Below are 144179 nucleotides of genomic sequence, written 5' to 3'. Positions count from 1 at the left end.
ACACACACACACACACACACACAAATACATGCAAGCACATACAATATATTGTCAGGATCAAAGGAAGGACAGAGACATTGTGTGCATTTTCACATGTACAGTCTCTGTTCACATGTGTGTCCATATCTCCATATGTCTCTATCATTGCTTTGCTCCCATGTTCATGTCAGTCCCCACCTGATAAGGAAACGACAGTGGAAAACCCTCAACCGTGCAATCCCCCCCTCAAATGGCCTCCTCTGCATCGTGGACCCTCACAATGTGTCATCACCGGCTTTGTTGTTACATCTCTGTCCCCGTTCTGTAGTTACCAGTCTGATGAGAAGACTGGGTATTATCATGGGGGCCATTTGTTAATACTGTTTTTTAAAAAATGTGTTTTACTCAGTCTTTTGTCATCGTTTTGCTTCTTTTCTTCTCCCCTCCCATTTATTTCCCCCATCCCTGCCTCTTAGGATCCTCTCCTTCCCCTCCCTACCTCTTCACATTCCTTGGTGAGTGGGTGGAAAGTTCAATGGGGATGTGGGATCCCAGAAGGGCAGAGACAGGGGTGGGGGTTGCCTCTTACTAGAGCACAGTTTGTGTGCTTCTTCTCCACCAATCTAATCCTTCTCCCTGCAGGGCCTCAGCTCAGCAGCAGCCTCCTGTTTCTACACAGTGGCAGCAGTGAAGGTGACTGCTTGGTGGTGTGGAGCTCATAGAGGCGGCTGGAAGGTCTGAAATATGCCCCCAGACAGTCATATTTAAAGGATTCCCAGTATTTAAGATAGATTCAACTATGTAGCATGCGGTCATGTAAGCATCTGTTCCCTGTTACACTGTTGGAGCTGTAATACTGGAACTGTCGGGTTCACCATCATCACCTTTTTACTGCTGTTCCCCACTTCAAGACAGGGGCAGAAGCTGACAACAGTTAATGAGAGAAGGACCTCTGCTGGATATGTCTTGATACTGCAGCCCTCCTGTCATTCAGAGATCGAATAAGTTGTCATCTTTGTCAACTGTACTCCAAGCGTGACAGTAAAACTAGATTCAAGTTTAGTTGGATGATGTTTATTATGGATACTGAATTTGATCTTGTAGTGATAGGATAAAGTTGACCGATTGCTCATCATTTTAAGAGAGAACTGTTATCTGTTGCTGCTTTTGTCACTGTAATACTTGGTTGCCTCACTTGGCAAGTACAAAATGAAAGGGTAGGGCAGTGTGGTGAAGTTATTTCCAGCAACTTGCGCAACCTTCTTACAGTGACAAACCCTTCACTATTTTGTTGGTGGCATTCCTCACCCTTTTGTCACCATGTTTACCTTTGGTTCTGTCTTATCTGTGTTGCACTGCAAAGCAAACAAGCTGGTTTTAGAAGCAGCTCTGGTCCGTGGGCTGTGAGTGTAGGAGACACACAGGAAGTGGTGGGCGACCAGCAAACTGTATTTCCCCTTCCTGTCTATGTCCTCCCTGCTTGCCTGCCCTTTGGCTATTAATGTAACTCTAAGCTACCCACCTCACACCCACATGGCCATTGGGAGCTGTTGTGCACTCACAGACGTACATGCACACACACAAAAAGGCACAAAAACAAACAGTCCCAGCAACTGATGCAGAGTGATATCAGTGTAAATAATTAGAAGCTACATATTAGGTTGCAAAGTGTACAGAACAGTATGTGCCCTCACGGCTGGCTCTCGCATCAACCCATTAGCTCCTGCCTCTCCTTCCCTACCTTGCTGGTACATACACGACAGCAGGGTGCAATTAAGTAGGTGTCCATCACTCAATCACCGTGTCTATCACGGCCAAGGAGGAGGTGATGTACAGTATGCATGCACAGTAGGAAAATACCAGCAGCGTGATAACAAAGTTCCCCATTCTTTTAAGTAGTCGCACCTGCTCCTGCACACAAACAGGCATGTGTTCGACACACACTCACAGCCACACACATTACAGATGTTAAAATTGCAATACAATACGGCAGTAAGGAAAATGATTGGTCATTTCTGTTCGCTATTTTTTCCTCCCTCCTTCAAAGGAAGCCTGTTATTTCTGAAAGTGGGCTCAAAAGTGGGCTGACAGATTTGGCACTTCAGCTGTGCGCTTTCAGTCTCTATCTCTTTCTCTCTTTCTCTTTGTTCAATTTGCCACTTACACACGTGACACAGCCTACACTCACATGCACACACACATACGCGTGCGTACCCATGATCCATGTTCCCATTGCAGTCCCTATCTCCTCCCCTCTCCGGCCATCCAAGCTCATGTGTGAGTACAGAGAGAACACAACGCTGGCATGAATCACCGTGAATCATGCAGCCCAAATAGCACCCAATGAGAGGTGTTGCATTTAACCAGGACATGGGCTATTTATAATGGCCTGGGCGTGCACATTCTCTTTATAGGCCACGGAGGATGCTGACAATGAACAGGGAGATGAGGGGTTAGCGAGGTAGTGAGTCCTTTTAAATGTCACCAGCAATGTATCTTCTTATCTACAAGCTCTTGCGGTGGCAGTCCATCTGAATACAATATTTAGAGCAGGGTGAATGAACTGGAATAGAGGGGGAGATACAATGATTTGCAGATGAGGGGGCACAGATACCACATACGAATATTGATTTTTTTTTTTTAATTTTTTTTATTTAGTCAGTCCTGTAGTAAAAGGGCTCTGCTGTTTAACCTGCTCAGAGTCAAGTCAGCTGATTGGATATCAAACATTCTGATTAAAACACTGAATATTGACTATCAAGAGAATTTTATGTTCTATGATTGGTGATTGGATTCTGATCCATTCTGAAAAAACGTCCTACAATGTGAACATAGCAACATAGTCCCGCGTAGACCTCTGCTTAATAAGCTTGTTAAAGTCTAATTAGTGTAACAAGTAGCTGGAAAAAATATACAAACATAATTATCATATCAAATACATTAGCTGCTTGGGGGATGATAGACAAATTTGACAAACACTTTGTTCTTCTGTTTTCTTTTGGCTTATTTTCTCTCCCTGCATGCCAATCATGCTCAATGTATCGCATCAGGACAGAGTTGGGAAGTGCAGGCTCATCAAGCTGGCAAACTAACATTCAATTTACACTGTGTCTGATCTCGACGGCAACAATGTGCTGAACCCAACCCCCCAAAAATTGCCAAATAATGAGGTAGAAAACACATTTCAGGAGAAACAGCTTCAAGAAAGCAATCAGCGCCTGAACAATTACATCTAGTGAATTGAATAGATATTGATTGAGGGGAGCAAGACACCTGACCAGAATCTGCAGATCTTCAACACCCACAATACAAATCACCATGGGCCCCTAACAACCTAACAACAGAATAACGATGGGAGACGATAAAAAAAAATTAAAAAAAACACAACAACAGACAGCTCGCCTGTCTTTCTTCCGCTCCAGTGGAAACAGTAGAGGAGAAGAAAGGAGGGGCCGTTTCATTATATCACCAACATGTAGGCTCATGCCGCATGGTTTTACCCAACCAACCGTTGTCATGGTAGCAACTTGTCATGTCATCTGCGTCTCACCTTGAATGAGTGCAGACCTGCGGGACATGTGCCCTCCGCTGGGAGGATGCAAGGTGGGGGGCGTAGTGGAAGTGCGTCAGCCCATACGAGCAGCTGGGGACACACCCACGGCAAACCTGCGTTACCGTTTGTGTGCGCGCGCTTGTGTGTAAATGTGTATCTGTCTGCTTTCCTAGGAGACGACAAGGGAAGCTGGCTTCCTCAGGACCATGTTGTCACCACAGGGACAAAATCAACAACAGCAGCAGCAGTTGACCAGCTGCTCCTCCGTCTGAAAATTGCACTTTGCTTTGTGGCTGGCCAATGAGAGCTACTCTTGTTCTTATCAAGAAGACATTTCAGTGTTTGCTCGATTGTACTCATCAGCTCCGGCCAACAGGCTATGACCACTCAGTTATTACATGTGTATAAATCAGTAGCTGGTATCGGTATATACAACATAGATGCAACGTGCATCAGAAGATATTCAATACTGCAGCAAAAACATGATTGTCTTTAAATCTTTGAATATATAGTTCATTGAAATATATATTTCTGTGAAAAAAAAAAATATATATATATAAACGATGCCTGTATCTGGCCGCTGAAGAGTCTCAGTATCTGTGTTGGTTTCTGTGACACTGTTCCTGTTTAGTTTGGAGTATTTCTCTTGTGTTTGACCTGAACAAACTGGTAACTATTGAAACTGGAAACTAGTTTGCATGTTTTTTTGGTATTTCGCAGTGTTTCTCTGCATTCTCACTCCACCTGTCTCCAGAAGAGGTAGACGTCTTTTTTTTCTGCAGTGCCTCTTGAAGTCGTCTCTGTCTCTTGAGTGTTTCTAGAATGAGATGGCAGAATGCGTATATGTGTGTGTGCGCACATCTGTGTGTGTGTGTGTGTGTGTGTGTGTGTGTGTGTGTGTGTGTGTGTGTGTGTGTGTGTGTTTGTCTACAAGTTTGAGTGCGCTGAGGGGGTGATGAGGGGAGAGGAGGAAAGGCACGGCAGGTTTCCATGACAACAACTTTTTATTTGCGCTTCCTCAATGGCGTTGGTGGAATAGATAGATAGATAGATAGATAGATAGATAGATAGATAGATAGATAGATAGATAGATAGATAGATAGATAGATAGATAGATAGATAGATAGATAGATAGATAGATAGATAGATAGATAGATAGATAGATAGATAGATAGACAGACAGACAGACAGACAGAGTCTGGCATAGTTATTAGGAGAGACAGGATAGTGGGCTGGGGTGCATGGGCAGGCGGGGGTGGAAGAAGGCAGCAGAGTTGTATGTCTGCTTGCCTGCTTTGTCTACAACAGAATGTCTCTTTGTATACGCCCCTCCCCTGTTGAAAGACAAGTAACCAACAACTTGCTTCCAGTCATACACAGATACCTTATGAAGGCAGTACAATGACATCTGTATCTACACTATCTGATGAGACGCAAACACAGCTCTCAGGCGCAAGTGGAACAATAAGAAGCTTAGATGATCACTGCGGGTGGGTGTTTGCCTTTAGGTGTGTTTCTGCGTGTTCGCTTGGTTTAGGTCTAAAATAATTTGTCACAATCTAAAAAAAATAGGCCTCAACCTCAATCGTGTTTGAAATGAAATAGAGATACAAGTCTGACATACGGGGCAGTAAGTGGAGAACGTTAAAGGACCTGCCCCTGAAACTGCTCGCTGCCCTTGTTTATGTTGATGCTGAGACCACATGAATCTAACGCCCACCTGAAGCGATGAAATCAGGTCGCCCAAAAAGTAGATTCACTGTGCAGCTGCAAAATTTACAAATGGACAGAATTTGGCACACGCGTGTTGACATGAAGCACAAAGCTGATGAAAAGTATTGTATATAATGATGCATGCTTTAAGTGCATAAAGATATTTTTCATGTAAATAAATGTCTTAGTCACTATCTATGACGTAACACAATGATTGAGCCTGTGGCACACTGACGAAAGCACCTACCCCTACTGGATTCAGACCTCAATCTGAACAGCCGTATCAAGACAATTACAAAATCAGCCTACCATCACCTGAAGAATATATCAAGGATTAGAGGACGTATGTCTCAACAGGATTTGGAAAAACTTGTCCATGCATTCATCTTCAGTAAACTCGACTATTGTAACGGTGTGTTTAAGGGTCTCTGTAAAAAGTCAATCAGACAGCTGCAGCTGATTCAGAACGCTGCAGCTCGAGTCCTCACTAAGACCAAGAAAGTGGATCACATCACTCCAGTTCTGAGGTCTTTACACCAACTTCCTGTTCAACAAAGAATCGACTTTACAATCCTGCTGTTGGTTTATAAAGCACTGAATGGTTTAGGGCCAAAATACATTTGTGATCTGCTGCGACCTTCACATATCTGGAACAAACTCCCAGAAAACTGCAGGTCTGCTGACACTCTCAGTTTTATGTGAAGCACTTTGAATTGCCTTGGTGTTGAAATGTGCTATACAAATAAACTTGCCTTGCCTTACCATGTGCAATATTCCTGAACGAGCTGGGTGACTGTGGCGATATTGTCGGAAAAAAATCATAAGCGGCACACAGTTAGTGACGTATTTTCCATTACCCAGTAGTGGTGAGTGGAGGTGGATTGCTAGATTGGATCTGCTGGAGCGACACACGCTGTACCCTCTATGTTGCTGTGATTGGTTGTTTAACTATCAATCAGCTGCTTCCTAACTACTATTACTAGTCCCTAATTCCTAAACCAAACCTTAACCTGCTACAAAGTAAAGTCCAATCACTGGAAGAGTGTCCCTCCTGCCGATCCAATCTTGTACCAGCCGCAGTGATTGTTCTGCTGGAGAGCGGCCCTCAGCCAACAGGTTTGCTCTTCAACTTGATTTTCAACTGTCGACTGACTGACATCACACGGGCGACAGTTTTTAGATCTATGGGAGGTGAAGTCCAAAAACATAGAAGCAATTATTGCTTTTCGCTATGGTTGCAAAAGACAACAAAACGGAGATGTTAGCGAAAAATGTAAGGTGAGGCTATTTTACCGTGGCCTCTTTCAGTAAAGACATCTTCTGTTGTTGTTTTTTTCATTTCAAATTATGCAGAGGTCAAATGTACCTGTTAGAAATTTTTCCGTCCAAAAACAGTAAAGAACTGACAGCACGGGATCCCGTAGATTACTGTAAAATGTACGGTATCTTGCTGTTGCTGAAATTTACAGTTTGCAACTGCTTTCATAAATTCAGTATAAAGATGTTTTTTCACCCCTACAGTAAAATACCGACAAAAGGATGAACAGTTAATTCATGTTTATTTTCTCTTTTTTTTACAGCAGGTATATTTGCTGGGTTTTACTATAATCTACAATTCAAATATACTACATACTACTGTATAAACTATATACTATTAGTTTTTTTACATTTCATTTCTAAACATTTTTATGAGATAAATTATCCCTTAGCACTCTTGCTATAAAATAGTGTACAAATGTAACCTTTGAAATGGTGCAATACGATTTTAAGACAAAAAAAAAAATACAGATAAATAATAAAAATAAAACAATGCCTCAAATTAAGCTTTTGAAAAACCTTTGAAAAACTGTATTGAAAGACAAAAGTGTTATGCACAATATACACAAAACAACATCTATTATCTATACCCGCTTTATCCTGAACAGGGTCACGGGAGGGCTGGAGCCTATCCCAGTTCACTTTGGGCAAAGGCAGGGTACATCGTGGACAGGTCGCCAGCCTATCACAGGGCCAACACTTATAGACAGATGGAAACAAAGACCATTCACGCTCTCATTCACACCTAAGGGCAATTTGTAGAACCACCTACTAACTTGAGGTGCATGTTTTTGGATGGTGGGAGGAAGAAAGAGTACCCGGAGAGAACCAATGGAGGCAAAGGGAGAACTTGCAAACTCCACACAGAAAGGCCCAGGCTCGGGTTCAAACTCAGAACCTTTTTGCTGTGAGACGACAATGCTAACCCCTGTGCCACTGTGCCGCCATCACGAAACAACAAATTCAGTCATTTACAAAAATAAAATTTAACAAGAAGTGTTCATGATCAAAATCACTTGCTGAAAAACCATGTGAATGACTTTAAGACAAAATATTTAATTGTTATGAAGGACATTCAGATGTACAAAACTTAGAGAGAAAGGGTGAGTGTGAGTGTGGGGGTGACTGGATTCACCGACTTATACGAGGTCCGACTGAAAGTCCATTCATTTCTGTAGTTGACTAGAGACACAAGGGCTAACTTGGCTTTGATAGGACTTTGCCTCTTCCAGCCTTAGTGCCTCTTTCAGGATTTATCCCAATGAACTGCCTGAAAAACACATGTATTAGCAGGAAAAAATTCACTCACTGAGATAATATAAATATAGGAAACCTATTCTTGTATCAGGAGCATTACTCTTTATTACATAGGTGTATTTAATGTTACATTTTAGCATCTTTTATCATGCATAAATATGTTTCAGAGAAAGTGGTTGTTTGTTTTGCCCTAATTAGAGTCAGGAAAGCTTTCTTAACAATCTTAAGCAATCAGATCTTGTGGATACTTTGTATGTGCCCTGTGAGATCAAAGGTGGGCTATACAAGGTCCTAAAATTACACACTAACAGCTGAAGGATGTAATCATCTACAGTAAGCATCTAACTTTGGAATGAATTCCAGTATGCAGGCAGCATCATCTGGATGTTGAAGACCTAAGGTGTAGGAAGTGGATCGCAACAAGCCCAGACAGGAAGTTGGTTGGATTCCCTCACATATGATTTGCCCCTTAAGGCTGATCATCCTGTGGTGACTACAGCTGTACAATTCAGACCGACAAATGCAACTGCCCTCCGTGATGTCACAGTTGAGTTCCCACCGAAATAAGTTTTGAAAAAGTTCATTACCATCTCAGAATCACGATGCTTTCAGATTATAAGAGAAGCAATATCACGCAAAAACTTAACACAAGCAACTCTACAGGTCTTTACTACGATGTAGTTCATGTTGGCTGACCGCGCTGTTTATGTGTCAGCACAGATTCCAATCCCAAATCTGAACTCAAAACGTGCAAGTTAACCTAACAGAAGTATGTGTTTGACAACAATTCACTTCAAAAAATAGTTTTAGTAAATGAAGCCCAAACATCAAGAAATTACAAGCATTACAATCAGCTGGATGTTGAAATATGTTGGCAGGTCAGGCACCAAATCATTTTACCAGTACAATATGAGGTTGCTGCAAATGTAATGTATTTTGTCTATAATAACCAAGAAAGCCAAAGGGTACTCACCTATAAATTCTCAAGATGAAGATGGGTGAAAAATCACCATTTCAGCACATGTGGGCTCACCGAAGTCTTGTGTTCCCAAAATGCAATGCGAAAAATATAGTATATTACTGTTTTCTCTCCTTTCCACAATCAATACTGTAAAGTACTGTAAGATTTCAATCAAAGTCATTTCTCAAATCAAAATTAATGGTAATGTACTGCATTTAAATAAAAAAGGATTATACTGTTGATATTTGACTGTAAATCAACAGAAATGTTTAACAGTGTAGTATGTAATGTGGTGCATGCACCAAGCTACCTACCAGCTCATTTTAAGTGTCTAATCCACTAAAAACTCCTATTTGCCCTCATTTTTATGCTTAACCACAGGAATCTTACGCCCACCTAGCAAAATGAAGTCAGCCGGCCTAAGGACCATAGATACAGTCGTTATTCAACTGCAGAATACACAGATTAACCAGAGATATCCACTGTAATCGGCACAGCAAATCACAGAAACACACACAGAAATGCAGAGTGTATACAGAGGCATTCATTCTTTATTACACTGTTGCTCACAGCACTATTTTATTCTCTCGACAACAATTTGGGCGCACACGCGTGTACACATACGCGCGCACACACACTGATAGACTGTCTATCTGTGTGGGTAATGACTCACCTCCTCCACCTGGAGTAGAGCCAAGCCTTTCGCGCCTCCTCCCCCTTCATCTGTGTGAGCCCTTCACTTCACTCACTCCGGCTCCACTATGGAAGCATTTCAATCATTCAAATTAGCTGTAATCACAGCCAAAGGCATAGAGTGGGAATGGCAGCACGTCACTCTGCATACTTGAGAACACTTAATACATTGATTTTTTTATTGAGCATACTGTGTTTCAAAAAGGAGAGCTGGGGAGGAAATAAATAAGCTACCCAGGCCAAGCCTTTTCTCGTTTTTTTTTTTTTGCCACGCATGCTTTCAAGACAAAGGATGGAAGCAGGGATGAGAGGCCGGCTTTATAATGAGCAGCACCAAGACTCTTCTCAGTCTTCAGCGCTGACATGTGAGAAGCTGCGCATCAGTAACACCAGCTGCAGTCTTCACATAATGACACAAATTATTGGCTCGTTAATGGGCAGCTTAGCCTTGAGTGTTCAGCCTGCAACACCATTCTGGAGGAGAGGGGAACACAGGATCAATCTCTGCCTCCTTGGATGTGCTGTAAAACATGGGATGCATCTAAAGGACATCTTATCCTCATTGCACTCTCTCTCTCTCCCCCCCCCCTCTCTCTCCTTTCCCTCTCTTTCTAATCCATACTGGCCCCTGGAGACTCATATTAGGAGACTCCTACACTCGCCCCTCCCACACCTTCTCCCTCCTCCACACACCACCCTCAGAACCACTATCTGTCCACCTCCACAGTCGGATTGTGGACAAACCCAGAATAACAATGTGATCCTGCCTCTTAAAGGAATACAGGCAGCTTTTTCATCATTATCTTTCAGTTCAAGACCGTGTTACTATGTTTCTGTGATCCTCATAGCACTAATGTTGGGAAGAATGAAAACAAAACCAGACACTCACACATTCATCTCATGTGGATAGCATTGTTATTTGTGGAATATGTGTGCTGATATTTAAATGTGCATTGACTTTGTAATATAAAATAAATTGCACTAACTAAATAATCATCTGAGACAAGCAAAGCAAGGCGACGCCGTCACATTCGACCACAGCGCATCTAAACACCAAGGCTCTGCAAAGCTGCGGCTCAGGCAATCAACATCAAACAGAGTCAAGTGCAGGACACACACAGCTCTTGTAAGTTTCAGTCAATGAACCTCTCAGAGAAGGTGCTGGTCCAGACTTCAACCTGCATAAGGAAGCCTGCAAAAGGTTTGCTTAGAGTGCCCCCTTCTGTCTTATCAATTTAAAATATAAATGACATGGCATAAATAAGGAACACTTTCATATTTTGGGACACTTTAAGAAACAGTGTCACACACAGCTTTACTGTTCTTTAACAAATTGGCTGATTTCCTAATTGGCTGTTTTTCTTTGTTAGGTTGATTGATTGATCTGACAAATGTGATGTTTTAAATCATCAAGTGTGCACCTGAAAAATGATTAAGGCATTATTGTGTTTTCTAATTAGCATAAACATAATTCTACTATATATTGCACATTCTCCTCAGATATCTCTGCAGGTCTGTTTTGCAGCTTCTCACCTGAATCAAGATGTCTGTGAAGTTTGACAGGCCTAAGTGTACACCACAATGGAAAACGGCGGTGTTGCACAGGAAGCCATGATGTGCGCTTGTGCAGGAGGTACAGAGGTTTAAAAAGTTCAGAAGTTAGAGTGCTTACTGCAGCACTGTCTGCTTCTATTTTTAACCTGACTGTGGTTTCTAATCTCAATTGCCTGTACTAAGCACGCTTTGTTTAGAGGCAGTCCAGGATCACACTTCTGAACTAGTGCATTGTATATGCTTGTATTTCTGCTCAGTGGTCTGCAGTTGTAACTGTAGATACCAACAATTACATTATCAAACTTCATTTTTCTTCTTTGTGGTTTTTTCCTTCTAAAAGTTTTAACCTGTGACAGCCAGCCTGTTAGACTCGGCTAATGATTACAACTCGTCCTGTTTATTTTAACATTTTCCTTCCATTTTCCATTTTCCTGCGAAAGTGTTAATAGTGTAAGGTGTCCTTCCTTTAACCCTAACAGTAACCCACATTATGCTGCAAATTGTGTGCTGCTGTAGTTTCCTGTGATGGATTAGATTCACCTAGTGCCACCTAGTGGATCATGTTTGTCGAGGTCACTAAATATAGGCTACGTTACAAAATTGTTCCCTTTATTGCTTCGGTCTGGAATATGCACATCTCAATCAGAGGACATTTTAGCTGCATTCTCATGCTGATACTAAACCTCAGGTAGATGTATCTGATCACGACACCTGGAAAGTACATTTTAAGTCTCAATAATGGAAAACCAAAGTACCGTGTACCTCTGTGCTTCTTTCAGACATTTAAGGAACAGCCAAATGACATGAGGCACAACCAACCACTTACATGTAATGTCTATTGATGGATCAGTATCTAGACCTTTAATTTAAATGCATCTAGTTTTATGTATTTATGTGTACTATTACTTTTGTAAAATTAGGCAACATAGGAATGATCAAAAATACTTGAAAAATCCTTGCTTATTATTGTGTAAGCACCATTTTAATTACATCACAGTAAATTAGATAAAGGCAATAAGGCATCACTACTATGCTACTCATCTCTAATTACTTCTAATAAACTCAACTTCTTTGTTTTCTGCTAGATTCATCTGCTTTTCTCTAAGTCGGTCTATATAATTTGATCTACTATGTACCGTTAGGATGTTTCCACCGATAAGAAGCTGGAGCAGATTCTGGACAAATACAGGGTTAGCTTAGCGGGAGAGAGATGAGGCAAGTGTTATAGATTGGCAAATCAGCACCAATCAACAGCTGCAGAGCTGTGTCAGTGACGCACAGCTTGTAAAGGCACACAGGCACGTGATAAAATGATATACATAGATTCAGGACATGTTTCCTACGTTGCTCAGTGACTCTGAGGTGTAAAACACAACAAAATACAACTGTAAAATAGAAAACACAATGACATTTCAGCATTTTCCCCAAATTTGTGGAATATTAAGATGCTTGTATTCAGTGGGGATTTTATGGAGTCCCCTCTCAAGGAAAAAATATCCAATTTCACATCATTTTTGACCATTGCTATTATTTGATTTAAATTTTCCTAAATATGAAAAAGCAAGTGCAGATAATAAATAAACAAAACCCCAAAAGATGAACAACTACTGTACAGCCATTAGATCTGGGAAAAGCCAGATCTGGGAAATTTTGCTAGTTTTGATTATCTCCACAAGGTTTTTACATTCATTTGGCTCAGGTGGTGCCCAACATGGCTTGGGTGCTGCAGTTTAATCAAGATTGGTCAGTGATACTAAACGGTTTAGTTTATATTTATATCACTTCAGTCAGATTATGCACACAGCATCATCGCTACTATGTTACTTAAATGTCACTATCAAGTGACACTTACAGTAGGTGACATATTTAAATATGCTAATGTCATTTAGTGACATTTACTAAATAATGTTCAGTTTTTGTAGACACTATCAAATTAAGTGTCATCACAACATCTGCCTCTGTTGAAGTTGTTGCTGGTGGATATTCCTGAGGTGGTTGATAAAGAGATACAAGGCAAGAACAATAGATGTTATAGGATGGCAGTCATCTGAAAATACAGTGCTGATGCAAACAGGGAGCAATCATATGTAATATTTTAAACAAAACTGGCCAATATACATTGTTTTTCCCTCATTTCACGAGTCAGGGATGGAGATCCACAAAGAGCCAGCCAGCTGCAAGGTGGCACAGCTTCAGAGTAAGTAGGTTATCTACTGTCTCCACTATTAATCTGAAGCAATGCTGAAATATGAAAAATCCCCAAGCTCTGATTCTCTGCTTCTGGAAACTGTAAAAGCTCAGACCATTTATTAGTTTGATAAATGTTCAGTACCCTCTTATATACGCCCATCTATCAATTACAAAATGTAGAAGAGTTGGGATTTTGCAGTGTTCATTTTAATTCAGGGGTAGAAGCTCTGAAATGACTCTTAACATGATCAGAAGTATGCCTTTAGTGTTCTTCAACATAACACTTGTGTAGAAATATGGCTATAGTTGATTTCATATGGACCCCAGCGCTTAGATGAGAAGGACGCTCCCATGAGACTCCAAATTTACACCAAAGCCACTGATACACTAACAGTATGACCAGGTTTATTATTCTAGAGTATAGCGATGCTGAGTAAAAAGGATGAGACAGGCCACTTGGTGATTGACAGAAAGAAGAAATATGTATTATCCCTATGTCCTGGGTTGTACTCCAAACCAAAGCAGATTTAAAGAAAACTTGTTGAGTCTTACAAAAGATCCAAATATCTACATTCAAATATTTGATGTATAAGAGATAGTCAGATTTCAGCACTTCATTACCTCTCTCATTATCTCTGCTGAATGAGGAATGGTTCAACTAAATGTTGAATACAATTTAGCAGTGCTAACATATTGACTTGTTGGCCTCTTTCACACATCTTTTTTTCTGGCTGCTCTGGTTTAAAATAGAGGCTCTGCTCTTTATTTACCCGTTGCCATGGTGAGTTGTCTTATCAGAGTTCAACGTCAGAGTTTCTTAAACCTCTTTTCTGAAATAGGCTCCAGGGTTCTATCCAGTTCTGGGTTCCTGAAGTATTCAGAGCAGGAAGCAGTGGAGCCATCATCTTGTAGTCTTTCTCATTTTAATACAATTTGTGGCACCTTTATTTTTTTTATACAAGCACAGTTTCCAAATGGGATTCCAGCATGCAGTTTTGTGCGTGTAAATATATGAACAGTATGCATTTATGGACTGCCATATTGTGTGTTTACCAATATGATGATGTAAAAAGGGAAACCACCAGTTGGTGGTGCTATAGGCAATCTGATACTGTCACCAAAATCAAAACCAAATTGCCCAAGCCACAGTTCCTCTTACATCATCATTATCTGAAACTTGCTGATCTCAGATAAACAAATGGGTAAACATCGTTGTTGAATGTGTTAAACTAAAAGGCTTAAGTAGATAAGGTTTTAAATCATTCTACTTTGATTAAACTTTTTTTTTTTTTTTTTTTTTTTTTTTTTTTTTTTTTTTTTTTTTTTTTTTTTAAATAGGCCTATAACAAGGCTGTAGAGCACAAAAAAAACCAACAAAAAAAAAAAAAATCATTCAGGTGACGAATCGAATACTTATGTGCAGGATCTATAATAATTGAGAGCTGGTGATCTAAACTTACCAGGAAATTATTCAATTTAGCCGATCTACAAGTAAATATATGAGTTCAACTTGACTTGATCCCCGCAGAAAGTGGCAGCCTGTAAATATCTATCAAAATATAATTTTGATTAACATTGATGCAGATGATTAACATCACCAGGCTTATTTTGTCCTCACACTTTTCTAGGTATAAGTGTTAAGACAAAACAACATGATAGTGTCATGGTTTAAAGGACTTTGATTTGAGAGGATATTGGCAGAAATATCATATTATATTCATAATTATGGTTTCCTTCGTGTATAATCACCTGAAACTATAAACAAAAACTTTGTTTGTTATGTATTCCCTTTTACATGGTCCCATGATGCTCCACTGTGTTTCTACAGTAGCCAAGCAGTGACTCTAGAGAGGGCCTTTTCTCATTTTTGGTGAGTTTTGCATACATGGTGTTATTCTCCCTTTGAGGGGGAGGTGAGGGATATTAAGTTTGTAGCAAAATCCTCCACTAGATGTCACTAAACCCTACACACTGCTCCTTTAAGCATGCTTTAGCTTGATCATTTAAAATTAAATGTCTGTCCTTATTTTTTGTGCATATACTTAATGTAATGTACTATTTTTAATAGTAGTATTCTAAGCTATCAAAAGACATTTACTACAAATGAATTGCCCCTATCCATGCAGGATACATTTGGTCTATTTTGAGGAATAAGATAAACTATCTTATTTATCATTCATGCTGAACAATAGAAATATTCAGAGATAAGGAGAGAACGCAGTGACAGAGCAGCAGAGCAGTTTATTTATTGAAAATATGATACAAAACACACTCATGTTTGGAAGTTGAATTTAAAATATGTGATGATATGTGATGAGAAGCTATCCCATCTATCAAACAGGATTGAGTCTACATACATTTCTGATTTTAAGCCATAAGTAACTTGAATCTTTAGCAGGAACAAAACAGACGCAGTCAAAACATTCAAAACATGGCACTTTCTTCATTTAACAGAATCACATAATTTTATTTTTTGTCTTTTGACTCAGACTCTACATTTTTGTCTGTCAGCCTCAGTTCTATGTAATCATTCCTAATATTAACATCTCTGTTATCAGAACTCTTCTTCTGCCATGTGAATTCAAATATTGTGATGTGTTCCTGTGTCACGTTAATTAGCAGTTTTCATCGTGTTTCATAATGCAATCAATCCAGTCTCTGTTATTAGGTATCTTTGTATACACATAGAGTGTTGGTTGTCTTTCTTTGATGATGTTGACTGCCACCACTCCGTACGCCTTTTCATCTCCACACACTAATGGACCACCAGAGTCTCCCTGAAAGTACACACAAAGTATGTAATGATTGCATCCAGTGAACGGTGAATTAATTGTTTGTTTATTCTTGTTAGGTTACGTACATTCCCCGGCCCAGTCTTGCCCTCAGAGCAGTACATGTTTCTCTCAGTACACATTTTATTGTCAATCAGCGCTACACTGACTTCCATGAGTTTGTGAGACAAATATTTGTTCAGTTCTGTCTGTCCCCAGCCGGCGACACTACACGGTTTTGGCAGGGAGTCATCACCCTGGTCTGCCAGAGCAATAGGTTTCACATTGTTGTTGATATTTGCCTTGGCGCTCAACTTTATGAACAAGGAGAGATAGAAAGATATTTAAAAAATATTAACATTAATATGAAAAGTATTTGTAAAAGGATTTGAATTTGAAATATAGTTTTTTGTTTATTTTACCTGAAGAAGCATTATGTCATCTTTAAAATCAGATCTATTGTAGCCTTTATGTGGAAATGTTCGTCCCACAGACACACGCTGTATGTCTTTTTTTGTATTGAAATTGTGAAGCCCTAGTATGACTTGGTAGGACCTGAAACAATAGAAATACGTGCAGAGATTAGTTGTTTTGTTTTTTTACAGCAACACTCATTCAAAAGACCTATATCAGTTACAATTCATGATGTGTATTTGCTAGTCTTAATGTGTGAGTTGAGTTTGTTTCTTGTGATAAGAAATATTTTTGGGCCCCCCACAATTTGCATCCCTGTCAAACATGTGTGTTTAACGGACTTGGCATGGCAGTGGGCTGCAGTCATCACAAACTCCTCATTCAGAAGGAATCCACCGCAGTATGTTTTATGACCGCCATCCATGTGCCTCTCTAACAGCACCATGTGTGGCCTGCTATGTGCCTCAGCCTCGTGGCCTCCAATGATTTCCCCTGTATGTACTGGAAAAGAAAATTGTAATTTACTATATAAACAAACACACAGTTCTGACAGGTTGTAATATACTTAACGCGAGTTGAAAAGAAACTTACCTCGACAATCAAGAGTCAGTATGAGCATCAGTGTTGCCAGTTTGCAGTGGAGAAACATGGTGAGATCACAATCCAGCTGAGCCACTGAAGAGCAGTGTCATACACCACTGACAATTTCAGTCTTTAAATGCTTCCTTGTATTAGAGGGAGGAGGAAGTGTTTGCTGAGTTTGCATATGCAAATGGTGTAGCTTTGAGCCACAAGCATAAGGAGGGCATTTCTGTCACCTCCTGAGTGTGAGAAAAGTTCAAAGTTGGACAGTGTTAGTCTAAATTATTTAGCATGTGGTCTACATACACACAGCTTTGAAAACCTCTATTGGCATTGAGGTCTAAATGCCATGACTCTGCAGAGGACACACAGCGCCAAAGGAAACATCATTCTCATGTTATCATAAGACTGCATAAAAGTGGGACTTGTGAAACTATAGAAAAGCAACACTTTATTTTTATTTTACTTAATTGGCTAATCTCAGATACCTTTTCTATCTGTGAAATTATTCCTAAATTGTGAAAGAGGCTGCAATTTGTTGATAAAATATCAGTCCATAACGGGGTCCAACAGCCTGAGACCAAATCTGTCAATCCGAAAAGTTAGAGAATTTAAAAATAGCAGACGTTATGACATGTAAAATTAAAAAGTAAATTTGTACAATTTTGCATTATCTGGAGGTCAGGGATCAAAGTTAAAAATGTCAAAAAATTAAATATAATTTCACATTTCTTGGAATGTGTTATCCAAAGCATGATCAAGCAGACTGAAACTAACCACACCTTAAGAAGATCAGTACATCAAACTATATCCTCTGACAGATTGAAAAGCAACTTCCTCACAAAAACAGAATTCACAAAATAAAGAATACAACACTTCAATCAGTAATAATCCTGTTAAAGGAAGGCTATCTGAATAGACTGAAAACAGTCCTGTTTACTCATAAATAAGTAATAATAAGTATGGAGACAAACAAGAGAGAGCGAATGATACCAAAGTGGATCAAACAGTGAAACATGGTGGTGGTAATATTCTTGTATTCCCACCACCATGGACAGGCTGGCAATACCCTCGGGCCTACCAGGCATTTTTCCGCTGGGCCGAAACACTTTGGGGTTGATACAATTAAATTTTTTGAATTACATTTTAATGGACATTAATTACAATACTACAATTGATCAACTGCAGAACAGGTTTGGAAGAAAGGACCTCATTATAAATGCGCACATGTTAGTTCTGCTGAATCACCACCCAGTAACATTATTTGATATCAAGACGACCGTTAGGATGAATGTCATACTGTTTTGAAAATGTAACTGCAAAAGGATGTTATCCTCTGCAGAAGATACTATGTGAAAGAAACAATTAATGGCGGCAGAAGTGCCTTTAACATAGATTGTAGTGCCTTTCTGACTGATTGTTTATTAACAGGGCCTAACCTGAGTGCAGACATGATGAGAATCTGCTTGAAGTTTTGGCCTGGAAGAAACTGTGCACAAGAAATCATTTCTGCAGAAATCTCTATGATGAAGAGATAAATGCAGTAAGACATTTGTGGTACACAAATCCAGCAAACATAACAGAATAACAGGAAGCCATGATTGCTGACACCGATTAGGGTCGTGGTTGACACTTCCTTCAGCCCCTCCTACCAGCAGCCATCAGAAGAAGCATCTAAAACAGTATGAATCAGAAAATGGACAAGTGCTGGAGACCATTAAAACTTTACTGTCCAGAGTACCTTGTTCCATGTTGTCCACTCAGTTCCCCACCCAGTAATAATCACAGTAAGGGTTATCATTCTGGCTGCTGGCATGGACTGTTCTGATGAGACTAAGGAAATGCAAATTCATACACTCTAAGGTGACTCTTTTTTTTACAAGTCTCAAGCAATTATGCTTTAGCGCTTGTCTTTTCAAAAGTAGCCTATTTGCTAATGTAACCTGGAAAACCACATACTAATATACAGTTCATTTTATAATGACATGACCCTTGCCTAATGCAGGTTTTTGGTAGTAGATTGCTCAAATTTTCTTATCTATTTACACATAAAACAAAATCTATTCCATATGGATTCAGCCCAAACCCAAATCTTTTCACGTTGGAGATCCTCTGTATGTAAATCCAACACTTATGTTTATCCTAAATGTTGATTAAATATTCACCGAACATACTGCAATAAGAGAGCCTCTACAATTGGCCCACATCCTTTTTCCAGAGGTGCTCCAAAAATACTGAAGACCCCTGTTCCAAACTTAAATGTTCAAAAATCAAATGATTTATACGATCCAAATATGAATTTATTGGGGAGACTGTGATGGCTTAAACTGACGAGCCATTAAAATACATCTCTGAACAGAGATGGCAATCTCTTAATATATAGTTTATAAATCTTATAGGAGACACATGTAGAGAAAAGTAATCATGTTTCCCAAGCTATAATTGGACAATCACTGTCTGAGGAAACAGTAATGTGTTGTGATTTGTGTTGACAATTTGTGACTAATAATCTATTTTTATTGTAATGCTACACCAAATAATCCCCACAGTGTTTTTTTTTTAAATTATTGATGCATCTGTTTACTTATTGTAAATCTTTGATGCCTCTTCTTTCCTCAAGCCTTCACCTCGAGACACTTTTTAATCCAATTGTCCTCCAATTTAGTTCATTATAAATAAACTGCATGAGTCAATGACTCAGATCTGTCTGTCAGTCTAAGTTTTGTGTATCAGGGAAGTATTTAGTCACATCATTTTGAAATGCTCTTGCATCTTTAGCCTGTCTAATTAACAGGATGTAGATCACTATCATAAACCTTTTCCTCAGCCTGACTTGTGAAATAGCAGCTTATCACCCACCGGTTATCTGAGTCTTAATTTGTTATGATGTACCACAAGTATTTGTACATTTGCACTTGTTTTCCTTCAGGCTCTCTGCTTCAGCACATTCAATTTGAAATTAAATCATGGCTGATAAATTAAAAGAGCCTAATCTTAACTAATGTCATTAGTTTTATATCAAAATAGAAAGAACTGTATAGATACATATAGTGCCCCAGGTTAGGGTTCAAAAGTGAAAGTAAAAGGACAGATACACATCATGTAAAGCAAAAAATCTTCAAAAATTCATTGCAGTCACAGAGTGCTGGAAGTCCTGCAGTCACAGAGACTAATGCTCTGTATCTTTCCTGGTGATGCTCTTCCAGGCCTTCCCTGCGGCCACTTACTTGTTGTGGGATCTCTCTGCCTTCATTCTGGCCCTCAGCCAGTAAAATGCAGCTTGATGAGATTGACTAGAAAGCTTTGGCCGTATGTTAAGGAAATATTCTCCTCCTGAATGATGACATGTTGTCCTGTGAGTTTTTGTGGATTTAACTGAGCAGGCAAAATTGTACTAAGTGCAGTATTTGAGTAAATCAGGTTTCCCCTCTACTGGATACTGAAGTAAATTAGTGTTCTGTTTACAAATGGGTTTCCACTTATGACCAATTTAAATGATCATTATTTGAAATAAAGGTTTTGCAATTCAACAAATGGTCACAAAGGAGTAAAGTATTCAATATATACATATACTACGTGTTTCATATTAATTAGATGAATTAAATACAGTATCAATGGATATTAAATTTAATAAAGAGCACTGAATTTACACCAATTTTAACATACACTTAAATTTGTTGTGTTGCATAGCCAAACCATATTATTACAATTAAACAAATATTTTCACTCAATGCAGACAAATATCAATTTGTTAATTAGTTTGTTTGGAACAGATTTGCAGAAAGCAAGTCCAAACACAACAAGTCCAGACTTTGGCAGCTAATGGATCATGTGTAATATTAGCATTTCAATTACCAGTTCTGAATCTCTCCAGTATGATAGACATTAGGGCTGCAAGCAATGATTGGTTAGTCTGATAATTAGTTTCTTGATTATTCCATCATTCGTTTATTGACAAATCAGACAATAATGCTGTTAATAATTTCCCACGTCCTGAGTTATCATCTTCAGGTTTCATGTTTTCTCTGAACAAAACTCCAAAGATATTTACTATCATTTGCGGTAAAAAGCATCATTTATCACAATAGTTATTTTTTATTTCTGCCAATCAGCAACTCTAACACAAACATGGTGCTCAATAAACGAATCAATCCAGCTTTTGTCGTGAGGAATCTTAGGGAACCAAGTGATCCGTGGGCCACCTGAAGGTGGTACATTTTTTTGATGCAATTATTTTTATTGCAATCCCTTTCTTGGGCCGGCATAAGCCTTAAACCTTCAGTTTCTGGCGTTATTAAATCCAAGTTTCCTACAATTTAATTAAATATAAATATAATCATAATTTTTTTTTGCGCATCAGTCTATGATTCAGCTCAAGTTCAGTTCAAGTCTTGTGTGTCAAGTTATTGCCTGGTTACATGCGTTCAAAATGCTCTTGCTTCATTTATTCCTGTTTGTATTCTACAGAAAGTATAGATTAATATTGTAAACCATTTCCACTAGCTGAGTTGTGAAATAAAAGTATATGCAGTATTTTATATTAGAAAAATAATCATATTCTTAGATGGTATAGATGGTATGTGGGTGTTAGTGCATTTGGGATTTGAAGTAGGTTTGTTTGTGACATACAGTATACAGATACCCAATATAAGAGGAATAAGGAATATTTAACGTCTCATATTGCTGAGAATCAACTTGTGACCAACAGATGTCCTGTAAAATAGTTCACAACATTAACACAACAGGGAGTCCCAGCTGTGAAGCAGCGTCCCGTGCCTATGGTAGTCATTACGTCCTTAGGCATTTGTAAAGTGGCTTTAACCTTTGTTTTTAGTGGTTATCTCTATGTGTCAATACCAATATAAATGAATTCTTTTAAAATGGCTTTTCACTTTGTCAACATGGATAAACTTTTGTATGAAATACAAACAGAGACTTGATTAGCTTTAAAGCATGTATATGAGAAGATATGCAACTCTGACTTTGAGAAGAAAGTAGTAAACCTCTTCTTAATGCATCCCTACACATTCTTCACAAGGAGGCAGTGTTGTGTATTTATTGAGTTAATTCATGGTCAAAAATAGAAGTGTGCACAGGTACTGAGAAAACATAACAGTTTATTGTTTAAAAGTATGTTCACAAATATACCTATGCTTAATCTGAAGAGCAGAATAAAATACAGTATGTAATATCAATTGATAATGCATCTTTTAAACAGTATTCAGTCTACACAAAAAAATAACATTTTAAAGCCATATCTAATTTGTTTGCCATGGCTGACTCTTTAAAGTCTATCTTTGAAAAACCTGCATGTGTATTAAATTCAGAATTTGCTTCTAATAATCTAGAATTTGTTGTCCGAATATTTCGGCAGGTTCCCTGCTACAACAGTACCATAACAATTCAAAATATGTCACTTAAAATATCCAAATCACATTAATATTGTGTATTTTTGCCTCAATATATTAAACAATATTGTTTCTCTAATGTGGAACATCAAAGTTAAAAATAAATCTTTTCAAAGTAAGCAAGCATTGATATGGAATAACGTGATATGAGTATCTCAATTATCATTAACAGTCAAATCTAAGGCGATTTGATCTGTCAGCTGTTATATGCATTATATCTTAGTGATCGAATCGATCCAGCTTTTGTGGTCAGGAATCTTAGGGTACCGATTGATCCGTGGGGTGCCTGAATCTGGTAAATAGTTTGAGGACACCACCCCGTACGCCTTTTCATCTTCACAGACCAATGGACCGCCAGAGTCTCCCTAGAAGTACATGTAAAGTTTATTCAAGTGAATAGTGAAGTAGTTACCATTAATGACTAAAGTTTGTTTGTCAACGTGAAATTAGATAAATGTACGTACCTTGCCCCCTCCAGACTCTCCCTGAGAGCAGTATTCGTTTGCCCTAGCACACTGGTCATGTTTAATCAGTGTTACACTGACTTCCATGAGTTGAGGAGACATGTATCCATTTTTCTCGTGTGTGGTTGCTCCCCAGCCAGCGATTGTACAGGATTTTGGCAAAGAGCCATCACCCCAACCTGCGAGAGGAATGGGTCTCACGTTGTTGGTGATATTTGGCTTAGAGCTCAGCTGGAAGAACAAGGAAAGACATAAAAACACAAATACAAATCTGAAATAATAATTTCTTCAGTGCATGTTTATCTGTTGTGTAGTACATACAGTGACCTCTTGTTCATGTTCAGCAACATGTATGCAGTATTTCAGGCCTCCCTTTTATTAAGTCCCTCAATGTTGCATTTGCAAATATGGACATGTTTTTATTTATCTGTTCTTTTACCTTAAGAAGCATCACATCATTTATGTATGTAGTCCCATTGTAGTCCTTATGAGGAAATGCTTGTTCCACATTTATAGTCTGTACGTTCTCATTCTTATCATGGATACTGTGAAGTCCTAGAATGACTGTGAAAGACCTGAAATGACAAAATTAAGTGCAAGAACATGAGCTTAGTTTAAAATTATTTGGTATTTCTGTGAGAGCATTGTATTCACAAAACAAAACTATTAATTAGAATGCTTGAAACCATCATGGTGCATTTTTGCCAAATAGATATCATTTATTTATGGATTTCGAATTGAAGTCCCTGTGCATGAGCTTGGGTTGTAATTGGGATGAGAATTTCTATCACCATCTAAGCAGCATCACTTAATGCAGGTAAATATAAAGTGTGACAAACTGACTTGGCGTGGCAGTGGGCTGCAGTCATCACAAAATCGTCACTCAGAAGGAATCCACCACAATGTATTGTACTACCATTCTGCATGTGCCTCTCTAACAGCACCATGTATGGCCGGCTGTGTGGCTTAGCCTCTTGGCCTCCAATGACTTTCCCTGCATGAACTGAGGAAAAACAGTTAATTATATTTGTCCCATTGTGTGGATCAAAAAGTATCAAAAATGCCCGCAACTTACCTTGACCATCAGGAATCAAAACGAGCATCAGTATTACCAGTTTACAGTGGAGACACATGGTGAGATCACAGTCCAGCTGAGCTCCTGACGAGCAGTGTCACACATCACTGCCGATTTCAATTTAAATACCTCCTTGTATTAGAGAAAGGAGGAAGTGTTTGTGTAGCTTGCATATGCAAACGATGTGGTTTTGAACCACATGCATTGGGAGTTACTTTTTTAAAGTATGTCATATAACTTTATATTTAAACAGGTGCAAAAGTAAGACTGGTAAGAATGTTAAGTGCACCAATTTGAAAAACAAAACAAAACAAAACAATACATCTGTGACTGTATTTTGCTGATTTTTCAAGTTTTTATTAGCAAAGCAGTGCTCTTCCCTGAACACTCTTTGTATCACAAATAATCTGGCCTGGATTCACGTTTCCATGAATTTATATTGCATGAAAAACTTCCCTTTAAATATGTACGTGACCGCAGGTTAACTTGTAATTGAGTCAAATGGTGCAAGGTTGAGCATAAATCAGACCAGTGTAGGGAGTTGTGATATAATTGGTCATAATCTATCCGCCGATGCCTCTGTGGTACGCTCACAGCTTCGGAGAGTTTATTGACATTTCATGTTCAAAACCGTGACTTTCTCAGAGGAGCCTGTGTGTCTGTCACACAGCCCCAAAGGTAACATTATTCTGTTGTTATCACGTCATGAGAAAAATAGGATTTGTTTAAAGGTGTGATTTGTGGAACCTGAAGTGAAACGCGACCCCTGAGCTACCAGAGAAACGAAGAAGTCTTTGGGATTTGCAGAGAAACAGAGATTCATTGGCAGCCTGCGTTTTTATAAACCGGCATTATATTAAAGCAAATATTTCAGCCTTTTTCTCTCAAGCAGAGAGCAAAACCTAAATAATTTCTTTTTTACAGAAATAAATAAATCAAATGCAATGGATTATGTGTTTATAGCTTGTGGGTTTGATAGAAACACGGGAAAACACTGGCACTGAGTGCTGCACTGAATACGCTGCTGTATCTTAGCTGTCAGTGAAAGATGAAATGGGACTTTGGAGGTTTTCTCTGATCAAAGACTGGAGACCAAAGATGAGAATAAAGCCCAGAAGTGAAGCCCAAAGGGATCTGCAACGCTCAAAATAGTGGTAGCTGTAACCTTTTCCCTTTTTTCACAGCGTGGTCAAGCCTTAAGTATGCAGCTTACTCGCCATAGAGTACTGATGTGTCTGTTACATCACTTCCTAAGTCTAGACTCAAGTATGTCGCTCTTATATCTTAGTCACAAACGTTGTAATTGTTTTTGAATGATGCACACTGAGTTTTAATGTGCTGAAGAAGAAGAAAAAGAGGAGGTGGGAGAGGATGAGAAGGAAATGAGCGAACAGGTTTTGGGATGTGAGCTCCTGGAGTCCAGGGCAGTAATGGGAATCACAGGAGGAGATCCAGAGAGGAACTCGTTTGGTAGAGCAGGGCCTTTACCGTTAGCCCGTCACTTTTATGAGGACCGTGGGGCTGAGAAGACTGGCTGGTTTAACCATTGGACACAGCAACAAGGAAAGAGGGAATGTAATAGCAACCATAAATCAAAGTGCAAATTACATGTTTATTAAGAAGAAAGGAAAATGACAACAATAAAACCAACAGACAGAGAAACAGACATTCCTACAGCAGTCACAACAGATCAAACTGTGGATTTAACTGAATTCACATATGGGAACAGAGGTTTATGGCCTGAGCGCTATACTGACGTGATACTGACTGGATTTAGCAATCATCCTGATATCAGTTTACTAATGTCTGTGCTTACAAATGATCCGTTTTATGCAAGTACAGCTAATTATAGACTCACACCACACTCTCCTCTATTTGATATGATCTATTTGACTTTAATTGTACTGAAGCAAATACTTCAGTTATTTAATTAAATGAAGCAATCTGACATCATAATTCAAACTGTTCTCACTGTAACAACATGCAAGCAATACTTGCAGTTTTTGCACTGCTCATTCAGATGAGTACATATGTATTTACAATAACTCCTCATTGCTTCTATGGTCTTTATCACTGAAGCGTTAAGGTTCACTGGGTGACTTATGGCCCAGCGCTCTGGAGATGGAAGCAAGCGGCAACCAACCTTGTTGAGTGACTTTAGTGAATGACACCATAATGACTTTGATTGACAAATTGATTGACTTTGTATTTCATGAGAGACTTTAAATGGGAGTCTATTGAGTCAGAGCCTTTTTGGAGCCAATCGGCTGCGGCCCTGGGTTGTAATGCATTTGAAGGCAATGCGGCATTGGCCTCATTTTTCAGACTCGGAAGCTACATCTAGATTTATATAAAGTCTATGCATGGAAGCCACCAAACAGGATCACTTCCCATCCACAACAGAGGACCGGAGAAGTTTGGTGTTAAGACTGTGGCACAGCCCTTGTGATGGGAAGATGACATAAATAAGACTGTTCCCAGACAAACCCACACCTAGTCTCAGTTTAGCTAAATTGCTCAGACAAAGAACCTCAAGTATCGCTTACCTCACAAGATAGTATTGATCTACTTGTTTTAATTCTAATACTGTCAAATCAAAACAATACTTTAATTTTCGACATTTTTACTGAATAACTGTCAAATCAGGAAATTTCACATTAAAGAATTAAAATATCACTAACAATTTCTCAAGTAACTGCAGACCTCTAGATAATGTTTGATATTTAATGTAATTCAGGAAGCAATAAAAAGTACCAAGGTTTCATACTTTAACTGGACAATAATGTCTCAAATTCACACAGAAATTGCTTGCGCAAGACTACGATAAGCTGCTGTTATTTTTGCAATCTTGATGTTAACTCTCATTTAATTTCCACTCAAAAGGAAACGGCAGAGCAAATGAGGCACGGAGACTTGTGGTTACTCAGATCATGATGTAATAAGGGATGAAAATGTCCTTTCTCAAGATGAAGAGATTGGATAGAGACAGTTGCTCTTTCTTTTTGATGCTGATACGATAATTTAAAGATCCTTCTTTTTTTTAAAGTAGATTGATACATATAAGTTATGAAAAATTATTTTCTATCCTATTAAAATACTTACTACAATTACTTTTTAACTTGGTGCTTGATTAAGGCCTATACCGTACTATGAATACAATTTTTTTTTTAAACAGCTCCAAGGATCATAGTCTGGTTGTTGATGAAGAGTCTCGTAAAGGTTTGTCATGGAATCTTCAGGATTTTGCTTTAAGGCCACATCAAAAAAAATATTCTTTTACTCATTTTAAAGTTTTCTGAACTGTATTTTAACACATGGAAAAGTAATTTTATGCAGATAGACAGCTCCGGCAGTTAATTCCTGCAGAGTCTGCAAGAAGATAGAATGGAAAGCACTCCGAGGTGCACCTGTGATTTCTATAAAATGTTTTTCTTCCAAGTCGGGCTTTGACTGTTTACACTAGATTAAACTTAAACATGTGCTCTTCAAATTAACTTTGACATTTATTGCATATTGAAAACCTCCACAAACCTGGAATCAGTAGGATTTAAGTGATATTTTGATTGAGCTGACATACTGTCAGGGAGTGTGTTTTTACTACACTGACACGCTGGTTATAACTGCCTTTCACCTACTGCATTTTATATTAAGGTAAATGTACAGTGCTGTGATTATTGATACAGAGGTTCATTCAAAATGTATTTTGACCCCAAAAAGCTCAGACATAACTACAAAAATACCTAATAATTTCCCACTCCATATTACTTCACAGTACAGCAAGAAAGAAATCCTTGAAAATGTCTATTGGTTTAAATATCATGAGTCAATAGTGAAAGAGAGCGGTATAAACATGTCTATTTGGAATAAATATTCTTATATCTTGTGAGCGTGTGATCGTACTCTTGTGAAACACAGGAAGATTTTCTGAATGTCGTGTTCACACTTCACAATCTCCATGGCAAACAAAACACTTTTTTGCGTACAGCCTTTGAAAGGAAATCATGTATTTGCATCTGTGCCTGACACATTAGATATAGAAAGGGAATTTAATAAAGTGCACTTTCCCACCACAGACGAACATGTCTCTGATGCAAACTTTGGCTTATCATCTGACAGCCAGTCCCACCGCACTGACCAAAGCTCCAGGATATTAGATCTTATGATTCAAACCTGTATGTTGTTTTATCTTGCTCTTGCTTGTTTGACAGCTTTCTGTAAAGAATGTGCTGTAATTCTCAAGCTTCAGAGATTCAGTGCATTAGCTGGTTCTTTGCTCTGCCATTACATGGCCAAGCTTTGTTTCTTCCTTTCTTGTACATAGGGTCTTCTTGTGGGTTTCAGGAAAGACAGAAAGTTACATCCAGGGCACATCCTTAAGTTCTTGTCTGCAGGTTTGTTCATGTGACACAGCTGGGCATTATGGAAGTCACGAGTCACAACATTGACCTACAAGGAACGACAGTACAAATAGTCAGTCTACGGAGACTATTACGTAATTACCTATAAAAACAAAACACAGGTGACTTCTTGCTAAAATCGAGCCAGTAACATGACCAGCAAAAAGGGGAAAGTCATGAGGAAGAAAGTAAAAAGACAAAGCATTTGACTGAGCCTTGAACAGCATAAATTATGTCAGCTCTATGAGTGTTTTTCTGTTCTGCTTGACTCATTTCAATCCCAAAAACATATGCTGTCTATCCACTTTGGACATGGGATTCATATTCAGATGTATCAGATTTAAGCCAGTATTATGAGAAGATGGGAATTCCAACAAAACAGTTCAGCCACGTTTTTTGCAAGAAAAGTGATACCAGTAGCTAAGAGCTTCCATGTCTTAAGTTGTGCTATTCGTCAGACCTTTTGAAGAGAACCTGTTAAAAGTGAGGAAATGGTAAAAACCTTTACTAAAGTAAAGAGCATGTTGTTATAAGACCGGCGCATTGGCCTATATCAGTCCAGTCACAGGTTCTTAAATAAATATAGAGTAGTCAAGATCCATTCCTGTGTATGTCCACCTAAATTGACCCTTCTGAACTTTTAGTCCTTCTGGTCTCAGAAAACGCATATTCAACTTTACTGAAAACAGAACTATAATTACTGTATACAATATTTTCTTTTTCTAATTTCCGGGTTAATTTCATGAAGATGTTGAAAAAAGCGGCCTTCAAATTTCCCGCTGAAATGACAGATGCTGTGTCTAGTTTGCTACTCTGGCTGACGTTAACCCCATGAGTTTGTTGGAAACAATGTCAGTAGAGACGGTCAGACCTGCTTGACTTTACATTATACCTCTGATATTGCAGCATAACTATAAATAATTTTATGCTATGGTTGAACTTAGAAATGCTAAGTAAAATATGGCTGTCTTAAAAATATAAGATAACTAAACCTAAAATCCCCCTCCACTCACAAATGTGTTTTACTTGAAGTTAAATTAGTTTAAAAGTTTAGAAAATGTAAAGCCAACTAAGTTAACTGAACTTGAGAAAAAAAGCTGAATAAACAAGAAGTTGAATCAACAGTTTGTCAGTCACAATGACAAACTTCACAGACCCAGAACTGACAACTACAGCTGCCAATGTTGGAGATATTATTCTTCTATTTTTTTTTTTTTGCATGCATTTATGTATGTTAAATTAGAGAGCTAAGGAGTTTCTTGAAAATTTCAACTAATCCTCTTTCAGTTTAAAAAACAAAAACAAATTAGTTCTAGTAGGAGTTAAATGAACTCTGTGTTGGACATCCATTTAACTCATTCCTGTCCAGACATTTTTAATTATTGGATGCTTGTAAATTCTGAAGCAGTCTGAAAAGAAAAATTAATAATTAGAAAGCTGAATTTTATTGAAATCATTCAAACGTACTGTAATGCAGTATGAGATGCCCCTTGCATCAGCCATACATGTTAAAGCTTGTCGCTTACAGTATAGACATACATGCTGCATTTCTTACACTTTTGTCCTTGCATTTTTTGGTTTGGATATGGGTAGAAAAAAAAACAAAGACCACCAGATATTAGTCTTACTACAGCTTCATACACACAATTAACATGCAAACAAATTCCAAGCTTGAATGTGCTGCCTAATTACGATTGCTAAACTAAGTTTGACTTTTGAGAACATTAAAATTCAGACAGTTGCCGTATGGGTTTTGTTCCTAATCAGACCCAGACATAAAGAGTCTTTTTTTTACACTATGTAAAATCTGACTGAGAAAATACAGAGCCTGAGGGTACACGAGATATAACACGGTGACAACTGCCCCTCTGTCTTTCACAGACACACACACACACACACACACACACACACACACACACACACACACACACACACACACACACACACACACACACATATGCATGCACACCAGCATGTACAGAATACATTTGCAGTGCACAGTGTCTCCTCATCGGTCCGTCTGTCTGAGCACACAGATCTGGTGTTCTAACCACAGAGAGGACCTCTGAAAGAGGAGCGTATCGGTCCAACAGTGTGGAAACAAAAACAGCCCTAAGAGATGGTGCTGTCTAGGTTTTCACTGTGGTGCAAAAGAGGGCTGTAAGTAGGCAACATAAGACTAATACATCATCCCTTTTCACGTAGGGCAAAGTAAGGGTCAGATGTAATTAATAGGAATGGTAAGCTGATACTTATACATTCCTGTTACCCCAGGTATAACTCAGAGAAATGATCGAAGTGCCAGATGTGAAGGTTAGGAGTGGTTTGGTCTGACAATGTCACGGTAAGTCATGGTATCCACTGTATAACTCGTTTAGTTCAGGATCCTTCCCTATTTTTGAGGCAGCTCATGAGCACATGTTCTCTCTCACTTTCTTTTCTACAGTTTTTTTTTTATTTATTTAGAATTGGAAAAGTCATTATCACAATATTAAGGGCAGGTTCTCTGAACAGGGTGACAGGTAGCCTCTTTGATTTTTAGCTTTGTCCTGTGAGCCTTGACATGTCTCCCTCCCTTTTCTACTCTTCAAGTTGGAGTAGAGGGAGTCTAAAATGAAATCTAAATCTAAAATCTACTGTCATTTTGCATAATTTTTCCTTGGCTGCTTCTGATTCTGTGTGTGTGTGTGTGTGTGTGTGTGTGTGTGTGTGTGTGTGTGTGTGTGTGTGTGTGTGTGTGTGTGTGTGTGTGTGTGTGTGTGCGTGTGTGTGTGTGTGTGTGTGTAAAATGTTGGTGTAAGTACTTGGTTCAAGGTTAGGTTTCAAGTGACGGTTGGGCAGGCAACTTTCACGATTTAAATTTGAGATTAGAAAGAGCCGCATTCAATTTGTTATTCTCATTTCGCTTCATTTCATTTGTAAAGATATGAATCATATCACATTCTTCAACTCCTCCTTCACTCAAGTCATCTTCACTTATGTTTTGCAATGTGGGGATTTTATAGAATAATAATGATTAAGGAAAAATATTTACGATAATCTCTTTGTGCAAAGCAAAAGTACCAGCACCGTGGGCGCCTTTTATTGGAGCCGAGCTTCCCGGTGCCCAATTCTCCAGAGTTCACTTTTATACAGGAAGCCTCGACTGGATTGGTCCCACCAGATGGGAAAGGACACTGGTATTCTGAGTATTTGGCAGTTAGAGGGGAGAAGAAAAGGCAGGTATTTTGAGGTATTTGGATTCATGGTGGACAGACAGGAGGTGGATAAAGAGGATGAGAGTGAGAACAATAGAGCGTGTATCTTTAGAGTGGCCTGCCTAGAGGTGGAAGAAGAGTCAGACAGTCTGTGTTTATCATTAAAGGAGATTTTTCAATGGAGGAAACAGATGAGCACTTCTTATCTGATGATTCCTGACAGCTGTGATGAGACACAAGGGGATGAGTGTGTTTGTGTGCACTTGTGCTTAGACTGTACGAGTCTGTGTGGGGGCACGCTTTGCATGTTCTTTCATGTGGTTTTGATAATGCAATTGCGACATGGCTCATTTTCCCCCGAAGACCACCCGTGCTACTATAAATGTGTCCTATAATTTCTGCTTCTTTTTACTGAACCGAGTAACAACAATAAGACTCTAACGAGCACGTCTCTACATTGCTGGACTTTCAACATAATAATCTACTGCTGTAACTTGCAAACCCAAAGCTATTTAATTGTTGATTTGTGATTCATTTTCCCAGTTTCACGCCAGAAAAACGTTTATGTTTTGTTTTGTTGTGCTGTTATACAAAGATTCTGGCAGATTCTGGCATGCCTTTTTTTGTGTGATTCAGTGGTTGAGTAGCCAGACATGAACAGTTCAGTCACTCTCTTAATAGCTGCTATATATCAATGTCACACCTGTTGTTTACTGACCCAGCCTTGACACCATTTGGCTGGGTAAATCAAACCCATTTAGAAGAACAGTTTAAAAAGAAATCAGGAAAGACATAGGAATAAACAGGAGAAAGCATGAGGAAATACTGATAAGAGGGGGCAGCTTTACCGTTATTTGATAGCTGAGAAGCTGTCAGGAAAAGAAGAAAGAGAAAAAAGACATGCAACAAATATTCCCTGCTCATATGTGACTTTTTGTGTATATTGATCCACCGGAACTGTATTCTACAAAAGAATAAAATACATATATTTATATATATATACATATATATATATATATATATATATACATATATATATATATATATATAATGACATTCTTTCCATGAGGAGATATAAATACATTATAGCTCTGTGACCCCTGGAAAGGAAACATCGTTTCACCTCGTACTTCTTTAGTTGCAAATGCTTCAAGAATCACTTGTTTGCCACAATGATTCATGTCTCAAATGTCTGGCTGTCAGCAGCAGTCCCAGGATGATATTCCTTTCAAGGTCTCAGAGTTCTCATGTTTCAGGCCACTCAAGATTTGACAAAAACAAACTGAGAAATAAGGATATGGCTCAGTTCAAATGCAATAGCAATCACATACGGATTTCAATCATTAATTCATCACTCTGCACTCCTTTCAGAACAGTAGAGAGAGAGAGAGAGATTATTGCACAGCTGTATAACATCAATTATTTACCTACTGCTGCATGTCCTCACAGAGAAACAATGCAATAAGTAGATTTCCACTGACTCCCAAATCCATACAGAGTGTGAGCTCTTCAGGTGCCTTCTATAGCACCAACACGTCTTTACACCTGAACAACATAAAATGTAATCTGACTGTTCAAGAGTAACATGCAAAATGAGTACCGGACCTTTGTCGTCACGGTTACAATAATACCCATGTGATTAATATTTTGAAATGCTCGTAGTTTGGTCGGGTTCCAGCACCAAAACTTATCAGTTAGGTTTCGGGAAATATTATGGTTTGAGTTTGTCATTTGTTATGTAAGTTATGTTCCACACGTGACACAAGTTAATACATTTCAATGCAGCAGAGCGAATAGTGGTCCAACCAACTCTTACCAAGAGTCTTTGTCACTTTTTATACTTCGTCACCTTTCTGCACTGCTCCCATCAAAATTACTACGACCACTGGAGGGAGAAAAAAAACATGTTGACTAAAAAAGAAGTTACATTTCTGCCATTTCTGCAGGTGTGTTTAGCTGCACAACCAGTATATCCTGTGGAAAATATGAATAAACTGTCAGGGTTGAGGGATGGTATTTGGACCAAAAGAGAGGGCTTGAATTCAACTCTTTAAAAATATGCATAACTGCAATGTCAAACAACTATGTGTAATAAGTACAGATTCAGCAGCACAGAATTCATTTTTAACCTAGAGGAAGTGGAAATTTCATATTATCCGCAGTTGTTGAAGTCATTTCTATGTTTTGCTCATTTGTTCTACTTTTCCATTCCTTCCGGACTTTTTCCTTCATAACCCTTTTGAAAAGCAAAACTAAAGATGTAAAAAATTTTTATTTATGAGGCCTTCGATCGATGTCATGTTAAAGTATACGCCGTCAGAACTGCTTGAGTCAGATAGCTTCCTTAAGTGTCAGAGTAGCTCATGCAATAATCTATTGTTTGATCTGGCATTGTAGCAACAGAGAGTCTTTCACCAAAAGATTATTTTGTGGTAGCACAGATTATTATCTTAAACCACTTCCTCTGCCTGTGTTGAGAAGCAGCACATTATTGAATCGTATTTCTCTTATTCTCTGAGGGATTATTTTCAATACCATATACCAGAATCACAGGATTCCTTCCTCTTCAGTTTCTTATTGAAGTACCGAATTGGGCAATCACAGGACCTTTGAACCTCCACATCTAAGGCTGGAAAGACACTTAGCACCTCATCAAGTGTTCCACAGTGACTCTTATGCTTCTATCTTACACTCAAAGGACAGTTAGGACGAATCGGAGGATTCCCTGAGCGATACACAGTTTATTTCAACAAGTTAGCTCCTGCTCTGACCTACTTTTTTAGCAAGTGCAACTTATTATAATTTCAAGATCTGAAGTGAAATGTAGGAACATGTGGAGGAATAGAGAGGTGTCTGAGGTTGGTAACAAAACTGCAACTTTTCTCACCAGTGTGTTGTTTTTTTTGTTTTTTTAAATAATGACCATTTTAACCATCCGGAAGTGATATTTTGTTTGAATATAAATAAACTATCATATAAAGCTGCTTGTACAGACGACCTATACGGCCAGGTTTTAAGTGAGGACAGTCTAGTAAACCCAAATTCAAGTGATATGTATATGCACATCAATTGAAACAATATGGACATTAAGGTGGTTATTATGAACTAATCTTAATCAATTATGTCTTGTAAATGTGCCCTGTGTAAAATATAGTTTGAGGACCTTTTGTTTTTCAGTGAATATTGTGATCTCAAGGTCTATATTCTGACATATATTTAGTTTCATCAAATAACCCAAAACTGTTACTGGTCTGAGGCTTGAGGCAAAATATAATGAAGTTGCCTTTGTTAATCTTCTGTGTGCGCTGTGAATGACAGACAGTTGAAGAGGGGCACATACACAATGCACAGAAAAAGGAAAGAATTGGGTATTGGTAAAATAAACACAAAGCTATTGCTTGTCCCCCCTCACCCCCACCCCAGGTGGAAATTACACCTTTGGATGACTGTTAACCCTTTTTTGCTGTTTGCCAACTGAAAGGCAGGTCGTGGGAATGAGGGAGATATAAAACATTTTGTATTGTTTGAGTGTATCTTTTGAACAGAAGTCTTTCAGAAAACATCATAAAAAGAGTACTATAAATGGAATTTGACACAGAAACAGTGTTATCAAGTACATACCCATTAGTGCAAACGTCATGTGAGTCTCTCTGAAGATACAAAAACAGCCAACATGCTGAGATTCTCTCCATGAGACCTTTGTCTCTGAATGCTTACTTTCCCAGATGGAGGGTCCCCCTTACAAATCGATCCAGTCCAGTGTGCTTTCGTACTCAGGGAGACAGCTTGGTTGGAGAGAATATTTGACCGAATGCTGTGATGTGGTTTGGAGCCTGTGGGCGAGCGCAGATTTCCTCTTTCCTTTAATGGTCACTCAAATGATCTTTTACAGAGCTGAGCCTTCTCTTCTTAAATCCCTACATTCACTGTGAATGGCGTATACATACGATTGATAGACATGTCCAGCTCAGTGTTGTTTTTGTAATCGTTTATATGTCCTCTGGCCATTACAGCATCCTCTCTGATGGAAACTGGGGAAGATGTTAAAACTATTGATGCTGGAATGTAAATGAGGCCCCAATTTTTTTTTTTAATTGCTTCTGTTGATCTTTTGAGCAACTATGGAGCAGTATAAGTCTCTCAAACATTACAGCTTGGGAGGTATTTGTCACCAAATGGACTGTTTTATAATCTGTCGATAATAAAACGAAGCACATGCACATACAAGTTCAGTTTGTGAGAAAGCCATTGGCATCCAAGATCCAGTTTCAGATCTATCTTGTTCCAGACTGTAATGTTCGTTCATAAAAACCTCTCTGCGTTTTGAGGGCCAGAAAGTACAGTATGTCCCTGTAAGAGTGCTTTTATGGTACACATGCAGCTCATCGAGGCTTGACGTATCCTTGACAGGAAAACTAAGTCTGAGTTGGAGTTGGACTCTGCAACAGCAGCCCCTTACACTCTTACTGATGCTAAAAGATGGGAACAGGCTTAACATGTCTCTATAGGGCACTTTTAAATGTGACGTTCCAACAATGTTTTTTTTTTACCAAATGTTGATCAAAATGTGTTTGTGACATACTTGAATCAGTGTGTCAGGTGACTACTTCCTTTATGCTATCGCTGGTAAGACACCAGGGAGATTTGTGTTGACTGGGTCCATGTCCTCTGCACTCAAAGGCAACAAATGCTGAGGCTAAATTGGTAGATGACCTCATGGTTCAAGCCGTGACAAATTACAGGTTGTTGGCCTGGTACAGCCAGAATTATTGTTATTTTCTGCCTCTGTGTGCTTCAAGGATAGATATGAATGTTAATGTGAAAGATTCTGGTGTATTTCAGAGGATGCGTAGACGTCTTTAGACGGAAAGAGGGTCAAGTGATTATTGGTCCGTGAGCAGAACAGTGTCCCGTGTGGTGGAAGGTGTGCTTATTGAGATGAGTTATGTTTTATAGGTGTGGTGTGTGTGTGTGTGTGTGTGTGTGTGTGTGTGTGTGTGTGTGTGTGTGTGTGTGTATTTTATAACCAGTCGAACATCAGTTTGTGAGCTTCCTGTCTCTCTCTCTGTCTCCATGTGATTGTGAGATTTTCTACATGAGTGTGTAGGATGCGTGACTCAATGAAAGCATGTGGTCCAGACTGAAATATCTTTAAAATGATTGGATCTGTATCTATGATCGAGATCATGGTCTCCAGCCCTCATGACTTTGGTGATGACCTGCCATTTCCTCCAGCCTCCTGTGACACTGCTATATGTGCTTTTATGGATCGCCACAAAATTTGGTCCAAATATCCTCTGTGTTTGGAGAATAAATGCTATTACATTACATTACATTACATTTCATTTAGCTGACACTTTTGTTCAAAGCGACTTACAATAAGTGCATTTCAACCATGAGGGTACAAAACCAAGAACAAGAATCAAGGAAATACAATTTCTTCAAGAAAGCCAAACTACACAGCGCTAAAAGTAATTGCCATTTTAAGCGCTACTAAAGTGCTACCTATTCAAGGTAAAGTCGGAAGAGGTGTGTTTTTACAGATGTACAGAGTTTTCGCTGTCCTGATGTCGTTGGGGAGCTCATTCCACCATTTAGGAGCCATGACAGCAAACATGCTATACCTCATCATTGATCATATAACTACTGTGACAGCTTACATCTACCGAGGAACTGTGGCAAGTTCTCCAGCATACCTACAACATCCAAGTTATCATAAAGTATGATGTATTATCGATATATATTTAATCCATTTTGGCGCACACTGTAGTATAAATTAAATAAATTCAGGCTTCCTGACAACAATAATGTTTTACCAACAGTATGTTCCCAACTCTATTTCCTCCAATCAGCACAATATATCAACACAATCCAACATAAAACATATGGCAACTTGTAAAATCCCCATCGCAGAGGCATGTCATGACAAGTGCATTTCTACATTTTCAGATGGTGAACTCCTACCTCCTCACTTTTCAGACACTACTTCCCCAAACAGTCTGGCTGCTAACCTGCAAACCTTGAAGAACAAGACATATTGTGTCTGGATATAATCAAGACTGAGGACATGAAGAAAGGAATGTAGCATAGTCTGATCTCTCCTGCAGACATGTATGCAGTGGAGGCGAAGGGGGGGTGCAGAGAGTGACTCAGCGGCTCGGTGTCAGGCCCCTGCTGTCTCATAGGTACAATCAAATTATGTCTTTCCTTTACAAACTGGTTGGCGAAAAACATTTAAAGATTTAAGATGTTTTCAAGTCAAATAAGGTGCTCTTCACTGTGTAATGTCATTTGGAAATCGGCCTGAATCTTCCTGTCTGTCTCCCACATTGTCAGACTGTTTCTTAGTAGTAAACCCAGAAAATCATGCAGTAAGGCATCACTACAGATCCCATTTAACCTGCTAGATCTCCAGCAGAACAGAAGATCATGCATCGAAATTGTCGTCGCTAACCCCTTATACCTGAGAAATTACATTGTAAGTAATGCTAAGGATGTCAAAGTAAGTTTGCTACAAGATGTATGTTGACAAAGAAGAAGACTGTAAATGTCAAAGCAAGTAGAAATCTGCATTCACTGACATTTCTCCACCATCGGGCTCATGAATATGATTAAACAGATTAAACTCTGAGTTCAGTTGTTTCTGTCTGAATTTTGATTCACAGAATTGAAAATTAAGTTGATTGCCAATTAACAGCAAGAGGTCTGCTCATTATCCTCTTCTCTGCAAGTTTCCATAATTCAGAGCACAATTTGTTCTGATGAGTAATCTCGCCTTTCCCCCTTTTCCTTCTCTCAGGCAGCTTTATGTTTGGAAAAAGCCAAGGGATGCCTTCTGTCTGCATTAACTGCTGCCAACAGTTTAATAAAATGGATATGTAATGGTGTGAGCAGCCATCCAGTGTCATTAGATCTGATTATTGCTCTGCATGGTCACATAACAGTCAACAAATGAAGCTATTTTACAGATCCAGCTGGTGCAAAATTTGTTCCCTAACCAGGATCTTGATGCGCCCATAAACACTGCTAAACAAATCAAATACTAGTCACATGAACACTATTAAGGACAAAAATGTAACCTGATTTAAACATCATCAAACCTTTATGAGATCTGCAGCAGAGTGTGGAGTCGCCTCCGTCCCATCCCTCTACCGGAGAATTTCCTTCCTGACAAATGATCCAATGTTCTTCTGCACTTATTTTGGGATTTGAGTGGCTTCTCTCCAAGTAGAGTTTAGGCTGTTTTCTTATTATTTGCTGTTTTTATTGCGTTGTGAATCCGCTGGTTCATCCTAATCAGTGTTCTCTCTCTCTTGGGATCTGGTATTTTGGGGAATTAAAGTCCTGCTGCAGTACACATAGCCAAGTCCTAATATCAACCTCAGCTCTAAGCACTCACATTTTTAAGTTTAATCAAAGAAATTCTTCCAAAATTATGCTTATTTTGTTTCTGGATGAGAGTTAATGATAAAATTGATATCTCTCTATGTCAGCATGTTAAATGAAGCTGCAAAAATCATCTATCTAGGCATAAAATGTGGATGCAGGGGGAAACAGCTGGTCTCGCTCAGTCTGAAGCCAACTATATTTACCCGCAAGTTCCTCTGATGATACCTGATTAACACGTTTTATCTTGTTTATTTCATCGACAACTGAAATTATGGGAGATTATCTAACAGAGATAGTGAGTGTGAGTTTCTGACATCACAAACTTTCGTAAGTCCAAAGGGCACCGTTGCTGAATATGGCCTGTGCTGACTGAGCATTTTAATATTTTCATGGTATTTATATGGCTCCTATCTGTTTGGTAATCCAAAAAGAAAAGAAAATAATTTTTTATACAGAAACTGATCGTGAAGTATTAACGGCTGTTAACTCCAGGAGGGCAGTGACTTCCAGGAGGCTTGTTGTCATCGTGATGTTGCCAAGCAACCAGCACAGACAAAGTATGCATCCCATCTGAAACATAGTTTTGCAGAATTGTCCTCAGACTGAATGAGCTAATTTTCCCTTTTCCAATATTTGTGCTCAGTTAACTTGCTGGTTGTAGCTTAATATTTAATGTACAGATGTGAGAGTGCTATTGAGCTTTTCATCTAAGTCTAAGCAAGGAAGCGGCTGTAGGGGCTTAAAGTACCTTATGAAGAAGGGCCAGCATTTGATGAAATGCAGGTTTGTGAGTCTGTGAGGGCAGACATTGGGACTGGGCCGAGGACTCAGTTGTGGCTTTAGTGTCCTGTCCACTAAACATCAAAGTGGAGTCTGGATTTGCATTTGAAGTGACATAATAGCACTGTGGCAATTCATATTCCACAGTTATAGAGGACATCAAGTACCACACAGACAACAGTGCTATCATTATGAGACCTTTAAATCACACTCCTCGTATTGGTATATGAAACAAGAAGGTCTTGAATAACAAGCTGTATTAGAACAAGGAGCAAAGCAAGCAGGGAGTGGTGTTTTGAGTTTGGCCTGAGCATTTGCTTAGCTAATGAAAACCACGTTGGCTGGAGAGCTGGTCTTCCATCCATCCTTGGCGGATAAGTTAGGAGACTTTTGAGGGTGGTTGCAGGGTTGTGGACAAGAAGAGGCTAATGATGGATGAGTTTTGGCTCCACACTCAGTCTAATATCTCATCTGAGCCAGACTTTCTCCACACCAAATTTTGCCCCATGCAAATAGTTACACTGTCCAGTGGTCGGAGAAGTCAGATAAATTTATGGACAGTGCAATGCTCCTGTGATCATTTTTGGCCCGTTTCTTACTGTCTGCAGCTTTGTTTATTAATCCCATCCAGCCTGCTGATTCAGACTTTCCACAATACATCATTTTCATTTCTGTGATTTTAGTTTTTTTCTCCCCAAAAATTCAAATCACTTGGAGCTCATTTAATTCGATTCCCCGCATGTGCACCGCATGTTTTGTCACCTCTCAGCATGCCAAAGCAGAGCTGTTGGTGACGACTGTCAGTTTGTCAGTGCCACCGCAAACTTGCAGACTGTCCACTTCACTGTATAGTTTATTGGCTGAAATCCTCTACAACCTATTTCACAACCTCGGTACCCCACCCTCTAACAAGTTATACTTAGAGGCAGTGTTGAAAATAAACACCTTTGGTGATTTTTCAGCCATATGAGGGGAGGCAGCCTGATTCAACTGGGTGGCTCCCAAGGACTGATGCAGGATCAATTGTGTGGCACCCGTGGTCCGACACAGGACAGCAACTGGATTGACTGTGTGGCACCCGAGGTCCGACACAGGACAGCAAGCAGGATCACAAGATCACAGGCACGCTGGTAAGAACTGCGGCAGGCGGAAGACAGACCGGGGATCAGAACCGGAATTGCAAATATGCAACCAACTTACGGAACCGCAGCGTAGTACCAGGTTAGGCTATTCTACGGACTGACGCAGGTGGAGTGCAGGACCGGGGTTGATATACTGCCAGGTGGTGATTACTGGACTGCAAGACAGCTGTGCCAACCTGATAAGGAGTGAAGAGTGGGAGGTGTCTGGAGGTGAGCAGTGAAAAAGTCCACACCCTCCAGACACAGACCAAAACAAAACCATATGACAGACAAAAACAGAGACAGACAGGAACTCCTGACAGTTATCAAGGCAAAGCCTGTAATACATCCATCAGTCCACTACTCACTGTCACGTTTTTCCTGGCTTTGATATGAAAAGTAAGATGCTTTAGGTTTGTGCAGAAAAAAACATGTGGTTAGGTTTAAGTAAATATAATGGTTTGGGTTAAATGTGACACAATAACAATTTGGTTTAGGCACAAAAACTTTTAGGTTGAGGTTACAAAAAGATCATGGTTTGAGTTAAAATAGATCATTTTACGTAATGTTACATATGTCATTTTAGTTACTTAATGTATATAACTTAAGTGAAACATGTTATATTATGTAAATAACAATGTTGCCTAAAAAAAAAAAAAAAAAAAAAATCAACATCTATTTTTGCTTTCTCACGAACGAGAGAGTTCTGGGTGAAAGTCCTGTGCCCCCTTCCCCACTTGGAATTTACAGCCTCCTTCAGACTGTTTTTTGTCATATCCAGGTTGTATCCAGATTTATTTTGAAAGTCTGGGCAGAAAAAACACACGAGATGCAATTGTTGCAAACCGGATCCAAACCACATTTGGAGGTGGTTTGAAATGTAATTCCAATCAGATATCTGCAGACAGGTGTCGGTCAGGACGCTCCGCTGACGCAAATTGGATTTCAAGCGTCATTTGTGTTGTGACACACAACGACGACATCGTTTTCAAAGTGACGGAGTGAGCAGAATCTATGCTACCGCTAGTGGAGCCCTATCAGAGAGTGGAGATTTTGGCACTATGAAGGACAACAAAAACAACACTCCACAATAGAACCTAAAATAAACTGTCTGGTACCACTTCCGTGCCATCAGCTTCCTTGTTTGAAAGGTGTGTCACCAGTGTAGGTGTGCGTATAACGTTACCACAGCAATCCATGCAGATAGGTTGGTGATCTCCGGACGTACCAAATCCAATCAGCTCACTTGCAAACAACAGTGCAGACAGTCTGTCCGATAGATCTGATATGAGGAACAAATCCGATTTGCCTGCAGTCTGAAACAAGCCTATGGTTCTTTGTACTGTCACATGACGTCAGTCGCATGACCGGCTTCTTTGACCCTGCTCATACATACATGTACTTTTTACACGTAGGCGAGGCGAAACGTGACACTAGCACGGTATTCTCTAGTAAGACTGATGGGTGTAATACACACTTCAGCAGGATGCCAGGCCGCTACATATCCAGGCTTCAAAGTTCACACCTGGAAAATTGTGCAGAATAAATTATAATGATAATAACCTTTCTGTCAGTCTGACACAACACATTGCTCACTTCGCTCAGATTTCTTTACATTGGCTTTCCCTTTCAACTTCTGACAAGATGCAGTGGCATTCTTTCCTCCTGGCCGTGACACATTTTCACAGCACTGCTGCTCTCCTCTACGCTCACCCTGCACCCTTACATGAGTCAGTTTCTCAAAGTCACAAGTCAGAACAAGTGGCCTCTGTTATGCATCACTCCAGTCTAGACACCAACTCACATTACTTACATGCTAAACTGCCAAGCGCATTATTACTGGCTCAATAAAGCGATGAAGACAATTTGGTTGAAGAAATACAGATCATCATTCATGAATTTATGGTTTTTTGTAAGCTCAACATCAGTGCTACTGAAAAGATCAGTTTTATATACCGATGATAATAATAAGTCAATAATCTTTGATCGTAAACAGATGGCTGGGTTTCCGTGAAGTTTAACTGGCTGACAGAAGAGATTATATCTTGTTTTAAGATGTTCAAATGTTGAGTTGTATCTGCTCTATCATCTTTTATTTGATGCACCAATGCTAACTAAAGTGGAAATTTGCTGCAGTAAAATATAAGGTCACTCAGTCATGACCTCAGCTGAAACACAGAAGGAGGCACAGAGTTCACAAATATTTCATAATAATGCTAAGTAACTGCACTGTAGAAAAGAAAAAAAAACTAAACCTGAAGAAATCAGTCAAATACCTGTCTGGAGCACGGTGCAGTGTGGCGTCTACCATGGAAGAACAATAAGAGGCTTTGTAACTGATAATTGAGAAATGATTTTGAACTATTTGCGCAGTACATAAAAAGTAATGTTCCACATTTACCACACTCCTTGGGAGCAAGCCCGATACTCTGTATATTTAAGGGTTCTCAATAAACTCAACAGGCCCACCAGGAAAGCGAACAGAATGGGCATGATGCAGAGCTGCATAAAACAGCGAGTTAATATTAGTCTAACCCTAATCAAAGAGCAGGAAGGGGTCTGTCTGGATCCATTCATAATTTAACGTCTGCATGACGGCCAGCAGTCCCCACATTTAAGCCCTTAGCTAAAGTTCAAGGGCCCCTAATTCTCGCTCCTGCTCGCTGAGTTATATAAAGACCAACTATATATTTGCATTTGAAACTGTTGCACAAATTTAGCACAAGTTATATCCGTTCTGCTCATTGTCTGTGATTAACATTCATTCATATGTAGCTGTGTGTAAGAGCAGCGGTGCTTGTGCACTGAGTTGCCTGGATGTGACAGCGTGCCGGTGGCTTGTGAGGCAGCTCAATCCGCACGGACGCGCGTCGCAGCAGTCGGCCTGCTGGTTAATATGGAATATTTGCACAAAGCCAACAGCCAAATCCGTTTGCACCGGCGGAAAAGGGGAGCTCTACAGTAGCACAAATTAGAAAACCAGGTCATCTCCCCGGTCTTTATGGCTTCTGGCTCCGGAGATGAGGAGGGAAATACGGAGGGCGTTTCATGGAGACTGATAGGCACGGCCTCGGAGCTTTCCAAGAAGCACTGCCGTCTGATGCACTCCTCTCTGGGCTACGTCTCTGATGTCTGCCTCTTCTACGTAAAGGGGGAGTTTTTTGCCATGGATGCGCGCTGCTCCCACTCCGGTAAAATCCGAACACAATCTCGTTTCGATAAATCCTTAAAGGAAAAGTAACTCACACGTTGTAAATATAAAATGCGAAAGCGCGTGCAGATGCGTATAATATTGCAAATATAGCCTTGTATGTCTCTGTGGGTGGCTAACTGCTTCTATCAAAATGTGTGAGACTGAGTGCTTCTCTTGGCAAAAAAGAAATAGCATCATGCCCCCTGCCGTCTTAGTTTCAAACAGTGTTATGAAAGCATCACCATCACATTTACCTTGAAGGTAGGAGTAATTGTTTTGAGAACTAACTGTGATTAACAATTTCCTATGTGGAAATCCAGGCGGTCCTCTGTGTGAGGGGGACATTGAAGAGGCTGATGGAGTCCTGCAGGTCTTCTGCCCCTGGCATGATTATGACTTTGATCTCAGAACTGGGAAGTCAGGGACCTCATTACAGGTCAGTGATGAAATATATGTCCTCCACAGTTCAGAAAACTGTTTGATTTTTCACGTGATCACATGTATACCACATGCTGCAAAATATAACAACATGGGGAAAATCACAATAGAGGGTCAATGATATTAATCAGCCTTGTAGACACAAGCACAAAACAGCCTGTAGTTGATAGAGCTCCAGAGAGCAGCTTCAGAGAATGAGATGTAAAACTATAGTCTACTGAGATGGTTTTTAGTGCTTAAAACTACAAAAACATCTTTCAGGACCGCAAGTACAAAAGTGTAAAATATTTTACCTTTAAGATGATTTTGCCTTTTAGTTCTGTCAAACATCTTTTATTCCCACTTTCTGTAGCTTGGATGAATCATTGAACAATTCAAACAAGAGCTTCACTTTTCATAAACATGTCATCCTTATTTTCAGTAATCATTTTTCTTAACAGTTCTTCATGTACATGATTTCAATTATAAAGCAATACAGGAAACATATACAACAAAAATGCAGTTGTAATGGGAGTCACAGGTTTCAGATGAGGGTTTACTCTGTTTTTAATGTAGGGAGTGACATTAAATACACTGTGAGTAAATAATACTTTGAAAGGTTTGAAAGGAACACACCTTTCAAAGTATTATTTACTCACAGTGTATTTAATGTCACTCCCCACATTACCTCAGTGTGTTCTTCCAGCTTTTATGTCTTTGTATCCTGTGTTTTCCTTTACAGCAACAAGTGTATGAAGTCAAGCTGGAAGACAGCAACGTGTATGTGAAGCATGCGAGTCGTCTCTCCTTACAGCCTTTCCCTGCGGATCAGAAAAGCTGAACAACCTCAGCACGGCTGCTTCGTCCTCTTGCCCTCAGCGAGACCTGTGAGGTGAACCCACTCGGGCTACTTTTAAGACTCGTTCCACAAACCCAAGCCATTTGAAAACACTCCTAAGCCTTGTCTCTCACTTTCTCACGACGGTTTTGACTTTGATTGCTGTGTACTCAGGACAATATCAAGAGGATTGTGCGAAGAGGACATGTCATCATTAAATTGTTATCGTTGCTGGCGTTCCTGGTAGGGAATCATCACTGACACTGAACATGGAGCGAAGTGAGCTAACTGCTGACCGTGATGACACAATAGTCAATGGAAAATATGCAACTGAAAAACTGAAAATTTGGCAGGATAAAATTGATTTTCCTATTGATATATTCATAGATTTAAAAAAAAATATATATCTTATGAAGATAATATTGTTATTTCTGATGGAAATATTACAGGGTGAATGTAATATGTTTTATTTTCATATTTAAGTACATAAACGTAGAACTGGTCTTGTGTAAATGCAATTAAAATGGACAACATGGATAAAATGAACAGTAAAAACTAAACACCATCATCTAGATATCTTGACTAGTTGTTTACATGCTAGGTCTGGGCAATATATCAATATTGTATCCATATCGTGATAGGAGACTATTGTCTTACATTTTGGATATTGTAATATCCTGATATGACATAGGTGTTGTCGTTTACTGGTTTTAATGGCTGCTTCACAGTAAAGTGATGTCATTTCCTGAACTTGCCATCCTGTTCTAGCTCTTTGATTATTTGACCTTGCATACGCAGTCATTTTATTCTTATTACTGATAATTATTTATCAAAAATCTTATAGTGTAAATACTTTGTGAAAGCACCAATACTCATCCCTAAAATATCAAGTTATCCATCCATCCATTATCTATACCTGGTGTATCCTGAACAGGGTCACGGGGAGGCTGGAGCCTATCCCAGCTCACTTTGGGTGAAGGCAGAGTACACCGTGGACAGATCGCCAGAGCATGGAGTTATTTGGTCAAAAATATTGTCATATGGGATATTGTCTACATTGCCCAGCCCTATGATATGTTTGTAATTTTGAGGTCTAAACAAATAGTCAGTATATTGTAATATGCAAAGCAGGTCTCCTTCCATAAAGCTCTCATTTTGTAAGTGACTGTGTAATAGTGGGTTATAATGACAGTTTCTTTCAAACACTAATATAAACCCAAACTAAACTGTCTCACCTTCTCCCACTGATGGTTTTCCTTGTCCTCAACAAACACTACCTTTAGTCTCAAACTGGCAGACACACTTGTTGAGTTGTGGCCTTGGATAAATTTAAACACTTATTCCAGTGATGTCACGCTGCAGTAACTCCCGTTCAGGATTTCTTAACAGTTTTTTTTTTTTAACCCAATTAAAGCTCAGGCAAATAGAACACACATGAAGGACCAGGCGGTTACAATTGGTGGCGGTTCCAGTGTTAAGACATCTCCATCAGCATTTCTCTCCATGCCTGGCTTATGCACAGACAGTCTGTTACTGACGCAATGGGATTTAAGAGGAACGGTTAGTAAGGCGCCGGAGGAAGGTTCACGACCTGAAATGCACCATTGACTCAAGAAAAATGTGTTTTTCTAGCTGTGTGTGTGCACTGATGCGAGTGTGTTTTCTTTATTCCTAAGCGGTGAGAGCAGTCACTCACTATATTTTCTGTCAGCTTCATTTTTTGGCAGACGCACAGAGCCCAGTCACGAAGGTGTCAATGACAGTGTGGCTCAACACTGGTTTTCCTCCCCACTGTGCTCCCTGTTGTGCAACTTTATTACAATAATAATTCCACACGCTAAAAATGTCTCTCGTGTACCAGAGGTCTCGCTGGGTCGCATTATAACTCATCACCTGGACCGTAATGGGCACACTCAGTGGAGATAGAGCTATTTTGTGTCCATAGAAAAGTCAAAGTAGACACTGTTCACTATTTTGCGGGAGTGGTTTTTACATCTTTATGTCCTAACATGACATCCCTGGAGTGTCTTTAGACACTGGGGAAACCAGCAGTCTTGTCAGATTTTTGTTATTTATTTTCTAAAATGTGTCTTAAATGCACTGCTAATTTTGATGTGTTGTGTTTCTTGTTTCTCAAGTATGTCTCAGGCATGTGGATCTGACCAGCTATGCGTCTTTAGACCTGGCTCTTATCACAACGTCCCTTTCTGGGGTTAAACAATCCCATATACTGCATTGAGGGCAACGTTGAACCGGAGGAAGTTAAGACTTTTTTCACACTTCGAATTCAAAGTAACCAGTTTAAATAATAACGCTATGCAGGTTATAATGTCGCTAAGTCAGTTGTCAGAGCAAAGTGCTGTTGTTAGCTAGCAAACTATTTGTAGATCAGGACTGAAAAGTAAATTATTTGCTGGGAATTTTTTCACCTGGATACTCAGTAAGGTAAACAATACACATCTGACCACTGAGTGGGGTTACAGCACCAGCTTGATGCCGGCCGGGAGACTGAAGGGACCTGACTGAAGAGGGATCAAATTAAACTTCCACGGCAGACAGGCATTTAATTGACATGGGGTCTTTTTGTCATTCCATACACTCAAACATACAAGTTTATCTGCTGCAAGTCGCTCTTCTTTTGTTTGTTGTAAACTGTAATAATTGTTGTGATTAAGTTGAAATTATATTTATCTGTATTATTTAATTCACAAATTCAATGATTCTGTTAATATCATTGTGGTACAATCAAAAAGTTTACACAAAATCATTTATTTACAGTTTCTTTGTTCGTACAGTTAAAGCGAATTTAATAAAATACACAATTTACACAATACAAACTTAAGTCAGAGAGAAACAAAGCGATCAGCGTCACCATGCAATTGTTAGCGTTACAGAGTATTATCAAGAGTTCATATATGTAATCCTTTTACGACTCAGGGTTGCTTCCTGGGGCATGGTGGCAAATATACACCACTCTCCAAAGTGGTGTAAAGGTTCAAGGAGGCCCATCTGAATAAATTATGATCTCCCTGAGACCAGCTGGACTGTACAGAAGAGGAAATTAATCCATCTGTTTATGCTGAAGTGACTGATAAATTATTAGAGGTTTCTGGACTTAAAGTTAAATAGTGCCAGTTAGCATTACAATGACAGAGGCAAAACCAGCTAAATATTTTGAAACAGATTCCAGATTTCAATTGTTACTAAACATCCAAAATTTTGACAATAAGTAGATAAGAAAATACCCGACTTTCAATCACTAAGGACTTCAGTACAGCAGCAACTGTAATACAAGTATACTGTACTCATTAAAGGAACAGTTCCACTTTTTTAGGAAATATGCTTATTCACTTGCTGAGCGTTGAGATGAAAGTATCGATGCAAGTAGACTGTTAGTTTGGCTTAGGATAAAGATAACTAAAATCACCTCACGTGGGTCTGTCCAAAGGTAACAACATTTTACCTATTTGCCTTCAAGCAACTTTAAAGGTCACTAATGAACATGTTTTGTCTCAAACATTTTATCTGCACAAACAACAAGACATTAAAAGAAGGCTGTAGTGATACTTTACCAACAGAAATGAAAGTGCTGTTAATCTTCTCATCTAATTTTTGTCAAGAATTTTTTTTGGGGGGGGGCTTATTTATTCAAAATGTGAAATTATTCGTTAAAAAGTGTAACCACAGTTGTGATATTAACATTACAATGAAAGGGTTGGTACTACCACTGCCAATGCCTTGAGAGAAACATTTTCTCTTCAATAAAAATGAGTCTTTGCTATGTGTTTTATCTGCTCGATTCAGGCTTAAACTCCCTTTATTTGCTTTTAGAGACTTTGGAAAGCTTTTTCTTAAGTCATTAAACCAAACATTGCAGAGGGTCTTGAACCTCCTTTGAAGTTCACCAAAGACAAAGTAACTGTTTGGAGAGCACAGCTTACTTTCCCATGCAAAGCCTTACATAATGGTTTACCCAGGCTATTATTGTTACCTTGTCCTTCAAACTCCCCTGATAAACTTCTCCTCATGAATAAGCCAATTCTCCTGTCAAAGCATTCGCTGAAGAAAACCTGCATTCTTCCATGTGCAACCACTTTCAAAGTCCAAGATTCTGTAAGTGATGGACTGTGAGGCCAAAGACCACTAATATTTTCCCTTCCTTCTGCCAGACAGTACCCCAAAATGATTAAATCCATCACTAGATACTTTAGCTTCTCTTTCTCCTAACTGTCTTTGGTCTAACATTTGTTGGGCCTCCTCAGCTGACCTCACACACCATTGCATTTTTACAGGACTAATCTCTTCCTACACCTGGAATCAATCATTTTGGCTATTACAGGGTGGATGCTGCATCTGCTGCAGGGAGATGTTTGTTTTCATCTGGAGATCTGAGCTGGTCAGTGGTGGGCAGCACACAGGCCTGTGATTAGAGAGGTCAGTGATAATGGCCAAGGTGCCTCAGTCTGTCACTCCACATTTCTCTGTTTTTACTGTTCTTCTGGAGTGAGCTGCTTATTGGATACATAATGGAAAGAAATCTCCAAAGTGGGGCAGAGCAAAAGCACAACAGTTCACACAACTTTGCAATGGAACCTTTTAGAGCTTTTTGAAAAAATGTATCGCAAATTAGAAATACAAATTTATCAGAAATAAATTGAGCTGAAAACATCATTAAATCTGTGGCAGTTTGTTCGTCAATGTGTTTATCGTCTTAAGGGAAGTATATCTTTGATTAATTTGTTTCCTGGAAAAAAAAAACATGTTTGGCTGTTTGTGAAAGTCAGGGTAAAACTCCCCAGTCCCCCGAGTCCCCAAGAGAATATGTAATTTATTTTCTAATTAGCAGCAAGGCTTTTATTTACTTGTCAGTGCCTCCTGGTTTCTCTGAGGACCATATTGCCCCTCATTTGGGTTTGGATTAGTTCAGCTTGAAAAGCTTCTTCTATGGGGCTGAAAGAGCCCATGTTGCAGATAAACAAGTTTGGAGCATTAATCCTGAAGTGAATTTTCTCACTATTACTGACTTGAAATGGCATAATTGTCAAATAAAATACCCTTAAAGATGTATAGTGTAGTTGTATAGTCACTCATGGATACAATTTATGGCTACTTGGCCGCTAAACCCAAAAGTGTCTCGTTATTTTTTATAATGTGTAAGTATCATACTGTTTGTTTCATGAACAAAGTAAAGGTTCTGCTGGGAATTTTAAGTCCTAATAAACAAGATTGCCCTCTGAAGCGCTAAAAAGATTATTGCAGTGTACAAACTGTAAAATCAGCTGAGGCATGCAGCAAAGTATGAAAACTTTAAAGAACAATTACATAGCAGAATTATTTGCTGAAAAGAAGAGTCCTGTGCAAGATCTCAGCTTAGCCACACTACCTGCCTCTTGTTGCTTCATTCAACCAGCAGCACTTTTTATGTACTGTAATAGTTGGGAAGATGCTGAATTTGACTAATTCTCAAGTTTAATTGTAGGTATTGCACTTCAAGATACAAAGGCAGCTCACAAACACATCACCCAACAACAAAAACAAAGTCCATCGAGGCCCTGAATGAGCTTCTTTCTGAGAAAGTAAAGAATTGAGGAATACATTGTTTTAAATTACATCTTGTTTGGTGATGTGCTAATTTGGAATGTGCAGAGGAAAAAAGGGAAATTGTGTCATACCTCGCAATCAATTATCTTTATTTGGACTGCCTGCTATGCTTGTCTTGGCAGCAAACTCGGTCTTGCACATTTTAAGTAGGTGTGGAGTGACGTTTGGCTGAGTCACAGTTGGCATTATGGCATGCTAATGAAAACATTAAGAAGCTTGACTGAAAACATCCTCTGTTCCCTGGGTGGCATGCCTAACCCGACTGTCTCTTTTGAGTGTGCCTCCCATTGAGACAGTTTCCCGATTTGAAGAAAAGGGGCTCAGTGTCTGCTGCAGACAACAAGGGCCTCATGTTGGTTTCTGATCATGAAGAGAAGTATGAGTTCAGTGGAAAGCGATGGCCAATTATGAAGTGTTTGGGGCCTACCATGGTATTTAAATTTTTTTGAAGGTTTGGTTTCAATTCAAGCATTGAGAGATGTCAGCCAAAACACCCACCATGGGGAAAGTGGAATGCTACATATTCAATCTATAAAAGTTAAAATCTTGACTATAACTTTATTATATTCATTTATAAAAATTTAACCAAAGCCAATTAAACAAATGCCGGTCACTGAGTTACATACAGACAAATAATACTTGTCTTTTCGGAGGGAAGGAAGAAAATAATATAGCAAACCCTTCAAGTAAGTATCAGACCAACAAATATATTCAATCATGCCTGATTATTTTGCAAAATTTCTGTTTGTCTCAGTTTTGTAATTTTCATAGTCAAGAGGGAATTCACACTCATCAGCAGACAGACAACTTTTACTTTCTGAACTTGATGCCATCATATCAGTCTCAACTGGAGACTTAAAAATGAAATGGAAAGAACATACAGTATAAGCCATTCTGGTATTGTGAATGTAAATACAGATCAAATTATCTTATCTCGACCTATTTTTTTGTCACCTCTATTGGCGTTGCTGTGTGCGCATGGAGGCTCTCCTCCTGGTTGTGGAGCTAGCTCTGCGACTCTGGGTCCTGCCCTGCTGCTCAGAAGGATAAGCCACCACCTGGGTGGATGATCTCTGCACCTGTAGACCCTCCTGCTCCCTCATGTCCCTTGCCATCTGAGACAATGTCTGACCTGGGTTGGTCTGCAGACGCTGGAAGAGGCTTTCCCGATTAATTTTCCTCTCTGGACAACTAAAGGTCAGAGCCACTCCAGAGTCTGACTTCATCTCTCTGGAGAAACCATCTGAGGTGCCATCGAAACAGCGCCCAATAGCGATCTCTTTGGCCACTCTGGGATTCTGGTCTGTGACTGTGTAGATGCCATAGTTGTGTCCCAAAGGATCAACGGGTGATAACATGGTGAATGCATGGGAATCGTTATTTTGAGCAACTGGGGGATGTTTGATGAGATACTCTTGCAGGAGGCTGTTGGTGTTGATCCTACGACAGTTCCCCTGTGGAAGGATTGATATGAGGGATCTGTCTACTTGAGCTTGATCGAACAACATGCCACTGCATTTGAACTCCACACAAGCTGCCGAGGTGTTGGCCTCCCGCATGTCCCGGGTACTGCGAATGTCTCTAATGCCATAAAGTTTGTCCTTTGTCTCTGGGTGTGTTCCTCCCAGATTCTTTGACCTGACCATCACTTCCTTTTGTCCCCGAATCTTGACCTTGATGAAGCATGCTCTGAACTCCTGGGGGTTAGGCCACCAGGAGAGGTAGTCTCCTGTCCAGGTCGTCAAATCATTCTCCTCGAAGGGTACGACGTTGTATTCATATTTGTCCTTTTCCACTCTGAAAAATCTGAAATGATTTGCATAAACAGGGGAATTTTCGCAAGCTATTAAATTCTGATAGGGATATATTGGTCCATTGGTCTCATCTAGATTGTTTTGGTTAGGCTTTGCCAAGTTGATTCTGAAGGCTGTTTTCTTCAGCGCTGGATCATCATGGTCTGAACGCTGGTAGTCTATTTTGTCTAAATAGGGCTGAGACACTCCAATGATGTTTGGATTCATCTTTGGGGAGGAAGGAGCCGCCTCCAGTTCTTCCCCACCCATCATTGCCGTGACATAAGCTGTGTAAGCATCCGGCCTCTGGGCATCACAGAAAGCTGGTAAACAGGCCCCATTGGATCCAGTTATGACACTGTCAAAACGGCCCCATGCCCTGGGATTAGAAGAATAACCAGGCTTGGGCTCCAAATTTATCAAACTGATTACAACACCCTCCAGCTGTTCACTTGATAGGAACTTGTCACTCATGTAGGCTCGAACTTTGACATAGCAACGTCTGTTTTCAGGCACGTCTAAATTGAACAGTCTACGTTCTCTGATCTCCATGTTGCCTATAAGGAACGTCCGCTCCTCACGCTTGCTTCGTCCATGACCACCGGTAGTTGTTGTGCTGTATGAAAAGTCGCTTTCTTCTTCCCAGAGTCCTGTGTCTGGGTTTAAAGACCACAGTTTCATTTTGGGGATATGCTCTTGCATTTTGACATGCTGTGTGTCAAGGAGGACTTGGACTGCTCCAGCTCCAAGTATCTCCTTATTGGTCTCATCCCTGAAGTCCACAGAGAACATGCCATATGTCCTCAAAGGGAGCATGTCGCCCTCATCATCCACAAAGTTAAGATCGCCAGGAGCTGCAGCCGCCGTAGTGATGTTCCTTGGATCAATGAATGTGACGCTGGCTTTCACAGTCCCCTCATAGATTTCACCATTGTTCTTATGGAAGGAATTAGGAGGAATGACTAGCTGCCCTATAGGGTCTTCCTCTTTAATTTCTCCTAGGTCAATATAATTGGTCTCTGCAGCGTTGATATCAATGGGTGTCTGCTTTCTCATCACTTTCACATCATGGTAGATGGATCCACCTTTCTTGTCAAAGATGAATACCTTAGGAGTGTCGAGAAACTTCTGAGTGGGATCAACAAAATTTACCACTAATCTCTGTGTGTCAGGAGTAATTTGTAATGTAAAGCCTCCTTGGTAACCAGTGGTGCCCGCTCTTTCTTTACCAATGTAGATGTGTCCAAAACGCAGAGGCTCATCATTATCAGCTGTGACCACTCTGCCACGGACCAGCACAGTCGGCTGCACACACTTCTGACAACTGCATTGTGTCACAGCCCGGATAGGGAGACTATAGCTACCGCAGTCAATGATCCGACTTTCCATACTTTGGACCCCACAGCAGAATCCAGTTTCATCTCTGCAGCGCATATCAAAGTCAAGGGAACCAGCACATTTGTTGTGATGACAGCGGCCAGCGTTGTAGTTCTTGGAGTTGGTCCCTGGTTGAACACAGTCCATTGGTAGTCTGATGAGGTGAGATTCAGGAGTAGAGTTGCATGCTGGTGCTCCTTTTGCTGTGAATTAGACAATAGATTACATTAGGCTAGTGGTGATATAACACATGTAAGGTTCTAAGATTCCTGCTCTTGAAAGACTGTCAAATCTATTGCATTGTAAATATAAAATTGCTGGGTACTGAGTAATCGCATATTCAGGAGTGGAATAGGACAAGTGTATCGTCAATAAACTAGAATAAAATGGAACATGTTAAAAATGTTTCACTTTTCTTTTTCACACATGGCTGAACTCACACCCATAAAATGCATTTATATAGCCACATATACACACTCACACACAATGTCTGCATGGCCAGAAAGAGCCTATGAGTGGCCAAGTTGGATGGTGAAATGTGCATAAAACGGTAATTAGACATAAAGTTGAATAGAACATTTATTTACCAACCATCCAAGTGGGAGCTTGACCGAAAGACTGATTGTTCACCCAGACATTGGCAGGATAATTAATGTGCATGATATCATGAGTGAGCTTGTAGTCAGGTAACCTTGTTAAGCTCTGCATCTTCTGAGTAAGTTGATAATTGCAGACACATGGAGCAGTGCGATTTGCATAAAATATCATCATTGTACTGCTGTTGGTTTTACCAACAGTATATGAGTTTCCTTTGATAAATTATATAACCTTTGGTCCCCTGTATGAACTGCAGTTGACACATTTATCAGTCAAATTAAACTTCTGGATTACATCAAATGGAAAAAGAAACTACTGGACTGAATGGGTAAGGCATGTTTGTCATCATGCTCTGAGCTGCAGGTGTTGTTTTGCACTCTTACACTTTCTCCTGCCATAATGACTTTTGGAGTGCAGGGATTTGTCTGTGGTCTGGAATAGATTGCTTTAGCACTGTTCCATGAAAACCCTGTTTGTTAATCTGTGTCTTAACTAACAAGCACCTGGAGAATAGGAGCGACGCTTTCTCCCACACAGATGTGGAAAGACTTACTTGTCTGACTCAGAGAGAAAAGAAAGATAATTTATTGACAATCTTGGGTTTCATCGCAACACTGGGTGTTCTGGGGAAACTGGATTTGAGGTTTAACAGTGTCCAGTCATCCCACACTATAAAGAGTCATTGTTTAGAAAGCCATACATTCAACCAATGTAAATACAATAAAACAAATTGTATCCTCAAGACGCAGTCAAAATATGAGTATTTTTATTTTTATTTTTCTATTTCCCAAAGACAGATAGTGTGTTAGCTGTCTTTTCTCCCCCATTCTGTTGTAGAACACTGTGGTTTTATTTGATTCCTCTTCATGCATGGACATGGAGGACTTGGTTGGAGCTCAGCGCTGACATTCCTCTTTAAGTGTGTATTCAATCTCCAAAGCAGCTGCTTTTTATACAGTTAAATGAAGTGCGGTTGTTTGGTTTTTGTCAGAGGTTACTCTCAAACCTGTGGAATACTTTGACTAAATACGTCACTGTCAAATACACTTGGAAAGCAGCCATCCTGAGCTATAAGCCTTGTGTGCCACTTGCTATCATCACAGTAAATTATTTTCTCACATAGCTGATGAAGATGAATTACACTCTACTAGAACTTGACTCTTAACTGGTATACTGATATATAGTATATATATATATCTATATTATACAGATATACAGTATTATACATATATACACAGCATATATTTGTATATATACACTTTTCTTGCTGTATGAGATCCTGTACTATACATACCAATCACAGTCAGCAAGGCTGGAGCAGACTTGATGCTGCCTATTTCGTTGCTGGTTTTGCAGTAATATTGTCCCGACTGCTCTGGCTTCAGATCCCGCAGTACAAGATCCTCTTCATACTTGTACACTTTACTGTTTAGCAGCAACCCATTGTGGTACCTTGATAAATAGTTAAAGAAATAAAGATACAAAGAGAGAGCAAGTTATGTATTTTTAACATTTATTTTAAAAGGTTATTTGAATTGTTCGTATAGGTAAAAAAAAAAATGTACAGTGTGTGAAACATTGTATGTAAAATGGTGATGACGATAATTTTTTTTGGTGTATGTAAAAGAAAAAAAAACTGAAAATAGTTTTTTTTTATTTAAAGCTGCATTAATCAGTAATTTATACGAACACAATGGATCAAATGACTACACGTAATGTAGATGTAATAACGAATGTGCAGAGAATCATCCTCTGACTCTGCAGTTTCCCTATTGTCTGCAGTGCGGTTTAGCGTCTGTTAGCTAGCTGTTTTGGTTTCATGACCTGTACTGTTTTGGCTAGTCAGTTCCAGCCTTGTTAGGCAGTTCTTTTTATGGAAAAAGCTTTAACAGACCCAATGTGCACTACTTCCTCAGCAACAAGCAGCAGAGTACAGTATGCTCAAGACCAGTTCATGTTTTCTGCATCAGTGTGTCTGCAAGGATAAGCATGATGTAATCATACATTGGTGCAAACCCTTCTGTAGACATCCACACTGCCCAGAATTTCTTTCCAGTCTGTACACACAGCAAGCACACTGAACTGCACATGCGTCAGAAAAACAAAATGGGTATGTATTTTGAGGAGAGGCCGTAAAATTCACTGCTCCACACCTTTATAAATAATTGTGGAAGGACTATAGGGACATATAGATGGTAAAATGACCACAGGCGTCAATGTAAGCTTCAGTTTTCTACACTGTGATTATAGTCTGGAAACCCTGTTCATATTAACATTTGCTCAGCCACTCTGAAGGGTGGACCAATCAGCAACCAGTGTCAGCGGTTATGTACAATGACGTTTAAGTCATGTGTTTTTTTCTAAATGTAGTTGCAGGAGTGGTAGAGTCTTGATGCTGATTGGTCAAAGCTGCTCCAATTGTTTTAAAATGGACCAGAGGTCTAGGCCCAGTAGGATGCAAGTGATTCCCTATCAATCGTGCCCAGACTCATATATTCACACAGTGAATTTGATTCTGATAACATCAGGCTTGCAAAGTCCTCCACTGTGAACTGACAATGTGAATCACATGTAGGCATGAGAACAATAGAGCAAGTCGGTTTGTAATTAAGTCGCTGACAGACTGTTTTGATTTCTACATTTTTTCCATTGATGATAAACACATTGGGAAGTTCTAAATCCGCCACAAATCCTGTGATATGACCGCCCTGCTGTACTTGGGAAGGATAGACAACAAACTTCAACTCATGTCTACATAGCAGACCAACATGTAATGTACATAAAATTGTAGTATGAATTGAACCGCATAAGTTCAGCAAACCCATTAATTGGTGTTAAAGCAGCTAAAAACTGATATTAGTGTTAGGACCAGGTGGAGACCACAACAGAATTACAACTAACTGATTTCTGTTTTCTTTTTTTTTTTTTTTTAAATGTTCCCGATATGTATCTTATTAAGTGATTCATTTTTTTAATACAAAATATGTACATTTCAAACCATGGAAAAGTAATAATTCAGATTCCATTTATTTCTGTTAATAATCTGTTCATCTCACCAGTAGTATTTGTCAGGTGTTGGTGAGCCTGTTGCCTTGCAGCACAACAGCACCCGTCCTCCCTCATAACGGATTTTGTCCTCTGGGTGCTTCACAATGTACGGCTTCTCTGTGGAAAGCAGAAAGGAGCAAATCCTCGAGACTTCACTCGGATTGTTGTGAATTGTACCATGGGGTACAGAGAGCTCATAAAACTCAGTCAAACATGAAACTTTAGTCTCACATCCATCGCTGTGCTTATGAAAAATTATTGTAGAGGGAATTATGCTTTCAAAAGCAGCACAGGTCTATTTTTATTAGGTTTCCATGCAACCATGTAAGTGCTGGAGAAAGTCTTAAAATAGTCGAGACTGTTAATGTTATAGTGTTGTCAATTTCCTGTTTCCAACAGTCTGAGAAAATGATTGGAGAATTTACTGACTCTGGAATCATAAAAGAAAAATCAGGATACATTTTATCATGATAATACCTCTTCTACGAATGATCCAACAATATTTATAAACTACTCTTTCATTTATCTGCACTCACCAGCTGATCTGAGGACAGCCCGTAACCAGGACAACCCAGTGGTGTTGCTGGAGGTGGAGACGGTGATTGGGACAAACTTCTCCTTCCTGATGGTGATCAAGGTCGAGCTGGCGGAGCAGACTCCTGTGAGCCTGAACTGACCTTTGGCGTCTGCGCGGGTACGGATGATCTTAGGGTGGCTGGCCAGAGCCACCCAGGCTCCTGCCACAGGGACGCCAGTCACAGTGTGGACGTCTCCATGCAGCACATGGCCTTCGCACACACAACGGCTGCAGTCCTCGCTGGGATGACCCTCGGTGCACACACGCTGGCATTTGACTGCTGAGAGGAAGTAATAGAGCCGTGAGCACAGGCTGATGAAGAACCATATGCAAAGACGTGTAAGTATTTTCACAGTGTGATTTTTGCATACCTGGGCATGGACTCTTCCCACACTTCTGTATTTCAACAGGTCGTCCCGTGCACTGCACTGTCGCTGAGGTTCTTACACAGGTCCTTCTCCTAATCCTGCGACCTCCGCCACAGGTCACTGAACACCTCCCCCAGCGACCCCACGGACCCCACTTGGCTAATCACACAAGAATACACGAGTGATGTGAGAGGGAGCATCAGTATTTTCTATTGAATCACGATCGACCATTTGATTAACTCTGTCATTAAAATTCGATACTCTAGTGAGAGTTGATTGCTAACTCGCTTGTGCATGAAAGCAATGTGTATACAGGAAATAAATATATCAATGGGTGCAATTACACTGTATTGTGGGGATTAAAAACTAATTATAGCTTAAATTAAAACCATGTTAAGTGCCTCAATTAAGAACTCTGGAACTAATGTTTAATACAGGGTTCTTTTCAGCAGAATAAGTTCTTCCCCGGAGAAAGCTACTTAAAACCACACAACAGAAAATATCACACAGGCAATGTCGAGGTCCTTACCAAAACTAATGCTTTTGATACAGCGATTTCAGCTGTAATAGGAAATTTTGATGACAGCTTAAATGTAAACTCTACATTTTATAGGAGCAGGGACTTTTCTTTGACAAGGATAGATCTTTGTTTATAGCTGTAGAAAGAAATATAACATTTTAGTCACCTCCTTATTCACCGTTGTCAAGGGAGGGTCAAGTACAATGTAAAGATCTGTAGCCGTGAGAAATTCAGCAATAAAGGGGACATTGCAAATCGCTTTTGCTGTTTGAAATGGTGTCATTCAGTTCAGTGTAAAGATCCATAGTCACTGAGTAAATTAAAGGACTGACATTAAATAGGTGCTGATGGATTTTGGGATGATCACCTGTGCATGGAGGGGTGGAGCACTCCCTCCGCTCTGAATGGTGCCCCTGACAAGCTGGCACCAACAGCAGAGGCATGGGCTGAGCGCTCACACATTTCCTCTGGCGGACCTGGATTCCCACATCGTTACAAACCGTGGTTGAACAGATACCCCACTCACTCCAGTCAGTCCAGTAGCTCTGCACTGAACACACATGTTAAAGAGAAGAGTGTGACTTCTAATTCTTCAGAGTTTGATACGAGACACTGTTGGTACTGAAAAAAAACCACATTATTTAACATGAAAGACAGTTCATAGGCATTTTCATTGTTGAGTCCTGACTGTGGCCAGTGCTTACAGCCATGTGAAAATATTTGCCCAGATGTTCATATCTGTAAAGTGGCAGCTTGTACAGCCCTGAGCCGCTGTCATCGGGAATACCTGGTGGACACTGAAAGCGGACATGGTAGTTGGAACAGATGCGTCCGTGCGGCTGTTCCTTGTTGATGCACCAGAAGCCCTTCTCCAGACTGGAGTGGACCACTTCGCCAGTATCTGCCGCAGCCACCCAATCCGTAGTGCGAGCCTCCATGGCTGAAGGCCGCGCGCAGACTCTCTCTCTGTAATAGAAGCGAATTGCCTCCAGGCGCTCGTAGTCTCCATTGCCCCCAGGATGGTCTATGTTGAACCAAGACGTCCACTCTGTCACGCCTGGAGGGACATCGAGGGGAGACATCAAGGGGAGAGATGGATGAAAACCAAAACAATAGAAAGTTAGAATGAAAAAAACAAATGAAAACAATTGAGCTCAATATCCGGAATGATTGAAGCAGAGAGGCTGGCGCTGGTCTTACACAGAGGGGAGACACAGTTTCAGGACCAAGAGTAAGCAAGTAGGAATAAAGCAGCAGTGATGGGTTACAAACTTTAAGAGGAGGTCTGCAACAGCTATTTGAAACTGACTTCATACACCCCAGAGAGATCTGCATTGTTCATGTTCTTCCGAGGCTCCTGGCCTGACTGATGAGGCATAATGTCTAGTTTTTTTTTTTAATCTGCAGGATGTTCTAAAACCTGAGCCGTTTCCTCAAGAGAAATATGAGGAATTAAAAAGAAAAAGAAATCCGTTAGCAGCATATTGACGGAGTGTTTTTCATTCAAAGTAATCCATCATTTCACTCTAAAAAATAAAGTGCTTGGTTGCAGGCTGGGTGCACAGAGGTGGTGGAGGGGACGTGCTACAGACAGCAATCTGAATTAATCCTTTTTATACAATTAGAAAATGGTTCTCTAGTCAAAGCTTTTATGTAGATGATTGTGTAATATATAGGACTGAGACAACCACATTCTTCAATACCTCCATCTTTATATTGATGTGTTTAGCGTTAGTTTTACCTTAACTGTCTCCATAAAGTGTGAGCCATTGATTATATTGATGCTGCAACTGTTGCTAATGTTAATCAAACTGCATTAACTAAATTAATGTTATTTTTTGCAATACTAGCATAGGCCACCCTGCACCTGCCTTTAAACTGATACTCAAAAGTACATGTAAGATTTTAAACATAAGTATTTAAATCATTCAGACAAGAACTAAAATTATCTACAGACTATGAAGAAGTTATGTCAAAGACATTAATGCAAGGAATTAAGTTTGATGCTGAACCCGCCACACTTCTTGTCATATGGTAAATAAACAGCTGTTAATGCTAACAGTGGCAATGTAGCGATAGTTTATAAAATCAGCGAATTGTATAATGTTGCTGACAGTGTTAATATATTTGTTGTACGTATGTATGTCACTTTTTTTTTTCAGCTGATCCACAATGAGAGCTGTAGCAGTTTCATAGGCAATAGAGACTCACTGTAGCAGACCCAGATGTTACAGTGACTCACTATCGCCTCCTAATGTGCATAATTGTATTGCAACATGCTACTTTGATCTTACAAATTGTGCCTTTACAATCTCAGTTTGAAACCTGTGTGATAGAATCAGATCTGATTTTCAGTACCTGTTGTCTGTGTCTCAGTAAATGTGTTGAGGGCCACTCTTCTGCTCCTGTCTGATGGGCTCCTGGTCCTCACAGATACTGCACACAGAAAAAGAAAATACACTTGGTATAACGCAACAATTGTACACTCAGTCCTTCAGTTTTTGAATTCATTCATTTCTCTCCTTATTTCTAAAGAAGTATTTTTCTGGAGTTTAACCATGACAAAAAAAAAATCATTATATAGTTGATGCTTTTCGTTGCTGTATGAATGTATTGGCGTTTATAAGCGCGAGGGTAGGATTATTTAGAACGTTTGCTTAATTAATATAGTCATTACATCAATTGGCAGTGTGTGTTTGTGTGTGTGCATTTTCCAATGTTGAATAATGCTGAAACTTTTTCGTATGCACACACCCATCCATGTGCACACACAATAATGTAGTCTGAGCAAGTTTTGCTCTTTCTTCAAGGCAAGAAGGCTCTTCTAATTAGACGTCTTTATTATTCTCTACATTTTTTTCTAAGACTTTTTTTTTCTCCTTATGTTTTGTAATGATGACCAGAACGCAAGAAACTGATGCTTTTGCCCTTTTTCCGTCCTTCTTTTTATGCACGCTTTCATCTGCCTCTTTACTCCTCTATCTACCTCTCCTCTATCTGATCCTTTCTCATAGCTGCTCTTCGGCGGCACCCGACACCTTCCTTGAAACATCCGGTCCATCTATCATCTCCCCTCTGCTCTTTGTCCTCTTCTGTCCCCCCCCCTCCTCCTTCCTATCAATCAACAAGCAGCCGCTGTTGAAGATGCTAATCAAGCTCCAGCTGAGACAAATCAGTGCATGCAGAGTCATCTGTGAAGCAACAGCAGAGCCAGAAAACTTTATATTTACTCACTCCATCACCTCTCCCTTTCATAGACACACACATACGTAAATGCAGATTTTTATTTTTTTTAATGAGATATGATCATACAGTAATCTACACACGTCTTACGCACACACTGCATGCCTGTATCTCTAAGTCATTCTTACATCATTGTCAGTTTTCATGCACGTGTTCACGCGCACAACAGCGAGTAGGAGATCAAAGCAAATGTTGCCTTATTAGTAAGACGAAGATATTAGGCTTGGCATTCATCGTAGTTTCGGCTCTTTGCTTTATTAAACACGCACTGTGACATTTTCCCTCAAGCTTTGATGTGTAATGGCTCATTTTCCTAGAGTACAATTTTTTTTATGTTTTCAAAAACGTAAGTTGTTTGCTTGACATTTCATCTCCGAGTTTCACTTGGGCCCGGGCGGAAAAAATAAATGTTATGGTCCGTGTCAGAAACAAAAAGTGGCTTATGCCGCCTTCGTGTGTGTGTGTGTGTGTGTGTGTGTGTGTGTGTGTGTGTGTGTGTGTGTGTGTGTGTTTGTGTGTGTGTGAGCACATTTTTGTTATGTCTTTGGGAATGTTCCTGGGATAAAGACCAACCTTGTCGGGACCAGTGGTCCTCATGGAGACCAACGCTCTGATGTGGCAAAACGCAATTTCTTGCTAAGGTTAGGGTTTCGGTCAGGTTGTCCTGTATCAATGGAAGTCAATGCATATGTGTGTGTGTGTGTGTGTGTGTGTGTGTGTGGTGGGGGAAGGGGGGGTTAATATGTCCAACTATCTTGGACTTTTGGAGAGACACTGCTGAGTTTACGAGCAGAGACTCCCAGCAGAGAGACCAGTATCGATCTCAGTCCCCGCTGGTTTTATGGCTCAATTCTGGCTTTATTGCAATGCCAGCACATTTCTTTCCAACCCTTAACATTTATTTTTTTTATAGATTTAGTAAAAGAAGGATAGTAGCTTAACAGAACAAAGACCGCCGGTCCAAAAATGTATTACATAAGTTTCAGGGTAACACAGAGTGTCAGCCGACCTTGGTGGTTGTTTGCTATTTTATGCCTCCGGCTTTTAAAACCATTGATGGGTTTCCATATCGACTTTGTCTCTCTGATACACTGGAATGACCTGATAAACAGAAGCAAATGCTTTCACACTGATCTGCTGAGCAGATGTGGCTCGGCCTGCAGATTTAGTCAAATGCTTTTTCCACCATTCTCCTTTTGACTCCCGAATTATGTGTCTGCCCTGATTACATTTTAAAAGCAGTTAAAAAAGTTTTTCTGCTACTGAATCTCTGTTGTTATTGCACATCAATCACAAATCTCCATTGTTCCCGCAAAGAACTTATGTAGAGATGGGGTTACACAAAGAAGCCTTTTGTTTTACTTAATTAACATTGAATTTCAAACTTGTGGCGCATCAATTACCTGTTTCCACTCTGAAGTGCATTCATTTATTTCCAAGAAATTCTAAAGCATCATTTCTGCTGTTACGTACATTTTTTCTTCCCTCTCACACCAAAACAAAGGGAATTTACAGCAAAACCTTCGGCTGCCGATTATCATTTCAAGATGTTTGATAATGAAAACGAAATGGCAAGCAATTCTTCGAGTTTTACGAGGTGACTAATGGTTTTAGAAAGTTAAAAGAGGAAACCCGGATTAGCCACAGCAGAAGGCCAAGTTTTGGATTGGTGACCTCAGTTATGGCAGGTATGAACTGGCCCGGCGTACGCAGCAAACTCAGTAAGCTTATTGTGCTCTTGAGTGGCATGTTAACACTTTCTGAATTTTAAAAGATGGGAGATTTTATTGGGGCACTGCTTCATCCAGCTGGTATGTGAGTGAATTTACCTCATCAAGGAGCAAGAAACACGTTTTTCAACCCAAAGGGAGTAAGGTTAGAACTTATAAGTTCCTCTTTACTGTTCAGAGACAATCCACCCTAAAGTGACTCTCTGGTACAGTATATCCTGTTCGTCCTTCTTCGTGTGCTACTTGTGGATTTGGTTTTGTATTTCGTGCACAGAAATGTCTTTACAATTTCGACCTTTCACAGCTAATCTGACGGAACCACTAAAGTCCTGAGTTTTGTTTGTACCAACGACCCATTTTCTAATCTGACAGCCCTACTGGCAGAACATTTGTCTGAGCCTTCCCAAACCATAAACACATAACTGCTGAAAAATAAATCTCTTTTATGATGGGAAAATGCCGTGCTTAAGGTTTAGATTTCTTGTTTGAGGGACCGATTAGGGTTTTGATTAAAATAAAAAGCTGGCCTTCTAAAAACAACAGTTAGTCATTTCACAGTGACATATGTTCAAATTCAAAGCCTTCTATATATCCTTAGCCAACCTCACTGTGACCCTCATAAATCATTGACAAGATAACAAGAGACGTTACAGTGGCACCGATATATTAAGGTGGAGGTTGACCTGCACCGAAGTCCACATATAGACACACGGAAAGCTCCTGGATCCCAAGGAATGTCAGTTCTATGTCTGAAACAGAGCTACTGGCTTACTCTTCATTCAAAGCTGCATTCATTATCATCTTTATCCACCATGAGCCTGCTGTGACAACAAGTTCAAGTGTTATTTTAGGGAACCAGTTTGAGGTTTAGCGATTTACGTCACAGTGGTTAATTCTGAAATGCAGCCGGTGCGTTTACAGCCCGGCTGCACAAAGGCAGATCTTCTATTAATAAGCACCAGTGCCTTTACAAAGGATAGAGTCTCTCCTTCCCTTCATGAGTGGGAGTTTTCTTACTTTGCCAGAATCTAATAAAAAAAGCTGCTGAGGAGAAGAATGGAGGAGGGGGGGGGGGGGGGGGGGGAAGCAGGACTTTATGAAGTTGCACCCAAAATGGTTTCAGTCATATTAAGGAAATATGGTTGTGCCAGATGTATGTTGGCAGGCATACAGGGCTTAAATAAAAGGTCTGGATCCTGTTTATAATGTTCCAGCTCCTTACAAGAAGTCCCCCCCCTCTCTCTCTCTCTCTCCACACACACACACACACACACACACACACACACACACACACACACACACACACACAGACAGACACCACCCTCCCCATATTACATAACTTCTTGGACAAAGTAAAGCTAGCCATAAGGGAATGAGGTTGTACACAATTTGTCAAAGTAGCTTGCCGATGCCCTCCTCTTAAGACCAAAATCAGGAGTGGTAAAGCAGAGGTGTTTCACATGTGTGAGGGGTGTGTGTGTGTGTGTCTGTGTGTGTGGGCCTGTGTATGTGATGATTCGTTTGCCATGTCATATGGAAGCTGTTTATGTGTTTGGCTAGCTTCTTAGTTGAGGTGTGTGTGGTTTCAGAGGAGTCTGCTCCTTCTCTCAGTGTCTATCTCTTTCCGTCTTCATCCCAGCATTCTTTATTGAGCTCAAAAACATCTGTAGCTCCTTTAAATCAACAATTTTGTCCCTGACATTAACTAATGATGCAAATCAACCACATAATTTAAGGATTTGCAAAGGGATAACAAAGGATTTGTGATCTTAAAAAAGATATTTGAGGAACACAGCATTGCCTCCCTGGCTATTAGAAACAGTTCGGCCACGTTAAATTTCCGCATTAGATCTGAAAGTCCTTGCTTGAACCTCTGCACCTGCACACAGGTACAGAGCCAGGAGCTGCGAATAGCTCAATTGCAAGCAGCTGATTAGTCCTGCAATAAATAATTTCTTGGCATATTCACTTATGTGTCTACACACGCTTATACAGAGAGTAGAAAAGAAAAGAAATGGCCTGGAGGTTGTCATTAATGGGAATTTGTGCCTTTTCCTTTGATCCATTGTAATCCCTGTCTCAGTAATTTAAGTCAGCTGGCCAGACAGCTCTGTGTTTGGAGTAGACAGTGGACAGCATCTGGAGAACTAGCCTCTGTGTCTGACTCACAACGGCCCTCCAGCTGCTCACATACACCAAGGATTTTGCTTTTGCCTGCAAATTATGAAGAGAAGAGAAGAGAAGAGAAGAGAAGAGAAGAGAAGAGAAGAGAAGAGAAGAGAAGAGAAGAGAAGAGAAGAGAAGAGAAGAGAAGAGGACTAGATGTTTTATACTTAAAGGTAGTAATGCTACAGAGTTCCCCTTTGAGTTACAGTAGGAATTCAGCAACAGCTGCCACCTTCAAACTAGAAAACAGCTCATAAATCTATGAGCTCAAAGGTATATGGAGAGAGTGACAGAGAACAAGGTGAGGAGAGAGCGTTTGATGTATTAGGGCATGGAGAAATAGGTGGAGAATGGTGAAGGAGGGAGTTTGATGGAGCGAGGGAAAGACAGAAGGGAGAAAGATGCGGAAAGTATTTGTGAAGAAATACCTGAGGGAGACAGATTGGAAACAAAAGGCGAACAGATGAAAACAGAATGGACAGATGGAGACACACAGTCGTTACTTTAGTGGTGGACTGGACGCAGTGCGTGGGGCTGAGATGGTCACCAAACAGGGGAAAGGAAAGAGTGACGTGCTGGCCAATTTGACAGGGGGAAAAAAAGGGGACGGTAAAGTCATTTTACCTGTGCTCTTTATCCCTCTTTATTCCATTTTCTCATTTAGCCATGCATAAACCCAGGACGTGGAAAAGTGGGTCACTCCGTTTGTGATTATTGCACCTTGTTTCCAAGGTGACTGGGTTTATATCTCTGAGGAACCGCTGGCAATGCATTTGAGGGTGAAATAAGGAGAAAATACACTACCTTACTCCAAGATGTGGATGTACTGCTAAAGGAGCGTGTCATTACACGTAAATATTTGACAATCCATTAAAAGGTTGGAGATTTCTGTCCAGTCAGAATGAATCCCCATTTATTTACTTTCGCTGTTTGCTAATCTTGTGATATACTTATCAGTAAATGGCGTAAAGCCTCTGTGAGACATTTACAACTCTGAGTCCTCCAAGCCCAACAATATATGGAGACTATTCAGGTGTATTTACACACATCTGCTTTTATAAACTGCCAGCTCCCCTGCTTACGAAATAGTTCATGTGAAGCAGCTGAAAGGTGGTCAGAAAGTGATAGCCTTGGGAAATGGGCTGCTGCTGTCATTTAGGAAGAGTGTGAAGCTTTTAAAAGATGATAAGAGTGAAATTTGGAGGTAAAGAACCTGTAATCAGGAAAAGTATTCTGCTGTGGTAATGTCTGTGTATAACGCACGCTTAACCAGCAGTAAAAACTGAGTTGAATTGAGAAGCTAGTGTTAAAAATGTGTGTTTGAACTGGCTCTTTATCAAGTCATAAAATGCGGTGGAGTTTTGGAACACATTTAGGCCATCTAATAGGGGTCCCTACTGTTCTGCAGCTTGTTATTATGAAAACAAAACGTGTCACCAGAGCTTTTTGTCACTAACAGCACTTTTACTGTCATCAACAGAGCTTTGTTTGTCATTAAACTACACGACAGGGAGAGTTTTCATGACCTCTTTCGCTTAACCTCCTCTTCTATCGCCACATGTTGCTGATCATGCTGGTGGTGAAACATGCTGCTGACTGAACTTCAGAGATTTCACGAATGAGAGATAATGAGGTGGTCTATCAACACAGACACACACAGAGTGGTGTTTCTGGCACTTCAGAGGACATTAGTTTATGTTAATTTCCTGGAGACTTACTTGAAACCATAACTGCCTAAACCTACAGCCTTGCTCTAACTTTAAACCAAGTCTTCACGCCTTGATTTCTGTCCCTGAAAGGGAGGCAGGTCCCCACAAAGCAACTGTGTAAACAGATTTATGTCCCCACAACATGTGCATTTTAAGTACAAACACACACACTGCTCCTCTTATCGTATGAGCTCATCTCCAGACTTTTATCTAGAGACCTTTGGCAACCCTGCTCTGACATCCTCAGGGAGATGCCGTCAACTCAGAAAACTCTACAGTTGCTGTCAGTTGTGTTGCACATGTGTTAGTAGTCATAAACTGGCCCTCTGATCTCGTGATTACAAGAAATGACAAGGGAGATGAAAAGTAGCTCAACTTAACACAAGAGTTATCTTAAAACTGTTTTTCAGATATCATTTTGTTAGGAAATCTATACTTAAGGCACTTTTCTTTAACTGTTTTGTTTTGGCTTTCATTTTTAAATGTAATAATAACAACAATTGAATAATAAGTCTCCACTTACCTTGGCCCAGAGCCACAGAGGCTAGGAAAGACAGCAGGAGTGCCACCTGATTTAATCCCAACATTGTGCTGATGCTTTCAGAGGATTTTAGTTTTTCTCTGATTTTCTACAGCATTAGTACAAACTTGTTAAATAAAACCAAGCAGTTGATTCTTCAGCTCTGAGACAGCTGATCGTCGCCAATTCAGCTCCTCAGGTGTGAGCGATGCTGCCGGTCGAGCAGAGTCTCACCGCAGCTTCTTCTCATGTGAGTTGAGTTGCTGAGTTGGAGACAGGCGTTTTTAAAAGAAGGGGCATCGGGAGTGCACACCAATCCGGCCCCTCTCTCCTCACCATTGGCCAGTGAAATGTAACATCTGGGTCCCCCATATCATCGTCCAAAAAAAAGGTGAGGGTATGGTGGGGGTGGTGAGGGAAAGACACACACAGAGAAGGAAAGAAAGAAAGAGGGAGTGTGTGTACTGCATGTGTCTGTGGTAACTGAAAATAAGAAAGTGTTTTCCTTTACTTCTGTGCAAGAGCTGATCATTTCTGACTTATTTATCATAGTGTTTTAATGTTCCTTTGCTTTGTGAACCTCTTTTGCTCCAGTGAAGTTATTCTTATCCACAGAACAGGTGTGTGTGTGTGTGTGTGTGTGTGTGTGTGTGTGTGTGTGTGTGTGTGTGTGTGTGTGTGTGTGTGTGTGTGTGTGTGTGTGAGAGTGTTTCCATCTTTAAATCTCTATTCTGGTTTCTGTGTGTGTCTTGTCAAACACAGAATAGCATCCTATAATTTTGGACCCTTGGAAACCCCCCATTTTATTTTTGTTTTGTATTATATTTTGTTTTCTGTGGCTGTTTTAAGAGTTTAAAATATGAAAAGCAAATGTTACAAATGTTTGATTTTCTTCCGATTCACAATAATAACTCCAGACGTTGTTAACAGCTCATTCTGTGTTAAATAAGTAAAGACATTTTTAATCATCTGTAAAATGTCATGCCCTTCACTGGTCCCCCATCTGTCTTTCACTGTCTCACACTCTGTTTCTGTCTCCCCAGCAGACACAGGACAGTGCCAGATGCTTCTTTCTCTCTGGTTTGACTTCTGGTTCAGTTTTGTAACTTTTTAACAGTTACTGATTGCAGGGTGACGCACTGCCAAAGAGTGGAAGTGGCGTCATATGGCATGCCACTCAGGAAACAGTCCCAAGAACGCAGGCACGGGACGTGCTTATGAGGTGTAATGTACTTGAGCTCATTTGCAGCATGTGAATTGTTGCTATTTAGCGACGACGCTCGTAAAAGCCATGGAAATTAGAAACAGTAATTGCATTCAACTGCTTTATAAAGCCCTCTAGATTAAAAATTTTAAAAGGTGTTAAACAAACACTTGAAAGAATGTCTTTCAAGACGTTAGTGCTATTTTTATAGAGTTACTGTAATCCCCATCTCTATCTTGATAAAGGTTAAAGAAAGTCCAAAAGTTAACTGTTCAATTCATTGGTAGAAAGTAATTTTGAATTTAAATACAACACTGTGGCAGATGTTCTATTTTAAGCAACTTCTATTTCACTTGTGTTTCCCCTTTATCCTACTTTATATTTTTATTCGCATTATAGCCACCTTTAGCAGAAACCTAACTTGCATGCCTGTCAATCAAAAAGACACACCCACAAAATATCCACTTTTGAGGCCTAATATCTAATTAACAATCAAATTATTTTCAGATGGACCTCCAAAAAACTATTTAGAAGGACTACATTTAGAAATGACTAAAGGAACTTTGTTTGTTTTTTTTAAATAATTTTGCATTTTATGATTGAAGTTGAAAGGGAGTGTATGCATCCAGAGCCTTTCTGGAGACAATCCATAGTGGCACTTGGTGGTATTGCAGTTTAAAGTACTTCCGTATTGGCCTCATTTTCCAGAGCTGGATGCTCCGTCCACTTTTTACACCGCTTATGGTCCAGACTAAGTGGCAACCCCAACAGACATCAACTATCAGTTGGTGAACTGTGGTTCTGAAGCCTTAAATTATTGATTTTTACCATTTTGCTATTTTAGAAACACAAGAGACCATATTTGGACAAGCTGGGGGGGAACGAGCGGTGGATCTGACTCAATCTGATTGGGAACCCGAGGACACTACATCCTCCCCACCTATAGCGGAAACCTGACTGCACCACAGGACTGTCAATGAACCAGACACGCCCCTAAACATACCTCTTTTTTAAGCCTAATATCTAAGTAATGATGGAATTATTTTTAGATGGACCTCTGGAAAATTATTATAAATGGGCAATTTAAGTGAACAACACCATAATGACTCGTGGAAAAATGTACTGACTTTGTATTTCATGAGAAAAGTTTAATTGGAGTCCATTGAGCCAGAGCCTTTTTGTAATTGCCCTTTAAGGCCCTTCCACATTGGCCTCACTTTTCAGACCCAGAAGCAATATCCACTTTTATGGACAGTCTATGGTCCAGACTCGTGATATATCTAGTGAAGACTTTGAATGAATCTTTATATGTGTCCACACGCTAGACCAATAAACCTGACGGAAAGTGGCCGATGCTTTAAAATATTGATGTTGCAGCAAAGAAGCTACAAATTCTTAAACATGGAGGCGTCACACATCTTCAACCTGACAACTCAGAAGATGTACACAATTACCCCAGTTTCAAGGTGGACACCCAAGATTTATTGTCACCAATTTACTATCTGATGAAATGTGAAGTATAGTCACAATCTTTGACCCTTTGGATATGAAATGTCATCACTTCATCATTTTATCCTGTTAGACATTTCTGTGAAATTGTGTCAGAATTAACATATGAATTCTTGAGTTATAGCCACAAACGTGTTTCGTGAGGTATCAGTGACCTTTCAATTCATCCTCGAGTCCAAGTGGACATTTGTGACGGATCTAATTAAATTTCCTCCAGGCATTCCCTGTGGACCACATTCAAAAATATAATATCTAATGCCTTTGGCCAAGGATATCAGTGAGGCACAACAAAACACTAAATGTTAGAAACAATCAAACATTGAAAGTTGATAAGCCCGACTCTTAAAATATGTTTTGAATCTGAAACATGCAATCTTTCCCGAAAATGTATATTTATTTTTATGGTACTGAGATCATGTAGATTGTTAGCAACTATAGCTTATATTGTGTTATAAGCACTGAGCAACTCTTTCTTGCTAACTCCATTTGGTTTTTTTTGTGTAGGACTGTCCCTCACTGGGTATTACAACAAGTGCTGCTGTCAGTTATGATTGTTCAATTCTCCAGGTCACAGACGACTCTAAAGCTCATCACTCAGCCCATCTCATGAGAAGCACAAAGTGACAAAGAGGTGGCAAGTCATTGTTTCCTGACAGGAATTGGACAGGCATGAAAGACAGAACCACTGAGAGCTCACACATACTTCCACCACTTTTGTCAGCTCACTTCTGACAGATTTAATACCACAGAGCAAATAATGGATTAACATTCCTTTTCACTGACTTTCTACACTCACATATGTGCACACACGTCAGCCACTGATGCATTAGTATGCACAAGAAGCTCCTGTGCTTCGTATAAATACAAATGACCTCATCTGAAAAACGGCACAGCAGCCTTAGTCTGAAGCCTGCAGCATGAGCTCAATAATGAGAGACCTTCCTCCACAGCTGATTATAGCCTGATCACACCTGTTTATGGCTTTCATTACTAAATCAAATCCAGTTGGGAAACAATAAACAGATGTAACAGTGTGCAATCATCTGAGAAGCCCAGCCTTAATTGCATGTGATGTGCACATTACACAGCTAGGTGGGCTGGTGATTAGTGATTATTGTTTAACGGAACAGGCTGCGTTCAAAAGCCTGTTTTGGCAGCCGCCCGCCCTCACAGTACTTTTTCCTCAGCTTTGAAGATCAAAGAAATGATCAATAAAACAAAAATATATTATTTGAACATTATCATTGTTGTGCGAGTTGTACGAGTGGAAATAGTGTGAAAGAAGTGCATCTGTTTATCTGCATTTATTTAAAGCTAAATTAATTGAGTTCTTTGGCCACATGGTGGCAGTGGAATATGCGGAATTTTGACTTCATGATGGCAATATTTCTGACGTACTTTTTTTTTTCCCGGTTGCCAAGAGTTGAAAATATTTAACTTTTAAAACACGGTGTTCGTTTCTGTCACTTTTTACCCAGCATTCCAATCACGGTGAAGAAGGAGGCGGGGGGGGGACAAATACCTCAAAACCTGATGTAAACATGTCTTTTTCTCCTCTGCACATAGCTCAGAAAAACTAAGCTGATGGCCTCCCTGCAATTTGTGTGTCTTTTCTTGAAATGAAAGGTCCAACTTTCCGGAGCAAAACTTCCCACTGTGTTCTGCTCATACGGAAGAAATCCTTGAACCGGGCTCCGTCCAACTTCAGCTCTTGACCCAAACAATGATGCTCGCGATGATGTTTCCTCGCACACAAAATCGAATGAACACATTGACCGGCAGTTCTGTCCTCTCCGCCTACGAGCTTCAGTCTACCTTTCATCCAGAGCAAGTATTCTACGCGTTTTTAAACCTAGTATTTGTTGACGACACAAACTTTCTGTGAAATTAGGTACTTTCAACACGTAAGATAAACCTTTACTTCCGTGGATATTTGGTATCATAGCAACCAAAGCGTCTCAAATGAAAATACGCTGTGCCTCCAAAGCGTTTAAAAGCGCTCCCGGCTATGCATTTTCAGAAGAGTGTCTACCGTTTTCAGTTGGGGAAAAAAAACCTGCTTTGACGGACAAGGGCCCTAATATACATTTCGGGTTGAGTTTCTAGACTTCTAATCAATCGCGAATTGACACTTCTTTTAGCTCTGTTTTTGGTCTCCATCAGATACTGAGGAAACTATCTCATTAAGCTGATGGAAACTGCAGAGTTGAGTGGTAATCATCTATAGATTTGGTACGAAGAGTTACCTCCTTTCTCATTACATAGTTATTTGATCCACTGTTGATACAAGAAAATTGATTAGCGCAGCTTTAATTCATCTCATAATATTTTAATGTTTTTTTTTTCTGTCTACTTGTCTGTGCTGCTTTAAGTGAAGGAAAACAAAACACCAGAAAGTGGACATTTCCTTAAAATGGGACTTTTCTTTTAATGGACAACAAGACCTGTCTGGGCCTTCTGTAAAAGCAAATAATGCAAACTGAAACCAAAGTAATGCACAAGTGCAGGCTGACCAAACAAACTAAAAATACATAACCATAGCATTTTGAAATTGCCAACCTACACCAACTCAGCTCAGCAGCATTTTCAGAGTAGAAAGTCAAACGTAAAAACATAAAAGCTTCTTAACAGTAAAAAGTTTTGAAAAAAAAAAAAATTCCACTTATTGGCATCATAGAAAATTCATCTTTCTTCGCTGACTGTGGAATGAGAAGTTTCTCTTGCAAAGTATTCCGAAAACAGTGTAATGCTACAGCTTTTACAAGTGGATTGACACAAAACTCCTCATGCCGTTCCCTAAAAAGACATGACTCAAACCACAGTTTCTAAATATTATCCTTCTATTGTAGCTTCACATCACATTTGGCTAATTTGTATCCTTATCTACACAACTGAGATGTTAACAATAAATCACATTAACAATCTATAAAATTAAAAAAACAGAATAGATTAACCATATGTTTTCCAAATGAGTGGCAAACCGGCTTGTACGCTTCCATGCGTTACAGTTCTATGAGGCTGTCTGTGCCAGGGTAGACTGGGAGGTTAAGCTCGTATTTCTTCTGGATGTCATAGGGCAGGAAGCGTCCGGCCAAGAAATGCTTCCCTGAGAAACTCATGGCACACTTCTTTGGTGCTGTGAGTGAGATGAGAACTTCAGGGTTTATCCCATCCTGATTTGGTTCTTCTACATCCCAACCTGAGGAAGAGAACAAGAGGCATTTTTGGAGAGAAGCACAGTGATGATTTTGTGCTGATTTCAGCAGATCATGTGTTTGGAGTACAACGAACTCACACTCATCCATGTATGCCTCTCGATTTGGAAAACTCCTCCCGGGGAGCCAAGGTTCCTAGCGAGCTGCCTGGAGGCTCATTTAGCGTGCCATTATTTCTGGGCCTTTATGTCTGATATCTACAGTTTGTAAGAACACTTACCTGAGGGCACGTCCACACTGGCAATGGGAGTCTTCACGTGCTTCAGGGTGACCAGAATACCAGAGTATGGCTCCCTAATGTCGGCACAGTCTGCTTCTGGGCCCATCATGGCATCGATCACTAGGTTGTAGGCATCGTTTATGAGCTGCACCTGAGCAGAACGCAACACGGTATGAATAAACTATAACATTTACTTCTTGTCCACGATTCACTGGGTTCCCAATCTGGAGGTTGGGACAGATTTCCCCTAAATGCACTGCAGCGCACACAACTCTTTGTCTAGCCAAACCTGTTTGAAAAGGGTCTAATAAAGCGTTATAATATAAGATTTAACCAGGACTACTCAGTGTTTTACCCTTTGATTAAGACCTACTGCCCTTCCTGAAAGAAACACGTCAAGGTCAAAACCCAGTTTAAGGCTGGACCCTGTGAAACTGGAGGGCTTTCAATTTGAAAAGTCGTGGCATTCAGCCAAACTTCAATGTAAGTTGCAGTGCGACACTCACTTTATAGCTCTGGTCCTGCTGTTACTGTCCAGACCAACATATTGTATCCATGTCATTTACCTAATTTATGAGAACCCGTTTCATTACAGCGCAGTGTAAGAATCTCTGCTGTGTTTTGCAGGCATGTTGCAGGTCGCAGTTTCTGTCCTCTGATCTCTGTGTGTGACACTTAGGGCGTAGCTCAACTTCTGCCGCACTGATACAGTGTGGAGTAGAAACAGGTGAAGGGAGCAAGGGGAGATTGTCCACTCGTTAATTGCATCGATATCGTTGTTCTCTTGGACAAATCCAAAAATAAATACATTTAAAAAATGCTATAATAGGTCGCCAAATATACTTAGGCAGTCGTCAATATATCAAGTAAGTCTATGTATGGGAAACACTGCATATTGTTTGAACCTTCTGCGAACTACTCAGAACCGGATCGCAGGCTACTGGTAGTTCATGAGCTATGGGTTAAAAAAAATTTAAAAAAAAACTAGATTAAACAAACAAGATACAATCAGCGAGTTTTATAGGTGCTGATTGAGCGATTGTGTTCCCTTTAGAGAGCCTAAGTAACTAAACTTTACAATAAAACTTTACAGAATTTAATCAAAAAAAGACTGAAGCTTCTGAAAAAATGTTATGCTGCTGACCTCTGTAGGGAGATAGGAGAGGAAAGGGATGTCCATCTTCTCACACTGAACTGTGAAATCCTGGTGTAGACTGTGAGAGGAGCGTTTAGGGTGGTAGATGGTGGGCTCGTACTCCTGCATCAGATGAGACACGAGAGGAAACGGGAAAGGACATGAATGAGGAGAGAAAACCACAAAAATAAAGAAAAGGTTGCCAAATATCAGAACCAGTGGTTTAAGCGGACAATGACATGCTTGAGTGCGAGTGATGCTTCAGTGTGCATTTGGCCAGCAGCTCACGACAAGTGAAAATACTGTTGACTGGTGATCAGAAGTTGTGGTTTCTACAGTCTGCTCCCTGAATGAATACTTCCCTTGTGGAAGCTAAGAAGAGCGGAAATCCAGACCCCTGCAGTATGAAAAGTCTGTGATGCTCAGCAGGAAGCACCTGTGACCTATGATCTTCACACAGCCACAGAGATAAATCTTAAAAACCCACGACCTGCGAAATAGTGTCAGTGTGCGTTTGCCCACGTTTGATCATGTAAGTTTGTGTTTATCCGTTTTATGTCCATCTTTTTCAACAAAACACGGTCCTTGATAAGATATCCTCAAGGTCATAAAATACATAAATATCTTTCAAAAGGTCATTTCATCCAGATCATTTTTTTCTGATGCAGCCCCAATACAGTAGACGTGTAAGGAATGCTCACGGCATTTAAAAATCTCATTCAAAATATTGAACTGTAATATCTGCAGATAATTCATATAAAACACAATTGCAATGTTAAAGATGCCATTCCCATCGTGATTTCAACAGAGCAGCCAGGTTGAATGTAATCTGCTATTAGCTTCTCTCCTGGGGTTCGCCTGTGGCCCTAGCATGACCTTGACCTTCAGCAGTTCTGCCATTAAAAAATGTGTTCCACTAAGGAAGAGCTCGAAATGATTGTCGGTGTCACCGAGCGTGAACGGGAATGAGCCATGAGACAGAAACAAGCAAAGGGTGGATGAAAGGTCGTTTTCCAGTTGATGCTCACGTCTGACAGAGTAACAGTTCTTTGCCTTGAGGGAAGATGTTCTGGATGGTGTCTGGTAGTGTTCTGTTTCTGCACACAGTTCATTGAGAGCAAAGGGATGACATCTTGTGCACACATTCAAATCTCTTACTGAAACTAGACAGTTGTTGTCGATGATGGAGCACAAAGACTGTCTTTAGAGGACTTTTTGGGGGATTTCGTTAAAATAATTTACGAAAAGACAGTATGGCGGTCTCTAATCTGCTAAATTGTTGTGCTTTATAACTACATTTCAAGATTGTTTTCATATCCAGTTTATGCATCGAAAATAATGTTTTACAGACACACTTCTTTTATTCATTCTGGTTTCCGAGTTTATTTCTCTCTTTGTTCAGTTTTGCTTTTGCTGTGGATATTTTTTGACTTGATTCAAGTTAATAAGGAACGTAATCACTAGTTTCTTCCCATGTTCTACATATGCTCGTATCATTTGGTATCGCTTCCTGCAGGCCACCGGCACCGCCCCTGGCATCCCCATGATGTCTGCAGGAAAAAACTCTGAGGCTTTCTGCCAGCTCTGCCCCAACTCCTTTTGCTAGTCTCACCAAGAGGGGGTGCTGGGCCCCTGGAGCCCCACAGGAAAGCTTTAATGTATGGAGCACGAGGAGCTGGAGGGAACTGACGCCCAGGCCCAGGACGTCAGCTCGGAGGCAAGTGGCAACCGTGTCATTGCTGCCAATATCGCTGGCCATCCTTGTAAAGCAGGGGTCTCCAACCTTTTTTTCCTCCGAGAGCTCCGCGAACTACTGGTTGGAGACCCCTGTTCTGAAGACTGCAGGAAGACAGAGGGAGCAGAGGCAAAAACAAAGGATTTCAAAAGGAAAGCAGCAAAGGCCAGCAGTGACCTTTCAGAAAGCCAGAAGACTTCGACACCTTCTTCCCCATCAGAAAAATAACATGAGGTCCTCAACATCATAGAAACCAAGGCACTGTTCATCTTTGTCATCAGGGAAAGCTGCTGGGCGGCAAGGCAAAAGTTTGACATTTTTACGACATCTTGGACAACATGCTGCATAATAACTTTATGACATTTTGGATCACATGATATACTACAACGTTTTTATGACACTTTGGACGACATCCTAAAGTATGACAGCTCCATTATATTTTGGACCACAAACTATATTATGACATTTTATATAAAATTTCACCACAGCCGTATGACATTTTAGACAACATACCACACTATAATTTTTTTTTGACAATTTGGTCCACATGCTCTATTATGAAATTTTCATTACATTTTGGACGACATGCCATACAATACAATTTTTAGGACATTTTGGACAACATTCTATGCTGTGCCATTTTTATGACATTTTGGATGACATACCATACTATGACATTTTTTTTTTTTACAAAACGGTCCACATGCAATACTATGACTTTATATTTACATTTTGCACCACATGCCATACTATAAAAATTTTATGTCGCTTTGGACCACATGCTATACTATGACATTTGTATGGAATTTTGGACAACATACCACACTATATTTATATAGTATAAATATTTATATTTTTTCGAGTTCAATAACACGAGTTATGCCATACCCCCCCCCCCCAACACATGTTCTACAAGTGCAGTTAGTAAGTATTGAAAAACACAAACATTAGAAGTATTGAAAAATGATATCAATACTTGCAGAACCTGAAGTGTAAGGCTTCCCTTACCATTTAATCCAATTAATCTACTATTTCTTGTATTAAACACTTTTAACTTTCCCCTGCCTCCATAGTGCGTCTGCATTTGGGTTCACACGCCTAGCCCTAACAGGGTTTTACATGTAATCCCATAGTTTTTACATGTGATACCATGGGTTTCACATAGGTAACTGTATGCGTTTCATATGGCAACATACATGGGTTTTCACATATAACACCAAGGTTTTCACATATAATCCCATGGATTTCACATGGATAAAGGTTAGGGTTTTGTCTGAGAATATGCGTGGGTGTCAAATGTAATCACATGGATTACACATGAATATCTATATGCGTTTCAAATGGTAATATACATGGGATTTGCAAATTATGCAATGGGTTTCACATGTAATCCCATAGGTTTCACATGGGAATGTCACATTAAACCATGAAATTGTTTGAAAACCATGGGCAGTTTCCCATGGGAAAATTACATGTTTCACCTGTGCAAGCACATGTGATCTAAATATTTCCCAAATTCTTAACATGTTTTCACAATTTTTGTATCGCATGTCCAAAATCCCATGTGTATGTGGTCACATGTAATAACGTGGGTTTTTGCACACATGTGAAATTCCTGTTTTTTCAGTAAGCGAGAAATGACTAACACCATAAGGTTTCCATGCTGTGATGGTCTATAAAGCACATGCAGCAAGCCAAACATAACATCATGTTTATTTCAATATGAACAACCCACCAGAACGAAATGACCATACTTGTTTTTTCTTTCTCACAATAAATAGGTGTGTTGTCCAGGTATACAGCATACCTGCATACATACAGACCCCTCATACCCAGCAATGGAAATAATCAAACATGCTTGACAGATTAAGACACAACCTGCTATTGTAAACATGGAGTGATGCGAGAATCAAGATGGACTGTTCGCCTGCAGTCGATCATTTCTTTCTGTGCTCCGTCTAATCACATTCACAGCTCTGCGTCAGGGTCTTAAGGCTGTGCATGCGTGTACATGCGTGTGTATGTGTGTGCGTGCCTCACACATATGCTTGCGTGTCGTTCTGCTGACAGGGATCACATCACACCATGGAAAACATACACTCTTACACCAAGAGAGCGATTCGTAGGCCAAAGTAAGTATTTAAGCTTCTCAAGTTAGAGCAAACTCAGACAAGTGAGGTCCCAATCGGCCTGGTGTAGTGTGCAGTCACTTTAGGAATAATAATATTAAAACATTATTTATGTAGCACATTTCAATATGGGGTAAATGTTTCACAATAGGTAAAAAAAAATTACACAAGGCAGAAGGTAAAAACATTAGAATCAATAAAGCAGAAAGTAGCAGACAAATACCCAATAAATATTTGATAGAGGGAATCAATGTCTAACTGGTAAAGTTATATAGATGCTTCTTATTCATTTCTGGAATTCCAGGGTAAAAAAATATATATATATCGCTCAAAAGATGACCTGTGACCTTGTTCTTGGGCTTGAGGGGGAAAAGACAGAGTCGGCAGAGAGGGGAAGAGAGAGTCCAGAGAGAGCTATCGGGTTGCTCAAATAAAGTCTGTCTAACGTGTTTTTAATCAGAACTATCAATGCGCTGTAAATCTAGTATGTCCGACACATATGGTAAAGTGTATAGATGCATTCCACTCTAAGCCAAAGATCCTAAAAACACATCCAATATATCCCTCACAATAAAGTCACAGGCCGGGCCAAGGCCATAGCACTATGCGCTCAAACGAAAAGTTACTACTTTTGATCTGTTGTATGTTTGGAGAGGATAGAGCTTCCTCTGCCAAAAGCAGTTCATCTTGAAATGTCAGTCCGTATGCGGCTTGAGCTGCAGACATCATGATCATGACATCACATTGCGGCCACAGAGGAAAGGCACAAGACGGCTTTAACGAGAGTAACAATAGCATGATATCATGACTGTCTGAGTGCCCTTGCAGAGAGCGTAACGGGATAACTGCCCCGAGCCGTTTACAGGAGCTGAAGTGAAATTCTGTAAAACACTGAGGGCCTGTATACGAGATCCCCTGTAAGTCATGACGCAAGTTAAAGTTTGAAAGATTGGTTGGTTTTATTTGTATCGTCTAAATGCTTCACTAAGAACCAGACTGTTTTATTCCAGATCATTTGTCATGTTGTTGGATTGCAGACACTCACTTTTTACACTTATGTACTCTTAGGTTACTTACAAACATGCGCAGGTGTCGGGCACACACCAGGCCAATGGAGCCGTTCTGCTCTGCACCACAGATCACCAGCACTGTTGGCTGTTTCTTTGCTAGAGAGCTGAGAGGGTAGGCCTGGTGGAGACACCACAACAAAAGAAGAAGAGTTAGAAACGGAGTTTGAGCTGATGACTGAGGGAAGGGGAAAATGTACAACAAAGGGATAAAGGAAATGTGTGGAAGAGAAAATAGAAGGGGTTATTGATAGAGAACAATAGTGACAGCAAGAAGAAGATAGATTCAGTATTATCCCTCCAACTCAGGCTTCAATGAGGGTCATCCGATCTGAACCTCAGCCTCTCCATCATATTCAGAGTGCCTGACCGCAGCATGCCAGGGATGCCAGACGAGGTTGGAAATGGCCCCGGCTCCTCTGTCTCTTCCATCTATGTGAAAAGGTCCAATCTCATTAAAATAACCCTGGCAGCAGTGGAAAAATAGCAGTGTCCTCACCATGGGATGCTTCCGTATATATATAACACACTTTCCGTGTACGTCCTGAGTGGAGCGAGCTGCTGGCATCTGCCTCGTTTACTGGCCACACGTTCCCTTATAAATCACAGTGCACCTTCTTAAAATTGACGGGTATTCGCCTGTGGAACTGTCATCCTGACTAGGTAATCTTCCATCTCCGACACCTAAACAGAAGTGCTGTGTGACGGAATGTATGCAAGTGTGTGTGTATATACACACACACACCCCGCCGCGATCATTACTTAAAGCCCTGAACGTGTCTGGCTTCATTTTCCACAGATTCCTGAAAGCATCAGATTCATTGCCACATTATGGATTGTTAGCTGATGCTTTCGGGGGCTTTAGCGCATTTTAATTGAGAGTTTCTGCATGATTACATGACACAAGAATGATTGTTCCCAGCATAATTTCATGAACGAGAAGAAGAGTTGGAGATTGAGGGAAAACTGAGTTCATGCCGAAATCCTGTTCAATTAGAGCCCAATAAATGTTTGTCAGAACACAAGTTGAAAGACCAATTAACCCAGTTTTATCACTGCTAGAAATAGTCCATGACTGCAGTTCACAGAAACGTTTAGATCACAGGCCACAAATTATAGTCCAAGTATTTTGTAATTGCGGGGCTCATAAAAGAGAGGATAACGTATAAATAGAACAAAATAGCACATTTTTAATTAAAGGCTAGCCATTTTTATATATTGTATGTTGGAAACTAGATTAATAATGTAACTATTTTTATGAGAGATGTGATGAAATGATTTCTGGGTACAGTGTTGCATTTATGGCTGAAATTAAAGTGGTGGACTTTTAAACAGATACACATATTCATGAACGAATTTATAACATCCCCCTTTTTGTGACGTCTCTGTAACTTGTAATTATTTCAGGAGAATCCTGTATTCAAAAAGTAGTTACGCCATAATTTATGAGCGGTTACAACCTAATAAAATATTTTTTTTCCATCTGTATTGTTTTATTGTACCTAAAAGTTATTTACAGTTACTACATGGCTGCACCATTACAAAATAATTACACTTTCATTTTCAGGCTATAAAAATTTTATGTGTCATATTATTGAAATTATAACTTTATATTATGTTGGTTCCGACAGAGGGAGGACATTATGCTCTTTTCATTTTGACCTTCCAAATGTTGAGCTTGAAATAAACTGAAATTCTTCCACTGTGCATTAAGTCTATTCACTTCCTGTTTCACAATTATTCACAAGGAGAACGTTTATTTGGAGAAATAGGCCAATCCCCACATCGGATAACTGAATATAACAAGAGTCTGAGAGTATTACATACAGCGATGAATCCTCGAGGAAACAAAGCGGCCGTTATCTTCTTCATAACAGCTCAGCTGAGAAATTATCACGTAGCCTCAATGAGGAGGAGGAGAAGCTGTTATGGCCCTTTAGGGCCATCGGGCTGATAATATTATCGGAGATACAGAAGGTGGTGATTGATAGGAAACAACTAAAGACTAGAACACATGAAAACAGGACGTCTTTCATTTTCATCTTAGACTGAAGGTCGATTTTTTTGCAATTTTACCCCTTCTGTAAATGTAAATGTGTGTGTGGCATCATGTTCAGAGTTCTGAGCTGATCTGCCCCCTGGAGGGAATGCTATCTGTAATTACTACAACAAGCCATTACAGACTAAGCATGTCTGTTAGTGATGCCCCCTGCTGTCAAACCACTCATGTACATAAGGTATTACAAGACAAAAATAAAAATGTAAGCAAAGAAATGGTGGACGTAAAGCTGCACAGATGAATATTTCTATGTGTAAGGCTTGGTTCCTGCCGTGGAGCAAAAACAACCTGCCTGTATTAGCTTGGCCGTCTTGTGACTCCTTTCCTTTGAACTCTCTCTGTCTCGGTCTGCTTTTTTTTTTTTTTTTTAAACATGCACAAATTCTCGAGAAGGTTTAATGACTTTTTCTGTAAATGTTGAGGAGCATCAGGAGGATCCGTGTTGGAGCCTTTTCATGCTGCCTGCAGACATTACACACTGCTGAAGGTGTGGAGCCAGAAATGGATCTGGCCGGATCAATTCAGGCACAGCTCTGATCAATTATGAGGCTTTTGTCCCATCTCTCTGAGAGGGAAAAACTTGATACCCCAACACATATCTATTCAAACTACTGTTCTGATAATGAGCTTTCAAATCGTTCACCGAATAAGTGGAAGTAATTAGCAACAACTTCACTCCTTTTCTTTATCAGCTTGAAGTATCTCAGTACAAATCTGTGATCATGTCAAATGTTTCAAACAGTTCAAATTCTCTGCATCAAATTTATTTTGGGGGGGGGAAAAATGGTTTTATGACTCAGTTTTATGTTAATAAATTTGTTCAGATGTTTCCCAGCGAGTGTGATATTTATTATATTTTTTAATGTATATGTGGTTTCTACAAGTGCAGACAGGGGGTTTGTTGCATCTGTTCAGCAGGTTTGTCATCTGGTTGCTGTTTGATGTTGTTTCCATGAACGTTGCTGGTGTCGTGTGTCTCTATATAACAGTTCTTTAAATCCAAATCCTTATAAGAGAGTTTATATTTAAACTATGCTGTCAATTATCAATTATCTCTTCTGAACACTTTTAAAAGTTAAACATGGGTGCAAACTTCAGGAAGGGCCCCAATTAAAATGAAAGTTCATGAGAGTGCAGAGTGCACACACCAACACATGCACACAACTACTGTAGAAAATGTCTGTCTTGATTGTAATTACGTCTCTGCGGGAATACCTCTTTGAAATAATTGTTAATGGCACATGAGCCTTCACCTCCAATCAACCTGAAACACACACCGAACCTGAGAAAACATCATCAGGGTCCTAAAAACACAAATATACTCACATATGCAGAAAAATACTGCCTTTAATATTTATACTAGAAGACCAAACTAAAGTCCAGGGGCTCCTGTAAACTCTTTTATAGCTGTGTGGTAACAAAAACGTCTGCTGTCTGCACTCAGGTGTTGAAAAGCCTCAGACTGATGCAGAAACACACACACAGTCTGGACCTGGTGGTTGTGGCCGCTGCTGTTGGAACAATAAAAGGATTACTTACAGAAAACCTATAATCTGTCTGGCAACCTGACGTGTAGGTGTGTGTGTGTGCGTGTGTGACAAAGCACATGCTTGTTTGTGTGGTGTACTTGGAAGCCAACAGCAGTAGGCCAGCAATGAAATCAGACTGTCTGCATCTCCTTCTACTGTAATTTTCCCTAAATAGCAATGATGTCATGTAAGCGGTAGCGTGCCGGCGGCGGCTGTGGGCAGCAGTGAGCTACAGCATCCAGGCCATGTTTGTCTAGTAAGGCTATGCTGTCGGGGCTGGTGGTGGAGGGCCAGGCATGCGGGTCCAGCAGCAGCAGCTCATGATAATAGAGGGGAAGTGGATGTGGTGGGTTTAATCACACACTCTGATGGGAAAACATAAAGTCTCTACTTCTGACTGATGCTGTCACTCTGCCTGTCTCAGCTTTTCTTTTTTGTCCCCAGTTTCATATCTGTCCCCTCTTGGATTTTTCTAAAGCAAGATGTCTTATTAAGCCGATGCTGGCACTTTTTCTTTCCTATAAACTACTCGTTAGTGTTTCTGCTCACCTCTCTTTCTTTTTTTTTTTCTTCGTCTCTTTCCCTCTTTTTCTCCTCACCCCTCCTTCTGACAGCAAAGCAAGGTTTCATGTGTCTTGTAGCTCAGACTCTTATTCATCACAGCCTGCTGAAGAGCCCGCTGAGGAAACCAGTGTGGCTGTAGACCAAGCCAGTGGTCTGGTCAAAGGGAACCACATATGTTTCTAACAGCCCTCCACTGACACACACACACACACACACACACCCACAGACACACATACCCACACCCACAGACATGCACACCCACAGACATGCACTCTCAGCTTGACGCAGTCCAGATCACAGCACAATGAAATTGCAGCCACCCCAGAGAAGAAGAGCTGTGGTTCTGGACCGGTGTGGTTGGGTTAAGGAGCGCTGCCACTGAGTGAGCTCAGGTGTTCTGCCTCGAATGTTCGGTAGTAAATGTCACAGAAAGTTGGAGCATTTCCTCGACATAATAATCACACATTTTGCATGCAAGTTAATGTAAATTAGGAGTGTAAGAAGCAGCAGCTGTGACTTTTTGCCCTCGCACGATCAAATGGTAAATGACAAATGGTAAATCAGTGACGTTTAGAGATGGTTTGCTCTGCGCTACACAGTAGAGGCTACTAATTGCATTTTGTGACATAACATGACAGTGATCTGAAAATGTTTACAAAAACATTTGGTGAATTTGAAATTAAAAAAAAAAAAGAAAGTTTTGATCGGATCGGTGTAGATCCTGACAAAATTTATGTAAGGACTGAAAAAAAGCTTTGTTTGACAAATGGTTAGTAAATGTTGTTTGAGTTGAACTTTGCTATTTCAATGCAGTACAAAGAGCTGAGAGTAAGAGAGCACACATACTAATCAAAAAAACATATTACACAGTACAGTATATGAAAAAATATGGCTGAACTGCTTGTTATACAGCTACTAAGTGTAATGCTAAATTCACCCAAAAATTCAGACACACCACACACACACACACACACACACACACACACACACACACACACACCACGTTGTTATGAATGTGACCAGTGTTGATTGTTTTGGTGCTTCGGGTTCAATGGTCCAAAGAAACAAGCTTTTGAAAGCATAACAGCACATTCAAGCCACAATCCATTTCACAGTAAAACTGCAGTAACAACATACTGGAATGATGTTATTTGTCCAAGCTTTTATTTACTGGAGTAATTTTGGATGAACCTACCCATGACCACACAAATTTGGATGGCCAGATGGATTCATGAATGGATGTGGGTTTGCCTCATGTGGGGGTAACAAGAAAGCAAGAAAGAATTAAGATGGGAATAAAGACAGACTTACAACATAAAAGATGGAAGATAGAAGGTGTACAGACCTTAGTGATGGCGAGGGCGCACGCTTGTCCCCAAATCTCTATCAGCTGCTGCTGTCCAAACCTGTAGTCCCTCAGTAGTTCTGTCTCGATAGCTGTTGCCTCCCCTTTACTGACGGACACAGAATGAGACATGCTGTTCGTAAAGAATGTTGGTTCATCTTCATCATCAATAAAAAAAAAAAAAAACATCTATAGCAAAACTGGCCATTAAGCTGTCCGGGCAGAAAACTGGAAAGTGTTCCATGTCATCACTGGTCTGCTTCAAGAAATCCTCTGAGCATTATTGAAAGGTTTCACATATAATTCATAATTTAGCCCATAAGCTCAAATACACTGAACTGTGTCTGTTCCCCACAGGTCAGCTTAATGTTTAGTTGGAATCAATCGATTTGAGTTCAGCTCTGTTCAGATGAGCTCATTTAGTGCCCACGTTAGTCAATACATTTTGTTTGTTCTCATTTCTTGGGTTATTAAATCCTGACATTTTTTTTAAATCCCAAAAACTGCTCCTGTGCATGACAGAAACGTGACAGAAATGATAAATTATTGAAAAGTGATTTAAAAACACACATACACAGCATTTGCAACACAGCTAATCTATTTATTTGCATACATGCTTAGGTGGTTGCCATGCAGCAACAAGTGAGAGCATGTCTATAAGCTAAGTTTTTCTCATAAAATAAAAAACCTTAACAGCCTCTGGGAAACTATGATCATGAGGCTCAAATCACAATATGTGATTGATAAACTGTGCTGTAGCCTTTACAGTAGCCGACACAGGCCAGTTTGTGCCAGTGTGAATGTGAACGCAGCCTGACGTTGATGTATTTGTCCATATATTTGCGATCTAATGTTCACACATGTTCTCTCTGATTGCTACTTTGCTTCCTCTGGCTGCCCGCTGCATGGTGACAGTGTGACTAATGCTGCTGTGTTGGAGCCTGCTGGTGCTGCTTTTAGCATGGAGGTGTGTGTGTGTGTGTGTGTGTGCGTGTGTGTGCGTGTGTGTGTGAGAGAATGTGTAACAAATGCAGTTAGGACGACACAGCAATGGTAACATTAGCCACAGCCGTAGGGCTGCTGCCTGTTATTCAGAGTATGAAGAGCAAGGAATGAGCCAAGAGAAATCATTTAAGTCTGCCCTCTACATTTGAGGACACATCCATATTACTCTACAGACACCTGGTGGTCCTCCTCAGTACCGCAGCTCTCAAGCAGAAAATCTGGTTGATGAGTCTTTTCTTAAAATACAGTAGGATGTTGTCATTTTTTCCCCAATTTCCTGTGTTTCAAAACCTGCTCAGAGAAATCTAAGGAAACTAAAGCAGAAGAGGCTGAACAAGGATTAAAGTGTAATTCAATTATATATGGGTTTCCAGCCTATTAAAACCCATTCATCAAGTTATGACTATTGAGTATGACAATTGCAAACCAATAAGAGCATGAAGATCGATGCATGAAATCCTTATTACGCACATAATCAGCACTGACTCTACAAAGTCGCGCCATTCTGCTTCACATCTTTACCTCTTAAAAGAGATCAGGAGCTGTTTTTGCAAGTGGACGTACAGTATATGTGCATGCATTTCTTTGTGTTACATCATTTGTGCTTTTTCTTGTTACATCATGTGTGTCGATATAAAAAAGAAAAAAACAATGGGAACTGCACAAAGCAACTCTGGTACACAAAACACTGACATGTACTGTACAGTAAATTCAGCCACCACATAAGATGGATTCATATTATGAGGCGTTTAAACATGCACACAGATGAACAGAGCTTTCTAATAAGGGATACGGATAAACTACACAACACATTTGTTTTAAACGAAGGGGCTGATTTCGCAGAGATCCACATTTTTTGAATATTTAGATCCTCAATCATCATTTTTATTGCAATTAAATCATTTTTTGTCTTTTATGCAATAATAATGCTGTACTATGCTGCTGTCTCACAATTGTTATGCAGTTGTATCTATTTTTCAGGGAGAACCTCGAGCACAAGCCAGATGAAGCTTCGAATTTTGTTTCGTTTATTCTGAACAAATACAGTGAAAGACTGCATCTCAAGCTCAGGGTGACTCTCTGTCCTTGTAGCCATGTTTGCGTGTGTTTATGTGTTTTTATATTTTTATGTTAGTGTGTATATGAGACTAATGTAACTGTAACAAGATGCATGCAGTTCTTTATTCTGTTATTGGTCTCTATTGTTTGTGGTGACAGTAACTGATGGTTAGCATTATTGTGTTCCTCTGAGGTTCTTATAAGACACAGCAGTGTGTGTGTGTGTGTGTGTGTGTGTGTGTGTGTGTGTGTGTGTGTGTGTGTCAGCAAGCCAGTGCATCCAAGTGGGGCTTCTGGCATTTACCTGTGCCAGTGGAGCGACAGCAGCTGTCACCCACAGCTCACCTCAGGGATGTTTCCTGAGTCACTGTGACAAGTTGATCTTTGGAAAGTTCATCTCAGTCCACAGGGTTCGCTCTGTGTTTTGCTGTTGCCGACAGCACCGGAGCTTCTCACAGGTTTTATTGAGCCGAATTGATTCTGCATGCGGACGGGCTATTTTGTGTGTTTGCCTTTAAAACAGAGAAGTCGGGGATAATCCAATCTGTGTAAAAATAGGTGGTGCTGTTGATGGGGAGAGAAACCTCAGCCCAGGGCCGATGTGATCACAATGAGACCACTGCTGCTGAACAGGCAGTTACTATTGATTCTTAACATTACTGTCAGAACAAAGTGTTGTGAGCGTGTAGCTCAACAGTTGCTAATTTTAGCCAGGAGACTCCACCATGAGGGAGCAGCACACAGCTGAGACAGACTAAAAACAGATGGCTGCTTCATGTCTTTACAATTACCAGCTTTGATCATGCATATTGTAATTCTTAATACCAGAAGTTACTAAAAAAAAGTACATAAATAAATTCTATGTAATTAATGTAAATTCGATTACCAATCTTGAAATTGCTTCCATTTGCTCAAGGACAAATACAAGACAGTTCTTGATTAAAAAAAAAAAATGTGTGGTCGTGTGTGTGTGTGTGTGTGTGTGTTTAAGTGTAGCAACTGAAAAAATGGGGCCTTGTGAATATTAGCTTGTTTTGCACCTGTGGCCACAGTCATGCAACAGTCAGCAGCCTCTCCCTGGAGGGAGAGTTGATTTCCCCATGCTGCGTCTGATGTGCTCCTGCAGTGCATCACCTTCAGTGTAGCACTGCGTAACTATGATCATAACCTGCTTAATGAATCTGTTTACTTCACTCATGAGATAAGGTCAAATGAAACTTGAATGGCCTCTGTGGGGAATTTGTGGCCATGCAGAAGCAGCAAATGGCGGAAGCACTTATGCAGCCAAGACCAAAAAAAAAAAAGAATTTGAATAATAATGGAGGGGTTGGAGGTTGTATAAACATTACATTTTAACACGTGAATAAATTGTTATGGTGTAGATAAAAGTGTGGCAATCACAAAGGGTACCAAAATAAAAGAAATACTAATCCATCAGTTCTCAATGCTCCTGTACAATTAAAGAACATTTGTTGATCGTTAATACGTAAAGAGTTTAGAGACAACAATTTGAATGACTCGTATAGAAAACATTGCAGCGTATAGCATGAATACAAACACAAATAAATCTAGTAGAGAGAGACCAATTCAACTAAACAGTCCTGTGACAAAGCAGCACACATGTTAAACTCATCCTGTAAGCAGCCAATGAAATACTCTATATGCGGAACTATAGACATATGTATTTGTGTGTGTGTGTGTGTGTGTGTGTATGTATATATAAAATATACAAGTAATCTCTAGCTATGAAACCTACTTGTGTCATATGAGAGATGAATCCTCTGCTGAATACTGTATCAGAAGGGCTTCTATTTTTCTAACACTGGAAGACTGAAATAGCCACATTTCACCACCCCCTCCCTCTTAGTTTGCCTAATTTCCACCTTTCCAGAGTGATCTGCTGGTGGGATAAGGAGCAGGATTAAAATAACTGGAAGTGAAAGACTGTGGTCAACAAGCAACTATTTTTTTTACTTGACATGCAGAGCTCTTCTGAAGCAAAGAAAATGAGGGACAGACAGATCAAGCCTGTTTTTGCTTTACAAAAATACTAAAGTGCATTTAGAGAATTTTTTTTTTTTTTTAAATGTGCAAAGAGAACCCAGATTGCTGACAGCTTCCTTAAAACACTGGCTGTTGATCAAGATTGAAAATAACTTCCAGCCTCTAACTCCATAGCTCTAAACCATTACTTTGATCCCGCCTAAAAGAACTCAACAACTATTAGATGGGCTGCCATGAAATTTTGAACACTCATGTTCCCAAAACAGTGTACCCTGACAATATGATGCCTTTTCCTTTTGTAACACTACACTGATACTTTTGGTTTTGGAAAATGTTGGTAAAAATCTTAATTTAATTGAATTTGACAATGAAGGAAGCTGAGGCCCTTTTTTACACTTTCCATTAAACATGTCTTGGGTGATCCGATCACAAGTACACAGCTCTAATTAAAAGGTGTGAATACATTGAGATCCGATCACTCAGACCCCATTCGAAGGTGGTCTGGGCCGTATGGCCACATTCTTTGAGCAGTGTGTATGCTAATGTACCAGGACCACATTGAAAGACTTCCTACTCAACTGACATCCTCAGTTTAGGCAGAAGTGCGCAAACACTCTCGCTCCAACAGCGTCATAACAAAGTGCAAAACACCAAGATGAATTCCTCTTTTTCTTTTAATTTCCAGCAGGAGCAGGATGATCCTTGCTGCCTCCTTCTGGTTAAAAACAGCAACACATTCAGTCTTTTCAATCAGAAATAATATTCATGTTTTTTGTTTTTTTTTTACATACAGAGCAGAGAAGTGAGATCTGATCACAAGTGGTCACACACAGAGACACATTCTAACAGTGAGTGTGAACTTAGAGCTTGTAATCACAACAATAAAGATGCATGTTAATACCAGGTGTAAACAGGGCCTGAGTGTTCAGTGATAATAAGCAAATGTTAGCATGCAAAATGAGATAGTAAACATGATATGCTTAACATCTGCATGCTATCATTGCCACTTGGGGCATGTTAGCACGAATAAAGTTTAAAATTTGGAAATCCATGTTTACAATTCAAATTAAAGTGCAATGATTCAAACATGGCAATTGAAACTATTTCTTACTGTTACTTTGCATTTTATGTCTTGAAAATGATCAACTTTAGCCCTTACGGAGGGTGGAGGTATGACTTGTACTCTGTATTGCTAAAAGTTGTGCGTGTTTTGTTCCTCAGCTCCAGTGCTACCTCATAAAAGCAATTGTACAGCCCTGCTCTTACCTGCACTAAATGTACTGTTGTGTACTTAACTGAACTGCACCCACCAGTAGAGGGTGATGTGCGTGAAGGGAGCTGTTCTGCTCGCTTGAAGAGCAGGTTGTAATTAGTCCGACTCCTGCTTTGGAGAGGACAGAGAGAATCAAAAGGCGCAGCTTAGTAGTTCCACTGTCCTCCTCTCTGCTCCCCTCTCCACCCGTCCTCTCGCCCATTATCTGTCCACCTCCTGCTCTATCTAGTACTCGACAGCCGTTAAGGATACTCCAGACCTTTTAAACACAAATAAAGTACCACATCAAATAACATGCTGATAAGAAGGAAACCACTTTATGATGTCTCTTTCGGGCCTCCTTACAGTACTAATCTGTGATATTTCCATATAAATTAGCATCTACTTTGTTTCCGTCTATCACGGTTAATAGAACACGGTGATGCTTCAGCTTAAACCCAGTGCAGTAAAAGCCTTCGTGTTCTCCACAATTGCCTTTCCAGTAAGTGCCCTTTGTAGTGTACAGTGGGCGTCTCTTGATAAATAGGTATATATGGAGCGAAACATCCTCACCATCTCAGGAAACCAAAGTAGTGAAGACACTGAGGATTTCCATGTGAGAGGTTGTTATCAGTCATATACTGTCAAATATGTCATAAATACAGTATATACAAAAATATACATATGTAGCCTACAGTATGCCCATTTAAATGTACCTAATCTCAAGTCATACACTGCCACATAAGCCTACCAAATGACTTGGTAGAAATGGTTGACATTTAGAGTTCAGATAGCAACTGAGCAGTAAGTGGCCTTTCATGTCATATCTATTACTGAGGACTAAGGATCTACCTATAATGAAAATGTTAACTCGCTGATGTTGCATGCTGGTGTGATGTTTATACCATTTTCACCATCTTAGTTTAGCCTGTTAGAAAGCTAATATTTTTGTATTCAAGCACAGTTGAGGCGGCTGTGAATGTCATAAGAGTTGAAGCGATTCACTTTGAACAATTAGAATTTAGACCCGAGGTTAATGCTGCATTAAAAGTGAGGGGATCGAAGATGGTGCGTGTGGGGCGGGGAGGCCTTAAAATTGTATTGGGTCTTTTTAATTGGTTTCCTTTTATTTTCTTCCTGCAATTACCTGTATATCAAATGTATGAGCAAGCTGGTGCCATTCTGCTTGAACAATGTAAAAGCTAATTAAAAAAAATGTTTTTAAAATTGACTAAACAAATAGAAAATGACAGAATCTCAAATATAACTGTGTGGCACCAGACTCTCAACTCTGCTTTTTCCCGTCTCCTTTTCATCACCCATCTTGCCGGTGCCATCTCTCTAGTGGGCTGTCCTTTGATCTCCAACTTCGCTGATCTCATCTCATCACTCACCCAAAGTTTAGCCTTTTCCATCTTCTTTCTCTGCATTATCTCCCTCTGCCACTCTGGCCTTCCCATTCTGCCACCCTTCGTCTCCCTCTAGCCCTGCTGCTCTGATGAAGCTTTGCACTTCACTGAACCACAGTGATGGCAGATAGATGGGTGACAGCAAGAGACAGAGAGAGAAACAGACGGAGAGAGCACATGGGAGATGGCTCACCCGGGTTTTAATCTATTGTCAATTTAATCTATTGTTCTGGTTTGTTTACTTTTTGCATACAGTTTTTCCTTCTTATGCCTGTTGAGGAAATTTGCAATGGGTAAATGAAGCTATATAGAACTGCAGTACTTTGAAAGGTTCACTTTTATCATTACCCTCTTATTACAGACTCTCAGCCTTGTCCCTGCCATAAGGTTTCGGTCATAATTATCGTATCATGCTCATGTACAGCCATGTTTATGTGCTACGTAGCATTAGAGCAGCTCGGATGGCTCCCTTGTAAGTACACCCCAAGTATCAGTGGGCTTTCTCAGGTGTATGTCTATCTAACACGTGCATCTAATTTGACATGTGTCATCTCAGGACACCTTTCATCACCAGCCACACCTCCCGGAGCATACCTCCAGGAAGTCCTGCAGCATCCAGCTAAGAGACAATGTAAAGGGGAAAAGGCGCAAAGAGAGAGGGCAACAGAGAAATGCAGTGGTTCACCTTCAAACTGCCTGAAGTTAAGCGGACGCAGATGTAAATTTGTTGGTGAAACTTAGAATAGAATTGTAAATGACATTTGAAAAGGCATCAGTATGAATTCTAGCAGAGAGTTGTGCATCAGTGGATTTTATGAGGAGAAATGGAAGCAGCTACACGACTGTCGAGTCTTTTCTTCAAACGAAAAACAATGCAACAACTCAAATAAGCAAAACAAAAAATGAATGTTAAATGAAAAAAAAAATTTAAAAAAAATTAAAATACAGTCTAAGAGCATGTCTGAATGTATGAGTATGTAGGTGGATAAATATGCATGTTTCCAGAATCAGGACACGGCATGTGTGTTTCAGATGTTGAGTCTGGGTATTGTTTTTTAATACCGCTACTGATGCCTTGAATATCTTTTACCGAGCCAATTTTTCAAAATCCATTTTAACAAAGAAAATGACAGAGAGGAATATTATAACCTGCACTATTTACCAGCACAGCAATTAACAGATTACCCTAAACATCTCACATGCAAGTTATACGTTGATGCAACCAGATGTCTCCTAAAAGCCTATCGCCACATGCTACAATTTTGTTCTGTAAACAGCTCACATGCTTCTGGTATATGCCAGCAAGCCGTCTGCGTGCAGAGAAGTCTGCGTCGCACACAACCGCGATAAAAAAAAAAAGTTGAAAAAAAAGTTGAAAAAAAAAAGTAAAATAAGGTGTTCTAATGTAAGATTTACCTCACTTAAAACCATAGACTGCATATAAAATTGGACGTAGCTTCCAGGTCTGAAAAAAAGAGGCCAATGTTTAAGTGCCTTAAACTGCATTACCACTACGGGCCACTAGGGGTTGGTTACAAAAAGACTCTGGCTCCATAGACTCCAATTCAACTTTTCTCATGAAATACAAAGTCAATAAAAAAAAATTCATGAGCCATTATGGTGTCATTCACCAAAGTCCATCCTTCTTATTAGTTTTCTGGTCAATCTGAAAATAATCCCATTATTAATTAGATATTAAGTTTCAAAATGTGGTATAAGCTGTAAATAGACGCTACAATTTACAGATGCTCCCTAAAAGCCTCACTAAAGATATCGCTACATGCTACAATTAACTGAACTGAGTTTCCCAAAACACCTCACATGCCAATTGGTAGATGCTAGAAAGCCGGCTGCGCACAGAGAAGCCTAAAGTTACTAAATCGCACACAACTCAGACAGTGGCCAAAACAATTGTTTGAAAAGAGTGAAATAATGTGTTCTCATGTAAGATTTACCTCAGTTAAAACCGAATGATTTTATCTACCTGGTCGGGCCCACAAGTGGAGTTTATGAACGGGAAACACTGTGGCTCATTGACACTGATGAGATTCATTTCTGTGTAAATGGAGCAAAAGTTTTAAGTTTTAACACAAATGTATTATCATGGATGCAGCCTAGGTATTGACATTTGGTACCAAACAACGAGGCATTTTTTGATATCGAAGCAACCCGATCGGTGCCATAAAACCATTTGGTACCCAGTATAACCCGTGCAAACATTTTCCAGCTGATGTTACTACAACCCTAGAATAACTCGTATCACAGACAAACAAAAACACAAGTGAGTAAAAGTCGTCATGAGGTGTCTAAATGCACTCAAACTCACATTTTTAGATTGCTGGAAGCATACAGATACGTATAATGTTTCCTTCTGCATAATTGGATGGGCAAGAGGATCAGGTGCCATCGCAGCGAGTGCTTCATAAACAGCCTCAGCTGGCAGATAGGAGCTGACCCTGCGCCTCCATATGGTCCCATTCTAACTGCCCAGTATGAGCCCCGTCATGCTGCTCAATTCTTATCAAATCAGGATGGCGTGACTCACTGTGTCTCCAGTCTCCTTGGGTAATAACTTAGGGCTGGCTGTATGTGGTGTGTATGTGCGAGAGCCAAACAATCGCATCCATGTGACCGTCTCCAGGAGCATCATTCTTCTAAATCAGCTTAATCAGTTTAGCTGTCTGCCCATGCACCTCATATCCGCTATGACGAGGCAGACATTCTTTCGATAATCCCAATCAGTGGCTCCTACATTTTCCTCTCGTAACTCATTTCAGCAGCCATGCACCTGTAGACACATAGGAGATGAACATGAATCATATTTAGCTAAAGCCACAGGTGTTGGACAGATCTTTTCTGTTATATTTCCACTGTATGAGTGAGTGAGTTCTCCTGAGCTAAACATTTTCCATCCATGAGTCAGGTCTATTTATCCTTTTTTAGGTATCATGTGATCACAAAAGGAGAGGGGCTGTTATCTAGATGGATGAGCACCCACCCACCCACCCACCCACACAGATGCACAACTTGATATTAAGTGCACGAGACGTACATAAGTGTCGGCACACCCACATACCCACAGGTTACATCATCCCATGCCCCCTCCGTGGTGTTCAATCCTCTCTCCTATTCATCCAGAACATCCATGTAGGACCTCTGCCTCTGCTTTAAATCCAAATACCGCAGTCGGAAGCCAGGGGGCATCAGTATCATAGTGATGTCACTTTCCATTTGTTTCTACCCAGACAGGCTTTTTGTCCTCCAGGTTGTGGAGGCAGAGCAGAATGGCTAACACGATTTATCAGGCCGCTTGCCAGCACACGCCAGATTGATGTCCTATCTGTGTTAAGTGACCTGAAGTTTAATAACAACCATGTATCAGTAGCCCTGAGCTTTAGGTAGAACGGCTCTTTGGATGCAGCCTGAATGTGTCTCTCTCTGATGCTGTTTGAACTTGGCTGTGTGCTGTTTGTACATCCAAACATCTCCAGATTAAACTTGAGACCGACTGCGTTCACAGACAGCAATGTAGAGACTCAATAAAAAAATAAACATCAGTTCCATAATGTTTCTGTGTGATGATATTTTAATTCATAACCAATAAAATAAGATGACCAAATTCTTTTCCCCTTATGCACAGCCCGGGTGCCATAGCAACAAGGTTGCAAGAACCATGTGACTGCACATAACAAGTAGTGCTATAAACCCCTTTCAATATAGTTGCATATAAATGCACTTCCTAGTGTCTTTTTCACATCAACAATGTGGGCACATGACCTGACCACCTCTGGATGTGGTTTGGGAGATTCAATTGTCAGTGAGTTTTGGTACATTTACATTTTTGTTCTTGTTCGATCATCTCAGATGAGATTTACCTCACCGAATGATTTTATCTACCTGGTCGGGCCCACAAGTGGAGTTTATGAACGGGAAACACTGTGGCTCATTGACACTGATGAGATTCATTTCTGTGTAAATGGAGCAAAAGTTTTAAGTTTTAACACAAATGTATTATCATGGATGCAGCCTAGGTATTGACATTTGGTACCAAACAACGAGGCATTTTTTGATATCGAAGCAACCCGATCGGTGCCATAAAACCATTTGGTACCCAGCACAACCCATGCAAACATTTTCCAGCTGATGTTACTGCAACCCTAGAATAACTCGTATCACAGACAAACAAAAACACAAGTGAGTAAAAGTCGTCATGAGGTGTCTAAATGCACTCAAACTCACATTTTTAGATTGCTGGATTGCTCAGATGGCTTGCAGTTCAAGGTCTGAACAGGACAAATTTAGCAACTGTTCCCCATTTTAAAGCAGCTATAATCTGGATACTTAATATTAACACTAGATTGAAAGACGACGTGATGTGAAAGGGGTTGCTCTGACAAACCTACACATATCAACTCTAAAAGTTCCCCTCAGCTCTATAGAGAGACAGTGTCTTTCAACTCATTTTGATTTTCTAGTCCACAACTCAGCTGTTTTGATTTACTCCCATTGCTCTCATAGTGTAATTCCTATCTGCAGTTGGCATCTGCTTTCTTTGAAAAAGCTCAAAAAATTCACACTATCTGCTCCATATGGCAGAGAGCACAAACTGAGCAACTAGCGAGTGAATGCAGTGGATGTTTTCCTCGGAAACTGAAAATAAAGGGTAATAGGAAGTAAAGATTTACAAGGTGACCAGAACAATAGCTCCAAACAAATGCTAATGCTGGTCAGTGTCCGAGTTCAACAAAAAACACCAAATGCTAACAAGCGAAACTAATAAACACAGAGCGAGAGCCAATCATCATGAGCACTGGCTGTTACCTTTTAATGCTCAGTAGAAACCATACCTGACCAAACCACTCAAAGCAGTCACAACAATGGTGGGATAATGAATTTTTTTTTTTTTAATACAGTGGATTGCACTAACAACTGATATTGGAAAATAAAAACATCTCTATAATCATGTAGGGCTGAAAAAAAAGTAAAAAATGAGAACGCCTTCAGTAACAGAGAGGTCACATAACAATAAATGATGGCTAGATGGGGAGGCAGCACAGAGAGAACCGAGGAGAAAGTGACACAGCATAATTAGAACAGCCGCCACCGGCGGTACTGAGAAACAACGGAACAAGTCAGACTAATAAAACCCTGTCATGAAGAGGGCAGTCTTCCTGCAGCCGGCTAAATAAATAGTTCTCCCTGTCTACAAGCTGAGAGCACAATACCGCACTGTGACAGTTTGAAATAGTGTTTGATCACTGTCATTATGTAGCTGATGTTGACTGGGAATTGATAGGACCATGAAACCAGCTAAAAAGGAATAATGTGCCGTTTGCTGTATTTCAGGTCAGTCTGTAATCCCATAAGGCTTCTGTCTACAGCTCGTTTTGGCTCCACGTGTCGGGGTTGGTTAGCTGCAGGACATGAAGCAGAGTGGGGGGAAATATCTCAAGATGCCAAATGTGGAGGAGGAAAGGATAATACAAAAAATAAGGTAAGACGAGGAGGAGGGAGAAAACGAATACATGTTTTTGAAGATATATATTTGACAGATATTTTATATTTATTTTATAGAACAGATAGGGAGATTAAAAGAAGAACATACAGTATGTTTGTCAATAACTGTTTATGCGCAGAGGAAATTCAGACCAAAATGTTCCTTATAAAAATATTTATTCTGTCAAAACATTCACATTTAAGGAAGGGAAATGTTCGGTATTTCAATTTAAAAAGAAAATTCTCTGTGGCAAATATCAACTCATTAAATTCTGAAACTCAATGATCAGGCATAAAGTCTTGCCTTCTGAAGAGAAAAACATCCTAGGAATTTAATTTTTATTTTTATCTGAAATAGAAGCACTCACAATTTAACAGTATTGCATATGGTTTTGTTGTTAAATTCCTATCAGATGGTGCAAAAGAGAGAGCTCATGGTGGTCAGTTAACATCTAGAGAGGATGTGTTCTCTCTCGCAGTTTAAGTTTTTCCAAACCTTTTTGTAAAGATACTAAAGGGAAACTCCAATAGGTTTAAATGTCTTGGGGAACACTGTAAAAAAAAATTTTTTTTTAAATAAAAATAAAAAAAAATAGTTGTAAGAATCTTTTTTCTGCTTTAATGCTAATTTTGAAGTTTGAAAATGGAAAAACAAACTAGAGGTGGAGTCCAACAATTATAGAAGTGCAAACTTAAATCAGCGTATTTCTCTTGTAAGCCGTTATGTTGTTCTGCTGTCATGAGAGACTGCTGCTTTGTGTTTTCCTGTCCACAACTTCCCTGCTTTTCTCTGAGTGCAGATGAACAAGAAGTTACCAAGTACCTGATGAACAAAATTGAGCATTTAGCAGCCAGACACATCTTTGCTCAGAAATTGGTGGTGACCAATATAGAGCAATCAAAAGAGTGACCATTGCTGCTGCATTCAGCAGGTGGCCATACTGCATCTGCTGGTTGTGTAAATGAGCAACTGTTTGATAACAACTTAAAAAGTGATAATATCTCTGTGTTGTAGTTACAGCTTGTTTCTGCTAACACAAAGAGGCTAAAAACATAGTTATTGCAGATTAAAGGTAAAAGAAATTGCATGTAAAGAAATTAGAAGTTACCACAAAGAGAAAGTGTCTGCTACACAAGTGTAGCTTAAAAATATATATATATTCGAGGTGGTCGTGTCGTCAGGAACGCTGTCGGAGTTTTACGAAGGTCTGTCAGCAAAAGCACAGTCACTTTTATTCTTACAGATTTAGACTTAGAAAGTCTGTTCGAAATATCTGAAATAAACCACTTGAGAGCAGTGTAGCCCTCAGCTCAACTATTACTCAAACAACAGAATGAGCAGCACACTGTGACTCTGAGGTGTTAAATTGTGACCACGTCGTTGGTTTTTGTTGATTTTTCCCAACAGAGGTGGAGATTTAATGTTCAGGATTACAAGTTCCATATGAGGCGTTTACATCTACTGTGAAAATAAAAAGCTGCAGATGAAGGGAAGATGTTCTGACCTGCAGGGCGTGTCTGTTGCCACTCTTGCATCTCACCCCCTCTGCATGTTATTCCCCTGCCAGTTTCTACCTCAGTGGGGCAGCAGGGCAGGTTCAGCTGTCAAATGAAGGATGCCAACAGAGCCCACCAAGACATCTTAATGTCATTTGTCATTCTGTCAGTTCTGCTAGTCATTGCATTGAAATTAGTGCCCTTCTACTGCCTTTAACAAGTGATGACTGTGGTTAGACTCTTCTCCACATAAACACAAAGCATCTGAAAAAGCAGCCAGTGAGGTAAATGAACGGTTTGGTGTTCAGGTGTGGACGATACTGAGGATTAAAAACTTGGCGGGATATTTTCATTTGTGGGTTTTTGCTTCTTTTTTTCCCCACAGTGTCCCCATTACGGACATTGAAGGCCCTTGCAGGAACGCACAGAGCCTGAGCTCAGCTGGTTCAGATACAACAGATTAATCTCAGAAGACTAAGCTCTGCCAATAAAAGGCAGAAAAAGAAGAGAGAATCCCCGGACAAGGGGACGGCCAGGGAAGGACAAAAAAAAAGAAAATGATGCTTCTGCTGCTGCCGAAAACTCTCCAAGGCTTTCTTTGAATTCCTTTCACATAAACTCTTCCCACTCTTCCTAGCTAACCATCGTGTGTGTGTGTGTGTGTGTGTGTGTGTGTGCGTGCATGCGTGTTCTCCATATGAATGTGAATGTGCGAGCCAATCCCCTATCTTCTGTGTCCTTCTCTTTTCACAGGGCAAACTATGGAGACAGTTTCATGAGGGAAAGGCAGGTGGGTCATTTGAAAGGTAATTACATACAGAGCACACACACAATATAAACACCACTGAGCATATTAATGAGAACGCCTAAAACCCATGCTGCCACTGTCTTTCGGTGTCTCCCACCCATTTGGCCAGAAGCCTTCACACCAAGTGTTGTGTTGTTTCTGGCACAACTGCATGCCCACACAAGTGCATCTGCACGTGTACACACACACACACACACACACAATGTGCAGGGTGTTTATAATTGATGAGCACAGCAGCAGGGGGAACCATGAGAGGGACCAAAAAGCCATCGTATCGAAACTGGCATTCGGCCGACCTTTCACAGCTTCGCCGGCATGTGTGTGTGCATGAATGCATGTGCGTGTTTGGGTGTGTGGGTGGGTGCGTGGGTGGGTAGGTAGGTGTGTGGGTGGGTAGGTGCGTACATGTTTACGATGCTCTGCTGGCAGGTGGTATTGGGAGAAATGTGTGAGAGGCGTAAGGAGACCGAGGCTGATGGTGGAGATGATGAAGAGAGAATTCCTCAGAGATGCTTTGAATAAAAACATCGACAACGATGAGAGAGAGTTGAAAAGAAGGCTGGCGAGCGGGAGAGGAATCCTCCAGTGAGTTGCCTCTAATGAGAGCACAGCAGTCAGGTGTTATGATAAACCTGCACAAAACAGGTGTATTCGCTTGAGAAGATGAGACTCAATCGTGCACACACGAAACTCCTCTGTCAGTCCAGCGCCGTTTTACACGAGCGATGACCCAGCCCCCGTGGCGTGTTGTTGGGTTGTTGACGCACCCTCTTGTAATGCATGTAACAGCCTCACAACTTCAGAAATGGATATTTGACTCCAGCTGCTGCTCAAACGTTCGCCGGGCTGCAGACTCGCCTTCGGCACCGCTCCTCACTGTCAGCCGAGTTTGCCTGTTAAAAAGGTCCGCGTGTGCAGCTGTAACCTCAGGCTACCGGCGGCTTTTGCGCCGACAGGCTTAGCCGTGTAATGCATGCACATGTGGCATTTCCCATACATTAAGGACAGAATGTCACACAAGCTGTGCACCCCGGGGAGCCTGGCAGGGTGTCGTATACGAGACGCGCGTGCGTGCGTGCGTGCGTGCGTGTGTGTGTGTGTGTGTGTGTGTGTGTGTGTGTGTGTGTGTGTGATTGCGTCAATCCTGGGACATACATGTTGTGTGGCATAAACACATGTACAGTCAATCTTCCTCACCTCCTTCAAAGGTGATTAGGAGGTGAAAGAGCAGTAGCAGCGGGAAAAGACGGAGGTACAGATGTGCGAGCTGCGTGCTGCCATGGTGTGAAGCGGAGGAGGAGGCGTCACGCGAAGACCGCTTCTGTCACTGCCGCCTACGCAAACAATTTCATCAGCTTTGTTCTATTCCTCTGATTGGTACCATCATAGCCGTCTGATATCTGTTACACGGTCATTGCTATTACTTTTATTCAGGAGGTTTTCATTCATGCCCCTACAGCCTAAAGAGTTCAGTACATTGTCCATAAAATCTTTATTTACGTGCTGCTACAACTGGTTTAACAGGCAAAGTCGTTATTCTATACCTTAAAGGCTACAGGTTGCATTAATGTAGATGAGCCCGACAAACTAAACCCTTATCTCCCTGGCAGTGGTCACTACTGGTCAAGACAATTATGCACAGTCGAAAGTCAACAACCCAAACGGCAACATTTTTAATATTCACACGCATAACAAATTAAATTATCGTTATTTAATCTCCTCGAGGCTGACTAATCTCATTACCTTGACCTTGAGTGTGCTGTGGAGGGAAACTAAATTGACAGAGGAATTTTATTTAATTGATGCCGTGATATAAAAAACTACTCTTTCTGTCCGTTTAGCCCCACTCACATCCATTTATCTTAACATTTCTCTCAATGTTTCAGAAAGTTAAATCCATCCAGCTGTTAGCAGAAGCTGCTGCCGAGCTGAGGTGCAGGTGGATATTTAAATGTAGACACAAGTTACATATACAGTATATTATACACAACTTAAAGAAATGTCTCTTAACAGATAAATCCTCATCAAAGCACAAAGATATTTCTGCCATCATCCACTCGCTGAACAACAATAAGGACAGAGTGTGGCGACGGATAACAGACCCAGTATCTGGTGTTTACTGCTCTAAGCAGGCCAGTTGAAATGAAACACAAATATGAGTCAACATCAAAGCGTCACACATTTGAAGCAGCTGATGAACCCAGATGGATTAGCGTTGCCGTTTCTGATAAATTTGTACCAAACCCCTAGACAAAACAAACACGAGCAAGAAAACAAATTCAGTTTTCAATATTTAATGGTCAAAAAAATGGAAAAGAACTAAAGAAGTAAAACTTCCGCCAATATGCGTCTCATCTCAATGCACCAGATACAGATTCAGGTGCACAGACTGAATTCATTCATGACAAAGAGTACGTCTGCAGGCTTGCAAATCAGTGCAGCAGTGGGTGGGAATCCCTGCATTAATGTGTTAGTGTGCGTTTATGTATGTGTGTGAGTGTTACGCGTGAACAGCAGCGGGGGGATTAGACGGAGGCTTAAGGAAGTAACAACAACAGAGTCATGTAGTTGTGGCGGCACCATGTCTAAAAGGTAAGGGTCAATCATAACTAGTTTGAACGAAGTGTTAAGAGTGGTCGTGAATGGAGTAAAAATCAGTCAATTGAGAGGAGGGCGACAGTTGCACACTTTCAGACCGTCTCTGCCGGATGACATTCACAGTGTTGCACTCAGTTATTCACAGAAAAAGTGACAGAAATAGTGTAAAGAATAAATAAAAGAGCTGAAGAGAGAACTAGAAACTCCAGCTCTAGTCTCGCCTCCACACAGCTAGCCAGCCGTGGCTTGAAAAAGTGTGAGTGTTGGAGAGACACAAAATTTGTTGGAGACACATCCACCCTCCCACTTCAATGTGTAAAGCAGAGTTTTTAAGATGGGTTCTACGAGGACAGGCGGGACCTCCCAAACTTCTACCCGTGTTTGTAACTGATTTGCTTTCTTAAGATGGTATTCCACTTTCCGTGAGTACACGAAGGTCCACATAAATGTTGTCATCAGAAAGTGTGCGTGTGTGTGTGTGTGTGTGTGTAGGCTATGTGCGGACATTCACATACCTCCAATTTGCTGTGACAAGTCTGGGTCGCCATGACAATACGCAGGTACCAACTCCGCATGCCTTGGAAAACCAAATACAGCGCTGAATTTGAAGATAGGCTGTGTGGAGAGGACCATGGCAGCCGACTTCTCTTCGAAACAATATGAAAGCAATCAAATGTGCAGAACATGGGAATATGTCTATCGCTAGACGCATGTCATCTAAGCGGACTCCAGGAAGCAGGATAAACGGAACTACTGGACGTCTGTGGTGTCTACAGCTGTCTGAGTACGAGTCCTCCAGGTAGTATATTCAGGCCTTTAGCGGATACCAGATTAGGGAATCAAAGCCGCATACAGCCAGTACCGAGCGTGTCTTGAATGCTGTGAAGTACAAGAGCTCTCCCTGCACTTCCTGCTCATACAACTATGGATACAATGGATAACCTTTGTTTTTCTTTTTCAGTCGGGTCCTCACATTTTCCTCCTCCTTTCGTAAAGTCCAGCAATAATGGCATGCTGGCGAAGAAATCCTCTTGAGAAATGATGTCCACTGTTGACAAGTTTAGAGCCACCCACCCTATCTAATAACTAGGCAGAACCTCAGGCTTTATATTTAATAATTAAAGTGAGCTGACAGAAATCCAAAAAGCCATAGAAACCTGTGTCTCTCCCTTTCTGTCTGACTCGTTATCATTACAGCAATTATCATCAGCAGTTATAATGCAAGCTGAGAGCAAGACAATTTAGACACGGATGAATAAGAGCTCATGAAACCCAATATGCAGAAGAAATGATCAAATAAAAAAGACCCACAGCTCCTGTCCAGCTTTCATTGCCTGTGTTTCCCTCTTTTCTTCTCCGTCTCTCCAGGGTTTTGATCTGCCCCTGCTGCGAAAAACATTTAGTTGATTGTGTGTTGATTTCTCTGTCTGGCTCTGGTCTTTGTTACTGCATGCTTCTCTCAGCATCACCATTAACCCGCTGGCTCGTTGGTCACCAGGGAGTCTGCCCTTAGCAACTGTCCATCAAAGCATACGGGAGAAAATAATTCCTCCGCACCTCGACTGATCGCCTCATTATAACTGATCTCAGCCTACATTTAGAGGTGCTGAGAGACAAAGAAATGAATCCAAACTGCATATTAATAATAAAGAAGATTTAAATGCTATTTACCATCTCACAAATACAATTATCTGGTGTGCTTCTTTGTGTATGAATGCTGCTCTGACTGATAAATAGAATTTAAACATAAACTGGCAGTATGTGTTTGTGATGGTTTACTGTTTTCTGTGGATTTGTCATGCGCCCCGTGTAATCAACACACATGCAAAGCTATCATGAAGCTAATTAAATTAGTCCATTATTGTGTTCTGCTGGTTTATTATCTTGACTTTGAAAAGCCAACTTTAAATTTTGATTTGTATAATCCATCAGTGAAAGGGGAGGATGTGGTAAACAACAACAAAGAGCTATATAAAACAAAAAGAAATTTACATAATCAGAATTCAGTGGCAGCGCTCCTCCGATGGGAAACAAAACAGAGCCACAATCAGGACTCGGCAGAGCGAGACAGTGAACCCAATTACATAAAATTGGGAAAGCCTTCCTGGCTGCAAGCGGCGCTGGGCACTCTTGAATGCTCACAAACACGAGGACATATACAGCCACAGACAAAATACCTGAGGACAAATACGAACACAAAATGTTCCTTTCTTAAGCTCCCAAGGACACTAATGCATTTATGGAGAGAAGAGCACATCAGCAACTGAGAATTTTATGTAATGCGACGACTTCCTGATTTCTCTCTCCCAATTTTATTTCATTTTCAATCGCGCTCTCTTGGACCTACTGAAACGAAAGACTATAATTGATCAAGAGGACATGCAAAAATATAGGATAATGTTATGAACAGCTGTTCCACAAATTGACAAATTTAACTTGAGTATTGCATCCCTGCAAAGGTCTATAACAAACAGATCACCTGTGTACATTGCAGTCAGCCAGGCAACGTCTCTCACTGGGGTGTAGCTGGGTCCGGTTTCTATGGCGACCCCCCGCCCCCTCACTATAGATCGTATTATTAGTTCAATGGTCCTCGCCCAATGTTTTCTCTTTCCTCTACAACTAAATTACTTCCTTCCTCTCATCTCCTCCCCCTTTCTTCTTCCATCCTCCTCTCTGCATCTTTTTCTCCGTCTCCTCACATTGATTTTCCAGCGGAGACGACATAAAGCAAGTTGTTACTGGGCATCACTCCCATTCCGTCTCCATGAGAACGCTCCTCTTCCTCGTCACATTCCTCAGAAGCGCGCTGACCTCTGTCAGCGAGTCTTCCACAGGGTTCAGAAGAAAAACAGCAGGGGGAGAAATTAGAAGAGGAGAGTTGAAGGAGATACAGTATCTACCATTTGAGAAAATTGCCTCGTACGATGTGTAATTTACAGGTTTTAAAGAACTGAATTTTAAGAGCCCTCAGACCTTCAAAGCGGATGTTTTTTGTTTTTTTTGTAATCATATCAAGTTGCTGCTGAAATTACACTGAGAAAAGTTGAGACAGTGACTGCCGTTACCTGCAAGACAAGGGTCCGACCGACAGGGATAGTCGAGTTAGCGCTTGGCCCAGATCTGGGTAGATGCTGCATTTTCATGAACTTGTTTGATTGGCTAACATTACCACAGTGTCTTTGCTGTGTTTGGCTACCATTTCATTTTTTTTTGTCCACAAAACACCAACAGCTAACAACCAGCTTTCATTTCAGTGAGTCTTCTGAGTAAGAGCCTCCATTCGAGCCCAGGAGGTTGTGGCCGGTGGAGCTTCCACATCCATTCCCGAGTAGAGCGAGGCTCCTCGGCCAGAACAGGAGGATTGCGACCATGTTTTGAACACAGACAAACTGTCACAGCCTGTGCCCGAGTCAAATTTGAAAATATTTAGCCAGGTTCTTTGTGGAGATAAAGTGAGTTAGTATTGCTTTAACCCATGGCTAGAGTGGAGCCAGAATTTGAGGCAACAAGCAAAATACATTGGGTTTACAAAATGAAGCTTCACCAAGTCAAAACATTTATTTGCCATACAGGCTGAATCTGACCCTTGAAAGTACCCGGCTAGTGCTATTGTTATCAAGCTAACGTATACTGCCAGCTGACTACTACTGGATGTGCAAGATACTGCAATGTTATCTAATAGACCACACAGACTGTGGATTTGACAGTGTTGTTTTATGACTTCAATATCAAAAACTGTGACTGGGATATTATTACAGATGCTGTTTTCTGTCTGGCTGCAGTGGCATTGTTTTGTCTTCATTATCTGACATTTCATTTTCTCGTATTCATATTCCAGCCTGACATATGTAATAATGTGAAATCTGCACAAAATAAAAAATACTGATTGGGGCTAAAAAAAAAAAATCTCTATAACTCTTCATATAAAGCTTGCTCATCATCTATTTACATTGACTCATGGAAATAAGTTGTCACTGAGGAAGCTGGCTTCATGCGTCGTGTTCCACTGACATACACCGCTGCAGAAATTCTGTCGTTACGCTGTAGATTTGACGATGTCTGGACAGATTTGACAGATTGTTCTCGTATGCTGAAGCCACTAAACTGTAAAGGCTCGGGCACGTGCCCACAAGTCAGTCAGGGTTTGAGAACAAAGCGCAGAGACAACTATAATAATCAATCCTTCATACCATTGCGCATCTGAAATCAATAATGCATGACAAAACCAGAGCTCTAGCTGGACAGCAGCATGACAACAAAGATGATTCTCTGCACAATAAATTAGCGAGATGTTTTTTTTTCTTTGTAGCAAAGCTTTACCGACACCCATTTGTTTTTCAATCACGCACACAGCTGATTATTACCTCGGAAATTAGTCTGCAGCTACGATAGGACGTGATGGGGTCTGAATGCTTGGAGAGGTGGGAGAAACAGAGGAGCCAGCTCAAGTGTTCTTGTTGAAACCCGACACTTATTGAAACAAGAGCGAGGCGACAGTGGCAGCATGTACAATACCTTTTTTTTTTTTTTTTAACAACCTCCTCTACCTTCCACCACTTTCACCGACATACATGCACAAAGCGATAAACACTCATAATCCATATCTCTTTTTCTCTCTCTCTCTCTAATGCCTGTCAGGTTTCTAAATGTACCTTGGTAAACAAAATATTCAGCCAGCCCTCACACAATGACAACGCATCCTGTCTGCACACATTACAGGCTGTAGAAATATCACCAAAGCATATAAACACACACACATACGCTCATTTCACACATTAAAAAAAAGCTCACAGACTCTGAAGTTTATCAGGCATCTTCCTGGGTAGTCAACTAAAGCCGTCACATTATAAGGTATGCGGATATATTTGCATACAGTTCAAAATTGATAATGAATCTTCTGGATTATGAAAAAAAAAGAGAGATAAGTACGAATAATATTTTTATAGAAACTCCAGAATCCAAAAGGCTCCTTCAAGGAAAATGTTGTTCTTTTAACCTGGATTTTATTTTTATATGGCTACAATCTCCATCATTCATCATAACATTTCCTTCACTAATTGCTGAGATCTTGGGAACAAACAACATCAAGGGCCGGGAAACATGATCAGGCAGATTGATAACAAAACATGGAACCAAAGCACACAGCTGAACAGGCCGATTGAAAACTTAAGAGAAAAAAGAAGTACCACAAGCCAGCGGAGGCCGAAAATATGCGCCACCTGTAATATCATTAAAATTACTTAAATATCATGAGAAAGTAGCTCATTTAAGCAGCAGAATAGTTTAATTAACAGCAGGTAATTGCGGCACAGTGGGGATCTGTCAAATGAAATAATGGTCTGTGTCTAATAATAGCCTGGCGCTCTCTTTCACCGAGTCAAACGAAGAAGCCTGTCATTAATGGAAGTTTTGAGTACTTTTATAAAAGGCACAGCAGTCTGGAAGTAGAAATGAAATGATCTCCCACATGAAGTACAAAAGACCAGTCACACACTGTGACAAATCCCGAGATGAAAGTAACGGCAAAGCCAAATTCCTACTGTGCAGAGCAAGGACATCAATTTTAAAACTGAAGATTTGCATGCTTCATTTTGGTTTGTGGAATATGAAATATTAAAGATGCAGATTTTGCTTAGTAGCATTAACAGAGCACATGTTGGAGTCAGCAGTACATTCGATATCTGTCAAAGTCAAACACACTAAAACATCATGAAGCATGTGCTCAAATTGTAGCCCCAGACCACATATAGATTTTACAGATATTGAAAAAGATATCTTCCTGCCTTCCAGGAGGACATCATTTGCCTTTTCTTTCAGCAGTCTGTATGTAGGTTTGAGTATTTGCTGAAAGTTTAGCAGTGAGGAGCATCGTCATGAAAAGTCCCCACAGATGCCACCAAAGAGGCTGTAGATCCAAATGAATCTTACACACATGAAGACAGCAACACACACAAAAAGACTCCCACAAACATCCTCAATGTACACCTTTATCCTCAACTACAGTACTTAAATCGGGATCACGAGAGAAGAATAATACATGAAGTCTGTTTCCGTTACAAGACACCTCGAAGGACTGATGCCACACAGCATCCCTCCTCTTTAACAACCGCTTTTTTTTTTTTTTTTTTTTTCATATGTGCGCGGGAGTCCAGTATTTCAGTGACAGATGAGGACAGCAGAGAGAGCACAAGTGGTAGGAAAACAGATCCTTTTTCAAGGACAAGAATCATCGAGCTGCCTCTTATTTAGTCAAGAGTATGAGACTAGCCATTAAAATTTTCTCCAGTACCGACACTCACACACAGCCTCTATCAGCCAACATAAAAATGGTTGGAAGTAAGAAGGTGATTCGAGTTCAGCTTCCACATCAAAGTATCCCGCTGTGTCCCTGCAAGCACTTCGTTCCCCATTACAAGAACACGCACACCAATGCACCCAGCATACTTTAGCATACACCACGCAGTCACAGTATCCAGGTCGCACAGGTGACATCAAAGTGCTTAAATAATTAACTCATTTTGACCCCGTTATATCTTACCAATTTAAAGCACAAATGATTTGCTATTACTTCTGCAGTGAAGGAGTTACGAGTTATGAGTTCCATGTGCTACTGCATGGACAATTTATTGCATTTGGCTTGTCAGAAGCAAAGCCTGAGCGAAGATAAGCAAACCAAACTCACCTATCATTTCAATCTGAAGTACGTGTTTGACCTTTTCACTCGGCTGTCATCTCTCCTCAAAATGACTGCTTAAGCAAGATTTCCTGAGAATCTTTTTTTTTTTTTAATAGGTCTCTGTGCGTTTTATAAAATAAATTGGGGCTCCTTGGAGAGAATACTGCTTTCTCCCCCGTGTCCCCTAATAATCACTGGGACACCTGAAATGATTCACAATGTGTTCATAATGAGGAGGACAGCGTCGTGGCTCAGCCTTCCTCAAATGGCTCTCTTGTGCTCTTCATTAACAAAGGCAGCTGCCTGGAGACTAATTTAAACCCGAGTCGGCAGTGCGTTGTGCTTTGGAGTGGGCAAGCAAATGAAGACAAGAGCAATCAAACCTCGGCTGAAACAAAGCTCAACTTCACTGGAGAAGGGGTGTATTCATCAACATGAAACTATACTTAACATGTCCCTGCATTTGCTTTCATGTTCTTATATTTCTTTTCACTGGAAATGGCTCCACGTCCCATCATAAATTTGCTCTTCTGTCAAATAACTTGTGTAATGGCGGTCTTACTTTTTAGAGAAAAAGTTCTCAACGTTTTAAATGCGTATGAAAGTTGTGTTTAATGAATATCTGCAGGACTACTTAACTTCCCATCAGCTTCAGCTGTAATTTGTGTTTAACGATGATTAGCAATTGTTTAGCCAACATGCTAAACTTTAATGGGGAACATGGAGAACATCGTACTTTCTAAACGGCAACAGACTACTATTGTTAGTGACCTTGTTTTAGCATTTAGTGCAAAGTAATGTTGTGACTAATGATGGAAAAGAGTACCATGTTTACAACTTTGTGCAAAGTGAATGTTTGTATTCTCCCAACTCAGGATGGCAGCTGCTAGTCAACAAACACTAAAACAACACAGATACACCTGAACGTTGGCAGCATTTCTTCAAAGAACAGGCAAACTGTTTGATAAAAGCTCTGTTGGAGTGTAAAAATCAATCAATCAATTCGCCGAATTGGCCTTTTTTGATCGTTTTACTCTGCATTCCTGATTTTTCAGCATTGTGTATTCGTGCAAGTTGCCTATCAGGACGTCGGGTCCATACTTTTCCTACCAACGGAGCTAACTTTCGTGCGGGGGTATGTTTGGTGCAGGTGAAGAGACAGGACTCCACTGCAGCATCTGTAACAAAAAAAAATACAGTCATAGGGCTCATTTTAGACAGGAGGCTTATTATCCCAGAGAAACCTTGGAGTGCCGGATGGGATGTCAAAGCCAGGACAGGGAGAGACTGATAGCGGGTGCAGTTCCATCAATACACATCAGCAGCACTTTTTGGTAACCGCGCTGGTGGGAGTAATGGTCACGGATCCTTCAGAGTTTAAACCCGATGTGAGCACAAACTGTGTACCGTAAGTGGTACCATAAAAAGTAGTGTTGATTTATGCTAAACAATGCAAAATCGGAGTGATATCAGCTGATCATTCTGCATTATTGTCCTGCAACAATAGTGCATTATCTAACGGGCAATACTGGATAGAGAATGTATCTCTAACTACAACACCTGCCCAGTTCTCAACTGTTTCTCCTCACACAACAAAACATGTCTCACAGTTGGCTGTTGTTTCTCCTCATCCTTGTTTGTTGTTGGCCTCTTTGTCACTTAGCAGACTCAGAATCTGAAGACTGTGGCGCATCATTCGCACAACAAATATAACGTTTTGACCTCCAGGTTCAGAACTGGTGTCGGGATCCATATTTGCTATTATTAAACTTGACTAATGGTTTGGCCACTCTCTCTTTTATGGTGTCATGACTAAGTTGTGTCTTTTGGGGTGGCTATAGTAAAACTCTGCAACAAAAACAACTCTAAATGTTACTGTAGTGCAGCTATAGACATACTATCAAAACTCTTGTGTCCGCTTAATTTTCGACACATTCATTCACAGGGGTCACCAACCTCCAAGTTACCCTTCAACCTTAAATCATTTTCTGTAGATGCACTTAGAGCCGTCTGGTTATTTCTTCAGCTCCGTTAGCTCACGTCTTACAGCTATACAATGAAGCAAAGATTTTTTTAAAAATAAATAAATAACAGACTTGCAGTGAATTCTAAAACTCTATTGAAACCAGGCATCAGTGCTCATCCTAATTCAACTCTCTTGAGTCACACTCTTCCACACCCCCCACTTGTTTCCCTTTCACACATTGTGAATGGAAAACCCTTACAGCTAATCTGACTCAAATGAAGGAGGAAAGCAAAGGCCAAACACAGCACTGGTGCCATCGTCCCTGTCCTCCATTCTCCGTCTCTGCATCTCCACCTCTGTGCCCCAATCATTACATTTTGCATGAAAATAAATGCCCGAGCTGTCGCACGAGCAAATGGAGCTGCCAACGTGGGAATTGTTGCCGGGGAGTTGAAGGGAGAGAAGAAAGCTGAAGGAATAACAATAAGCCCAATATTCATCGTTGCCAAGGTAGGAGGGACATGAAGGCAAAGCAGATAACACCTGACAGCGGCTCAGATAGACAGGTAGGCGGACCATGCAACAAATGGAAAGACAGACAAAAAACATCTTAGACCAGTCAAATATTTCTATGTGTGACAGGCTGCAGGCTTCAGATGTGGTGGTAAAGATACAAAACAGCAATCACTGTCAGAGAGGAGAGAGGAGAAAGAAAAAAAAATCAGATAAAAGAGAAAACTGTCCAAATACATTCAACAGAGCAACATAGAAATGAATTAAACAAATCTCGATATGCGTAGGACGATGTTACTATTTGTTGGGTCACCCCTAAAATAAATTGCCCCTGCCTTGGAAAACATTGAGGCATTTTCAGCTCTCTCTGCTCGAAGGACATTTTTTTTGCCTGAATAAATCGAACACGAGCCAAACATTTGCCCTCCGCATGTTACTCATCTGAGCTATCTGAAGCTGCACAGGCAGCAACAAGCGACTGCGCCAGATCCAAAGCCAAGTCATCAACAGCTCAGAACCACTGTGAGTGTTCTCACATGTTTACTCCTGCTTTAGGCATGACAACAACTGAAACACCGGAAAAATACCCGCACTCTTATGTAGAGGTTACTCTTACATGCAAGATCGTGATGACATTTCTGATTATCCCTGGAGTCAATGAAATGTACTTTTCAAGAATTAGTGATGCACATCTTATGTTGCATTTTGTGTGCGTGCGTGTTAGTCTTTTGTTATTCTGTAAAAAACGAAGTATGTGAGATGAGCCATCCTTGGAGTGAAATCGGCAGTCACAACCATTATCACATTAAAACAGCAGGATCGGCACATAATAAAGAATTTGGTGCATTAAGTTAATGGGTTTCTGCTCTGCCTCTGGTAACTACATTACATACAGTTCATAAACAATCAAATCAAAATATTCAACAGCTTCATCTCGAGGTTTTCTCGAGAGCTTACAAATCATAAATCTTGAAGTTCCAGACAGCAGTTATCTCAGTGGATCTATTATTTGCACACAAAATCGTCACTTAGCGTTTGCTTTCACGGATCACTATAACAGCCGTTTGTCAGCGATTAACTTGATTGGAAACAATATCTATTTATGAGACACATCTTAATTCAAAACGGGAATAAATGAGAGGCACACAAGTCCACACACAAAGTATGTTTACATGCGTGTACACAAGCACATATATATATACAGTATATACACGATGACAGCAGCTGCATCACTCAGTTACCCCTGCAGTAGTGTGTGGGGGCTTTAATTGACTACCCACCAGCCCCAGTCGATCTGCAGAGATCCGAGAGGTTGACGACTGGGACAAAGCCTCTTGGGTGATAGTTAATCTGCTGGCCTTAGCTGCTTGGATGTCAACACACAGGGAGAAGAATGCAAATGCAGGCAGTGCACAGAGTGCAATTACATTGGTTATCGAGGAGCGTTAAAAAAATAAGCTCCGAGGATAGATTTAATATGTAGGTACATTCTGCTCTCATTATGTGGCAATAGCATGGAGACAGCGAAATGGATGAGTATCAGGAGTTTCGGGCAGTTAAATCAATGACCCTGGCAGTTAGTGGTATGTCTGAGTCACAGCGGAGGTGCAAAATGAAGACGTCATTAGGTACTGTATGCGCTTACCTGTTGTAAAATCAGTAAAGGGCTCACAAAGTGATACACATTCATAAATGATCGACAGAAGTGGAAGAAGTCATCTGTCCACGTTTTGTTTAGCTCATCATCATGCGTTGAAGGAAGAAAGAGCTCAGTGATGCCTCCTCCCGATTGACAACACACCCAGTTCACAGTAGATCAGCCGAAGAGACAAAAACAGCGAGGCAAGAAAGCATCCAGGCATTCACATACTAATCCTGCCAACACACCGGAGAATTTAACACCATTCACTTTCAAGGGTTTGATATGCAACATTATCTGTGACTGTGTGTGTTAGTGTGTCTCTAATTAGTAAAACAAAAACCCAAATGGGCTGTAAATTGTTTCGAGCCCAAGTTTGATCACAATCACTAAAAGCTTTTTACTTCGAGTGCATCCCAGCAGGACTATAGATCATCATTCTGCAAAGTGGATCCAGATAGATTAATCAATACATGCATGTGCAGTTTGTGTGTGTGCATATGTCTGTGTGAGTTAAAAAAAAAAAAAAAAAAAAAAAAAAAAAACTGCTCACTTGTATTTCAATATGTCTGCGAATGAAAGCACAAACACTGCAACCACATTATAATAGGTACTCATTTTGTAATGCCAGTGCTCCGGTCAATCAGAGAGTAAAAGTGGTGCCTCAGAGCAGCAAGGAGAACCGCCACAAAACACTAACCTTCAGATTGATTGCCAATCATATGCACAAAGACACTGAATCATATGACGCTGGTCTTGCTTGGCAATAGGTTCCTTAATTCAACATGGGTCTCCTAATTCAATCACAGGTGATATTTGTCGTCAATTAGAGGCTTCAGTGGAGGGGATGTGAGCAATGAAGAAAATTCAAGACAGGCAAAGCAGCAGAGAAGTTTCCTGGGGTGGACCGAGGTGTTTCTGGGATCACAATCACCACATTCATCATCATCATCATCATCATCACTGGTGTCGACGACTTGAATAACTGACTTCCGTCATAATTCCCACAGATCAATCATATTTTTAAAAGCTTGTTCTGAACAGATAGTAACATGGACGGATCGAGAAGATCTGGATGCCCCTCTCCATTTCTGCCCGCTACTATCTCTCTGTCTCACACTGTGCTTTGATTTTTATGTGAATTGGTGACTGCACAGAACAGGAAAAAGAAGAGTTCGCAACAGAGGGAAAGCAGCAAAAGAGCAACAGATTAAAATAGGTTAGAATAGGTGCCTACCTGAGGTAACGCAGTGGTTCTATGTTTTCAGCCTCTGCCTCAGCTGAGCTGTGGTTCATCTTGTCCATTTGTTTTCAACCTGTACGAGTCGGAAAACAAGAGAAAGGATGAGCTGCGCCTCTCCAAAGACAACACTTCTGTTCCTCTTTCGCTGACTCCGATTCAATAAACACACTGTCTACCTCTTTGCCCGGGAATAGACTGAGAATCTAAATGGGCTTCCTGTATCTCTCTCTCTCTCGCTCTCTCTACGTCTCTTGATTGGCTCAGACGCAGGAGAAGGTAATTACTGACTGCTACACTCTCTCTCACGCACACGCACACACACACTCTCTGAAATCGCCTCTGTATCTCGTGCCTCTCCTCTCTTGTCTCTTTCCCACTGTGGCCCCGGCTCGTGAGAATCAGCTGGCTCTGAGCATCAGCTGCGCTTGCCGGCAAATCCAGCCAATTAAGAATCAGGAGGCACGGTGCTCACCGGCTGATTGGCTGCGGCTGCCACGATCAGAGCTGTTCAGTCATCTGGGGTGCGACACCCTCCGTCCCCTCCTCCAAATACACGCACGCACGCACGCACACGCACACACACACACACACACCTCTTCATGCATATTCCTCGAAGCAAAAAAGGATCCCTTGATGTAGAATCTAGAGCAAAGCACCAGTGAGGAAACACACTTGAGTGATCGGTGAATCGCAAACGCTAACACCGTTCACGTGATGGTGGGAGATAAATGAAGTCCATTACCTAAACTGGGATAGGTAATGGACACTATAAAAACCTGAGTGGCGACAGAGCAGCAATTTTCAGTTCCCACACAAACGATAGGTGAGCAGAGCTACAACAGCTCCGGGAGGGACTTTGATGCATGCAAGGCTCATCATATGGTTTTGGGGGCAGCTGAGGAAACGTGATGAAAAAAACAACACTCATTAAAATCATTCAAATGTAAATATATGGACAGCACACACACACACACACACACACACACACACACAGAGAGAGAGAGAGAGAGAGACGCCAGAGGATATGTATAGATGTGTCACAAGGAGCGCTTGCAGCTGCCAAGGAATGAGGCTCATACTGTAAGTGGGTCGTATGATAAACAATAGCCCTATATGTCTGCCCCCTCCAGTTTGCACTCATTCTATGAACACTGCTCACAGCTCAGCTAACAGAGAGAAGTCTGTGGTCTTCTAATAAACAGTAAGGTGAAAACAAATAAACAACAGCAAGCATTATTTAGCTTTGAAGCGTTTGTTTTTCTGCGTAATTACGCAAAATGTGCCTATTAGAAAGATTACATTCCTGGAAGGAGAACAGATGGCAAACTTGTAGATACCAGGAAAGTTGGCATACTCTGCCACCTAGGGGTTATGAATTATAATTGCACCACTTGCAGGTTAAAGGAACGGGAAGAGAAAAGGGCACAAGAGAATTAGGGGACCTTTGATTTTTGGTATCAAAACAAAACATTTTTGTTTGGCTAATGTGTGGTGATTTTAAAAGATGACTCCAAACATATATTGAAAGCATTGGTCTGTGTTGTTGTTTCTCCTGTCCGTACTGGCCGTTGAGCAATCCCTTAAAAAAAAAAAAAAGAACAGAGCTTTAGGTGTAAGAGTGGGGGACAAAATCCACAGTTCTCGTTCACATATATCACAAAAGGCTTTCAAGGATTCAGCTGATGGTTTATGGTCACAATGTACATAAAGGGAATGCAAGAATGGCTTTAAGGTAGGCTTGAAAAAAAACACTATCTTTTTTTTTATTTGTGCAGAATAACAGCTAAGAGTGGTTTGGATCTAGTGTGAGCTCCTTGATTCAATTCCTCAAAATTGAATTGTATTGAAGGAACATTTTGAAATTCTATCTTAGTACTTCTTTATTTGACAGTCAGATAACCGTCAGGGCAACAGTGAATGAGAGTGAGAACTACACACTAGTTTCTCCATCATGTCCTTTCTTAAATTGTGTTTTGGCTGACTGGCAGACTGCTGTTGATGTAACTGCTGGAAAGCACTGCGCTTTCTACGTGTGCTGGCTTACTGCAGGGGGTAGACACATGCAAAAAGGCAGCCCCTATAATGGAGCCATCACAAAGGCCTTACAATAATTATGACTTTCAACACTGAATATTCCAACCTTTATAGACATTACTTCTGATGTCATTTTATCAGACTGCATTGCATTGATGTTTTGATTGTGTCTCCAGTTCATCCAGAGTAAATGGGCAGCACGAGGTGGCAAACGGTTCAGCTAACTATTATGACGGGGGTCACACTGGTGCTTTAGTTCACATACATTTTTATAGATATGGTTGAACCTATAATTTTACGACTACCACGAGCACTTTTCTCAAGACAGCGGTTGAATAGTGGTGAAAACAGAATTATCTTTGTGTATATAACCTATAGTGAACTCTAGGTTGGGCGTGCAGGTGTTTGCGGCAGCGCACCAAACATGACTTTGCACCTGCAACAAAATGCGCCGATATCTACCTGAGCCACGAGGTGGTAGTGTAGGTATGGTGTTTGCTATATATGGCAAGCTTAAGTGTCACAAATTGTTTATGTTTTCTTACAATTTTCACAGAAAACACCCCCATTTTCACGTTCAGTTATCAAAAACTCCCCTCGTAATGGCAATTTGTGGCACTCCTGGCTAGCTGCGGCTCGCCAGAGCAAACGTTTACTCGTTGGTCGAATTCGTTTTGACACCTCAAAAATATACACACACACACGCGCTGTACGTTTCATACCTGCAGCGTGTCAAATTCCACTGAACCAATGCTTTACACATCATCAACAACAACAACAACAAAAATGGCGAAACAGCAGAAAGAGGGGTTAAAATTAGTTTTATTATTATTTAATAGAGCAGAAAAAAAGTCCCAAAAAAACAAATATTTCTCATACATTGTTTTCTTTTTGATTTGGGCTGTGCTGCGTTTAGCAGAGCATCGACCCCCAAACAAACGGAATGGTGATATTGTTGTCAAAACAGCAGCAGCAGCAGCAGCAGCAGGCAGTAGTCAGGACAGCACGGGGTTACAAGTGATGGGGCTCGTTCCAGATTGCTTATTTTGCATCCACAAGACGCGGGCTGCTACCTTCTGCCTGTCAGGAATGTACAGACAACCTGGAATATCTCTGATGCTACTTGGGGAGACGAGAGAGACGAAAATCTCCAGCTATTAAAACTTAACGTTGCGCGCTTGCATTTCTGTCAGTAACGTACGTACTGTACTGTCGCACCATCCGAAATGAAACGCGGGGATGATACCCGAGCACCGAGAGATAAACTTCGACTGATGCCCATTTACCTAATGCAGTGCACCATCTTTTACTATATGAAGCCTGACTTGATCAGTGAGCTAAAGAGTGCACTATGGATATAAACCTTACAATGCTAGATCACAATCTGGAGTGGGGCGGTAGGGCAGCAAGACGCAGGGTTTGTAAATCAGTGATGACATCATTAACAATATCATTTCAATGTGAGAAGAAAAAAAAAAAAAAAAAAAAAAAAAAAAAAAGACAGATATTGGAAATTAAATGCCGGGGTGGTCAGCCTCTTGTCAGTTGGGGTTGAGATTTTTGTTTTTTAAAAATTCAACATCGTTTGTGACATTTTCCAATAGGGCATAAATGTAAAGCCATTTTCTGAGTGCTGACACAACTGAACCACCCCAAGGACTGAAATGAAAGAAGACAGCACATGGTTGCTTAACAACTCAAACCCACGAGCAACGGGAATTCTGCCGTTTAATGTTGGACATATTTGTACTTCTCTAGCTTATCCTGTGCTGCTGCGACCTGATAAAAATGCACTATAGCTCATGTGAAAGGCAGAGATAGCTCAATTCAATGACCTGACAGACAGAATTCATACACACCTTAATGTTAACGACTAAGAAGTTCATGTCATTTGTTGCTATAGGGTTTTTTGTTTTTTTTTGTTTTGTTTTTTGCATAACTACATTCTGAAAGCTGTCCTGCTTCTCTCTGACCAATCGTAGGGTGCGCGGGAGCCACTTGACACATGAGAGAAAACAAATCTTAAGGTGATGATCCATTCAAACTTAGGGCATAAGCATATGTCTTTACTAACATGACCCTATAAATAAACTTGACATGTTTGTCTATTGAAGAAAAGAAAAAAAAAAAATGCACCACAACCTATGACTAAAAGCAAAACGATGTCAAAAATATGACATTCCTTACACCCCTCCCCCCCTCAGTTTAGCATGAATTCATGTTTATATCCAGAGAGGGTTCAAATAAACTAGAAACCTTCTAGCAGAAGGGATTCCATTTGGGCTCCACTAGTTCTTTGGAAGGTTTATTTTACAATATTCAATAAGAATAGTCCTCCGAAACATATGCTCCGTGTTTTTACATGAGTCAGCAAAACCTTATTCGTCCTCTTCGTCTTAAAAAAAACAAAAGTATTTTAAAAGTAGGCCACAACATGGAACCCAGCAGATGTAAAACCACCTCAACAGTAACATTAAGCCTGTAAATTCAGACCTCGACAAGAGGCCACTTCCAAAGTATCAGGGAGCACAATATTCCAAACACAGTATATGACTTACAGAAGAAAAGACAAAAATCCTAACATTCAGCCATACAAAATAATCCAACACACGTCAACTTCTCAGCTATACGCTGTCGGTTAGAGAGAAGAGGCAGTCTGTGTGCAGATAGAGATCCTTTTTTTTTTTTTTTTTTTTTTACAGTCCTTTTTTGATTTTATTCATTTTTGCAAAGCTGAAGCAGTTCTTATTATTTCGTGGATGGTCCTCGAAGCTCAACAACAATCCCTGTGATGAGGTTAAGTTCGGTTTGGCCACCACGCGGGCCTGAGTCTGACTGGCTCAGACTGGAGAAGGGCAGGACGTAAGGCGAATATTTCATTGTATATAATAGTGATTATTACTTTTCCCTGCCTGATCCAGAGGCAGGGGAGCTCGGGGATCGGGTGGCGGCTTCCTCTTGGTGCAAATGGGAGGTTCGACCAATACACAGGGAGGGGGAGGCAACATCACTGGAGAAGTTTGTAAAATTGTACATGCCCATGTCACCCCAACCCTCACAAAAGGTACCCAAATTCTATTCGACATATTCCTCGTGTCCCTGAAGCTGCCGCAGCACAACTCCAACTCGGGGAAGGATTCAGATAAGGAAGAAGGTAGCAGAAGAAGATGGAAAAGAGGCGCAAGAAGACCTCCGTCCGACAATGAAAAGAGGCTGATTCTCCCCTGCGCCACTTTAGCCAGCGTCAGAGTCCATCGAAAGGATTAGAACGATAATGAGAATGGCTGTTATTGATATTAAGAGGGCTAATAGTTATGGTGCCAGTCGGGAGTAGGATTGCATTATTTCCATGTGTTTGCTGCCTGGGAGATAGAACGGGAAGGAATCATGTCCAGCAGATATTCTCGCTGACGCTCAACAGCAGAGGTGGTCTTATGGGCAGACAAGCTGGGGTTCACGTAGGCCATGGTCACACCTGTCAAGAGACAAACACAAGCGGTCAATGCACTGGACATTATTGATATCAGGCTGTTATACAATGATATTAGATGATGAAATATACTTTTAGAGTATTGTAATTGACAGATTTGGCATAGAGCAATAAGTGTAATGATAAATAAAAAAAAATATTTCACCCCAGAAAAAGTTGGACCTTTTAGGAGTTTACTTCTAGCGATACAAAATGCCCAAACTAAACACGGGGAATAGAAAGAAAGAGGGAAGAGTGACAGAAGAGAAATCCACCTCAAAAATGAGTCATTAACCCAAAGAGGGGCAGAAAGCGAGAACAGGTGAAACGCATTCTCTTCCCAAAACTTGTCCCGTGTCCATTTACCTGTGTTGCCACCGCTCTGCTTCCTCCAGGCAGCCATGTTGCCCTGGTTACCGCCGCTGCTGCCGGCGCTGACCTTTGTCCCGTGCTGCAGCGGACGTGCTGCAGCATGCTTACCTGACCTACTGCCCAACGCTGCCGCTGTCACCGCATTCTGCAGCTGGGAGGGGGTGAAGGAGTGGGCCATGCCACGAGCGTTCACTGCAGACTGGAGGCTGTGTGACAGCTGACTCTGTGGAGACACAAAGTGATGGAGGTGTCGGTTCAGCTGGTCATTAACTTGCAGCGTATTGTACCTGCGGATCGGGGTCGTCAACGCAATCAAAATGCCACGCTGACCTTGATAGTGGAGTGGTGGGCAGACAGAGATCTGTGCTGCATGGCAGCCCGGACATGCTTATACTGCTGGGACACCAGCACTTCACTTTTGGACAGTAAGGAAGAGGAGGACGAGGTGATTTTAGAGACAGAGGAGGCAGAGGAAGAGGAGGCTGCCTGCTGGAAGATACGCTGTTCAATCTCCTGCTCCTGCTGGAGTGCCTTAACAAACGCTGCCTTCAGGCGGCTGGTGTGCTCAGCCTTCAGGGCCTTCTTCTGATTGGACGACATGCATTGGTCACAGAGGATGGTCCCAGCCTTCTCCTTTCTCCAGCGGGAGGTAAAGTCCGTCTTGCACTGGGCGCAGGTGTATGGCTCTTTGGGAATTGAGCCAGCCATTGTAGCAGCTGGGCCCAGGTTACCTGTGGGATGGACAACAGACCCGAGATGAACACAGAGCTTCTACTGGTTTTATACTTTTACATTCTACAAGTTAGATCCACCGCTGTACTGCAACATCTGCAAAGTAGCTCCCAGAGTGCAAAAATCCACCTACCCCTGCCATGCATCTCCAGAAGTTTTTGCACCACCTCTTCCAATCCCAGCAAGTAAATGAACTCATTATTGGCAGCAGAGGGCAGGAAGTTGAACTCGGGGGCAGGAGGTTTGGGTGGAGGGATCTCCAGCAGCGTCTTCTCCAACTGTTTACGCAGTGCAAGTTTGGCAGCCGCCTGCCGGCTGGCTGGAGAGTCATTCACACTGGAGTTGGGTGACACTGAAGAGCCCTTTAGGCTGGTTGGAGATGCCTGGACACAAAAAAAAAAAAACAGAAACGACCTTAGAAGCAACATATGAGGACATCAATTATAAACCATGCAGCCTCAAAATGGAAAGCTTAGCCAGCAAAAAAGAAGAACTGGTACATATTTCAATGGAATTTCTCCACAGGTGTACAATAACTGCTTGTATATTGTGTCCTCACCTGAGGGATGTTGACCATGATATTACTGTTGGCTACATTAGCCACCCGAATGAGTCCCTGCTGAATGATCCTCTGGCCCTGGATCTGGACATTGGGCACGGAAGCCCTGGGAGCCAACAAGAGTGGAGGGGGGCCTGAACCGCTGTGATGCTGCTGTTGCTGACGTAGACTGGCTATCTGGTGGGGAGTTACTGCGATCGGCTGATAGTCACAAACACACAGAAACAATCATTACAGAGGATAATGATCCGGAGGCATGAAGAGATGGAAGGTTAAAAAAAAAAAAAAAGACCAAATTAAACATTCAAAGTACAAGTTTACACATTCATAGATTCCGAACAGGGAAAAGGAGAAGATTTCATTTTAATGAGACAACTAATCTTTTTTTTCTTTTTTTTTGTGGAAAACCCATATTAGACACACATTGTTCCAAGCAGAGTTTTCTAATGCCTCTTACTACATGTCTGGAAGGGACCCTTGAAATGAATACACCTGAGAGGTAAGATGGCAACACAGCAAATGATATCAAACGGTTCCGCTCACTAACCTGGGCTCCTCTGACCAGGGGTGGCATGACGCTCTGAGAGTTGTGTTTGGACGGGACGTGTTGCCCACCCCGCACCAGTGGAGGGGGGATCACCGTGCCTGAGCTGCGACCAATCACCTGGAAGCACAACAACAATTCCAGTAAATTTAAATGGCACTATGCCAGTTTTGCTTTTTGTTTTGTTCTAAAAAAAAACAAAAAAAACAAGTGAACCCGACTCGGGTGTCCACCTCAACTGTGGTCTGGCACATCACAATACGACAGAGGACTTTTACATGCATGAGTACTTTGTAGTACTACTGGGGCCAAGTAGGCGAGTCCCTACCTGCAGGGTTCCTTTGCTTGATGTCATGCTACCTCTCACCAGAGGAGGAGGAGTAGCCACAGAGCCAGATGCCTGGACATTAAGGAAACAGGGCATCAATGAACAGAATGTTTTTTTTGGTTGTTTTTTTTAATGTGTACATCAATGATGTCATATGGAAGACAGGAACTAGGACTCTTCTGTTCGGTATCACTAGACATAACAAGAAATCATTATTATGTAATGGTTACCTTCTGTACAGAGCTCTCCTTCTGGATCTGGCTCTGTCGTAGTTTCTTCAGCAGCACAAGTTTGGCCTCTTGGAGTCTCAGTTCCTCCTTCAGCTGTTTGATGATGCGCTCCCTTTCCTCAGGTGAACTCTTCTATAAATACCCCCCAAAAAAACAGAAGACGACAACTTTAGAAAATGATGTTCATAAGAGTTATTTTTATGTGTAGAGTGTTTTGTTTCGGGGTTTTTTTTCCTTCAGAAAAGAATAACAACAAGGACTTCTGTTTTGTGACATGACTGTCTTTTAATGAAAGTACAATTTAAAGTAATGGCAGAAGACGGGACAAATCACAAACTATGCCTTCAAATTTAATACTGAATCTATTTGTGGCTCAGTCGGTAGAGTGGGTTGCACACTAATCGGAAGGTTGGTGGTTCGATCCCCAGCTCCTCCTGTCCGCATGCCTAAGTGTCCTCGAGCAAGACACTGAACCCTAAAATTGTTCCCGATGTTGTACCATCGGTGTGCTGTAAGCCGCTTTGGATAAAAGCGTCAGCTAAATGTAATGTAATCTGGAGAGGTTGTTGTAGTTGTACGTTTTCAGTGTTCTCAGCAGGTGTTACCAAGTAAGAGAGAAGACTTTTAAACCAGTGAACAGAGTAGAACAATTGTTTGAAATGTTTCAATTGCGTTTTCCTACCATAAGTTTGTCTGTGTCCGCCTTTGTGACGCAGTGGCCGTTCATGAGCGGACTGGACGGCTCATTGTCTGACAACACGATCACATCGTCTGGCGAAGGAGGCTGCCGCTCGCTCTTAACGTCACTGGAGCGAGAAACGTCATAAGATTAGCATTGTTGTTGTCATGTCACCATCCAGCATTCATCATGCTCCTGCCCTTCAAGCGACCGGCGCAGCAATTCGAAATGACTCGCAGTTCTATATTTCAACCAGTAGGTGGCAGCGTATAATTACGATTTTATCATCCCTGTTGTGGTGTGAATGTGTGCTGGGACACACAAGAACCAAGAGATCAATAATGGAGTAATGGCGGCAGGGGAAGAACGCAACAACCCATTATCTCCAGCAAAAGGTAACATCGACAGACATCCCGGTCCGCTCCCTTCCGACCAAAAATTCACACACACAATCAACATAAAAACAAAGGCCAAATTAACTGCATTGTTGTGTTTTTGTGTGAAGAAAAGGCTCCAGACCTTTGATGAAATGTTAAGTGGCTTTTCCTGAAGACTAAGGAGAACAAAGGCGAGCTACATATGCATCACTCTGGAGAGGGGTGGAGGTAAGAAGTAGGGGGTGGTTGTAATTTACAGCGGATGGACCATGGCGGAAAAATAAATCTGCCTCTATCCCGGCGGGGATTCCTGTCGGGTCCTAAAAGTCAGGCTGGCTAGGAAGAACTAGTGGAGGTGAAGGGAAGCTAGATATGACCTGACCGCATGTGAGAGATAAGAGGTTTGTGTCATACTGTGGAGTTACGCCTGAACACAAGCCGTGAAGTTATGTAATTGTTCAGTCGCTGTTGAGGGAAGAGGCTTCAGGGCTCAGACCCAGTTTCCCAACCAGACAGGGCCTTACCCCTCCCCTACCTCCGCACAGCCGGATCTGCACAGCCTGGGCCTCCGCTCTGCCCTCCCTCCCAACTGCCGACATCAGAGTCACAAGCTGACAGAGCTTTGCAGAGCGGAGGTCTGCCTGAAGACACTGGAGAGGGTGACAGTGAGGGGGAGGGGAATAACGTGGCCAGGAGCCAACCTATTGTGTACACTCGCTCTCACTCAGTCACTCACTCACTCACTCACTCACTCAGTCAGTCAGTCACTCCTTCGCACACCCCTCCCCCATCCTTCCTTACTTGTTCATCTTTTATACTCCGACTCACTGACTCACTTCTTCGCATGTTTTCATTCCTTTTGCGCTCTCTCCTGTCTCCAGACACGGTTTTCTGCAATCCCCTCTTTCGCCGCAACATCTGTCTCAGCAGCTGCCCTCAGCTCAGTTCAATAAGGTCAACATACGACAAGACCCATGTTTTTAATATGTACATGACGACACGCACATTTCCCCAGACTAAGCAATCGCAACGTGCAGCCCAATTAGCATCATAATAAAACTTTTCCCAGCTGCTGCTCAGTACACAAACAGACCCTTGTAATGCTTTTCTGCTGCCACTTCCTGGAAAGTACTTCCCTCATGTGTTTCGTTAGAAATGAGAAAGAATGATCTGTCACTTTCAGAATACTCTTTCTCAGAATAGCAGTCCCCTCCATAAGCACAGCTACAGCCTGAAGGGTTACCAGTGTTTCTGCACACTTCTGTTTACATTCCATACATACAGTATGAAGATAGAAATAAGTAGCACTGGAGAGGAATCGAGAGATTCCTTTCTCACAAAAGCTTAATGGAAACCCAGCGCCTCGACCGGACTTAGCCTCCCCGACCAAATAACACGGACTAGCTTATGGTGGTTGCGACGAACTATTGAGAACAGCTTACACAAGCGTCACAACACACAGCAGCTTGGTTACGTAAGGTCCAGTGTTTCTGCATGCCTCGGCTTCCCTGATCATGGCTTCGCACTGACCCAGCTATAGGATTGCTGAATCAGTCATTATGAGGTGCGGCGGGATTCTCCATTCAGAAAGCAATGCCAAACTGCCAAGGGCCATTTTAAGCTGCATACGGCTCTTCAAGTTGATGTTATGGCGGCGCTGTGAACCAGCAACAAGCTCAGTAAAGATGTGCTCAAATTTTGACACGTTCTACGTGTATACAAAGCAAGCATCAAACAGCATGCAACCTACTTAAGAAGACACGGGAGTGTTGTCTTTCAGTATGGTCTCCACGACACCCCTCACTGTACATGTACCCATTCAACCCATTCGCATCGGTTCAGTTTCTAACATCGTCTGGCGTGGGCAAAAATGAGCTCGCATGGCATTCAATTTCAAAGTTGGCCAACTTGTCCTCTCTGCAAAAGCAATAAAATAATCACCTTGCAGTAAGTAAGCAAAGAAACACATGCCGGGGGGGTTAAACCGGAGCCAAAGGTGACACTTGTGTGCAGTTGTGATGTTCCACAAACGGAGCAAGCATGCTTTCAGCTGAATCAGCTCTCTGTTCCACTTTAACTGCCATCACATCAGTGTGTGTTATTTATCGCACTATGAAACACAGGTCACATGACATCAGGCATTTCTCTGTGTGGTCATGTGACACACCCACCACCCCTCCTGGCCCCTCCTTCCTCCAACTGCTCCTTCCAATGTGGAAACCATGGCAACGGCCAGTTGGAACCAGTTTGTGACACATAGCCTTCATTTTGTGTGAAGTGTGAGGCAGAGTTCAGGTGCTGCTGTGGGAGAAAATGGAGCCCAGGCCTCAGGAGCCTCAAAAAGTTTTCAAAATGGGGGCAGGCTGCAGGCAACCACACAGTGACTTCCTGTATGACTCCTGTCAGACCACTTGCTAGTGTAAAGTTAAAGAGAAACCTGAGACGCCAATAGACGCCTCAAAACCGCGCACTGTGCATGCATGCATAAAATCCAAGGCCCGCACTACATAAATAAGCTGCAAGAACTTTTCAGACCAATTCGCACAGAAAAATGCAGGTAGTTAGTGTGCCTCAGTTGTCCTTTTAATGCAGATGATTCAACATCAGCAAAACAAACCCAAACAGAAACAGGAGCAAAGTATAGTTTGTATCTTGTACTCTCAAATTTGTGTGTAAGCAGATTATGGTGTATTTTGTGCAGCTGGAAACACTTGTGCATTGTTTATTGTGGACAAAGTTGGCTCACTGTGAAATATCAAGTGTACAAGAACAGATATTACTGGGCAAGTAAAAGTGTTCATTGTATTCCAATAAACTAAACACGAACATGCTCCTCAAAACCAGCAAGCTCTAAGCCCCTTACACTAACTCTAATGTGACACTGAACTTTTTCCTTTTCTCACCTTTTGGAAGTGCTCATGTCAACAGGCTCATCTCCAGTCTGCACCTCCACCTTTATGGTGGCCTTCACTTCCCCAGTCTTCAGGATGCTCGCTGCCACCTTAGGGGCCTGCTCGCTCTTCAGGGTGACGCCCTCGGCTTCAGATCCCACAAGGGCCAGCGGGGTCCCAGCTGGGTCACCCTTCTCCAGCTTAACCCGTTTACTGTCCACGTCCCCCGGGGAGCCAGCAACAGCTGCATGGTCCCTCTCCAGAGCCCGCTTCTGGCTGCGAGTCTGCCGCACCGCCTCCTCGGACATGGCTGCTCTCACCCTGGAGAGAGAGAGAGAGAGAGCAAACTGTTACAAACAAACTAAATACTTCGACAAAACCAACAGACAAGGAGGCAAAAAGGCTTTGGTTGTGAAAAAAAAAACCGAAAGTTCGGAGTGGGCAGCAGGGTAAATGTTTGTGCGGTAATGCACAGGTCAAGGTGCACTCCTACAGTAGGGAGCGGCAATTGTTTGTGGTCCAAGATGAGAGGTTTCCACAGAGCAACTCTAAAACTGAATATCACTTTTCACAATTTAATAAGCCTACTGTAATGCAAACTTTATCAGGAGGTCTGCCATGATACAGTTTATCACCTCCTGATAAAACTGCCACTCTTCTTTAGCCAACATGCCAAAACAACAACATACTAATGTGTGAATGCTAACAATTACTTTTTTTTTTAACAATCACGCACTGTAGTAAATGAGGATTTTCTGAAATCCGATTTGAAAATAGAGAAGACAATTACAGGTCCAGCAACAAAGACGTAGTCCTATACGCCCTGCGAAGTAAACTGTTGTTCAAGTTTTTTGTTGGCCGAGGTATAATTAGAAACTAGAATTGAGACAGTAAAACTGGACGACAGCAGCGGCAGGTGTAAACTTCATAGTGATAAATGACCTCAGAGGCTGACTTCGCCCGAGAGGCCAGCAGGTGACTAAAGAGCGACTGACGACGCTAAACCTAAACAACAAATATGATTCTACAGCAGCACTCGGGTCGGAATTCAATTTAAGTTTAAATGGCAGAGGCTTAAATCAAAGATTTCTCTATCAATCACACCTGGGGGATGTGGTATCTTTAAGCACATTTTATTCCACAGATTGCTACTATATTCAACCAGAAACTAAAACAGATTGTGCAACCACTGTAAATCCTGCACTGTAATCATACGAAATTCTTATCATGATCATCATTATTTTTCTTGATTACTCGATTATTCATTTAGTCTATTAAAATGTTCCCAAAAAAGTTTTAAATGCCAATTTCCTCTCGTATCACGATTCATAGGGAAAAAAAAACAAAAACACCAAATCATCACATTTGAGAGGCTGGAAAAGTGTTTTTCATTGTTGCCTGCCTGAACTGACTATCAAAATATTTGCTTATTCATTTTTTTCTGATATTTCCAACGGTGTAAAAAAGGACAACCCTGAGGTGTACAGGCATCTCCTGTCCTACTGCCAGTTCCCCAGATGCTGACCCAAATCGTACGCAGTACAGTAACAGCAGAGGATGAGAGACCCACTTAGGTTTCTGGGAAAAAAAACCCTATTACACAGCAGAAAAATAAAGCACCAAACTCTGTGAAACATTCCCACCAAGCACACCGATGTAGGCCGTGTAATCATTATGGAACAGGCACTCGCACTGGTTCTACAATGAACACTTTACAATAAAATAGGTGATGCTTTATTAACATTTTGTACAAGAATGCCCACATAACATATAATTAAATCATTTAAAGATCCTGATATGATACCGTAACTAATCATTGGACTGAAACCATGTGCATATCTACGCAACCTTGCATGTCTGATTAAAGGAAGCCGAGTCGAGGGCTTTCTGGTCCGTGACATCTACACAGCTCCATACTGAGGTGTCGATTATTGACAATGACCAGGACATAAAAAAATAAATAAAAAAATAAAAAGAAATACTGACATCGTGTCAAATACACACGTATGGTAAACATTCCAGCGCCAGAAAAAAAACTGGTCGACACTCCCAACATAGTAGGCGGCGGTATTTCTCCTTAACGATGGTTCTCGCCTGCCAAAAACAGGAAAGCGACCGCCACAGTGTGTGCTGTGTGGCAACTACTGCAGCGCAAAAATGATGCTTGAGCAGATGACAAAAGAAAGACGCTCGCCAGGACACGCTCTCTTGCTTTTTCGTTAGGCAGCGTCAAAGAAGCCAGATAAAGCTGGGGTTTCGGGTCAGCTAATTTTGTTTGAGTCAGTGGACAAGAAATCAAAAGAAGACACGGCTGGTGCGTGTCAGGATGAAGCTATTACTAAATCATAGGCCTGCTTCAGACTCTCCACCTATCTACATTTGTATTTTAAGTGTTTCATTTGCCAACAAAACAACAACAAAAATGACAAAACCCAAATATACGCAAATATAAAATTGACCAATAGCATTGTTATTATGTTCAAATATTCTATGCATATGGTGATGGCGTCATCATTGTGAATTCTTCTGGCCATGACAATCGTGAAGCGAGAGAAAAATGTCTCTCCTTCGAAACCAGTTCAAACTGGTCTGCAGTAGAGAGAGGGTGCAGGTTGAACCTATGGAGAGAGTGGCAGAAGGGAGGAAGAGAGACCGAGAGGCCACAGACGGGTCCGACACAGCGAACAAGACCGGAGGGAGGAGGGAGAAAAGATGTAGTCTTTGGACATTCCAAAACACCAGACTAGGTGGACGTCATGGACACGACTTACTTCTGTGGCAGTCCAGAGTCAACGCTCCACGTAATAAGCCTGTCATTCACGATATCCGATACTCCTCAAAACAGCCTTTCAGCTTGATTGGACATAATGGATAGCAGACAAAACTACTGACGTTGTTTGTTGGGCATTAAAAAGGTGATAATTGACCGACGACATCGAATGTATAGGAGACCTCGTACGACGAGTCTGTCATCTGCAAGACGAGGCACAGAGAGGACTGCAATGTAAGGTGGGAAAATGAAACCGCTTTTTCAGCAATTTCAACAAATCGCTGTGTGCGGTAAGACCGCCGCGTTTTAACAATGCACTTTTGTTAATTCAGCTCGAGTCGAGATAAGATACAGACATCCCTGACATTTTGCAAGGTGTTGAGCTGAGCTGGTGGCAATAAGTAAACCGAAGAACGCATCCAAAACGAAGCAACTACAACACAGCGAAACATTTAAGTGTGTGCGTGTGTGTGTGTGTGGGGACTGAAATCTGGCCTGCTCCGGTACACGGCAAGGACAGATGTGCCCTGCTGTACCATCCCTGGACACAAAGGCTATCTATCTGCTAGAGATGACAGCTTGTGTGCGCGCCCATATACCCCACACACACACACACACACACACACACACACACACACACACACACACACACACACACACAGAAATCATACTTTAACCCTGTAAGGATGTAGAAACAGTGGCTGCACATTGCTCTTGCTGTACATTGCTCTTGCTGTAACGGTGTGGTGGCGAAGCGTGTCGGGTAGAAAATGACTGGAACCCTTTGGGACATTGCAGTCATATCTTCACGTCACCTGGACGGCTGTTTGCAGGCTCCGGAGACGCGTGGCTACCTTTGTCCCAGAAGAGATAGGCGGCATTGTGAATCCGGTGTTTAACATGCTGGCTGCACTGCTGCTAAGCAACAGGTGGGGAGGGGGATTAAAATTGTTGTCCATGCATATATGTTGTGATGTGTTGTGTATGCACTTGAGACTAAGAGGTGTGTGTGCGCTAGTTTTTACTGTTCCAAAGCACTTGATCTCACTGAGCCTCCATTGAAGCACCATCGCTCACTGGTTGATTCAGTCAGTAAAAATCAGATGATGACTATAGATCATGAAAATAGTACGTGTGATATATCCCGTTTATAGTAGGGGAAAAAAAATATCACAATGACAAATGTATGGATAGAAAATTTGAGAGGGATTAAAGAAAATCCCAGGTGTGATCTGGAAACGGTCCGTCTATGGCATTGAACAGTGACACCTCAGAGGGTTCGACGGCAGAAGAAAACTAGCAAAGACTTCAAAGCAGTAGGAAACGGAAAGAGTTAGACTACGACAGCGTTCAAAAGTAGGAGATAAAGAAAGTAGGGCTGAGGGGGTAAATTATGGCTCCAAAAGCGGCGGGAACAACACATGATAATACAGACAAAGCTACTCTTTCTCTTTCAAAGTGGACCATGAAAATGTAAGCCACATCAGATTGCTGGATTTCTGAGTTTGCCATGAATTTCCATTCTATCGCCAGGCAATAAACAGCAAAAAGATCCCAAAAAAAAAAAAATCAATCAACTAGTAGCCTCCCTGGCAGTGCAAGCGGTCCCCCAGCTCTATTTATGCAGCATGTAAAAAAAAAAAACAACGGAAACCGACATGACAATCTCACGAGCAGGTCTGACTTGGTCATCAGCAGCAGGTCCATCGGGAGATGCCTGAGGAAACGGGTACCTCCAACCTCTTTGTTCTGGGACTTCTATTCAAATATATGTTCTGCCTATTGTTTTCCACAATCACAACTCCACTGCTCATTTCGGACTTTAAAAAGGTAAGCCAACCATGTCACAGTGCAGCGCTTTGATTTACACTACAACACCCCTGCGGTCTTGAGGCTGGGAATTAATTTACAGGAATTACGAAAAGCTGACTGATTTTGAAATGAAGTTTATAAATAATTTTCGACCAAAGAAGAAAACACACACACACACACAGCATCAATAAACTATGATAACTGACATCACTATACCAGAGTCAGGATTGTCGGTGTTTGAACACGTCGCCCTAGCTCTCCGTTTTCTGTCTTTGCAAGACTATTTCTTTCACTTGTCATCTGGACAACCCATTCAACTCTTTGACGGCACCATTTGTACCTCAACAACTTCACAGTTATCAACTTCGCAAAGTTACAGCACTAGCATAAGTTCAAATGCCAACAGTAACTTTAGCACAGATTGCCGTGGTGGTCCCGTCGCCTTCCTTCAAACATTCAGCGACTCTCTTCTCTGAAATGTCCGACATATTGCAAACCGTACATTAAATCTTACATCCCATGCGTTATCTGTTCTGAAGGACGTGCACTACCCTGTGCCCGTTATCCCACCCGCCGCTTTTAACACGAGCCTCTTCGTATTTGGTTGTTTTTCTTGTACCAACCACGCAAAAGGATACAGCCAGTCATTGGTGGATCTCTCACGCTACAAAAAAAACATCCCATTTTCCCCAATTGTAATACTATTAAATTGAGGGAGAATAGTGATGAGAGTACAGACAAGTAAAGTATATACCTTTAAGATGTACTGGTATTGATACTGATATCAATAAATTCCTGACAATACAGTGTCTAATCGTATGGCAGTGTAAACTACCTAATGAAGATTAATCTCTTTAGCATATGCAATGCCCTACCAATGGCAACGATAATGACGAGAGGATGAGAAAGAGGATAGAAGAGGATTAGTTATCCATGCCTGTTTCTCTCAGGAGACTGTGGAGGAGGATCCATGTCTCTCGTTTTCCCCCAGAATAATAGGGCCTGAGGGCAGAGCCGATCTTAGACCAAAAAAGAAAAACAAAGCATGGCAGAGTTAGGGGCTGCGGGTTAGACAAGATATCTCTACTACCCACTCAAAAAGATCCAAAACACAAATATGTATGAAAGGGTTTACACACAAGCCATTTGCTTCTCGACCAAATAAATCAATAGATGTGATAAATTTGTATTTCTCTGCGTGGGTTGTGTACGCCAATATCAAATCTCCCATCCACTCGTATACTGTGGCAGGATAAGACGCACTTGCTTGAAAACGAATGGAAATCTTGTGACCTGGGCTGACACTACAGGTTTTATTCTCAGTTGGTCTCCTATTGTGTCCAGCAGTTCAGAGACCAGATCAATGGCAAAGGCACATCTCCTCGGGTGGCGTGCTAGCCTCTCATCTCCAGCACTGTAATGATCTCCCCGCTGGGACTGGATCCAGCCAGCCAACACATTAACAGCCATTTTAAAAAAAATTAAAAAAAACCGAGGCTTTTCAACTGTGTCCTTAGGGTTCAATACAAGGGGAAACAACAATTATACTGTCCAATAAAAGCAATACCAGTATGGATTTAATATTGCCCAATAAAAAGACAGCACAGCGACAATTTGATTCTCGTGGAGCAAATGAGCCTTGACCCTCGTAATATTGATTTAATCACTCAGCGTGCCAATTATCTTACCAGCATATATGACAAGATGACGATTTTATGATCTTAAATTTAAGACGACCATTTACTCCTCACGACCATAAACCCGATTCCTGCCGCTGATCTCACGGTCATGTTAAACTTGTGTTTTTTTCAGAAACAAATTCTTTTCCTTTGGGATAATCATCTACATAATTAAGAAAAATAAAATCAGCATACCTATGCTAATCTGTGCACCAGGCTAAGAGTGGATGCAGGGACCCAGTTGAGACGGTGCCATGGTTGGGGGAGGGAGAAGGGTGCAGAGCGCATGTGGTTAGCTGAGCCATAATCTAACTGTACCCAAGTGAAAAATACTCTTCCTTGTCTTCTCTCTCTCTCTCTCTCTCTCTCTCTCTCTCTCTCTCTCACTGTCCTTCCCTCTACCCCTCCCTGCCTCACGCACACCCTCCTCCTCAGTTGTTGTGTTGTAGGCTCGGCCAGCCCAAAAGTGTGCTTATGTGTGTGTGTGCCCCTACTGGTTGTGTCCCGAACGCCAAGGGTTAAGCCCCTGCCATTTTAACACCACTGACAGATCAGACCATTAGGGTGTTACCTAACAAAATGGAAGCCTTTAACCCTGAACCTGCCAGACTGCCTGTGTGTGTGTGTGTGTGTGTGTGTGTGTGTGTGTGTGTGTGTGTGTGTGTGTGTGTGTGTGTGTGTGTGTGTGTGTGTGCGCGCGCCGCAGCCACAAAGTGTATGTAAGTGTGCGCATGTCTCCACCTGGATTCTCCCTCAGCAACGTGACGACAACAGCAGCAGTAAGTCCAGGAAGTGGAAGACTGACTTTTGTACATGATTATTCAAAAAGGGAGCCGGATATAGCCATATTAAAACATATGTGACGATGGGTGTTTGTGAACTACAAACACACCGATCCTTGTGCCACCTATCCTATCCTCATCACATACAACAAACAATTTTTTTTTTTTTTTTTTTTTTTTTAATTTTTTTTTTTTTTAAAAAGCGCATGAATTCTCACTGCCCACATCTCATCTGGAATTTGGTGCGCATCACAGACATACTGTCCATCTGCAAGACGCGAAAGCTTCGGTAGTATTCGGAGTAATTGCGGCACGCCATAAAGAACATAATCTCCTGACCATCACATGACAAGAAGCATCTAAATCGTGAAGCTCCAACACACCTTCACTTCTCAAGACAACCTTAAGCAGCATTAAGCTTCTAATCACGGGATACATTTTCAGCCACAAATGTTTTACCAGCTATAATAAAAAAGGAAAAAAACTCAAATGTTTTCAAAAATCCTAGAAGGGGATTATCCACAATTTCAGCCAAATTGCTTCCAAATGGTTACTCCATAATCCTGTAAAACCAGAAGCACATACCCACATATAGACTGGAGGGCCAGGACACACGCAGACTGCTATCAGATTACATTTCCCAGAAATGGATGGCAGGAAGTGACCAGAGTAGGAGGGAAAAGAGCTTAAAGAGTGCACGGGGAGGTGGTTGGGGGGGGGGGGGGGGGGGGGGGGGGGGGGCAGTTTCCTTGTGTTTCTCAGTTAGGGTGGCAAATTTGCCAAGAATGAAAACGAGAAACCGTATAAGATCAAATGAGGAGCTGGTTAAGTGCCATAACTTGTTATTCTTGTTTAGACGATTGACGTAAACAGAGGAGACGATCAACAACAAGACTTCAGCATCCCGGGCCAGTCTCCATTACCCCGATATTCAAGTGGAACGTGTTTTGTACACAATAATCTACAAGCCAATGAGTACATCAAGCATTACAATTTGAAGAAAAGCTGTCGCTGGCAATTAAGATGCTGAAAATAGTAAAAAAAAAAAAAAAATTAAAAAAAAATCTATGTTTACATATACAAACATAAAGACCGAGAGGGAAGCCTGTGTCTTCATTCAATAGATACACAAGTATTCGCCTTCATGATGATCAACGTCCACCGACTGGTAGTCATTTTACAAATTAGCTCGTCTTCCTTCTCAATCCTCTGACTGCTTAACGCGGGAGTGTTGGCCTACATCTATTGGAGGATGCCCACATTCATTAAATAAATTACAATGACATTAAAAAAAAAAAAGGGATTAAGATTGAATTTCTGGCATAAAGCAAGTGTGTTTTCTTCAATGACCACACCCGACAACAACATTGGGTGTGGCCTCAAGTGTTGTCTGGTCCACTTAACCACACCCAAAGGTGATGCCATAACTTTGTAATGGACCTCTTCACTTTTGAGTGCCGTGCACATTGCGTTAAAAGAAAGTTGCTCATGAATATAGATATTTGATTCTTGTTCACTTGTGCTTTTTACATCCTTGTGTACAGGTCAAAAGAATGTAGATGAAGCACAAAATGACAGATGAGGCCGAGCTGCCTTCATATGTGGTGGTGCAGCATCAAGTTCAAGCCGTTTTGATTCTGAACCACTAAATTCAAACTAGTAAGTAAGTTAAGTCGGCGCTCCTTAATTTCTTTTCAACTTTCCATCCCACATCAATAAAATTTGTCTTTTTAAGCGACCCGCCACTGAAAGCGCTGTATTTGAAATAGCAAACACCAACCCTCTGTGGCACGACCCCAGACTTAAATTTCATACCATGAAGCCAAACTCAAATCACACTTAAGAAATGATCGTATCGAGATTCTCAGACTTATAACTCAAAGCTCATTTAAAGTCAGCAAGGCTGTTAATGTGGAGTTATATTAGTTTATAATGCAAGTTTTGTTTGAAAAGGCTTGCTTTGTGCCTTTGTACCTTCAGCAGAGCTTCTATTGAGTACCTTTACTACGGAGAAACCAAAGGAAGTTTGCAGCGTTGCCGCTTGACTGTTTGAATTTACATTATAACAATCAGAAGATTGAAATTTCCTGAAGTGACTGATTTATAGGCTTAACGTCAAAATAATGTTAACATACTGCTGCTGTGTGTATTGTCCTCAGTGCTGTCAAGCAAATGAGCAAAGGAAATGTGGATTATGTTGTAGGAGTGATACAAAAAGTCCCTTTGAATTTAGTTTTTACTTTTTCCGTTCTGCCGCCATCACCACTGAAATCCATTATTAACAGTTCAAACAGAAAAAGAGAAAGAAACTACAAAGTTAGAAAATGATATCTACTATCTATAAAAACAAATTCATGCGCCCAGGATATCTGGTATACTCATTTAAAAATGTTATTATACCATCCTACTCAGGAATGCTAAGGACACTCTTGCATATCAAAATTTGAAGACTAAAATTTAATTCTGGAGTCACTAAAGTCATCCTGATAATACATTTTTGAAGTCATTTCTCATCCTGGGCCACAGGATAGCTGCACGATATATTACTCATCCAAAACATAGGTAGGAAGATATAGAGTAGGATGACAGTGAGCTTCAGGAATGACAATCAAGTCATTTTTATGTAATGTGACGTAGCAGAAGACAATGTGTGGAACACCTCACAGCACTCTGGCACACAAACTACCCTTTACTGAGAACTATTTTTTACCATTGTTCATCTGGTGTGACACTATAAATTTCCCTCTGGTGCTTCATCCTGTTCCTTTCCAACCTCCCATCACAGCTGTGATTGTACAAACATGTTCTCCGTCTACTAGTGTTCACGCTCCAATACAAAAAAATTAAAAAAAAAAAAAAAAAAAAATCTGCTAACCATAAGCAACCAGCGGGCTTCCAAAGTCAGTGTAATTAACGCTTGTTTTAATGACTATACAGGAATGACTATACAGTGATGAAATACACACAGTACACACAACTGACACAAACCAGCCATGTGGCAGGAGTCAGCCAGGACAGTTTGTCACCTCATGAACACATGCCTTGATGCTACATGCATCCAAGTTGCTACAGTCTGCCTGTTTGCTGCACTGACAGTTCGAGAATTGCCATGTCAGCACTAGGCCACACAGTGAAAGCGATTGTTAAAGGGAGACTGGAAAAAAAATAAATTAAAAAAATAAAAACTTTAGAAATGTGTATTTCATAACCTGTAAATGTGCAGTTAGTCTTGCTTACAGTGGGAAGAGAGGCTGCTTCAGGCAATACTGGTCATGCGGGTTGTCACTTGTAAGCAAAAATGCTAGCGGAACCAAACAGAAGAATGATTACCATTACCATTACCAGAGTGAACAGGAAGTGTCTTACTGTCAGGGTACTGCTACTACAGAGTGTTGCTTATAGCTTTGTGAATGTACTTGGCTGCAGAAATCAAAGTAACCAGTGGCCCACCGCAGTATTAAAGATGTTAACTTGTAGAAGTGGACAGTCACACAGAGGCTGGTAGGTGGCTGTTTAGCCGGCTTTCAGTGCTTGGGAAGCTCCCAATGAATGCATATTACTGTATCGAATATTGATTCATTGTACTGAATGAAGAGAAGCAGGACTTGGAGCTCTCATTCGAACCAGTTATTTTTCATGCATTTGAGTGGTAATTTTCAATTCGTCAAGTAAGGACAGGAACACATTTTTAAGCCTATAATACCTGCCAAAATACCAGTGGCAGCTGGCCTGGTGATATTTGTGCCTGCTGAGTATTTGTCTGGTGCACTTTCTACTTCAATAAACAAAACAAAAACGAGATGGCAACTGATAAAGTTTCACTTTCCATTTTCTCACACAATTTTTCTCTCTTTGTCATACAGTATTTTCATGTACTGAACCACTGTTGAATGAAACAAACACTTGCATCTGTGGTATGGTAAAAACATGTTTTCACTGAACGACAACTTTGTGACTTTTGTAACCGTAACAAACACCACTTGTTTCCATTCATTTGACTGCCAATTCATTGTTAGCCATTCACTGAAGGAATATCAACTGTATGTCCAGTCTCAACCAGTGGGCAGCTTTTCAGTGTCAGCAATGGAATTCTGTCTTTTTTCTAAGATGTTCATTTCATCCATCGCGACACCAAACTCATCACTTCACATACTTTACTTTTAACAGTCTAAGTCAGGTTGGTCACATTGTAAACACACATGCTTGATGAAGTCCAACAGGGTAAACGAGAAATACTTCAGTCCGTCAAACATTGGAGCGTTGCTCACCTCCAGCTCCGAGCATTGCCCGAGGTCTTTGGGTGGGAACCCCTGGCCGATAGGTCTGCTCCTGTCCTCTGGCGCAAAGGAGCAACAACCAAGGAAACTGCCAGAAAGGCAATTTCTTCAAGGATATAAAAACATTGAGATCATAAAAATACTCTGTAAAACTACTCTACTCACTAAAACAAGAGCTCAACGAATTATCTCAAAATTACAAGGTGAATTACTTCTCCAAAAAACAAGGACAGTTTTCACTTGCAGCAACATCTGTCACTTTTGCATCGCACTTGATAAGCAACGAGTGATTACCAACGCATAAACAAGGCTGAGAATTACAATCCATCTTTTCCTCGTGACTTCACAGTGGAGTAATCCTAAAAACTATTGCAATGAGGTTCCCTGATCTCTCGTCCATACTGACACCATCGAGCAGGACCATTTTGGTGAGACCTCGTGGTTTCACAAACATTTCCTGTTAACCTTCTCACAGTGACTGATCTCGCAGTCCACCACTCTTGACTGCTGTGTTAAACTGTGTCCCACACTGAGCTGCTATTATGATAGCACCTCAGCCAGACGTGAATGGACGGAAACAATAAGAGTTATGTCATATACAACCATTCAGAGAGATAATATCAGCATTGGGTCTAAATACTGTTAATCAGTAGAAAAAGGCACGAAACAAAGACTAACAAGGGGGATGTTGCATTTCCACACAAAAAAAGAAAAAAAAAAAAAAAAAGAGAAAAGAAAAGAATTTTCTTAACTCATGATTCACTTTGTTTGGTTAAGGTTATGTTTAACAGATGTGACTGGTGTTTTAATATCCCTGTGACAGTCACAAATTCGCTGTAAAAAGTAACAACAATGGGTGCAAGTAAACTAACCTACCTTTTCAGTTAAGACATATCAAAATGCAACATTACTATGAACTAAATGTAAAACACTTGTTATTCGATTCTTCACTTTTAGGCCAACTGGTCACAATTAGTATCGAACACAAGTCATAACTCAGGAAAGTGAAAATAACAAACATTAAATTCCAGACTATAATAGATATTAAGACCTGCAAATGTCAAGGATAATATAACCAAAACAAATGTAACAACGGCAATAATGCGCAAAAGGTACCCATGAACCTTGACAATGACACACAAAAAAAAACAGTAATGAGTGGCAGAAAATACAGATATATCTTTAGAAGTTTTGATCCTGATGCCGCAGAAGAGGAGAAGATCTCGAGTCATGCCTGTCCAGTTAAATCACTCTCAGGAGGGTTTTTCATAAGAGGCCCCCCTCCTCAGGCAAATCCAAGGCCAATCATAAAATGCAAAGTGACACGTGTCCCCCATCACTAGCCAAGGGTGCCAAATGTCTGCCTCCTCTAAAAGGAGCAGAGGTAGGAATTTGCACACTGCTGTTCAGTTTACAAGACACACCTCAAAGTCAGGTGAAGACCAAACTGACTTGTCCATTCACACAACGTGACCTATGGTTCATAGGCTGCTGTAGATAACATGACTGCATAGATAATGCACGGGCTTAATAATTAAAAAAAAAAAAATTAATCAATATCAAAATGATTCATTTCACAGGGAAATGAACGTTACGATAGTTAACACACGTTTATAGACCTGACATTAAGAAATCGCATTACACACATTAAGAGGTGATTTTTTTTTTTTTTACCTCAGTTACAGAAACATTGTTATTTTTGGTAAAAATGCACAAAGTAGGCGTTTAGTTGTCCGTGGTGTAGCGTGGGTTGATCGCTGTCGTAGACACACAGACACACACACAGACACACAGACAGACACACAGACAGACAGACACCCCGACAAGAGGCACAGCCGTCCACCATTACGCCTCCATAAAAAGGCTTTTCACGGTTGAGCTATTCTGACAAAGTTGTGAGATCAGTGGCTCGTCCAGCCTCGACCATCGCTGCCCGGGACCGGTCGGCTTCGCGACATGAGGGAGCACAAGCGTTTATAAACTTGAGTGACCCAAACTTTGCCCCCCCCTCCCCAAAAAAAAAAAAACAACAAAAAAAAAAAACCAAGAAGAAAAGCTGCTCGTTTTCAACTCACCCGTCAACAACAACAACAACAAGCTACCGCTAACTCGGCTTTTGCCCAACAACAACCTGTCCGTCTGTCCGTCTGTCCATCTGTCCATCTGTCCGTCTGTCCGTCTGTCCGGCTGCACAACCAGCGGCTAACTAACGCGAGCTAACAGCCCCCATTGTGATCACCATCACCACCATCGGAGATAAACAAGTCCACGACTCAAACACGGCGGCTTCACGCTCCTTTAAAACGCGGCGTGATAAATTAAAATATATATTTTTGTATTTATTTATCGTTTTATAGCTCGGACGTCTTCACGAGTTCAAATAGCGACACGCGACAAACAATGAAACCGACCTCGTCTCACCGGGGGGGGGGGGGGGGGGGGGCTAGCCAGCGAGCTAAAGTTAGCCTGCTAACTTTAGCCGGTCAGTCGTGTCTGAGCGGACAGTCGCTGGATTATTTTATTTTATTTATTTTATTCACAAATAATCGATAAGACACATAAAATGTCAGCATCTCTTCTCTCTCTCCTTCTCCCGGACGGAGAGTTTACGCAGCTTCTCACCGGCTCGATTTAAAAAAAAAAACCAAAAAAAACCCGGAATAACTCACGTCACAGTCCGATATTGATGCATCTTCGTACAAGTTCGCCGGGTCGAGTTTAGTTTATATTCCTCCACTTTTAAAGGCTTTTTTTTTTTTTTTTTTTTTTTTAGTTTCTTGGCATCCCGTGTGTGTGTGTGTGTGTGTGTGTGCGTGCGTGCGCGTGTGTGTGTGTGTGCGTGTAGCTCAGCGACACACAAACTGTTACCTTTGCACGTTAGCCGACATCGAGCTATAAGCTACCTAGCTTAACTTGCGCTAGCCGCGCTAACGCCGACAGAGAAACTTCACCGTCGTCGTTTTAATTGAAACATTTTAAAAAACCTTGAATCAGAGACGATGTACGTCGACGAAATAACGGCGCTTGAACTTACGGGAGTCGAGGAGGAGCTTTCTCGAGGTCCACCCCCCCACACACACAGGCGATTTTTCAAGTTGTTTTGACGCGAAGTGTTTTAGCTGGCTTTCGGTGTATTAAAAAAAAAAAACCCCGGGGATCCCCTCTCTTCTGTCCGCTGCCACTCCGGCTGCCAGATAATGAGCCGCCACAGCCAGGCGGCGTCATGCTGCGTTCAAATACACCTCGGAAATGTTACGTTTCTAAGTGCTCGGACGTAAAAAAAAAAAAAAAAAAAAAAAAATGATGCTTTTGGGTACGAATCGACGGAAGTGCTGTAGAAGTAGATAGAAATTTTTTTTATTTATTTTTTTTATTATTTTTTTTTTTTAAACAAACAAAGGACAGTGCAGTTTACGGAATAGGAGCCCACATTCAAGTTAAATGTGTTAGATAATCTGTTGCTTAAGTAAAAGTAGTAAGTACTGGGAAAATACTCCACTACAAGCAAAAAAAAAATCATGCATTCAAAACTTTACTTGTGTGGAAATAAGTATTAAAAGTATTTGCTGTGTAGTGCACTGCATTTTGCTGCTGTATATGTTTAAGGTTGAGCGATTTTTTTTATTTTTTTTTACTGCTTAGTTAATCTACAGTAAGGCATCGTAATCTTTAAGATAAACATGAGTTTGTATCATCCCTGTCCTGTAAGACCCACCCATCTCTAAAAAGTCAACTTTTATTGAGTTTAAAAAAACAGTCCTGTTTTCAGCTTCATGACATTTTTTTTTTTTTAACTGACTGGGCTTTTAAATAGTTTTTTAAAAAAAAATGTCTAATTGAATCTTTAAAGTTCATCAGAAATGTTTTAAATCAACACAGTTGGAGATACATGGCTTCCCTTTTACAGGATAGGCATGGAAATATGCAATCTTAAAAGTGGCTTACGCTGTCAGACAAATGTAGTGCAGTGCACAGTACAATATTTTCATTTGAGAAATAGTTGAGAAGCTGCATGAGATGGAAAGACAAGTAAGTATAGTACTTGAGTAAATGTACTCGTCACATTCTACCACCGTAAATGGGTAAACGTGATAATTAGTTGGATGGCAAGCTATTATCTTCTTATTGAAATTGACTGGATTGGACTATATTTGAAAGGTTGTGTAACAATTTGTGCTTACTTCACAAATACATTTTCTAGTTGGTCTGTTTGTGTGTTTGGCCCAATACAACAACATGACATAATAAATCAAAAATAATGGACTGTTTATTGACACATGACAATACTCTACTAATTAGGCTTACACCTCTTACAATCTTTATTTAGACTGCTACTGGCCATACAGAGATACAAGGAAACACAAAAAGTCACATATCCATTTGACTAATTCATTTTATTTTTTACTTTCTTTCTATTCTTATTACTCTACTCATGTTGCCACAAGTATGTTCCTGCAATTTATGCTTTACAGTCCACATGAATCCCATTTATTTCAATTTACAGCATTTGTTTTCATCACAGAACTTGCGTTGATGGCTTCTTTTACTGTGCTACCTATTTCAATTTGCAGTGTCAGGATCCAGATACAAACTACACCTTTGCCCCCAGATTGTAAGTATCAAGTACAATTTGTAACCCAATCGAAACATCAGATAGGTCATTTTTAATGTTGCAACCACATACAACAAAAGAGGGTGTCATTAAAGCTTATGCTGAATCTGAACAGATATGCGTGTTTCCCTGACTAGAGAGACAGTGGCTCTGGCCCTGTCCCATCCTGTCATGGTCTTCCTAAGACTAAAGGAACCTACAGTAGCTTTACAATTAGTGGAGACAGGAGTGCTAAATGTTTTGTCTGCACCCATTGTCCCTTCCTTAGTCCATTTCTGAGCTAATTTTTGGTGGGCTTGGATGGGGGTCAACCAGCTCCTAAAGTACAGCCAGAGTCACAAACACCTCATGTGACAAAGCTACACTAACCAGACCACTTCATTTGCCACAGTTTTTGGTGCTGGAGGGAATATTTCTGTGGTTAACCTCACTAACTGAAATAATTCCTTTGTTGTTGCAGACTTGATCAGACTGACTTGAACATAATTACATCTGAATCTCAGTTTACCACCTGCAGACAGACCTTATAGAGCTTCAAGCCAGGGAGATAATGGCGCCGGCCATCTGTTGCTGTTAGGAGTGTTTAAAGGTTCATCCTTATTCAAACTGCTCTATGTGGTGACTGCTACATGCAGAAAAAG

The 144179-nt window shown here is 40.8% G+C and overlaps 6 protein-coding genes across 16 annotated transcripts; 1 reads left to right on the top strand and 5 right to left on the bottom strand.

Annotated features, from left to right (window-relative positions):
• Nucleotides 1-15438: 15438 nt before the first annotated feature.
• LOC138198643 (granzyme G-like) lies at nucleotides 15439-17075 on the bottom strand. The gene is made up of 5 exons (XM_069150162.1): nucleotides 16994-17075; nucleotides 16744-16903; nucleotides 16411-16543; nucleotides 16078-16302; nucleotides 15439-15994 (listed from the first exon to the last, which is right to left on the bottom strand). The coding sequence occupies exons 1-5, from the start codon at nucleotides 17049-17051 to the stop codon at nucleotides 15833-15835; spliced, it is 738 nt and encodes a 245-aa protein (XP_069006263.1). The 5' UTR covers nucleotides 17052-17075; the 3' UTR covers nucleotides 15439-15832.
• Nucleotides 17076-22093: 5018 nt separating this feature from the next.
• On the bottom strand, nucleotides 22094-24009 carry LOC138198641 (granzyme B(G,H)-like). Of its 2 annotated transcripts, XM_069150161.1 has the most exons (5): nucleotides 23932-24009; nucleotides 23700-23859; nucleotides 23296-23431; nucleotides 22857-23087; nucleotides 22095-22757 (listed from the first exon to the last, which is right to left on the bottom strand). In XM_069150161.1, exons 1-5 carry the CDS (start codon nucleotides 23987-23989, stop codon nucleotides 22605-22607), a joined length of 738 nt encoding a protein of 245 aa, XP_069006262.1. In that variant the 5' UTR covers nucleotides 23990-24009; the 3' UTR covers nucleotides 22095-22604. The 2 variants fall into 2 exon arrangements, with proteins under 2 accessions (XP_069006261.1, XP_069006262.1); XM_069150160.1 differs by having other exon boundaries at nucleotides 22094-22757; nucleotides 23700-24004.
• Nucleotides 24010-43650: 19641 nt separating this feature from the next.
• Nucleotides 43651-48029, top strand: LOC138198639 (Rieske domain-containing protein). Its single transcript, XM_069150158.1, has 3 exons — nucleotides 43651-44006; nucleotides 44329-44444; nucleotides 45168-48029. Exons 1-3 carry the CDS (start codon nucleotides 43817-43819, stop codon nucleotides 45264-45266), a joined length of 405 nt encoding a protein of 134 aa, XP_069006259.1. The 5' UTR covers nucleotides 43651-43816; the 3' UTR covers nucleotides 45267-48029.
• A 1875-nt stretch (nucleotides 48030-49904) lies between these two features.
• On the bottom strand, nucleotides 49905-68605 carry cilp2 (cartilage intermediate layer protein 2). Its single transcript, XM_069150159.1, has 9 exons — nucleotides 68516-68605; nucleotides 61503-61580; nucleotides 59932-60201; nucleotides 59512-59694; nucleotides 58628-58783; nucleotides 58216-58536; nucleotides 57688-57796; nucleotides 55926-56083; nucleotides 49905-54237 (listed from the first exon to the last, which is right to left on the bottom strand). Exons 1-9 carry the CDS (start codon nucleotides 68577-68579, stop codon nucleotides 51821-51823), a joined length of 3756 nt encoding a protein of 1251 aa, XP_069006260.1. The 5' UTR covers nucleotides 68580-68605; the 3' UTR covers nucleotides 49905-51820.
• A 5017-nt stretch (nucleotides 68606-73622) lies between these two features.
• Nucleotides 73623-115734, bottom strand: yjefn3 (YjeF N-terminal domain containing 3). 2 transcript variants are annotated; one of them, XM_069150157.1, is made up of 7 exons: nucleotides 115568-115734; nucleotides 115386-115464; nucleotides 86224-86332; nucleotides 80737-80847; nucleotides 75805-75918; nucleotides 74661-74811; nucleotides 73623-74424 (listed from the first exon to the last, which is right to left on the bottom strand). In XM_069150157.1, exons 2-7 carry the CDS (start codon nucleotides 115451-115453, stop codon nucleotides 74228-74230), a joined length of 750 nt encoding a protein of 249 aa, XP_069006258.1. In that variant the 5' UTR covers nucleotides 115454-115464; nucleotides 115568-115734; the 3' UTR covers nucleotides 73623-74227. The 2 variants fall into 2 exon arrangements, with proteins under 2 accessions (XP_069006258.1, XP_069006257.1); XM_069150156.1 differs by having other exon boundaries at nucleotides 115386-115734.
• A 2495-nt stretch (nucleotides 115735-118229) lies between these two features.
• Nucleotides 118230-142161, bottom strand: gatad2ab (GATA zinc finger domain containing 2Ab). 9 transcript variants are annotated; one of them, XM_069150153.1, is made up of 12 exons: nucleotides 133126-135351; nucleotides 127619-127927; nucleotides 124342-124465; nucleotides 123660-123791; nucleotides 123430-123501; nucleotides 123105-123221; nucleotides 122558-122758; nucleotides 122132-122381; nucleotides 121597-121997; nucleotides 121261-121489; nucleotides 121061-121116; nucleotides 120820-120900 (listed from the first exon to the last, which is right to left on the bottom strand). In XM_069150153.1, the coding sequence occupies exons 1-12, from the start codon at nucleotides 133158-133160 to the stop codon at nucleotides 120895-120897; spliced, it is 1932 nt and encodes a 643-aa protein (XP_069006254.1). In that variant the 5' UTR covers nucleotides 133161-135351; the 3' UTR covers nucleotides 120820-120894. The 9 variants fall into 9 exon arrangements, with proteins under 9 accessions (XP_069006251.1, XP_069006253.1, XP_069006249.1 ...); XM_069150150.1 differs by having other exon boundaries at nucleotides 118230-121116; XM_069150152.1 differs by lacking the exon at nucleotides 121061-121116 and having other exon boundaries at nucleotides 118230-120900; nucleotides 133126-135349.
• Nucleotides 142162-144179: the final 2018 nt, after the last annotated feature.

The sequence above is a fragment of the Embiotoca jacksoni genome, unplaced genomic scaffold (assembly GCF_022577435.1).
Source record: "Embiotoca jacksoni isolate LCO1_2020_lvr unplaced genomic scaffold, fEmbJac1.0.p SCAF_16, whole genome shotgun sequence".
In the NCBI taxonomy this organism is placed as follows: Eukaryota; Metazoa; Chordata; class Actinopteri; family Embiotocidae; genus Embiotoca; species Embiotoca jacksoni.
This window is presented reverse-complemented; position numbering and strand designations above follow the sequence as displayed.

What these genes read in the sequence shown, in the direction of transcription:
- LOC138198643 (XM_069150162.1), bottom strand. Translation starts at nt 17,051, where the DNA reads ATGTTTCTCCACTGCAAACTGGCAACACTGATGCTCATACTGACTCTT. An exon ending in ACTGACTCTTGATTGTCGAG is followed by an intron (nt 16,904 to 16,993) that starts GTAAGTTTCTTT and finishes TTTCTTTTCCAG; the next exon opens with TACATACAGGGGAAATCATT. An exon ending in GCAGCCCACTGCCATGCCAA is followed by an intron (nt 16,544 to 16,743) that starts GTCCGTTAAACA and finishes CTATTGTTTCAG; the next exon opens with GTCCTACCAAGTCATACTAG.
- LOC138198641 (XM_069150160.1), bottom strand. Translation starts at nt 23,989, where the DNA reads ATGTGTCTCCACTGTAAACTGGTAATACTGATGCTCGTTTTGATTCCT. An exon ending in ATGATGTGATGCTTCTTAAG is followed by an intron (nt 23,088 to 23,295) that starts GTAAAAGAACAG and finishes TTGTTCTTCCAG; the next exon opens with CTGAGCTCTAAGCCAAATAT. An exon ending in GAGAGTCTGGAGGGGGCAAG is followed by an intron (nt 22,758 to 22,856) that starts GTACGTACATTT and finishes ATGTACTTCTAG; the next exon opens with GGAGACTCTGGCGGTCCATT.
- yjefn3 (XM_069150156.1), bottom strand. Translation starts at nt 115,453, where the DNA reads ATGGACAAGATGAACCACAGCTCAGCTGAGGCAGAGGCTGAAAACATA. An exon ending in GAACCACTGCGTTACCTCAG is followed by an intron (nt 86,333 to 115,385) that starts GTAGGCACCTAT and finishes TGTGTCCGTCAG; the next exon opens with TAAAGGGGAGGCAACAGCTA. An exon ending in GCGCCCTCGCCATCACTAAG is followed by an intron (nt 80,848 to 86,223) that starts GTCTGTACACCT and finishes TGTCTCCACCAG; the next exon opens with GCCTACCCTCTCAGCTCTCT.
- gatad2ab (XM_069150145.1), bottom strand. Translation starts at nt 141,618, where the DNA reads ATGCATCAATATCGGACTGTGAC. An exon ending in CATCAATATCGGACTGTGAC is followed by an intron (nt 127,928 to 141,595) that starts GTGAGTTATTCC and finishes CTCTCTCTCCAG; the next exon opens with GGTGAGAGCAGCCATGTCCG. An exon ending in CCCTGGTCAGAGGAGCCCAG is followed by an intron (nt 122,759 to 123,104) that starts GTTAGTGAGCGG and finishes TGTGACTATCAG; the next exon opens with CCGATCGCAGTAACTCCCCA.
- LOC138198639 (XM_069150158.1), top strand. Translation starts at nt 43,817, where the DNA reads ATGGCTTCTGGCTCCGGAGATGAGGAGGGAAATACGGAGGGCGTTTCA. An exon ending in TGCGCGCTGCTCCCACTCCG is followed by an intron (nt 44,007 to 44,328) that starts GTAAAATCCGAA and finishes GTGGAAATCCAG; the next exon opens with GCGGTCCTCTGTGTGAGGGG. An exon ending in AGTCAGGGACCTCATTACAG is followed by an intron (nt 44,445 to 45,167) that starts GTCAGTGATGAA and finishes TTTCCTTTACAG; the next exon opens with CAACAAGTGTATGAAGTCAA.
- cilp2 (XM_069150159.1), bottom strand. Translation starts at nt 68,579, where the DNA reads ATGTTGGGATTAAATCAGGTGGCACTCCTGCTGTCTTTCCTAGCCTCT. An exon ending in CTCTGTGGCTCTGGGCCAAG is followed by an intron (nt 61,581 to 68,515) that starts GTAAGTGGAGAC and finishes TTCTGTGTGCAG; the next exon opens with TATCTGTGAGGACCAGGAGC. An exon ending in AGCCTTGCTGACTGTGATTG is followed by an intron (nt 54,238 to 55,925) that starts GTATGTATAGTA and finishes TCTAATTCACAG; the next exon opens with CAAAAGGAGCACCAGCATGC.